Raw genomic sequence first — 144179 nt, 5'->3', positions numbered from 1 at the left:
TAGGGACAGGTGGCAGCAAGAGCAAGTGACATAAAAGAAAATGTGCCTCCATAAATACAACACTGTACGGCCCACGTACACTCAGTGGAAAATCATTTGTTGTCTTGTAATTAGCTGCTTAAGTTGTTTATGTGACTGTGACAGGGGGAAGGAGCCTACATGTGCTGATGGTGCTACTTTAATTAGGTCCTTGGTGAGCTGAGAAACTGAGAAATGGCTTTGGTAATAAGCTCACAATATGACCTGTAAATGATGATATTTTTTCATTTGAGCTGTTTTTTTTCTTTATCCATTTAACGTTTAAGTAACCACTTGAAGATTTATTTTCTCTGATTTCCTGATCTCAGGCGAGTGATTTTGGGTTTCCATGTTGTTTGACATCTGCGCGAGTCATAACGACAACGTGACTGTCACATCTACTTTAAATATGTGCAATTATAATGGGCCTCATTTACCAATATGTTCGTAGCAATGTTCTTACTTTGCACACAAAATGAGTGCACACAAAATTACTGTCAGATTCATGACACGTGCAATTTTGTTCTTACCACCGTGCGTATGTTAGTGAATCAGAATCATTCTAAACTGACAGGCACCCGCACGCTATTTGCAATCAGCATACTGCTCGTTGTTGCCTCTCTCAGTGACAGCTAACTGGCTCTGAACCGTAGTTGGGAACACGCTGGCTTATTAACATTAATTTAGCTTGGCTTGTTATTAGCTGGTAACTATCTTCTAGCAGTCTGGACCAGTGTGGAGAAGAAAGGATGGCGACGAACAATGGCTTTATTGCAGTCTTCATCACAGATCAATAAACATGGCTTTCTCATGAGTTCTAACAGTAGCCCTGAGCTTATCTAGACACTTAATTCTACTGCTGTCATCGCTATTTGTTGCATGCGTCTCCACCATGACACCCCGATAGCTGCTTCCCTCCATGTACAATGAAGCACACGACCCACAAGGCCACCCTCCTAAAGGGGAAAAAGGGTGAGCTGGTAACAAGGTGGACCATGGAGAAAGTAGTGAAGCTGTTTCTTCGCACATATTAGTAAATGTCTTGGCAGTCGGAAACAGCTGATAAGCCTGTCGTCAGTCTCTTGAAACATGTCATGTTGGTCTCTGAAGATGCGCTCTCTCCTGAAGGCATGGACTGCAGTATCTTCTATCAGGGTTAGATATGCCATGTGAACACCTGCCTGGAGGTAAATCATAATCTTTTATATACCCTGCATGCCTGTTAGGCTGCAAGTGAACATTGGCTATATATGAGCAATTTCATGTCACTAGAAATTGGTGGGAGTATAGCCGATTATTATGGGCTAAGTAAATAAAAACAATGAAAACCAATGAACATTCTGATATACTCCATGCTAAGATAGGACCGGGACACTCAGTTTTTTAGCAAAGGCAAGGCATGTTTATTTATATAGCATCTTATCATACAGTATTTATTATTATTTACAGTCAGAAGATAAGAAAAATAAAAAGATAAAAAAGGAAGAATGAAATATGATAAATCAAATCACAGGCAAGTTTAATAAAAGTACAGAAGAATTTAAAAACTAAACTGATAAAATGAATAAAAACTGATTAATAAAAAGCTGTGGAGAAAAGAACAGTCCAAAGCAGTGGTTCCCAACTGGTGGGTCGCAGTCCAAAAGTGGGTCACGGATACATTCTGAATGGACTGCGAGTGACTCTAAAGCTTGTCAAGTTTGTTATGAACACACTTTATTTTGAAGTACAGTGAATTTCAGGCACAGAGCTTTTATTTTGATGTGCCATTTCCTGCTGTAGATTGAGTGACTATCGGACAGATACTTAACAGAGACAGCAAACTAGCTCAACGACATGGCCAAACGCAAGTATGGCGCTGAATGTATTAAGCTGTGGGACCTCAAACTAATGACGAAGGAGAAATCTGGTCCCCTTGGCTGCACCAGTTGGGAACCAATGCTTTAAAGCTCTGTTTTAAAATGGCTGCAGTTGGAGCATATTTTTTTTTGCCTTTGTTTTGGGAGGTTGTACGCCATTATTTGACAGTGGACAGTCGAGAGGCAACAGGAAACAAGGGAAGAGGGTGCAGCCTGCAGGCATGCTGTAAACACAGTGGTATGAATCGTCGACACTCCCCCACCAGACGCCCCCTCATAGAATTTGGATTCAATATTTAGTCACATTTTTTTTAATTTAGGATATCTCTAATTACATTGTGACTACTAAGAATGGACCATTAAGTTGTATTGTGACTCAAACTGAATTGTAGATATCTTTAATTAGATTCTCAATGGTTCATTCTTACTCGTCAGAATGTAATTAGAAAGTCATAGTGCGATTGCTTTTATGTGAATACCCTCAATCTTGTATGTTATATCTGCTTGCCCTAGATGCTGGAAAGAATTTATCTCAAGTATTAGGGAAGTGTTCACTAATTTCCTATTCCTCTTTTCCCCGCTTTTCCCAGATGCTCACAGCTGGGAATCATGTAGTGCAAAGATGGATTTCTCAGTTCTTTGTGAATGAGATTAAATCTCTCAGCTCACAGGGGGGCTCCACAGTGTGTTGCCTCAACAACAGTTTTCATGTTGCAGTCGCTGCGTGTTCTGTATCCCATCACATTAGGACGTTCTGAGTAAAGTAGAGGGCTGACATGCATTAGATTTAAATATATTTAACCAGCTTCATTTTCCCTGCTTAGTGATGCTCTGTCTGATGAATTATTTGACATTACATTTGACACATAAAACAGGCTGGGGATTAATTTGCTTTCAAATGTAGAAACTGTCGTCGCTTTAGTTTCTGCTTCTCTGCGGTTCCCTTGCAGATATTTAGGCGGCATACTGGGGGCAAGTCGTTTTTATCAATAAACCTTCATAATAAATTATTCACCAAACATTATTCACTGCCTCGTAGCTAAAGGGTTTAATCGAAAGAAGCACCCCTGTTGCTCCTGTTTGTTCTTTTTAAATGTATTGGCCATTTAAGTTAAGTATTGTGATTTTTCTGAGAGGAAAGAGAATCTACTGCTCTCATGCCCACACATTGACATTTTGTCATATTTCTGTTCAGGAAATGATGTGCCTAATTATGATTTTACTCTCTTGCCAATGTGAAAATGGGGCTCAATAATCGTCTCATCGTGATTACATCTCAGATATTATTACTAATGATTTTAAGAGCAGCTACCCAACAGCGGAGAGAGTCGCACAGATGGCACTTCAGTGCATTTTGAGGAAATCAATTTTAACAGTGTAATCGAAACATAAGTCAGTTTGTAGTCCAAAAAAAGTCAGGGAGTGCACAAAGCCTGACCTTCACTCTGGCCGCTGTTACAAAAGCGGCGCGGACCTGCCAGGACTAATCCTACCTCTGACAGGACCTGATGATACACGTTCTCCACAATAATTAGATAGAACTGCGCATTGTGTGCTATAGCTGGTAAACAAAGTGCATTGCAAAATCAATAACAGGCAAAGAGAGGCAGTACATTTCTAATGAAATCAATGATTCATTGAGCTCAGTATGCAGGACATTTACTCAAGGATATTTTGAGGCTGTCTACTTGGCGTCTGCTTCAGTCTTGTTCTACGGCATTTTTCATGTCTTTGTCTATTTAAGTCAGAGGAGATGGATGAAGGACACTTCAGATACAATTCTGCTAAAAGTCTCATAAATAAAAGAAAATGCTCCTTTAAATCTTTCCAACTGTCACAGTGTGTATTCCTTTCTTCCCTGTCCCTCTTCACACACTGTAATTCTTTACCTGTCCACTAGATGTCCTCAGACCTTTCAATCCAGATCTTGACACTCCCATCTGCTCTGCAGTCACCTCATTCTTCTTCCCACCTGCACCTCACTTCCTCTTCAGTCCTGCAGCACATGTACCAGCCCCTTTACCCCATCAGCTGTCAGATTGTTGCCATGTTTCTTTGCATTTGAGCCACCTGTACCTGCCTGCCTGTTGACCTACCTGTGTCTGTAAGTTTATTTGTATCTTCAACTGGTCATTAAATCTTTGAACTGTATTGGCCTCGACTCTCTGCATTTAGGTCCTTCTCCTGCTGCCTCACACGCATTAACCTGCCTGACACCAATTGCAATGTGTGTCACTTCACCTGATTTATTGGACAGATTCATGAGAACCCAGCGATCACTAAGTCAGTTAGACCAATACTAGTAATTTTCTGTTGTATTGATTGAGAAGTGATTGATTTTTGGCTCTTGGGTTTGCAATGTCAGTCCACTGGTTGGTGAAACACTGAAACATCTCAATATCTCTTGGTACAGACATTTATGGTGCTAAGATGATGAATCCTAATGACTTTGGTGATCCTCTGACATTTCCTCCAGGGCCACCATGAAGTCGACATATGTGCTTTTGGCCAAAACGTCTTGAAAACTGTTGGATGGATTGCTAAATTTTAATTTGTCAATTACTTTGGTTTATGACCAGACACCTGCAAAACCAATGACATTCCCGTTGCTGTCAGTTTTACTTTGTGTTTAGTGTTAATTAGCAAATGTTAGCATTGCAACTGTTTTACCACCACCTACACCAGTACAATTTTTTCTCCTCTGTTTCCTTTGTGAACTGCATTGTGGGAGAAAAGTGTCCATCAACAACGCACTCAAACATTGATTTAGTATGCATGCTGTCTGCTTTTAGTTTACTTCAATATACAACTGCTTAGACTTGGTATGTGGCATGAATTTGGGTGGCTGGATGGTGGACCTAGCATCACTGAGAATATGTTAGCACCCTGACTTTAGCATTTAGCTGTTGGTCCTGTTAATTCAAGAAATTGCTTTAAAGAGAGGTGACATCACTTCCCAGCAGCTCCGAATCTGACGCCATGGTTCTCTGCCGGAAACCGGTGGATTGCCCCCTCCAGGTTGGGTGAGAGTTACTCCCTCAAGCGAGGGAGTTCAAGTATCTTGGGGTCACAAGTGAGGGTAGAATGGAGCGTGAGATGGATCGGCGGTTTGGTGCGGCATCTGCAGTGATGCAGGCGCTATGCCGTCGTGGTGAAGAGGGAGCTTAGCCAAAGGCGAAGCTTTAGATTTACTGGTCAGTCTATGTCCCAACCCTCACCTATGGTCATGACCTCTGGGTAATGACCGAAAGAATGAGATCGTGGATACAAGTGGCTGAAATGAGTTTCCTCCATGGGGTGGCTCGTCTCAGCCTTTGACATAGGGTAAGGAGTTTGGACATTCGGAGGGTCTCCAATGTCTGCAAAAATTACTCATATTTAAGGGCAGAGCTGCTTGAATGACAGGCTGTCTGCAAGGCGTCACGGCACTCTGTGAGTCAGATCCACCCCTCACTCCTCAACAGCCCCTCCCTCCTGACCAAATTCGGTCACTACTGGCTCCAAACAGCCAAGATGGCGATGGCAGTCCACATACCAATGGGAGACGTCATGGTAGTTACAGCCATTAGCATGTACAGGCTATGGCATCAATTCATTGCCCCTTTTTGCCAGTTGGCATAATCAATTACGCAGCAGTCCTTTGGCTCATCACCAATCTTCCCACAAAATCTTGTGAATCCATTTAGAAGTTATTCACCCTTTTGCAGTCACCCCCTCCCAGTGCTACACTCCATTTTAGCCAGTTGGCATGAACACAAACACACACTTTCACACCCCCACACACATTTGACCTCTATGCCAGATTTCAGCCTTCTAGGGCAAAAACATTGCCTGTGGGGAAATTTTTGTTGACCAACCAACAAAGAGCTGTAGAGCTGCTGGTTCCAGCTAATAAAAAAATGAAACTTATTCTGGGGGATACACACTTTGTGACTAATTGTGTTGTTAAAAGGAAATATTTTGTAAACAGATAACTGTTTAATGCATTGAACTGCAGTTCATTAGTTGTTGCATGTTACAGAAAAACATTTGCACCAAATTAGACTTAAGAAACAATTGTGTCAGACTTTGTTCCTGAAAAGAGTGTTTACTGAACTGCTGAATAGCTGAGAGCAGGTTTCTAGCCTTCCATCACTGCCACTCACTGTGCTTTACTTCACCAGTTTTGCTACGTAAGTTCCAGACAGAGTGACCTTTGTTTGGGTGTTTTCTCGCTCACAGTGTCAGTAATATCTGCAGGTTGCTGTGATTGTTAGCCCCTTTTACAGAGAGTAGAATAGTGCTGGGCATTACACAGACGTCCTCATCATACATGAAGTGAAGATGAAGCCAACCTTTTTACCAGTTCATACTCATCTTTCATGGTTCACATGTTGCATCTGTGTGATGGATGCAGGCGTGACCTTTTCACATAGAGATAAACTGCGATGCCAGAAATGCCCCCCTGGAGCGTTGATAAGCCAAATCAACCATGCACCAAGCAGTCTGTGGCTTGAAAGCTTAAACCTGTACATCAAATTGATGTACTTCAGACTTTTTCTGAAACTGAAAACCTTCAAGTTTTCATGTAGCTGAGTTTTTCCCACTGATTCTGTAAAAGCTGAATCAATTTTGTCCTTTTTTGGGGCTGTATGTTCTGTTTAATTTTTCATTTAAGTTTGAAAAATTCAGCTTGTGTTTTCTTTGAGACACTGCCTCTGTATTACCCGAAGAAATTATTCCGTATAGGAGTTCAATACGTCTCAGGTTACAACGAACCTGCAAATTGATTTCCTTGGGTGGGTTTGAAGCCTGGAGCGCTTTTTTTTCTCTTCTCTTTGCTCTGAGAGGAAAAAACAAATAATGTCATGCACACTATTCTACTTCTTTGTTATCACATAAAATGTATTGTTATATTGCTCTATTGGGTGATGGAAATAAGCAGTAGCCTGAGGGGAGCAGGTTATCAAATCATATTATTCCATCTGGTCATGCAGAAGGCAATAGAGCCAAGGAAAAGGTTAAAAAAAAAAAGGCAGCGAGTGGTTGTATTTCCTCCCTTATTTAAACTAGTAACATCATCAGTTATGACAGCAAAAGACCACATGTGGCCTTAAAGGTCCAGTGTGTAGGATTTAGGGGGATATATTGGCAAAAATTGTAAATAATGTTTGTAACTATGTTTTCATTAGTTTATAATCAATTAAAAAAGAAGGAATCATTTTGTTTTCATGACCGTAGATAGAGATGTTTATATCTACATACGGAGCAGGTCCTCTTCATTGAAGTCCACCATGTTGTTTCTGCAGAATGGACAAACCAAACAATGGCTCTAGATAGAGCCATTCGTGTTTCTGCATTTTGGCTTTGGCCACCATTGTTCTCCTACATACACCTTCATGCACAAAGCCCCAAGAGGCCGCACCAGACTTTGAAGTCAATTTTTACCAACATATGTTCACTCCCAGCTTGTCAAATACCAACGCTTATGTGGGATTTATACTTCTGCGCCGAATCGACACCATACCTACAGCGTAGGCTCTGCGTCGACGTTGAGCCCACGCCGTACCCTACGCCGTAGCCTGATGTGCACATCCCCAGATATGTAACTACACGTCACAGCGACGCAGACCTCCTGTCTATTTGTGTAAGCTCAAACCATGTTCCTCAGTGGAAACAAAGCTTTTATTTACTTTCATTTCACAGATAAGGAACAATAAATTGTGCTAATAATGTTAGCTTGTTATATTTGTTTGGAAAGTATGTCTTACATGAGACAGTTGTTTTGTCAGGGAACCTTGGGATTTTTTAAAAATATTTTTTAAAGATTATTTTTATGGGCTTTTTGCCTTTAATGTACAGGTCAGTGTATGAAATGGGGAGAGAGAGAGTGGGGAATGACACACTGCAAAGGGCTGCAGGCTGGAATCAAACTCGAACCTTGTGATTTATAATGGAATTGAACTTTGTAATGTACCTTTGTTAGATGTTGCGGTTGTCCCTGTCTTCATATGAGTAGAGGAAAAGTCCACTAGCTGCTAGGCTAATTTATACAATTTAAAATGCCATAGGCTTGTCCTAAAAAGATTAGCATGTTGTATTTGTGGGGATAATGTGTCTAAAACACTTTCTTAATATTAAAAACTCTCATAAAAACTTTCTTGCTCTTTATACTAAAATAGAGGCCCCAGGTTATCAACAAATTCTGCTGCCCAGGTTATGTTACACTGCTGCTAAAGGTTGTCTCTGGGGACCAACAGGCCACCAAGTGTCGGTATTTGACGAGTCAGGAGTGAGACCGGGTTGATTTGACATTGTGGCCAAACTGTGAAATTACAACTTCTGGGTCCATCATGTGATGCCATGAGGCCCAGAAAGACTTATCCCCATAGACTTACATTGTGAAAGAGACATCTGTAAATCAATGTATACATTATTTTGAGCGTCACAAGATGTGCAATATGACTCGTTACAGCATTGGGATTTGATCAGTTTAGTCCGACATTTCGAAAGTCTAAAAGAGCAATTAGCTAAACCAGTTTATCCCCATTCAAGGTAGCAGAGTGCTAAACCGGTGGTTAGCCACTCGGCTGTCGAAAGTGTCTAGTGTGTCTGCTCTATGGACCCAACGATGCGGAAACAGAGTGGAAGATCTAGGTAACTGATGGGGTAATGAATAGGGCCTGCCTCTGATACTGTATCCAATTCTTTATAGACATCAATGCTTGGCCCAAAACAAAAGTTTCAGTTTGTTGCAATCTGCAACCTCACCACTAGATGCCACTAAATCCTACACACTAGACCTTTAATGGACAGAAATACAGAAAAAAGCAATAATAACTAGGTTCTCTCTGAATTTCTAAATGGTCTACACAAGAAAACGTGGTCAATAGGATGCAGGATTCAGGATTTTCTGAACAGCATCATCATAGTAAAGAGGCAGAATCACAATCACAGTGCATTCAGAAACCTATGATTGCATCGCCATGTTCCAGTGCTCCAAACATCCCCCCATTGTTTACAGACCTGTGAAATCTCAAACATGCTAAAATGGAGGCTCCAGCTCATTACCCCTGTTACACTTGACTGGTAAGCTTTTCGACACTTGAATCAAATGGCAAAGGCATAATTGGATTCAAATGAGATTTTAACCTATTAGAATAATTTTCCGTGTGCTGGAAGATGCTAAAATTTTAATGTGTAGTTCCTTTCATATTAAATGCTAATGAGGAATTGGCAGGTCAAAGCAAAGCCAACTCACAGCTCTTTAATTATCTGACACAGAGATTAAAGGTTGTGACTGCTATTACTCTCAGCCAAAATGTTTTCTTTAATGGTGTGTGCATCTGCGAGTTTCTAAAAAGTTGTTTGAAGAAGGACTACTCCCACCTGGTTTTGGAGATTAGAGGCTCACTTTAGCACGGGGCATCGCAATTCATCTAATGTGATTCAATTATTTAAGGCAGACAAAACAAAACAGACATGCACAGACATTTTTGGCATTCTTTGTGCTTGAATAACCCCGGCCTGCTTTGCTTCACAACATTTTCTTCATCAGAAGTGCAACATCAAAAACCTACATTTAAAGCCTTCTACCTCTTTTCCCTGGTGAAACAAACCAGGTGGGAAAAGGTGTTATTCTAATGAGCTGCCTGTTTTTGGTGAGTCACTCCAGTCAGAGATGAAGATGAAGCTTTTATAAAATGTTAGATACTGAAGAACTTCAAATGAGTATGTAAGATTTATGTGGAAGTCAAAATTAACCAGCATTGTTACTTTAGCGTTAAGACAGATGAATAGAACACTGGCCTCTTAGATCTTGACGTGATTAAGGCCCAATCCCAATACCCCCCCTTGTCCACTACCCCTTAGCCCTTGGCCCTACCCCTAGCCCTTGCCCACTACATCTTGGCCCTCGAAATGAAGCAACGAGGGGTAGGGGTTGAAATCTTTCCCTGGGAATTGGGACACCACTCACTACCTCACCGCGTCGGTTACATTCACACATACGTAACTATTTTAACCAGGAAGCCGCGAGCCATCTACATTTCCAACCGGCATCCACAATGGAGTCTCCAGTTGAGTTCATCCTACTGATCGCGTTTGCTGTATTCATCATGCTTCATTTGATGAACGACTGACGACAGGGGAGTTCTGAACCAGCTAACATTACGAGGCAGCATAGTTATACTAGCTGGCATGCTATCGTAATGTGAAAAATCCGACAATTTTGCAGAACAGTACAGATGACAGACGCCAGATAGTGTGAGCTAGCTAGCTAGCTAACAAGCAACCTGACGACGGTAATGTTAGCTAGCTGGCTAGCTTTCTGTCAACTCCAATCTAGACATCATGAATAGCAATAAAAATTGTTACACCATTCTCTACACAAATACACAGTTATTCAAAAACGTTTTTACAAAAGTTCCATGTTTATTTGCAAAATTATACGTACTTGTATGAACTTTTTTCCCCGTCTCTTGCTCATTGGTAGCCATGGCGATGTCTACCCCTCGCTGGCAAGTCAGCATCTGAAATCCAGGCAGCAGCACAAGCTGTAAACACAACAGTTAGATGTTGGTCAGAAAGGGGGCATCATGGAAGCAGAAAACTCAGGAGATAAAGCAGTTCGTCCACTAATCCGAGGGTCAGCGATCCGCTCCCTGGCTCCCCCATTCCACATATCAAAGTATCTTTGGGCAAGATACTGAACCCCAAATTGTGAGTGCTTGTGAATGGTTATCTGAGTAGCAGGTGGCACCTTGTATGGTAGTCTTGGCCACCATTGCATGAATGTGTGTGTGAATGGGTGAATGTGACATGTAGTGTAAAAAGCACTGTGAGTGGTGGAAGACTAAGTGCAAGTCCATTTACCAAAGCAGGCAAGTTGGAAGAGCAGATAATGTTGGTGTCTGGATATCCAGAGTTGCACAAAATGGCACTAGCAACTTATAAGGGCAACCAGAAGAAAAGTTCAGGCTGGAATAACATTTGTAACTTTTGAACGCTCCACTACGTTCACCAGCTACTCGCTGATTTGTCTGTCTGCTGTTTGTTGCTGTGTACTGTGGGTTAGTCAGAGCTTTTTTCACTGAAAATAGCTGCTTGCTGCTGCAGGAAATGGCGGTGCTGAGTGCGCTCATAGTTAAAACAAAACAGTAGCTGGTGGTAAAACTGAAACAATGAGCTGAAAGACTCTAAAGTGCTTCATTTAGCTGAGGGGATCTGCAGTCAGGTGATGATTATCTGTGGATTCATCACTATACGTAATCCCTTTCACATACGCATTAGCATTGCATCCATTGTTGACATAAACATATTGATTAGTGCAGCTTTAAATAGTGAGCAGTAATGTCATGACCTTTTTCCGAGGGGTCCTTAAACATACATATTTATGTCTTGTTATGATGAAATGTCAATTTCAACAAACATTTTCTGAGATATTTTCCTCTGTTTAGATGGACTTGAAAGAGGAAATTTTGATGACAATGTGGAAAAGCTTTCAGCACGCACAGCAGGGTCGAACGCTTGACAAATGGTCTTGAGGTGAGGATATTTTATGACAGTCAACTATATATTTAATATCTATACATCAGGAGCAATGGCAGGGAATGGAAAAGTGCAAGTTCGTACATGCAGTTACAGTGACACATTGGATGAGGTGTGTGTAGCGGGGGGTAACTGGATGGGACAGACCATTACTCAGCTGGAAGTGGACAGTAAATAAAAGGGTGTGGTGGCACCTGCTGAGCGTCCCCTGCTGAGTCTTGTCTTTCACATTTCCAGTCCACCCCACATGTCGTGATGCAGAGCTCGCCGCAGACGTAACAAAGAGAGATGTGATGTTTATTTTTGAAGCTCCTGCAGAGACTGCTCGTAGCGATGACGATGGGAGTTTTAGAGCAGATCGAGAGGAAGAAAAAATGTGAGGGAAGAGCGCACAAGCTCAACTCGCTGGTGTTGATCCTGGTGCATCTTCTTCAAACACCAAAGTCCCCTCGCTCCAACACAAGCATTTGCATTGTGCGTCATGTATGCTCACACAAACACATGCGTACACACACACACGTTCACGCTTCAGCCCCCATAGACCGGTTGCCTCCCCTCCAATACCATCCCCACATCTCACAGATTATTATTCACTCTTGGCTTCTCAGCAGGCCCTTTGTTTCCAAGGCAACAAGACTTAGTGGATGTGTTGGGTTTGCTGTAGTCCAGACACTCAGCATTTTTAAGGTTCCATAGCTTGATGGAAAAAAGTTGAACAGAAATAGAAACATTTTTCAATATGCTGAACGAGATAGCACATGGCTTCTATTATACTTGAGAAATGAATGATTCCTATTGATTATGTTTAACTCAGCACAGTATTGATAGTTATGCATTGTCACGCTTGTTTTCTGATCACAGCCACTCTACTGGCATCTTGGCTCACTGGAATTTGCACGTGTGCTCAGACCATCACAGCAAGCCTTGTAAACACTACAGGGCAACTCCCTATGAAAAGACTGGAGCTGAAGCCTGATTATTGAACTCACTGATGTGACACATGTCAACAGCACAAACACCACTTGACGCATCTCAGTGACTACGTTCACATGAGCATAATATTCAGTTATTTGCCCTTATTCTGAAAAACACGATATTCCTACCAAGCTGTTTACATGTCTAATGAAAATGAGTATTTCACTAATATTCCTGTTTACATGCAGCTGTGCATACTCAGATTAACATGCCCCAACATGTCTTTTATAACGTGGAAATATAGAAAAGTGGAACAGCTAGAGTTGCTTGTGTCACTTTGCTTCATTGCACCAAAATAGGGTTTTTTCAAGTTTTCTACTGGTGGCAAACATAGCTTCCCTCTTTCATTCCTTTAACCACCGTCTTGAAAAGGTTGGTGTTGCGATATTTGCACATATCCAAAAGCTGTTGATCTCCAAGTCTTTTATAATGTTTAAAAGTAGGTGTGAAGTAAAGCAGGTTTCTTGGCTGTGGCATATTTGCCAATATATCAGTTAGAGCAACATGTTCTCACTCAGATATGGCAGCTTGTCAGTGGCCCTACGCTTCAATCTATGATGCTCAAGGTACCCCTCTAGAGTCAGTTTTGGACGTGTCAGTTTCCACTCCTTACATGCATACAGTCTTCAAGGGAAACATAGGTTTAATGAACAAAACTGCTTGGTAGGGTTAAGGAAAAGATCAAAACTGAAACCTGGTTTGACATGAGACCCAAGCAGCAGTCTCCTGGGTGAAAGTCCTGTGTTTTACTCATCCATCCACCACAACTTCCTACCAATGTTTTCTTGCTCTTTAAACTACGTAAGTGTGTAATACTAGTGCAGATGGGTTTACATTGGAGTACGCTGAAAGCCTGGTGTGTCTCATACAAACCCCTTTTACACAGACATCCCGCAATACTGCTGTAAAGAATTTCCACCATTACGCTGTTCTTGCTTTTTTACACAGAACCAAATAATGCTGGCATGAGGGCAAGAACACGTGCCATATATTTTACCACCTGGTAAACATGACGTCAGGCACTGGGTCCTACTCTGTGCCAACTTTTAAGGGTGGCAGCATTGTGTTATAGCTTACTTACCAGACATCCTGAATACGGAGCTGATTGCTGTTGAGCTCTGAAAAATAGGTGCTTGGGAATACCTGTGCACCGCAGCCCTCTGGGATTTTAGCACATCTTTAGTGCCTCTGCTTTGACAGTAATGGATGTGAGGGTGCAAACAATGTTACATGTGTATGGGTCCTAATGCTGCTCCAGTGTAGGATTTTAGATGGCATGTCTGGGAGTGAAAACAGGTTGCTTAAGGGACAGCACTGGCAGCCCACCAGCCACAAAGCTTAATTTGGAGTCAGCAAGCTTAATAATATGAATAAAAGAAATAATATCATTATTAAATATTTGAAATAAGCAAATTAATTAGTTGTTAATTTTATTTTATTTTTCCTTTAAATTAAGTTATAGCGCATGAAGTTATTCCCAAAAATGAACTTAATTTGTATTCTTTATTTCAGGTGGCTGCAACATCACCTTGTCGACAGAGTCTGCTGTGGTCCAGGAGCTGATCCTTGCCAACACACTTAATCTACTTACCACCAGACTGAAGTGTTACAGGACCAACAACACCTCTGTCAGTGAAAGCAGAGTGGCGTTACAACACAACCTTGAGGGCCACACACCACCTGCTCACCTTGCAACACAGGTCACCTCTGCACCTGTCTGGAGGGTATTTGTGATCACTGGCACATGGGAGACAATCCTCACAAACAGCATTTTGTCCTGCCAACGTCCCTCAAAAGGTTCAAGTCTCTCCTGCTACTCTGCATCGAAAGTGTAGCAGTCCCACTGGCTGAAAGTAGTTAGAAGAATTCAGCCTCACAATACAGCATGTGCCAATAAAAAAAGGCATTTTCAAAACTTCTGCAGTGAACTTATCCCCAAGATGCACCATTTTAGTAACTTCATCATACAGTATGCATACAAAACGAGTGACTGAGAGCAAGGCAGGAGGTGTAGGTACATGACAATGCCCTGGCAGGGGAAAAAAGAGAGGTCATCACCCTTGGTTTCCTTTAGCAGCATCAGATCACTCGTCTCAGCAGGAAGAGAGTAGACCAGCAGTGGGGGATCTGATATGAGGGCAGCAGGGCTGGGCAATGGAGACCGGCCACCACACTCACATCGCTGCAGGAGATCAGAAGAGCAATGAAAGTGCTTCCAGTGTTTCTGTCACCTCTCCATGGATGAGGGCCAGAGGCAAGTGATGCATAGCCTGTTGGGTCTGAGTTGGATGCAGTCCTTGGTGCGCTGATGCTTATAGTAGAGAGCTGAAGAAAAGTCAGCGAGGAGTGGTGAGGTCCTCGACTTTACATAGTTTATCCTGAGGATGTGCGTGCACATTTCAAAATTCAGGCCCTAAAGGACACAGTCTGTATGGATGAAAACTCCAAGAGAGTAACAACAGAAATCACTGTTTGTACCTGACAGTTGCTGAAACATTCACAGTTTCCCATTCAGTACAAAATATCCCCATCTCAGGCTCTTAAAAAAGACAAAACTGATAAAACTGTCCCATTCAGAAAATTGAGACGGTCATATATGTTCCATCTGTATGTTTCATATGTATGACACAGTTCAGATTACATGTGTATGAGCTGAGCTTCTCATCAAGAGGGGGATATGCAGACCACCGTTTCAGACAAACAAGCGGGACATTTCCAGCCAAGTTTTAAGTGATCAAACTGAGTATTTTAAGCCAAAACATGATGTTTTCCTGACTTAAACCCTATCCAAGTGGTGTTTGTGTCTAAACCTAATGACACGACAACCACAGCTTTGTAACAACTGGACTCATATTAAGACCTCTGCCAGCCAAGGCCAATGGTGCATTCAGGCACTCCTCTGATAGTCGTTCTTCGGACTTCGGTGTGTTCATAAGCTTTAAGTAAGTAATGTGAAAACAACATGGACGCTACAGTAAGGTGTGTTGTATTTAATCGCTCAGAGCGTTTAATCAGCAAAGAGCAAAGGAAACAGTTTAGACTGGCTATGAAATATGATCCAGACCTCATTTTTCCGACCTCATATAAATGTAGTACAAGACTCCGGAAGCAACTGGGTAACACATTCTCACACCAACCTCATCACATCTTGACGTTGGGTCATGGACTTTCCACGTCGACGCAGGACGTGCAAGGTACCCTGGGTGCGTTGGTTGTCCGTGTTCTGAGACGCCGTGTCAACTTTTGCCTGTTACATGCATTTTCTGTTTTCAAAATACACTTCTGTTTTTACAGGAAATGTACAGTTTGCATACAGTCTCTTTTTTAAAATAAAAGCACTACGTCAGTAAAACACCACAAATTGATGTTTTTTCCTTCAACAGCAAATGCACGTGGTTATATTTTGCCTACACACGCACGGCACGTGGTTGGGTTTAGGAATAAAGGAACTTGCTGCCTTAACTTTTGTTGTTCCCCCTGTCGCCGCCAGGCACTGTTAAACAATAATGGCGACCAGACACGTATCATGCTGATGTGAAAGGATGGCTTTGTCTGTCAGTGTCTAACACTGGAAGTCACTAATAAAGCACCAGTTTTCAATGACTTCGGAGTGAGACTGGGTTGACCTGGGACGACTGCTGCTTGCCCCTCAGAGAACAACAGGTTGTTGGTCAGTGACATTTCTGTAGCATCATATTGAACTTACTTAGCCTTCCTACAAACAAGTGGGAGGCTGAATCAGTGCATTAAAATGAATATTTTATATATTCATTTGAATAAATATATGAATGACTGGTAATACAATAAAGGGAAGTTTTGTGAACTTGCATGTAATATAACAGAGTGTCAAAATGACACATGATAAAAAACTTGAGGGGTTTGAATTTACTTATACTATGAAAATAATCTGTCCACCCATTACTACCTGCAGCTGGGTTGCAATGGGATCAGACATCACCTCTAAAACTATTTTTCTCCGTCTAAAAGTCTCTCCTCAAATCTGAATTTTAGGGCTTTGTGTTACACATTTTAGCAGGTGTTACATCTGTATACCAGCTGGCATCCCTGTCTGGTTATCTGACTATTTATCCCCTCAGATACATCTTAAAATGAAATAACTCAGAAAATGTCTTTTTCAAACAGATTGTATGCACATCAGCAGAACCCTTGGAGACTACTGAATCTCTCACACAGAGATCTTTGAATACAAAACATTCCCACCTTTGAGAGCTTAAATCTCAAACTTGTATTAATTAATCAAGGTGAAATAATTATGGCAAAAGTGTGCAGCATATGGTTATAATATTTTTCAAAATGAAACCTCAATTATATGTATAAATTATGTATATGAGATGTAAGGGTCAAACTCTTTGCTTGCATACTAAATCAGAGCAAAAAGGCAGCAGAAGAATTAGCAGACTGACAGGGTCCTGAAGGCTCAGCCTTGCTTTTGACCTGCCAGGGAAAACAAGCAAGATGAAGATGGAAAGGCTAACCTTAAGAGACATCACAAGCATTCATTATCATGCTGTCTTTGGCATTCTCCAGGATACGTGATATTTAACAAAGGGTCTTTTCTTTGCCCCACTTTTAATTAGCACAGAGGAAAATGACCTTTTTGGATTGTCAAAGCCCGTGTCACCTTTAGAGAGGAAATTACATCTGCTTTTTGGCACTATATACAATGTGTTACAGCATTTAGATAAATATCTATAAATGGATATGTAAATAAATAACTTAAAGCAGTGCAGTCGATACTTTATTGTGCACTTAAGACAAAAAAAAAGATGCTCACAGCTCTAATAATATCACAGTGGGTTGTGTAGCCACACATCTATTTTGGGACATTTTCACACATATGGGCGGATAGAGTGATACTGAAAGATGGTGTTGGTTTAACTTTTTATAAAACAGAGGCTTCTGGGTAACACTGCATCATCTGCACCTGTTACATGTGCATGCTTAAGTTTAAAGTTTAAATTTTAGCTCTACTAAGCAAATAAAAATAAATTTGGGTGGAATATTTACCTATGCTGTGACACATTCAGAGGAAAACTGAGCTAGGCGTGGTTAGGGATGGTCTCCAGGAACCAGCATGTTGGCTCCTCCTATTCTGGGTCTTAAAGAGGCAGACCATCAGTCCACAGTTACCTTGATTGCTCCAGGTGCGTGTATGGGAAGCTCACTCAGTTCAAGAGACAGCATGTGACAGAGGAGCAAAGCAAGAAGAATACCAACACTTGCTTAAAAAGATTAGAGCCTGTTTTAATGGCTGATATGTTCTTAAAAACTTCAGCAGTTGTTTAAGAAGGCTGGAGACTGTTTGTAGGGCCATTAAGTCTTTTCCTGAGGAAGTTCGTATGTGTGGTTATTCTGTGCACCTCTGAGGAGAATACACCTGCCCTATCTGGCCTAAAATAAACCCAACCTGTAGGGGAAGAGGAAACACTTGCTCAGCTACAAAATGCTTCAAATAAGAGAAGACAGTGGCTTCCCAGGACTCAAACTACATATGGAGTGTACCTACAGTTGTTTGAGAAGATGGCTACCTCAGAAAGCTTGAAGGAGCTGCACTCACTGCTGCCAAAGAGGCCCACAAAGCCTACCATGATCTCCCACCTGAAAAGGTAAGTTAATATAATTTGTTTTTATATAAAGTGAGTTCGCACTGCACAAAATGCCTTGAAGAGGTAATCTGTGGCAGTTGAGTCAGACTAGAGTTGTGACTCAACTGCCTAAAGTTGTATTTGTCATGTTTAGACAGGTTTATTCACATTATGTCGTTTAGCTCTAATAAAATGGCTGCTATGCTAACCTACCATTAGCATTAGCAGCTATAGAGCTACTGTAGCTAACGTTATATGGTGAATTCAGTCGTGGGGTAGCCCAGCACTGTTGTTCAGGGTCAGAACAACCATACTAAAAATAATTTATTAGCACGATGAATGTTTTTGTAATGTTGTAATGATATAACATTACTGTACGTATTAGCTTTGTGGCTGGGCTTATGTCGTTGTCTTCTACTATACTTCTTCTGTTTAGCATGAGGCAACTAAAGTTAGCATTTAAGGTGCATTAGCGCCCCCCTCTACTGGTGTATGGTTGGGTTAATTATATTGAATGTTTATTGATATTTGTTATATGTCTGTTGAGGAAAATTATATTGAGATAACTGACATTTTATTGGCCAGCTCTTGTTGCGATAAGAATTATTTTTACTGTAGTCTGGATGCGATCGAGCCACAACATTAGTAGTATGCTAGTATGCACTGGTTTTGCTTGAAAACAATTCATATCTTGTATATTTGTATATTTTGCAAGGTATTTAATATTCTGATGTTCTAAACTGGGCCCAGTGAGTGACCCTGACCCAGGGGACCCACTGGTTCTGGTTGTTACTGGTTTTGAATCATAAAAATTGTGGTTACTGTATTTTTTTTTTTTTTTTACCCTTGATTATTTTTTACCACCTGTGCATAACAAACATATTTACAAAACAAAAGACAAAGACATTATGATACAAACAACACAAAACAAACTTAAGCTGAAGTGAGTGAGTGAAACAGTATAAAGAGGAATCAGGGGTCAGGTTGTCTTTTAGGGTTGCTGTGAGCTTTTCTGAGTTTGCGTGGTCCATCAACAGATTGAGCCATTGGTTTATTGATATTTTATTTTCTGTCTTTCCAGCTGAGTGTTTGTTTCTTTGGCCAAAGTTATTGCTATAAAATGAAAGCCTTGAGATGATGTGATTGTGAGTGAGGAGAGATCACCTAGAGGAGCGATGGAGGGAGAGAGAGAGGGATGCTGAGGTTGACGATCTTGGACAGCTCTCTCATGACTTCTTAAACCATTCAACAGGTGTGCACAGCCAGAATGCATGGAAGTGGTTGTCTATTGGTGTATATTCAAGTCTGATGTCCATTTGTCTGTTTGGATTGAAACAGTATAGAGCTTGTAAGTCACACCCCTTCCGGTAGACCCCCATGGGACCTCTAGACTCGGAAAATATGAATGGGAGTAATGGAGAGAAAATTATTATTTTCTGGTCCCAGTCATTAAATGCCTTGTATTACACAAATGTTTTGTGTGGGTCTAAATAATATTTTTTCATGTTTGACAGTTTATTGTATGATTCTTCAGTTAAAGGCTGTGGAAACAACATAATGAGAGACTACATGTCGCCTATGTGACGTCACGTCATCACACTTTCCCTCCACTTCTCAACTCACAGTGCTGCTGCTGCGTCTTCTGCCATGATCTACGGAGCATCAGATCAAGATGCCGGTGTGTTTCATAGCTGAAACTTTCCACATGTCCAGACTTGTAGTGGTTTTCGCCACGCTTAAGACTTTTGTCCTCTCCTTGGAAGAAGGCAGTGAAGTGTACCAGAGACACAGCCATGTTCCGAGTGCGAGTGGTGACGTATATCATACGCGTCAGGAGCAGCGAAGAGCTGTAGTCCACAAAGTGCTCTCACACAAAACCTAACAGTATCAAACTTCATCCCGCTAAATTGTAGCCTTCTTTGCACGAAAAATTCCATTAAAAATTCACAAACAACATATGTGAAATTCGTGGCACAGTTCAAACGGGACCAGAAAATAATTTTCATCTAGCCATTGAAACACATTATGAGAAATCGATTTTTAAGGTCCCATGTACCGGAAACAGAAACATGCAACTTACAAGCTCTATTGTCATGATGGGAGAAGGGTTTGTGAATCTGTGATAATAGTTTTCTGGGTTGGAAAGAACATAATTGTGATAATAATTGGGGAGTGCAGCTGTCACAGTAGTGGATATCAGTTTTCTTTCTTATGATCTCTTTTATCTGTGTGTACTGGTAGTGACAGTAGTGGGGTAGGTTGTATGTTTGCTTGAGAAGGTCGAAGGTCATGAGAGCTGCCACTAAAGCAATGCCCCAGGGTGGTTACTGTACTTAGTGTTACTGTAATTTGAAGCATTCTCTGGCACAAGAATTTCCTTGAGGATAAATAAAGTCCTATTGAATTGAATTGAATTGAATTGAATTGAATTGAATGGAACATATATTCTACAAGCAGTACAAGTGATGCATGACAAAGACACTCAATGCAGCTTTTTGAAAAGTATGGCAGCCATCTTGAGTTGATCTTAACAACAAAAATATGTCGAAACACTTTTGAAATGTTTCTGCAGCCTTTTGGCTACTTTTTTAAAAAAAAATTCTGATGCACTGCTGAGAGAGCGAACTCAGCACAGAGGTAAGAGCTTTTTTGAGTTGAAGAATTGACGAGTTGCATCAGCCAAGCTCATGACCACAGGAGAAAGAGGCCCACAGGAGAATTTTTCTTTTCTCAGTTTCTTGTAATAAATATTTTCTTGCAGTAACACAAATGGGCTAACACAAGTGATCTTCAAAACTAATTGAAGAAGGAACATCTAACCAATATTTCTTTGGATACTTGCTGTGCTTTTGCCTTCCTGCAAAAATAATAAATTTGAAACATTTCCAACATAATCAAAGAACCAAAATGTCAAAGTAATGAAAGTGATGGTCACTCTTTGGGAGCAGTGAAAGAATATGTTTATCTCTTTTGGTCTTTATTTTCTGTCTTTGGTAAGAAGCCAAAGAGACATTTAGCTGTTTCAACTACACACACGCACGCGCTATGTGCACATACATGCTTCGTCTCCCATGGAAATAATTATTTTCCCTCTTGGCTCACCTCTCCCAGCCAACCTCCAGCACTGAATCAGTGTCAGAGCAGTAGAGGAAAAAGGCTTCGAGCGGTCTCCCTCCCGTGATCTCTTGGGCATTAACCGTAGTGTGAGTCGTGTCTGATGGACAGGGCAGAAAAGGAGGTAGAGAAAATCCCCTGTTTACTTAAAAAGCAGCAAGAGCCTGCGAGCAGGGTGGATGAGGAATGGACACAGTGTTGAGGAAGTCAGCAAGCCAACAAACATGCCCACTCATCCAGACACATCTCCTTTTCCACGTCAGTCCTTAAGCCCACGGCTACTTACCTGAAGACTTTTTCACTGCAGTTAGTCTGGACGAGGAGGAGAGGTGGGATGAAGTGAAGGAAAGAAGGTTCAGGGAGGAGAAATAATAATATTGAAGTGCTTTATGTAAATGGTGGAAGAGAATTCAGATCCTTTTAGTTAAGTACCAGTGTCACAATGTAAAAATACTTCACTGCAAGGAGTTCTGTGCACTTAAATCTGCGAAAGTAAGCGTACATGTACTGCATCATGTGTGTATGCATTAATGTGAAAGTTGCATTTCACTATTGCGTCTGATGGAGCTCACTATACATTATCCCACTTAGAACATGGCTTAGGCCTACCACTAAAACATTCAGTGATGTGACACAAAATAATGATTAAAGTACGTTTTATTGATTCAAAATTCGCAAAAAGAAATGTGTCTGTACTCTGTATCCATGGCAACGGCAGCCTAATGATAATTAATATTGAACTGGACGTTTCGGTTTATTGTGAAGTGAGAGAGGGAGAATGGCAGCTCTTTTGGGACATTGATGTTGATTGTTTTTTCTTCCTCTCCTTCCACCGTGCCATTTGCTGTACCTGAAAACACACATCAAGCGTTTTGTCCTCTCTAAAAATGTTAAAAGTGATGTCCTGAAAATGCTGCATTTTGCCACTCCGATCCCATTTGGCCTGTGTGGACTAACGTTAATGGATTTTGATGCTCCTCAGTCTAAGGCCGTTGCTATGGCGTCCCTAGCAACGAAGCAGCAGAGCAGCGGTGATACCTCAAGAAATAAACACCACAGAATTTTGTTGATTGACCAGTCATAATCAAGTATTTAAGAGTGCCATGTTCTAAACAGCAGTAATATGTATAACAAAGTCAAATGTACATTTTTATAATTGCACAAAATTTGTTTCAGTCATTATTACCTGACACACTTAGACCTCCGTACTCAATATGTGGAACATTTGATACACAGTTTCTGTACCCCTACTGTACGTTCACCTTTGGTGGTACTACACCTATAAAGGGGTGTCTCCCACCTTGCCTCTCCCCTTTGCTGTTTAGCTCCATGGGAGACGGACGTCTCATTGCTCTTGTAGTAATATCCGTGTTTTTAAGCTATGTTTATAAGTTCATTTTATGCTAACATATTCCTTTGTCACTTAATTTGTGTAGGGGCTTGAATTTGTATGCTTGTGTTTGACGGAGGTTTTTGTTTTTGCCACTTGCTGTCCGGTGTGTTTTCTGTGTTTGATTGTGCTTGATTGAATGTAACATGGCCTCCTTTGCTGTCTCCATGGGAGATGGGCTTGAGCTTGTAAGGATGTTGTTTTTGCCACTTGCAGATCGCCTCCAAAGATGTCCACGGTCTGGGCCTCTCTTTATATTAACACAACGCAGACGACACTAGAGTCTACCAGTTACACTACGTCACCTGACATACCGCATTTGTAAGATTTTTTCTTGTGAATTAAATCCTCGAGAATATCCAAGATTGGCTAGTGTCAGCCCAATCCTAACCGCTCCCAACCTTAACGCATCAACATGACAAGTCCTAGCCAATCACAGCCCGGTGGGATCCATAACATGTCGTAGGGATGGATGGAAATAGCCAAATAGCTGTAGCTTGATAACTGTCGCCCGGATGTAAATAGACTGTTTTCTTTATCTCTCTCTGCAGAGAAACAAAAACATGCCAGCGCACACTGGACGGGCAGTGGTATGTGTGTTTGTTAAACAGACCAGACGTAGGTTGCTCCCCATGACAATTACAAACATGCCCACAGTCTAAAATGTTTGTCTTGTGGAAAACAAAACAAAATAACTTTTCCTATTTTTCATTTCAGGAGCCTGAACATACAGGAAGATATAAATTTATACAGAAACAAAACAATATTTTAGAGCTCCCCCTAAATTTTTAAAATGAATCTTCCTGGGGAGCTCATGCCTTTTTCAGGGGCCCGAGCTCCCTGTAGCTCTCCTGTGTATTGAACCAACCCTGCATTCCCAATCTCATGTTTTGTCTTTCTACTATCACTATGTACTGCAGCTGCCCTTACAATGTGTGTACTGTTGTTTGGAGCATGTATACAATTGGGACAAAATCCTTCGTCTCAACACTGCCTTGAACTTTGACCCTCTTGCTTAACGATACCGTGGAGATAAAACAAAATGCCATCAAATGAGCCCACCAGAGACTGAGGTCAACCCTGAGAGCTCGTGTTATGTAGTTTTAACTTTTAAGAAGTGACTGCACACATTGTAGATTCTAACATTATATTCACAAAAGTAAAACTACATTAGCATCTCTCTGTCATTGTTATTTTCATAGTTATGTCCTGTTGCTGTTTGTTATCTTTGATTTTTTTTTTGTCCACTGAAACAATTCCTGTTTCTATTAATACAATATAGTCCACTCATCAGTCACTTGAATGCGCTGTCATCCATCATTGTGGCATCTGTCAGCTGTCAGTGAGCTGTCATCTGTTTGTGGCATCATTGATATGACATATCTTATGCTGCGCAGAGGACTGTGGGTCAGAATAGCCAGAAAAGTACACTGGCCTTCATAATACAAAATTTAATTGGAGGAAATCCTGGTATTTTTGGTATACTGCGTTAGGCATGCTATATATTGGGACGTACTAGCTCTGTCTCTGGCATACTTAATTGTATGGTAGTATGGGTATTGAACGCACAGCATGTCTCTGAAAACTCTGTGTCTTAAAGGCACGGTACAGGTGTTTAATTTGTCATTGTACTTAAATCTAGGCCGATAAATATTTTCTGCCTCGTACAAATGACTTTACATCCACTGTGTTGCACTAGAAGGAAGCTCTTACAAATTTAATGGCATCTTACCCGAAGAATTGCTGTCATACCTAATTCAATCTTCAGACTTCAGCTCTCCCGAAGAAATTCAGAATATCCCATAAAGCGAGGGACTTTTAAAAAATGGTTTGACATAATTCCGACTGGTGCCTTTTCTCTCTACAAAAGGATTGCGCAGGGACTAATTCCTTGTTTCTCCTGTTTTCTCACAAAGGAAATGTAGTGTGCATATATGTCTATAACCATTATCCACGTAAACCCCCGAGCTGCTGTCTTCCCAGCTGTAGGGCTTCTCTCAGATGTTGGAATTACAGAAATGTAGAGGCGCAGCGAGGGATTAGTGGAAATGAATCAACATAGGATTTTCTGTATAAGTATACACAAGGATGAGTTCTCCAGTGCTGCTTGAAATGTAGGTTTTCCCCTGCTGTGTTCTCGAAAGCATGCCCTTTTGAAGATGCATGTTTTTTGTTTTCATTATTCACAAAAGACAAAAAGGAAAAACATGAAATTTCTAGATAGGATTCGAGTTAGAAACCAAACAGCCTGGGCGTCTATCTGACTGTCTTTGAGGAATGATCACACTGGTGCATCAACCTGCTTGACTCATGCAAAGGAAGTGGCCAGAGAGCAACTTGTCAACCCTCCTCTGCATCATCTTTGCTTACGTTTGTCCGTCCATTGGCTGTCTGGATGATGTTAAAAGCAGCTCTGTAAGGGGTGTGCTATTGCATGTGTAAAAGTGTCAACAGAGCTCGAATTTAGAGAATAAATCTGATGTAAAACTGCTGCTGTAGCTGCAAGAACAGCAGAAATCTGCGTTGATGGCTTCTGCATTTCTCACCATCACCACAACATCCTGTCTACACCTTTCTCAACACGCTGCAGTCACCTTCAGGGATGTGGTTACACAACATTGTTTCTTCATTACCTCAAAGTACCATCCATTATCTGGGATTTTCAGCCACCAGTGTTGAGACCGGTGGCTCAAACAGATGAGGTAAAGGTCAGGGGAAACTGTTGTGCACATATCACATGGCATGAAGTGCCAAAGGGACTGTTTGGCAGTGAAAGTAAATTGGGGAACGGGAATGTATTGTTTTCCTATACAATAGGCATCATTATGTAATCATAAAACATCCAGTAACAGCAGCACTTTGGATCTGCTTGAAGGAATGATTCAGATTTTTTGAAGTAGGTTGTATGAGGTACTTAGTCAGTGTGTTACCTACAGTGGATGGTGGTTGGCCCCATGTCCCCAATTTGGAGAAGCAGACAGGAGTGGCAATGAAAATACAAAACATATTTTAGCTACCTAAAAAAAAAAAGGCCCACCTGCAAAAATCCATATCATTGTAAATGTAGGCTATATTCTGAATATTTTCACTACTACTAATTTCTAATGGCTGGCATGCCTGTCTACACATAAGTGCAATTTTGCAGCATTCTGTATTACGCCGCAGATCAGCTGTTTGACTTGATTCAACTTACTTTTCAGAAAAAGATTGCTCAAACAAAGATGTATCGTTGTAATACAGTGCGTAGGAATACAGCAGTGTTACGTTTGGGAAAATGTAGTGCCAAAGGAAAGGGCTGTCTGACGAAAAGGTAAAGGGGTGAAAATATTCTAAATAAAGCCTTCACTTAAACTGATGTGGTGCAGTGTTTAGCATTGATGCCTCACAGCAAGAGGGTTGCTGGTACGAACCTGGGGTGGGAGAGTCCTTTGGAGTGGAGTTTGCATGTTCTGCCAGTGACAACGTCGACTTTTTCTGGGTACTCCAGCTTCCTCTCACAGTCCAAAGACCTGCAGGTTAATTGGTGACACTAAATTGTCCGTAAGTGTGAATGGTTGTCTGTCTCTATGTGTCAGCCCTGTGATAGTCTGGTGACCTGTCCAGGGTGTACCCTGTCTGTTGCCCGATGTCAGCTGGGATAGGCCCCAGCACACCTGCGACCCCTAACAGGCTACGCGATTACAAAAAATGAACGATGACTGAGTAAATAAACTGGTGATTTTGTTTATGTGGCTAAAATATTGTTTGCTGCTGCCCCCATCCACAGCAGTGTATTACTGAGCTCCCTTTAGGTAAGAAATTAGTTTATAAAGCTTTTACCGTGTCGGATAAAGGGGTTGCTTTGTATCCCTTTTAATGGCGGAGCGTTGTGTCATCCATTTTGGAAGCAATGTGTGTCTTGAGGTTCAATCACACTTAATTTTTGCCTATGCTCTGTTACTGTCTCACCTGCATGCTGAATTCTACCATGTGTTTTCTGTTTCAGTGGTCCCTTCTGGCAGGCTTTGTTGGACTTTTGGGTCATAGTTTACTTTTGTTTATCTTTCCCCAGGAAATTTGCAGATGGCAAATAGAAATCACTCTACATTGTGTTTTAGAGATGAAGTCATACTCCAGCTATGTGCCATTACCTTGGTTACAAACTCCAGCATCACTCTCCCACACTGTTTACAGTTTATCATTGCTCTGCTCAGGAATTATTACCAACATCAGACTTGTGACATTACGTATTTTTGGGGCTGAGTGCGCAGCAGTTTCATTGAACATGAGGCTAATGTGTACCTTAAGCCGCAACCATGTGCTCAAATGCAAATGCTGCCACTGCCGTTTGAAAAATGGCTAAGAATACTAAAACACGGGACCAATATAAGTAGTCCTGTGTACGCTAATGTAAATATAATTCTGCAGAAAGAAACAGGACAGAAAATAATTCATAAGAGTTATGGTTAGCTTACAGACAACACGGTCACACTGCCAAGATTTCTGGGTGAAATTTTCGCTCCTGGCATGATATAAACTGTGATTAGATTTTAATAAGACAAGTGATTTATGTAGATACTGACCTGAAAACCCATACCTAACACTTTGTGGTGAATACTGTATGTGTACAGTGATTAATGTGATTCTGTTTGTCTTGCCTTGAGGTTTTAGGAGAGGTATAATCTTTTACCTTCTACCTGTCTCTTTTATATTCATTTATATCTGAGTAGGTAAAAGTGTTGTTGTGTACAGATCATCTCTCTTTTAATTATATTTTCAATGGGAAAAAAAACAAATTAAATACCCTTTTAAAACACTAATATACAGTAAATCCTACTGGAAATGAAACCAACAGAGACTTTTCCAAGTGTGTCCTGTAGAGTTTGATCATAAAGCACTGGACAGACAGGGCATATAGATTAAACCACCCACACAGGAAAAAAGGTACATTAATAGTGCAAGGATATCTGTTTTGCACAATCTGGGTGACATTCACAAGGTTTACATCCATAATGCTGCACGGAGCAAGCAGTTTCCTCTGTTTACGCTCGTATATTTAAAGGTGACATGTGTAGCGTTGTCTCATTAATACATCACTGTCAAAAGAAACCAATATTTTCCCTTCTGGCTGCTGTTTCTTCATCTAGCATGCTGTTTGTGAGGCTACACGACTTCATAGAGATGCAGGGATGTCTCTGATGTTTGGTACTACAGATTTGATTATACATCACTACAATTATAATATTTTCACTGTAAAATGTCCCCTGCCCTAAATGTTAACCTGTTGTTAAACGTCCAGTGTGTAGGATTTTGGGGGATATATTGGCAGAAATGGAATATAATATAATAAGTAGGTTTTCTTTAGTGTATAATCGCCTGAAAATAAGAGTTGTGGGTTTTTTTGGGTTTTTTTTAAACCTTAGAATGAGCTATTTATATCTACATAGGGAGTGGGTCCTTGTCTACGGAGATCGGCATGTTGCATTGCCATGTTTCTACAACAGCCCAGAACAGACAAACCAAACACTGGCTCTAGATAGGACCATTACAGTTTTGACATCGGCTACTATAGTTAGCAGCCACTCCACAATGAGCAGTGTTGGTAAAACGTTTTGTTTGTTTGTTTGTTTGTTTTTTAATGTTAAACTGTTTAATTTGGTGTTTTACTGGTTTAAATAACCTGAAGTCTAATTTATAAAACAATGCATAGAATCCATACTAGAAATGTACATGCAAACAAAAGCCAAAAATGGTATGTACCAAGAAATACAATTTCTACAACCAGGCTTCCACCTCACCATCTTTATCCCCAATTTCCCATCTCCAAAATGCCCGTAAGCATGGGTCAAAGTTTCCCCCATCAAGTCTGTTTTAATACATCACAGCTTTTGTGTGGGAAGTGGTGTACGCCTCTTTCAGGCCTCATTTTGTGTGTATGCAATGTTGATAAATGAGACCCCTGGTCTGTTTGTTTTGGAGAGAAGGAAATCTCTGTGGATAATTTGGCTCCTGGTAAAAACCTCCTGGATGTAGGGCTCTTCGTCGGCAGTGACTTGTGGCATCAGACACTGACGAACAAAGCTGTTCTTTCACGTCGGCATGACACACAGCCAGTCGCCCATATGGTTTAACAGTACTTGGTGGTGTCAGGGGGAAACGCAGCGGGACGAGAAGGAAAGTCTGAGTGGGGTGGGTTGGAGGGGTGGTGGATGGGTCCAACAAACACCGACTTTCACCCAGGAGAGCCTAAACCCAACCCCATGTGTTAGGAAAAAACGTCAATTCAATTCAATTCCTGGTGCTGTACTGACTTTTTTTTATTTTTTTTTTACAGAGACTGTTAGTAAATTGTAAATTTCCTGTGAAAATTGAAGTGTATTTTGAAAGGAGACAATGCATGTAACAGGCTGAAGTCTACACGGCGTCCCAGAACACGAACAACCAATGCACTTACTAACTTGCACGTCATATGTCAACGTGGAAAGTCCATGACCAATGGTTGATATATGACAAGGTCGGAGTGAGAGTGTTGCACATTAGCAGGTGCTGAGCTGGTGGCCCGTCTGTAATGTGCCAAACAGCATAGGAGAAACGCTGATTTGTAACGTTAAACTGCTTTATTCAGTGTTTTTACCTGATTTAATCACTTGATCTGTTTGTTTTGGAGAGGAAGAGTCCTCTGTGGATAATTCGGCTCCTGGTAAAAACCTCCTGAACAATGAACACTGAAGGAATTCTAACCAGGAGAGGTTTCAGCTGGTTGCAGTATGCGGTTCTCACCACTAGATACCACTAAATCTCCCTAAACGTTGCGCATTGCTCCTTTAAAAGATAGTTCAACAAAACATAACCACATAACAGTTACTGTAATAATAAGCGTCTGCCTTCATTCAAGATATTAAAGGACATTTTCCATGAGAGAAATAAGTAATTAGGAATTGTTTTCCTTTATTAAATGATAATAAAAAAATCTTTAAAAGCAACTAAGGAGAAAAGCCCACCGCTTAAAGATAACAGCTCATACAACTAACTGCTGTTGTAAAATTTCATGGAGTGTGAAAATCCCACACATAGGAGTATTATATTTGTGTCTGCGTATGTGTTTCTGTTTTTATGGCCATGAAAGGGTAAGGAGCTGGAGGCTCTAAGGGACAGCGGTATTGATTGCAGGTGTTAGGCTGCTCCCTCAAAGCTCACACATCAGTTTTAGCTCTGGCACCATTGACATTCAGCTGAAATGAGGAGGGGGAGAGCATGTTGATTACCCCTGAGGGAGACGGCAAGGGCACACCATGGACATGACGACCAGCAGCTACATCAAATGTGCATTCTTTCCTCTCCTGCTCATTGTATGTTCATTTATACACAATCTGATTACTTAAATGTACATGTACCATTGATCCACATTAAGGCATTCCTCAGAGGAAGTCTTCAAATACCCAGCTGCACACAACACATAGCGTCAGAGGTGTGTAAAGCCTGTGGAACAATGAATATTTAATGTTCTCATTTGGGTCCATCCTTCCATTGAAAGATTGCTTTCATAGATTAGACAGTTTGATCGCTGTGGTTTTCTTTTCGGTGCCTTGTGACAGGAGACCAGTTGAGGGTTGTGGGAGTGCATTTGTTCAAGTCATCACACTCTTGGGATTCTGTGCGTAATGAAAGTTAGCATGTGGATCTAGTCAGCCACGTGAAGATCCCACAATATTGGAATCCATCAGTCTTCCTGTGTCCTTGAAATATTACACATTGTGAGGGGACACACTGTTTTCTGCCAGAGGTGATGGAGCGTAATGTTATCTGAAATCGTGTGCCTATTTTTTGTGTGTCAGTCAGGGTTTGTGGATTTGGAAAAGCTTTTTATGTTGCCACAGATGTGCTGTTTTTGTCAACGTGATTGAAACAATATCAGTGAGTTACAGTGAAAGGAGAGTAGATACTAAGGTGATGTTGCCACCAGTGATACCGCTTCTTTGTGTTGGGTCTGGGATCATTTTATTGTAGCGTCATTTATAGTGTTTCTGTGTATGTAATTAAAATATAATGAACTGAATGAATTTATGGGCATTTTTCACAATTTTCTGACATTTAATAGAGTTAATTTTGATTAATCATCAATCATGAAACGATTATTTGCTGCAACCCTTATTTTGAATCTACGTTTTTGTGGTGCCATGTTCTAATAAAGGATTTACAATTTTAACCTCTTTATATTATTAGTTAATTTTTTTTTTCTTATGATAGATAAGTTAAAATACATTTAAAAGAGCGACTTTTGTGTTGCCAGGCTTTAAAAACTTCCTGTCGCTGATTGTTTATCCTTTCTGCCTTCAAATAATTCAGTTAGAATTTATCCATTAATAAATACTGAAGTGTTTCCCACTTTCCAGTAAGCCATCTGGTTAGGTGCTATAATTAGAGTCCAGTTTATTGCCAAGTAGATGTTCACATACAAGGAAGTTGCTTTGGTGTATTGGTACATAACATAAACATAGTAAATAATTAAAAATGAATAAATAAATTTTAGTAGGTCATTAACAAGGCAGTTTATCAGATGATAAATGGTGGAAACATCCATTTGAGGTGTCATCATGATAAACCAAAGAGATAATAAGACAAAGAGCCGTGCTGGAGCAGGATAAACGCCACCAAATGGGATTTTATTAGGACATGCCAACTCAAAAGTAAATCACATTAATGGGTTAAAACTGATTTATAAAGCCTGAGAGGTATAATATGTAAGATTTTCTTAAAAAACACTATCTAGACCATAGACTGTATGGAAACATACAAAAGTAATCCCACTCAGTCATCACTTATGATCCTCTAGAGGTGTGCGATGGTGTTTTTATCTGCAGAGACTGTTCGGTAAGGTCGGGATATTATAAAATGGTATAGCAACCAGGTGCCTAACTTCAAGCAATACACATCCAAGAGGAAGATATGAAAACTGTGGACACAGGAGCGAAAAAAAAAAGCAAACTTAAGTGAACCTGGGCTTGGCTTTTACATTTGCTGGAGATACTGTTTACCAACAGTAATCGACAATTCCTGCATGGTGTACTTTTACCACATTAATTGTCACAGCCCAGGCTCAGTGAGCTTGATAAAGAGGGAGATCAACCAAGATTCAAGTAATTTTAACAAAGTTTTTATTCAAAACTTAACCAAAAAGATAATAAATTCACCTGTAGTCTGTAAATCTGTTTGTAATGTGGAATGTGTGCGTGGTGTTGTGAACGCAAACCAAAGGGTAGATGAAGGAGGAGCTGGCTTAAATAACTTAGGCCCAGCTGCGCCCAGGTAGAAATGATGAAGGCGCTGGCTCCACCAATCTCTACCTGCAGACAACCTGCAAAGAGTAGCAGGAGGGGCACTGGCAGGGTCAGTGGCTCATTTTCGTTTGGTGTGTCCCTTCACTATATTTGCATTTTAATTTTGCCGTTGTTTCTCTTGGATGCCTGCTGCTTACAGTCTGACTATCTTTTTATAAAGTCTTACATCATCTGAGCACTGTGAAGGTACACACCATAAATGTTCCGAACCCAGAAAATAAGAAAATACAGGCAGAGGGCAGAGTCTCCGCAGAAAAATACACCACCACACAATGAGAGTGGGTTATAGGGGATGATTGAGAGGGATTACCTCTGTATGAGTCTACAACTGTTTTTCAAGAAAATCCAACATGGTATATTTTTATAACCTTTAGAAATGGTGATCTATTAGAAAGCCACTGGTTTCATTAGAAAGTACCATTTTTGTGTTTAAGAGTCTGATGATTTTAAAGGCAGTGCAAGAGACGTGCAATCGTCATTGTTTTTGACATTTGCATACTGATTTTCAAAGATGGTTTTAGAGTATGTAGCGTGTTAACATTCAAAATGGCAGCTATTCTTAGTCCTTTTTATCATCGGCTTGAAGAAAAAAATGGCTCCAATCCAAGGTTTTCAATTCTGGAGTTGTTTGTTTTTAGAACTGGGACTTAAGCGATAGTGAGAGTAGCGGCAGTGACAAGCAACAGCCAATCTTTTCGACATTTGCATGCCCTCACATTCTGTTTTTATAAATCTACTTAAGCTGTCAGTAGGAAGGACTTTGGTGAATATGTCAAGCCATTCTGTCCTTATTCTGCAAACCATCAGCTATCTTCGGCTCCTCTCGTTTGTCTTTTTTTACGGTCCGAAGACGTGCAGCATGTGCCGTCGACCCATTATAAAAACCTGCAAGAGAACTCCCTCATTTCAGTTCAGAAGGCTGTGATTTGAAAAGATAATATGGAACACTGGATACATTTAGAAAATCTATATCAATATAACAATGGAGAGAGGGTAAAGTAGCAACAAATGCATGCTTGGAAACACACACACATGCACGCACACTCTTTTTCATTACCTGGGGAACCATACAATACAGAGGAGTTGATTAGGATTGCCGACAAAAGGACAGTAGGCTCCAGCTGCCTCTCTGAATTCATTGTCATTAGCAGTGGAACACCAAGCCCTTTTCAAACTCATTAGTTGATAAAACAACCCTCTGATTTCCCATTAAAAAACCCATTCGTCCTCCCTCGCTGGCGATGCTCCCCCCCACCGCAGCCCAGCGTTTCCACACCTTCAAAGCCACTCCTGAGACTGGGAGAGAAATGGCAGCTCTTATGCAAAGTTGTCCAGCTTCCTCTTAGATTGATTATCTCAGTGTATGGGTTCACAGCTAACAATTACAGGCATAATAAATAAATAAACAAAAACAAAGACCCAGAGCCACTGATGTGAACGGATTACTTAGTTGCAGAATTTACAATTTGCTTTATTGTATTGATTTTCACCTTGAAGGTTTTTCCTTGCCTCCTTGGATTTGGAGCTGATGGAGTCTATTTAAGGACTAAAATAGAAAAGCAACTGTGTGTGATGCATTTATGCTGTGACTGAATTTCTTATACACTTAAAAAATGCATTTCCTGCTTTTTTTTTATTTTTTATTTTTTTAAAGTAATCAATCGAATCTTGAGTTTAAAGAGGAACAAATCATTTGTTTTCCTGGCAGAATAACAATTTATTTAAATTTAGACAAAAGGAAATACATATTTGTGCTTTGTGCAGTTTAATGAACAGCTTTTATACACTTTATACACTGTTTTATATATATATATATATATATAATCTTAATTGAATTATCACCACTTACTGAATAATAATAAATATCAAAGACCCATTCCTCCCCTGCACCCATTGGTACCCATTAGATACTCTAAAGGTGTAAAAAAAACCCTTTTTTTAATCTTTTGAATTTTCAAAAACATTCATTCAAAGATGCGCAGTGTCAAAATTCAAGTCAGTTTGTCTCATCCAGCCAGGATCAACATCGCCTTCTCTGAGCTCTCATCATCTCAAGCAAAGGTCACGAACCCACCAATAACCAGCAGTGTTTTGTCTCTGTTGTAATCCGCACGAATCAAACCAAGACAGACACGAGAGGGCATTCACAAACAACACCAGCCTGAATCCACAAAGCTTAACCTCGTCTTTCGGCTTAATCGCTCTTCGGTCTGAGATCCTGAAGACGCACCTGAGCACAAAGTTTTTATAGCAATGGTTTTTAAGAAGCAGAGACGCCTCTTGACACATTTCCTCGTTGTAATGTAGATCTGACAGGCAGTTTTGGTTCTGAGAGAAAAAAACCTAAAACGTAGCAACTGGAGTCGGCAGAGAGTGTTTTTTACAAATTTGCATGGATGTCCTCGTGTCGCAGCACTTTGTAGGTGATCCAGTAGAAGATGTTGAATATGAGGAAGCTCAAGGGAAAGACGGCTCGGGATATGGTGTCAATGCGCTTGGCCCGGTCCACAAAGCGCTTGTGAAGCACCTCTCCGTCGAACATGGTGACCGGAGGAGGGGGAGGCGGCGGGGTGAACACAGTGGCCCCCTCCACAGTGGTACCATCCTTGTTCTGCAGGCAGTGACCCAGTCCGTAACCCCGGAAGTAAAATCCGCGGCTCTCCCTCACCAGTTCCTCCTCCTGTGGAGTCAAGCATAGGGAAAACAGATTGGCCTCTCACTGTCAACAAGAATTAGCTCACAGCCTTTTACATTTCCTCTCAGTGGCTGATTCCCAAATGCGTTTGGGATGCAACAGCACAAAAGGGCAGCAGAGTGCAACAGAGTGAAAACATCCGCAGAAAAAAAAAATAGAATTTTTGACTTCAGGGATGAAGCTTTTCAAATGCAGTAGATGATTTGTCAGTGATTGTGTGTAAAACAGGTACTAGCCCCAGTTTGTGCCTTTCATGTGTTACCATACAGTCCATTCAAGTCACAGCGGTAAGCATTTGTTTCTCTGATAAAGAAGAAGAGAGGCGAAGTCTCTTCCCTGCTGTTGGACCACCACGGGACCTTATTTTGGGATGTTAGTCAATGGGAAGAAGCAAATACAGTTTTGATCCTGTTTGAATTGTGCTATTTTACATGTTTATCAGTTTAAAAGATAATTTGCAGGTCAAGAACTTCGCAGTGAAAATACCTAATGAGAACGACCACACAAGTTGCATAGGTGACATCATAACCGTCCTCTTTCTGAGCGATTCCTCTGTGTTTTGTAACGGGATATACTCGCATGAGCACTGGATACAACACATCAGCGTTACATTTGTGTGTGGAACATAAGTGAGCTAACTAGCTAGCTGGGGTAGGTGATATTGTGTGAGACGAGACGTACAACAAACTGCAATGTTCTTGACTTGAAAAATTATCTCTGAAATTGACAAACATGTAATTCATGGCACAGTTCAGACAGGATCTCTTGTTGTTGTCTACTATATATTTTTTTTCTCGAAATAAAGACACCAGAAGGGAGAGACTGTACCTCTGGTGGTGTCTGAAAAACTCATATCATCATCCAGCAACACAAAGGTGTTTTCAAAATCATTATACTCCTCTAACCATCTGGATGAAAAAATATATTTCATCTGCTGCACAACAAAAACACATTTTAAATCCGTTTCTCAAGTTGTGACTGTATTTTTAATGAAATGACATTTTCCTTGCTGTTTTGGTCAGGCTGTTCTCTTTCACTGCTCAAACCTATACCTACAATAAGTAATGCATTATCATTTGTATAAAACACACATGATCGTGAGCCAGGAGACTGTGATCATGTGACCTATGCGCTGCAGTCTGTCGTGCATCATATGACTTGAGCAAAGAAAGAAGTCAGACATATTATTAAGAGTGACAAAGTCCACACAGGGAGGACGTTAGGGTTGAGGGATGGATCAAACAAACATAGGGCTTTGACCCTGGAGACCAGGGTTTGTGTCCTGTGTGAAACCAAAAGTCAATTCTAAGTAATTTTAAAAACCTGTATATAACTCTGGAGAAAGGTAGCTGATTGTTGAGTCTCATTCCAGATACTTTGGGTTGGTGGTTTGGTCGGACTCCCAACCCAAAGCGTAAGTGACAACCTGAGAATGAGACCCAACAATTAACTATGTTTCTCCAGAGTTACATACAGCACTTTAAGTTACGTACTAATGTTAGGTCAAGTTACGTCATCATGTTAAGTACCATAATTCTTTTCCTAAACCTAACCTAACAGGTAGGGACATTATTCTTATTTTTCCATACACTTATTTGTATGAAAATATTAATTAAACAAAGTAAAATCATGACAATACGTAATTTATAACTAAGGCTAAAGGAGTACATCATTAGCTGTATCTGTTCAGCCAACTAGATACTGTAATATATATATATATATATATATATATATATATATATGTATCTATAGTTGGAATGGGCAGAGTTTAAAACAGAAATGGGTGGGACCTAACTGGAGGTGAAATTAATATGGGTTGATTAGCAATTGCCACATTTATTATTTATTAGAGAACAGAACAATCTCAGGGTTGTGCCTCAGAACATTTTGGTCATAAAACACAGCTACTCGAATGAGGATTTTCCTTCATCAAAGGTACGGATATTGGCATATTTAGGACTTATCTGTACTCTTACGTACGAAAATACATGCGTTTCAAACATTGTAAGCGTCATTGTCCTCACGCTTCCATGTGTCCTTTATGTTGCCATGGAGACGGCCAATAGATGGCACTAGAGGGCAGAGTCAAAAGTTTCACATGAAAATGAACGAGGTGACGTTGGAGATCGTAATATTGCACCTTCAAACGGAGGCAGTGTTGTAGATGGTGGTGGTCTGCGCAGCCATTATATACATCCCGACATGTGGATGGAGAAGTCTTTACACTATTATTACTATATATTATTATCATATTACAGATTTGTTCTGTTCCACCATTATTTAAAGTTCTTTGTCATCTCCTTTGGTCATATTTCGCTTGAACTACACTACATTGCCTCCACAATCTCCGTTTGGTCCCTATCCATAAGCTTTCAGGAAACATCCACAAATATGAGATGAAATGAATACGTGTTGTATTAATTAACCAAAGACAAAATGTTATTGTTGCCCTGTTTGTTTGGATTAGGAATTATCGTCGCAACTTGGGAAACAGGTTAAAAAGCTTTCATTGTTGTGCAGCACGATGTTAGAGTTTTTGAGAATTTTGAGAATACCTTCAGAGTACCGTGGGGTGTAACGACCTTCTGGGATTTTCAAACATGCAATGGTAATACATGAGAAGCACTAGCCTAAGATAAACTGTCTTCAATTAAGCTTTTTGAAATTTCTCTGGCACAAAGAGGAGAATCGGAGGGCATCGTCATTAGGAGGAAGAGAGAAAATTATAATTCAGAGAGTTAATCAAAAAATTAACCTCCATCTCTCCTTTCCAGCTCTCTCAAAGTAGCAGAATGATAGACCTTTCAAAATGCCTATTAATAAAAAGTCATGATCTCCACCTCACCAAAAAAACTTGCACTTGGCATTCTGCTTTGATGAATGGTGGCGCACTTTTTTCCCCTTACAGTGAATGAGACACTGTTCCCGCCCTCTGAAGAGAATATTAATAGACATGCAGCTTAACTCTGACAGCCCTCTGACACTTTGAGAGATTCACTTTAGCAGGGGAAAGTGAAGATGTGGGATCTAAATTGGATGATTAGTAGTCGGTGTGAAGTGCCCTGAAAGCTCTGATCCCTGTGTCCCCTCCCCTCTCTCTGTTTCTCTCTCACTGACCCTGGCAGGTCTCTGGTACTCTGCCGAACTTCCCATCTCGGTGCCGGACAGACTTGGCAGTGAGACACTCTCAGCTCCTGTCAAAGGTCCAATGCTACTAAGTATTTCACACCTGTCTCCACCTGTCTGTACCTGCACAGTATATTTATTTAATCCTCTAAAACCTCCCCTAACCTCTGCCAGCTGCCCTTTAGCTCGCACTTTCACTGTTTACCTAAAGACTTCATTTACAGTAAACTTCCTTTTCCTTACAATAGCCTGGTTGTGAGTAATTTTATGGTTACTAACTATCTGTTGTTCCGATGACAAATTGCACCATACAACCGGGGGGTAGGAAGTTGTAGCTCTTCTAGCATGGCTTAATTATCCCTCCTACTCCTTCCTAAACGATACAGTACATCATGTGCTAAACTCTAATGGTGCGTTTCTCTAAAGATAATAGGTGCTTATCGTCTGTGCTCTCAGCGGCAGCTACACACTTTGTGATTTGTTGGCATAAGATCAGTTGAGACTGATTATTCTCCACAGAGCACAGTGTGATGAGGTTACTATGGAAGGGGCTGTTTGCAAAGAGTGATCTGTGACAGTTTGGATATAAATAATGCTAATAATAAAGTGATTTCAAAAATATGCTTATTCGCTTTCTTGCTAAGAGTGTGAACGTTAAATTGTCATGTCTGTTAAGTAAATATATAATAGCTTATCTTCTGGCTAAAGATGGGGAACAGCTAGCCTGGCTCTGTCCAAAGGTAACACATTTCATTTTTACACTTGAAAGCTGTTAACTGGTGCCTTTAGAGGTGCTGGTAGGCACATGTTGTTACCTTGTGACAGGAGTGTGGCCATCTTTTCAAACCCCGAACCCGGGGTCCTTAAGCATACCACACATTTGTGTATGTGCACATGCATGTCAAGCACACAACATGGGAGTTGTCATTAGGATACAAGAATTTTATTTCAGGGCTTGACACATCTACCAACTGCACCTTTTAACACCATTGACAGACAGGGCCTCAGCAGACGAAATTGTAATACTAACACATAAGACCAGGGATCGGTTGCACAAAACACCTTAAGTTTTCTCCTTGAGAATGACACTTAAGGCTTAATTTCTCCTTAGCTGAGGGACTTACACAGTTGCACAGAACACCTTAAAAGATTTCATGTGTTGAGGAAAATGTTAACTCATTTACTGCATTGAAAGAGATTTTACAGTGGTCAAAGTTGCCATGGAGATTGTTTGTTTGCTTAGATTTACACTTGTGATGCCTGTTATTGTCTCAAAAAGTTGGCTTATAGTTAGAGAGTGAAAAGAAGACAAGAAAACCATATTGGTCAGAGGAGGAAAAGATTACACTTTTGAAGGAACTACAAAGTAAATTTGATCCCGAAATACCAGAAAACAAAGAAAGATTGTGGGAAGAAACTGCAAAGAAAATAAATTCAGTCAAATCTATAAAATCAAATCAAAAGCACATCCATTAGATTGTCCTGGTCGCATGAAGGGGGGAGAGAGAGAGGGAATGACATGCAGCAAAGGGCCACAGGCTGGAGTCGAACCTGGCCCGCTACAGCAACAGCCTTGTACATGGGATGCCTGCTCTATTCACTAAGCCACCAACGCCCCGTTGCTAAGATCTTTTGTGCAACAGTCTAGGGATTCCTTAAGTATAAGACTAAGATAAGGAAAAAAAACATAAATGCTTAAGTAAACATTTTAAGGGAAACCTTAAGGAGAAGACTTACGGGTGGTTTGTGCAGCCCATTTTAAGTCCTTAGCTAGGACTTTGAGGAAAATCTTAACTTAGGGTGTTTTGTGTCACTGGCCCAAGCTGCTTGTAGTCGCCATGTATGTTTGACCGTCATAATATTATCTTTTACGTCAGCATTTTCACTGTGAATGACCACTATGACCAGTACCCTCTTACAGTGCGTGCAGTAGGCAATACTCTCATTGCTGGTACATCTGGTCATTGTACCTCACAGCGCAAGGCTAGCTGTTTCCCCCTGTTTACAGTCTTTATGCTAAGCTAAGCTAACTGGCTACTCGCTGCTGACTGAAGCTTTATATACTGGTGCCAATCTTGTCCTTTAAGTCCTGTCAAGAAACGTGAGCCAACCTGTTTCCCAAAATGTTGAACTCATGTTTTTAGACAGCTGACATTCATCATTCATGCACAAAATCAATACAAACTAAACTGAGCTACATCAATAATTCCTATGTGCATTCATGTGAATTCTACCGTTCAGTCAGTCTACTTATATTTTGCTTTTTCAATTTGTACTGATTTATTTTATCTTGCTTTTTTGTTTTTGCTGATGCTTCTTGTTTTTGCACTCTCCCCTTTGCTGCTGTAATGCTGTGGGACTAATAAAGGATTATCTTTTGTCTTATCTTAATTAGATGATTAAGAAAATAAAGACAAAACTATTGTTCTGCCTTTAATACATGCCCCCATTCCTGGAAAGAAAAATGAGATTAAAAGTTCTACAAGGAGAGAACAAGAGGAACAAGAGGAGGAAGTGCATGTTGAATTTATATTAGCCTGAAAAACAAGTTACACATTGGGAAAGAATAAAGGGCAAGAATTCCAAGGTAGTAACGCTGGTATGAAGGGGCAGAAGGTTGGACGGGGCTGTAATGACAGGACGAGATCAGCACAGAGTGGATTTGGTTGTGGGAGAAATGCCAGGATATATTCAGGTTTTAAGTGACAGTTGCACGACATCTATTTGGAAGACTCTACTGGACAAATATTGGGATTGAAGGTCAGGGTTGAAATAGGGTTCAGTCTTTTACCCTGGCACAGGCGCTGCAGGGCTGATTCAGGTTCCTGTAGGCTGAGTTGTTACCAGGGAGGTAATTCGCTTTCCGCAACGACTCAACACTCCCAGGCGGACTGGCAAACACCTCCATTGGAAAAGGAAGTCAGACAAATTGAAGTAAGAGTTATGGCTCCTTCTTTCATCTTTAGTTGTAAAACAAAAGTTTCGTCATCTCTTGTAAGAGAGAAATTCGTTAGTGTTTAGACACGGCCCTTCGCATTTTGCCTGGAACATGAACTCCCCCTGCTTTATTTAAATGGAAAACCTACCTGTGCTGTGCCAAAAATAAAGTGATTAAAGATGCAAACTTCAAATTCGAACAACAAACTCAAGCAGACACTCTCAGCTTTTAATTAAAGAGGCACTCTGAGTGTGATAATACAGGACATTATCTGCGGCTGTTCGTTTAGGGAACTGGCTTTGAAGACGAATAAAGAATCCTCAAGGAGCCGGTTGAAGTTATTTTTGTAAGGACTATAAATGGGAGCTCTGTTTTTTATTTTTGTCATCCTGAAGGCTGTGTGGATATACTTGCTATAGCTGTTTGGCTTAGAGAACACCAGAGATGTCAAACACAAAGCTGGCAGAGTGCATTGATTAAAGCTAGTCAGTCTGGGATTTGTACACTCCATCAGATTCCCAACCTCTCTCTAGTACACATCGAGTCGTGCATCAATACCTCTCAGATGGATAGTTTGCGACCTCACGCTCCTCAGTGGGAGTAATTGTGCAACTGATGTGGACAGGGGAAGTCTTTTCCTCTACAAAGCATCATTTTCTCTCTCCTGTATCGATGCAGGAGGGCAGGCTGTCCGGGAAATCTGCTGGACTCTTCTGCCTTTTACAGGGAACTTTGCCATGAGTCTGAGAGGCTGCCCAGCCTGTGAGCTGGTTTAATGGGATTTTCAAGTTGTTTTGTCTCGAGACAAACCTTTCTGTGTCACACAAAGTCTCTCACCTCTCTGTACACACTTTTATTTGTCAGCTTACAAGGTGTTTGCCTTGATAATCATCATTCAACACATGGAACCAATTTAGTTGATGTATGTTTGGATGATAAATGAAGACAAGATAACGAGAGAATTTTTTTTAAAGTGATATGAAAATGTTACAATATCCAACCTAGTGAGCTTGCTGTTACTCACTAGGATGGACTTCTTTTCAAGGCCTGGTTTTCAAGGACTTTAATGCCTGATAATGTAAGAATGAGTCCTAACACCCAGAAATGAGTTAGTATTTGTGCACTTCTGGTTCTATCGTCATGAGGACATTTGGTATTTTTAATGAGTTTTTGGTTCGGTGCTTGAAATAAGGTCTGTGGTTTACACAAGCTCGAGATTTTCATATTTTGTTGTATGCCAAAACATAAATCAGAAAACACCAAACCCAATTGCCAAAAAATGTTGGCTACATTTTTTAATGACGCTGTAGTTAACTTGTGGTTAGATTTAGACACAAAAAGCTCTTGGTTACGGTCAGAAAAAGATCATGTTTTGGCTTAAAATACCTGCGTTTTGTGGCACTTGCCCTGCTGGAGTGAAGAGTTGCTGAAAAACATCCACATTAAGTGACTAAAAAGCTGCTGGAAACACAGTAATGACGAACTAAAAGACAACCAGTTTTGTTGTTTGTTGGTCTCGAACATTGGTCTGCAGGTCAGCAGGCGTCTTGCCTAGGTGGCGCGTCATCAACCGTCCCCTCCACCTCTAGATGACAAAGTCAGCTCCTATACTACCTCCCTTTGACACGATATGTATGAAACGTGCAAATGTAACGTTTTGGTTTGCAGAAACGCACAGAGCAAACATTTTCTTCTGGCAACTGGATGGAATGGAAAAATCCAATTGGCTTTTTGTCAATGGAACCAGGGCGATGCTAGCTTTCGAGTTAGCCCATATAAAAAAAACATTATCCCAGTACCAGTCTTTTAGAGTATGGTACAGAAGAACACCTTAAAGATAAATAAGTAAGTAAAGAGACCCTGTCTAAAGAAACTAGCTGTTGATCAGTGCTCATCAACTGGATTGCTTCAAGTTGAGCAGTCATTTTTGTATGCATGTACTTCTGGGGACATTTTGGTCCCCAGATTTTGCTGCGGAGTGAGCGCTCTTGCCTTTGACCATACTCTTTGGAACAGTCAGCCACGGAGGGGAAGAAACTTACCAAACCAAAATAACATTATCTTCTCTCTTACAGCAACTTAATATGACAGTCTCTGGCTTTTGTTTGACATCTGGTGTTGGAAAAAAATGTTGTTGCACATTTCAGAGCCATCGTTGGTGCAGTTAGCTTGTTTACTATAATGTGAATGCTGCTGTCACACTGAACACCCATTGGAGCATGTTCAAACTTTTACACTGAAAAACCCTGAATTGTCAAATATTCATTTTGAGCAGCCAAATCTGATTCGACTGACATAATTCTGAGTCAGGTACAGCCCTACTAGGTTGCCATATTAACTCACTGAAACAGATATGTCATGGATAAATTGAATGTTACACAAAAGCAGGAAAAAAAATGCAGTTGAAGCATCTCATACTGAACCACAACATGTCATGTGAATGCAGGGTTAGGGTATCCCGGTGTCACAGGGTCTGTAGGATAGGCTGTTGCTCTGTGTCAAATGTAGTGACAGAGAGAAAGGATCACAAAGGCTCTTCACAGGTCAGTGCTCGCCATGGAAACGAGCTGAACTGAAATGAGCTGATCTGCCTCATGTAATATGACAGCCAGCTGTAGCGTGTTGATGTTGTCAGTTCCTGAATATACAGCGCCCCACAATAACAAGAGGCATAAGTCAATGTTATAGAGGCTGACAAGAACTGGAGTGTGTGTGCGTGTGTTTCTTGTGCTTACTGACAAAATCTGCCACAATGTGTGTTTAGGCATGTGTGTAAGCAAGCTTTAGCCTGTGCGTGTGTGTGTGTGTGTGTGTGTGTGATTTACACTTACTATTCTTTGCTGCCGCTGCTTTTTCCTCAGCCTGATGAACTCCTTGTGTTGCCTTGAGACAAAGTTGACTGCTGCGTACTCCAGCAGGGCAGCAAACACAAACAGAAGGCACACCGCCATCCAAATGTCAATGGCCTTCACATAGGACACCTGGGAAACAAACAAGGTCACAAAGTCGTCAGCAGTCAGTCAATGAGGCTAACCGATAATCCACGGGTTGTTCACAATCTACCCGTTTCTCAGCACCGGCACGTCATGACATACATCTTGGGGATGGTCTAGAGTTGTAGTGAGTCAGAGGGATGTGGGCAGTGACACATAGCCAGGAGACAGGTCATAGCTCAAGACTTGAGGGAAGCCCCCGCTCGGTAGTTCACGAGAAAAGATATGTCACAGCAAATCAGCGACGCCCACTGAGCACGCATTGTGTGGAAACTTCACTCAATTGAGCAGCAGTTTGCTGACTGTTACAGATACAGGCATAAATGTTGGGGGGAGCAAAACAGCAAAGTGACGCATCAGTAGGGTACAAACTCTGGAGACATCTCAGTCATGATTTAATCAACTTCCTCTGCATTACAATCTCATACTCCAGCTGTAATACATTGTTTTTTGTTGTGTTAACATGCCACTTAACACCTATTGACTAGGTTCTCTAATACTCCTAATAATATTTTTGTTTGATTCCTTCCTTCCAGGGTTGTCCCTTAAAGGGACAGTTCGCCCCAAATCAGAAATACATGTTTTTTCCTTTTGCCTGCTGCACTGTTTATCTATCTGGATTGCATGAGTGTGAGTTGCAGAGTAATGTAGATATCGGCTGTAAGATGTCTGCGCTCTTTTAAATATTATGGGACCAGATGGCACTTGGCTTGTGGTGCTCAAAGCGCCAGAAATACATTTGAAAAACTCAACAGCAATGTCTCTTTACAGAAATCATGACCTGGTTAGTCAAGATCATCCAAAGAGTTTGTTGTAAGCAGTTTCATGTAGGAACTATTTTCTTTGTACCAAGCCTTGCACCTTCACGCACGTCGTTATCACACAAGCCGGACTTCCCTGACTTCCTCGGACCGTTGGGCCCTGGCACTTTCGTGCTCAGGCCCTAAAGCCCAGTTCAGACCAAGGATTGGCGCCGAGACGAGTTGAAACAGACAACTTGCGATGCGCTGTTCTGCAACTTTCTAAAAACCTGCTGGTTCACACCAATGCAACTAGATGAGGCGGTGTATCATCTCTATGCAACAACTCTCTGTACTGCTGTTCTCATTTACATCTTTTCAGACTTATTTTGTGGCTGAATATAATTTGTAGCTTCTTAAAATATGAATGAGGACAGCGATAGTGAGGTACTGATTACAGCTGAGTTTGTAGTAGTGATGAAACAGTGAAAAACACTAGCAAAGCAAGCATCAGATGGACTTTATTCATAATAAATACGCCACATTAATATAAATAACCAGTGCCAATTAATCAGTCAATGAGTGTCTGTGTGGGTGGGGTATAAGCACATACAGCAAGCAGCAGCAGTGACCCACAGACCCACAGGAAACAAAGGGCTCGGTGGGACGGAGCACCTGCCACAGCAATTTTGATTTTGATTTGACCAGCGGACTTCACTACAAGCCGATTGGCTGTACAAACAGGTGACGTACTTTACATTCTAAAAGCAGCCACCAGCGATTTGACCAGCTGAGTTGCAGGTGACATCATCAGCCAGCTTGAGTCGAGCTCAGACTGGCCACTTAAGACCGCTGCAACTTTTCTCTGCAACCCTCTAAAATGGTTTAGTCTCGTTGCGAATCATTGGTCTGAACTGAGCTTAATGAAACAAAGAAAGACGGAACAACTTGCACATTACGGCTTGCGTTGAGACATCTCTTTGTTTTAAGGGGTCGCAAGCCATAGAGTTCAGGAACCATTGGTTAAATCTAGGTGGGGAAATTCACATTACCACCACTTTGGTGTCCTTGAGTAAAGCACCTAACCCCCAACTGCTCCACTGGAGCTGCTCAGTGGCTGGCAGATAAATGTACAGTTGTACTGGTCAACTTACAGGTGCGGGTGTGCGTAGCTGTAAGGATGTGAACAGGGTGTTCCTGATGTAGAATTCCTGGCTGTTAACGTTTTTATCCCCCTTTAAATAAAGTTAAAGAAGAAAAACTTCCTCAGGTCAAAGTGCACACAAAGCAGTCAAACTCTACAACCATCAGTGAGAGTTAACTGGTGATGTAGCACCGGGCTGAAGTTGCTATAGTTACAATCTAATATACCTTGTGCACTGAGTTAGATTGTCGGTTAAACTGTTGGCTGGTCATCCATCGTCAAAGTATTCTAAAACACATTTTTAGCCAATCAGCAAAAAAAATGTTTACCGTCATGTTGGTGTAACACAATCTGTCTCTCCTCTGCTCTCTGACCTTCTCCCCAGAGATCTGTGCGCCCTGCCCTGCATGTCTTTCACATGCCAGTGTCCTCACCCCACCTGGCCCTTGTTTGTCTGCTCCCTCGTTAGTCTCTGGCCTTGTCCTAAATCAGGAACTGCCTCATGCATAGTCAGCATTTCATAACTTAATATGCTCTAGTAGGTCATCCTTTCCTACAGCTCGCTCCAAATGCATCTTTCATTTAACTTTAGTAGACACAACCAGTATACATTTTGCAGTCCTCTGTAATCCACTGCGCATCTGTCACTTGTTTCATGGAGCATGTGGATCAGCCTTGTCAGCCTGTCAGGAAATATCAGGTACAAAAGGTAATGTTATTTGTAAATCATGAATCACTTTTGGGGGGGGGTGTCAGAACAAAATGTCAAGAGTTTCAGGCCATAATGTGTTTATTAGATTTTTTTAATTCTTCATTTAGTCACTGACCTTTTTGTTGAGCTGATAGCATTATGTCAAGTCTGCTTCCTCTCACACATATTCGTTAATTGGAGGAAGAAGAGCATACGATTACAGTTTTGTTTAATAGTTTCTGTAACCTGTATTTCAAGCTCTATAGCAGATAACTTGCTTTTTCTGTGTGCTTCATTGATTTTCAGAAATACTGTTTCTTCCATAGCCAACATCCGTTTCAAAACTATGACCCCACTAAATAGAATCATCTTAAAGTTCTTGTTTGCTCAGTAAATACACCCCCTGCAACAATGAATCTGCCTTCCACTATGCACAAACCATCATAGATCTTGGTCACTAGTCTGCAGACCCACCTTGGGCAGCGAGGCCCTCGAACCAGAGCTCTGCGTGGTCATTGTCAGCACAGTGGTGATGCCCAGACCCACTCTGGCTGGTGCAGCGTCCATGTTTATCCAGAAAGACACCCACGAGAGGATGACGATGAGGAGGGAAGGGATGTACATCTGGATCAAGTAGTAGCCCATTTGACGTTCCAGGTGGAACTTCACCTCGATGCAGGTGAATTTACCTGCAGACACATGACATACATTGAACTGTCATGCGTAAGGACAATAACCAGACGAATCTGTGAGCTCATGTCTTATTTGCTCTTGCAGATGTGTCTGGTCCCCCTCCTGTAAAAACAGATTCTTTGCGCTCACGCCAGGGACAAGACAACGAGGAGGCATTTTGGAAAATGACCAAGAAAGCTGCAGCCAATGTGAAACTTTCTGTTGAAGCACCCTTTTCAAAGTCTGATGGCAAAAATGGCATCACTTGTTCAGATATATTGATGCTACACCATCACAGCTGAGCACTCTGTCACGTTTCCTCGCTCTGATTGGTTGTAGGTCTGTCTAATCACGTACAGAGGCATTTTGATCTATGGCTGTTGATAATGGCCCTTGGAAATTGAAAATGAACTGAGAGGTTCCAGACGAATTCACATTTGCAAATTGGTCTGGTGATGCCAGACTGTAAGGACAACATTGTTTTTTTAATTACTGCTGGGATGGCATAATAGGAGACGATAAAGATGTTGTCCAATGTCTGTCCTCTGTCTAACTGCACTACCTCATTGGACTATCTTTGTAATGATCTAATTTATTATATTTATAGTATTACTCTGCTTTTTATATACATGCTTAATGGCATGTCCCGTCTGGCGTATACTCTGCTGTGGAGAACAATATTTGGCTTCCATATATACCAATGCAGGACGTCATAGGTTAAATCCCAACAACAACCAACAGTAAGCAGTGCTCAAGTTGCCGAGTCTCCATTGCACACCTATCTTCCTTCAACATGCCTCCGGAGAGGAAATAAGCCGAAGCACTCAATTACAGTTTGGATTTTCAGCGTGGGGTCCCTGGTTTCTCAACATCGCAAATGGAATTCATTATGTACCTGTGTTGTAATACTTAGTGCAGTAGCCCAAATCCTTCTCCTCTTTAAGCACAAACTGTGGGAGGGTAAGATCATCAGCCACCTGAACGGGGTTGTCAGACAGCCACTCAAAGATCAAGTCGTTCATGGTGTAACCAACTGTGAAAAGAGAGCAGAGGAGATAAAGAGAGGATATTTAAATGAAAAAGACGCAGTTAGAAGTGTGTCATCTTTTCACTCTATAAATTCTCCTGTTGTTCTTTTATGTATCTCGCGTATAATTTAAGACAAATTCTGGCGTATACATCTCATTATTACACTGTGGCGTGCATTTTTCTAAATTACATCAACTTGCCAAAGAGGGGGATATGATGCTCTATAGTTTATTATTTTGTCTAGACAGCCTCTAATAGACAATATCTCAGACAAATCTTCATAAAACTGCTGTTAGTGCTCAGATGCTAATACAATTTTGGGGAGATGCATTTTACTTGCAATTGCACTCCATCATTTTCAGCATTAAACTGACTTTCAGTACAAGTGCTACAAGTAGACATGAAAACAAGGCTGTATACTGGTTACTGACTATAAAGTAGAAAAGCATCAGTCACAGGATACAACGCTGACGTTTCTTGTTGCTATATGTATCTCAAAAACAATGCGTTTTAGTGCATGTTCCAAAATACTGCATAAAATCAAGCACAACCCTACACTCGCTGATTAATATTCTTATTTTTATGACTCTCACTGTGGTCCTCATCCACTTCTTACTCCTCCTTAACCCAGTTTCTTCTCTACACCACACTCTTACTGGGATCTTGTTACCATAGAATAACATCTGTGCCTGAGAAACATCAGAAACACTGCCTAATGAGACCCAGAGAGAGAGAGAGAGAGAGAGAATGGAACTTGGAAGATTGTGGTGATATAATGCCGCTTTTGCCCATCTGTCCAGCTACCAGCTACCCTCTGCCATCATGTTTGTCACATTAAAGGTCACCCAGCACAGCTCCAGTCATGTTGCTGTTGCTTGAAGGTTACAGAATAAAGGGGGACATGAGGAGCATATCTGCCTGTGACAGTGGTAGATGCTGTATGTGCTGACACACACTGAGCTGGTTAGTGTATGCAGTAACAGTAATGCACAAAGTGTAACATAATGGTATATGTATTAATTTCTGTGAGTAAATATACAGTTTATTAAACCACCCTGGAAAAATCAATAATCATATTTGCTTCCACACACAGCTGCTCTATTTGAACGTCGCACTCTTTCTCACAGCTACCTGATGAAAGTGTATTAAAAATGCATGCCACATGCAACAACAATGCAGCACCTCTTGCACATCTGAATAATACCGATGTCCACAGGGACGCTTTGGGGCCTGAGTAACAAAGACATCAATTATTCAAAATGTTATACCCCACTCTGCCCACACGCCGGGAAAAACAACACAACAAAGACAAACTCATCTTGTTCATGAGGAGAATTCACTGTCATTCACACATCCTGCTGTAACAGGCAAGAGGAATACCAATGCTTTACTTAGACAACGAAATGGTCTTCTCTTCTTCAACCAGCTACAGCTAAGAGGCAACAAAACATAACTGACATAGTGTTTGAGGTGCAACATGAGGCAGAATGTGAGGAATATCTCAGCGAGGTAGAGTAATGAGTGTCGTCACATGCTGTCTTTTTTTTTTTCATGTTAAAGGCAGGCTCCATTATTTTATTTTTTTCGTGGGGTAATTTTGGTTAGAAGTACATCTGTTCTAGCAGTGGTGCCCTCAGAAATGTTTGATAGGGGTCAGATGGGGCCATGGATGAGGCTTTTTTTCTATCAATTCAACATGTTGAATTGATGTCGGCAAAAGAGGAGCTTGTTGGTGAATGAAATCACTCTGATTGGCAATTTAGCTCAGTGCACGAGAAGAGAAACAGGAGTTGGCACAGAAGCGTGAGGCAACACAGCCACTACTTCTCTGAAGTGAGTTTGGAGTCTCTGGATCTTAATACCAGTACAGTTAACATTTTGACTTGCACAACAATCCTGCTTTGTGTTAAGCAATTTGTATCACACATACAGGTTGTGCTTTTCCTTAAAAAGACGAATATACAGCTCTAAAAAGTGCATTGATTGTAAAGAACAAAACATTTACTGGGAACAAGCCCTCTCAAGTTTAGGGGAAACTCTTAGGTACTCATAGAACCCATTTGCATTCATATATCTTGAGGTGAGAGTACAAAGGACCCCTTTGAAAATGGTCATGCCAGTTGTCTCCTCGCTAAAATGTAGTCTAAGTTTGGGGTAGTTGCCAATCAAGCTACACCGATATGATTGGTACCAATGGGTGCCATTGGTTGTCTAGTTTCACAAGATACCAATACCTTTGTGCTACCTTTAAAAATGAGCACGCCACAGCATCTTAAAGACATAAATGTGGGCCTCCAATTATTTTCACTGGGGGAACAATTGTATTGTACTAACCCCCTCTTGGGGGCACCACTGTTTCCCGAGGCCTTTATCAGCAACTCCCATGTGCCGTGAGGTAAAATTACTGTTCTTGTTGATGGAGCCTGGTGGCTTTGAAAAAAGCACAGATGACGGCTTCAGTTCCCTTTTGGAAGGGGCTGTCTGACAGCAAACAAAGGGATAAAATAATCTTAATATAGCATACACTTAATCTGATGTTGTCTTTTTTTTAGATTCCCCTTTTTTTATGGAGGCTAAAATATTTTTTGCTGCTGCTCCAGTCTATAGCTGCCAGATTTCTTTAACAGAAACAGTAATTTTACTTTGCAGAAAACAAGGAGTTGCCGGTCAACCACTGCCATTGATTGGTTAGTTAGCGTTATTGAACGACTTTGGGAACCGAACTAATGCGGTGGCGAGGTGGTTAATCAGGTTTAATATCACTACTGTATGTTCCACCTTAAGCTAACACTTTTCTCGCTCTGTGCTTACACGGTCGGCAAACAGTGCTTGTGTGTGTGTGTGTGGGAGGGGGTGATCAGCGCTGTAACCTGTGTCACCACTTTTTGACAATGGTTAAGTTAGTTTCCACTTGAAAACCATTGAAAATGACGGAAATGGACGTCCCCTTTAAAACGCCATTCACCCAGTAAAAGTCACTACCCTAACGCAGCCGCGGCTGTGCTCCAGATTTTCAGTCTTGCTTTTCACATTTGGTGTAAGTTACAAAGTGGATTTAGAGTTACTGGACGCTAATGGCTCAAGGCAAAGTGAAGTGGTATAAGCTGCATATATGGGGCTTTGATGTGTCAGAATAAGGCAGAATTGTATTGTTGGTTCTATTTATATATCCATATAAGCCCGTGGCATGAAAGGCCAGAAAAGAAGATTGGCCTTGGCTCTCTCTCAAACCCCAAAGATAACTCTCCTCTGTCTTTTTTTTCTCCACCATACGGCCTCTCTCTCACTTTCTCATGTCTCCACAGCTCCAGTAGTGGCAGTAAAAGCTATAATATCCTCTTAACATCGAGCTCTAGCCAAGGTGATCACACCCTTGGGTGGCATACTAGCACTTGTCAACACAAGGCCAAGTATCCTCACCAGGCCTTTAATCAGGAATGATTACGTCTCCTCTAATGGCGGTGTGATGTGATACACTTAGCCAAACACACACACACACACACACACTCACACACAATGCTGATTTAAACACACATCTGTTTGCCTGAGTCCTCTCTCTCTTACACTCCTAAAGGGTAAAATGTCTTTATTTTTGTTTTTATGCTGGCTGACGTAAGTCCTGCGCAAAATTTATTGGATTTTTTTTTATCTGTTTGTCCCTGTGTTAATTTGCAGAGATAAATCATGCTGCCTGCTGCACAAAGAGGGAGTAACTAGCTCTATACAAACCAATACCTCTTGTTCTTGTTGAATCAGATAAGGACACAGAGATACCAGCTTTCAGCTTGACTTATTTATTTGTGAGAGATGCTTCTGAAAAGGTGCCGTGACTTTGTGGTGCGAGTGCTCCTTCCCTTCCCTCACTTAAATTCTTTTGTCCCGTTGACAGGAAATTAGGTCACCTCTAGGCACAGGGGGTGTGTCACATATAATAAAAGGGACACAAAATTAAAGTTTTATTATTTATATCCTGGAAATTGGTTTCATGAGGGCAGTTGGTATCTCTGCTAAAGGCAAGGGAGGACTGGAAGTGGAGAATATTGTTATTCACCTACGTTTTATCAGTCTAATAACATTTTTAAAAGGTTTCAAATGCCTTTTTGTACATCCCTTGAAAATCCAAGCTTTCGTAAATGTGACCGAGTAAAAAAATGTAAGAACTGACCGGCTGTTAAGCCCCATCACCCCTACTGCTTGTACACCTGTCAAGCTTTCCATGTAGATTACAGTGAAAATGGAGGCAGAATTTACTTCTCATAATTCTTTGTAATTTTGAAATATTAAATGTTTCACCTTTGATGCTTGAAGAGAAAACCTATTAATGTGATGAATAACAAATGTGTTTGGCAAAAGATACCAACCAAGTCCGGAGCCCCACTAGTCCAAAGAACTGTCCAATTGGACTGAAAGTTTAGTCCAACAGCGTGATATCCCAAAACCAAATGTGCATTGCTGTGAAGGGCCATTTCTCCGAGGGCACTCTCTCAGACAGAAGCACGTGGCTAATAATTATGCAGAATGACCTCATTGGACCTTCATGGAGGCTCTTCTCTGCCTCTGATTGGATTACCTTGATATTCCTACTCTAATTCTTACCAATAACACTCCTCATGCCTAAACCTAACCAACCCAACCTATAAAGGCAATACGCACTAGCCAATCAGTGGCAGAGTACTCTCTCCTATCAGAGTCTGGGGCGGCTTTTTAATTGTGTTTTTAATGGGAGTGAAATGTTTAGCTCGCTGCTTTGGTGTTGCTAAATGCCTCGCATTTTCCGTTCTATGCACCTTTTATCTTTGCAGGAGCTCCTTGAACGCCTCAAGCTGAAAAAACTTCAACTCTGAGTAGAACACAAAAATGTCATTGGCTTTTTTCCCATTGAATTGAGAGGCAGGCTTTCTGTGGTGGCGATGAAAATAAGTGGTGGCGTACATGGTTTGTGTGAAACTTACGTCAGCTCACTTTCATGGTCGCCCGAGGGAAGTTACAAGACATAGCTGAACAAATTGTAGCCTCAACTCCTTCGTAACGTTTTAACAGCCGTAATTAGGCCAGACAACTGACATCAGATTGTCAAACGACTCATCCAGAAATGAGCCTTGAACTGACCATCATGCAGGGGAAGCTCCTGGACCAGCTGGTGTGACTTTTCCTCTTTCTGAGGGTCACATGTAATCTCAGTTTCCCTGTGTCAAGTCCCCAAGTGTCTGCCGCCTGTCCATTTTTTTTTTGCAGATTTCTTAACAGAAAAATAGCCGTTAAGGACAGGTGATTTGGTGGTTGCCTAGCAACCATTTAAAAGAAACTGCTGCAAAAAGTGCTATGTCTAACCGGTGCAGGCTTCAACAAAAAAAAAAAAAAGGCGCACCTTGCTCATTTAGCAACCTGCAAAATGAACACTGTCTGATCGGGGCCTAGGGTGGGTGCCATAGTAAAAAGGTGCGATAACGTCATTCTTCACAATAACTAGCCATGTACTACCGTTTGAGAGAGTGTGATGCATATTTTTGGAGAAATGGCCCTTCGGAGCAATGCACATTTTTTGGACTATTGGAGCTTTGGTATTATGAGCTGTTGGAACACTGGCCACTGGTTTGGGGAAAAAAAGTCGATGAGTTTGTCATAAACGGGGATTATTTTAAATGTAGCCTGTCGCCTCACAAAATGGTCAAGTCACAAAATAATATAGTATGAAGCACTGGCATTAGAAATAATGCTAGGCTACTGTAGGTAACAAGCTAGTTAGCCCAGCATGCTAATGTTTGCAGCATCCAATCCATTCTTTACACTTTTGCTCAGGTTTTCTTTAGTGCATTTAGAAAACAAAAAACATTCTCCAGTTGGACTTTGTTAATATATCCCCAATAATTACACAAATGTATAACAGCCTATAGCCAGATTAGGCACTTACAAGCCAGGCAAAAGGTAGAAATCAGGAAGAGGAGGGAGATCAAAGAGGTAGGCTAAATGAGACAAGAGGAAGAGGAAGAAAAGAAGAAGACTCACAGCTTTCAAGCTGCATTGTACAGGTCTGAATGTCCATTGGGAAATTCTTCAAGTCCATAGGGCAGGACAGGGTAAGAGTCAGCCTGAGACAGAGAAACAGATTGGAAGAGAGAAGAGGAGCAATAGGGGATGTCAGAAGGCACAAAAGGGCTCAAGGAAAAGACACCACAAGGAGAAATGATGGGTTAACAGATTACAAGAACAGTGAAGTAAATCAGTGCCATGCTGCTTTGTTTAGCAAAGTATGCACCATGAGTCAGGAGTGTTCAATGCAATAAAACCGGAGGAATTGAAAAAACAAACTGATTTTCTTTTTTAAAAAGAGTAGATTGGGAAACATTGAGTTACTCTACTATTTGATTACTCATCGCACTACAGTAATGGCAAAGTAATTGGTGTGGGCATCCCTACTTTTATTTGTTGTGGTGTTGATGCATTAAGCCTTCAAAAAATCCTCAGAGAAGAGAGAGCGAGGGAGAGAGCTATTTGGGAGTCTGTCTGGAGGAAAACTGTGTAATTACCTGCTGTAATGCATCGCCCAGAGGCGAGACAAGAGCCGCCAGCAGTATACACACAGGCACCCATTTGCTACTGTGTTGTGATGACACAATATCTTTCTCAGCATTAGAACAACTACAGATACCCCAGTGATTGATTCTGCTAACACTGGATTAATTGTGTCACGTATTTAGTGCACACAAAGATGTTTGATCCGTAACTTATGAACATAGTAAGTAAATCCAGAGGATTCAGTGGTATGAGGAGATGATTATTTGTATTTGCAACAACAGAGATTACATTTATGTATATCTCCCTCTTCCTAAAGCAAACAGAAATGCAATGAAATCCTTTTAAAACATATAAAGCTTGAAAAAATGTTACAAATTTAACTTAATTTTTTAAGAGACGGCGTCCGTAGAAGGGTGAAATTAGTGCTTTCATTAGCAAAATGACCAATTTGAGACAAAAACAAGTTATTTTCACTTGCACAAAATATTCCTGTTTTTGCCCTTATTCCAAAAATGCCAATAATCCTACTAAGCTTCTTACACGGCTATTCAAAATAAATATATCCACTGTTATTCCTGTTTACATGCAGCCGTGCCTACTGCGATAAACATGCCCTAACATGTCGTTATTGCGTCAAAATATGGAAAAGTGGAACGGCTGTAACTTCTTGTGCCATCTTGCTCAGTTTTCTACCAGTGGCGGACTTGTCCAACGGTGCGAACACAGCCTCCATCTTTGATTCATTTAACCACCTTCTTGAAAAGGTCGGTAATCTAATATTTGTGCATATCCAAAAACCTGTTAATATCCAAGTCTTTCATAATGTTTAAAGGCAGATGTGTTTCTCCTACTAACCAGAAATGTGGGCTTTTCTTTTGGGTCTGCATCTCTAAAACGCAGAGTTGACAGTAAACAGACAAGAGGCCGTGTGTCGCAAACTGCAATAAAAACCCCAATTCAGACACACATTCAAAATGCACTGTATACGTGTCCAATGAATGATCCTTAAACCCAAATAACACCGGCATATCCCATGTCTTAAAGGGGAACACCACCTGAATTAAGAACTCCAATGTCATTTCCGTGGCCAAGAAGAGTGTAATCACTGTTTGTGAACATGAGCTACTCTCTCTCAAAGCCAAAAACCAGAGTAGGAAGTCTCAAACTTGTGATGTCATCAGATATAAAGCCTGGATTTGCTCCCTAGATAATGAATGGGAGCTTGATTTTGTGGACCCACAAAATGTTTGTATTCAATGAGCTTTATTCTGTCGTACTGTACATAGTCCTGAAACAGAAAATGTACCCATGTACTCAGAACATTCCTCTGGGTGCTCTCAGTGTCATCTATAACATCTTTCCCAGTTCATTGTCTATGGAGCAGCTCTAGGCTTTATACTTGATTGAGTTTTAGCAATCTAGCTTTTGGATTTAGGAGAATTGTTATTATTTTATAGTTTTGGACTGCCTCAGACCAAAGAAATAACATGTATGAATTTTGAAAATGGGCAACGTTTCCCCTTTAATTTGGAAAAGGCTTCATTTGGAAAGAGGCCTAATTGAGAATATCCAAGCGGAATATGCTGTTTGCATGACCTGCTCCAAATTCAGAACATTGTCATATTCGGAATAACAGTGGAATATCAGTGTTCAAGTAAATGTAGTCACTGTGTTGCGTTTGCTTTCAACCCTGAAATGTGATGACTTGGTTGCTGATGAAGGGCTGGTGCCGAAACGTCAGATGTGGTGATACGATTAAAACCAAAAGAAGCAGTTTTCTTTTGTATTTATGAATTAGTTGCTGATCTAAAATTTTGCACACCTTTAGTCCACATCTCGATTTAGTTACATTTCCAAGATGAATCAGTTTAAAGTTGTAAAATGGGAAATCATGTGACACATAAGCAGGGATTTAAAGATGTCTCTTCCTATATTATTCTTTAATAAGACACCTGCAAAATTCCATCCAGTGTAGAGTGTCATGAAACAAACAGGCTTCAAAGTTGTACACTTGCCACTTGACATTTACGTGCATTTTTTTCCAAGCCTGCACCCATTTACTATTTTTAGTGACTTGCGGTGCGCCTAAGTGGGTGTCAAGGTGCAGTCGGGTGTGTGTGTGATTGGCAATTCAATTCGAATTGCTACAATTGTGGTCAAGAGGTCATGTATGAGTGGGATTTGTTTGCCACCTGCCTCCCTGCACTCATGTTCTTCACTTTATTTATCAGAAATGTGCCCAAACAAAACACTCCATAATCAGACAAACTTCCTGATGTCATTTTCCAACTGGCTGTAACGGTATTCACGGCTCTGATCTTTAAGTTTTAGGAATATCATCTATACTTACCTGATGCTGTACAGAACGCTGCCATCTTGAAAAATCCGTAGCAGCTTGTTATCAGTGGTGACCTCGTGGAAGTTAGCTCCTTTCTCGTTTGCAAAGAATAAATCAGGTTTCCAGATAGAGTCCAACATGGACGGATCCAGATCGAGGGAGTCGTCTGGGTATTCGCTGTATGCCAGGCGAGGGTCGTTCCATTTTTGCCGTAGAAATACATTGAGCCTGTAGTCCTGTGGAAGAAGGCAGGGCAGTTAATGGAAAATATATCATTGGTGAAGGTTGCAGTACAGAAAGGAGAGTTTAGAAGTGGATCGCTCTGCAGTAGTGATGTGAGAAGTTTCTGGGAATGTTCTGTTACCACTCTAACTGATGATAAATTTAAGATGAACAAAGCTGTTGTATGAAAGATGAAACCATGATGAAACTTTCACCTTTCTTGGTTTGAACATCACTTTAAAGTCTAAATTTACAAAACATATTTTTTCTTTTGATCCACATGACAAAGACGTAAACTATGATATACACGTGTCCATTGTGCTTCATCTCCTTGTTGACAAGTACATTTTAATTGCACAGCATCATGAGGGGTGCACTGGTCACAATGAACATTTGTTGTAGGAGGATTTGAAACAGCCAAATGGTTTCATTGTAAGTAGGAAAAAGTCGAAAAAGTAGTACAAAAAGTAGAAAGGAAGGCATTTTGTCAGACTGTGACTGTAGACAGACTGTACCTTTTAAAGTACTTCTGTAAATAAAAACTCTGTCTAATAGGGTCAGGCAATATGATGGTGTATACTGTGTGATGGTAGAAATGTGTCCATAGATAGAGATTTGGCAAGACTGTTTCTACCGCAAGAACTATTTGGGACATGCTATGTAGCAAATCAGGGCTGGATTCTTGAGTAATTTTTTTGATCTCGCAAATCCAGCTGCCTCACAAGGTAACATAATTTTGAAAGACAAGGAGAAGGAGAGTGAAGTTGTTAATACAGAAACCTGTGACACTTGAAATTATCATTCTAAGGAGCCTTATAGCTTCCATTGTGAGAAAGTTTTTGTTGTACCATTATGAGTCATTTCTTTTTAACTCAAGTGCTGTCTCACGTGAAGCAGTTTGGTTTTTTTTATAGGAAGTTCAAAACAAAAGAAGAACATAATCAAATCTGGTAAAGTACAGTATGGTTATTTTAAACCATTTCTTAATTGAATTTACAGAACATTTACAGTATCATGATAAGGGCTGGGTATTGGTACTTGTTACCTTTTTAAGCTATCTATTGAAATAACCAAGTACCAAGCGATATCTAAACTTCTCCAGTCAAACAAAGCCTTCATTATATCCTTTGTGCACTGGGGGTCTGATCCCAGACTGTCCTAACACCAGACATTCTGTTGTAGCTATCTCCAGAAACACTCTCCTCAACGAACAGTCAGTGCAACGTCTACCTGGTTAGCACAAGCTAAGACAACAACAGCAGCTAACACCCAACACAAAGCCATTCAATGCTCCCAACAAGCTTACACCAACACCAAAACGGCTTAATCCTGTTGTTAAATGCATTAATAACCATAAGGGAAAAGTTAGCCATGTGATGCTAACAGTTAGCCCTGTCATTGCAGCTGTACAGACTCTCACAACTGTCACTTGCGGAGAGCTCACACTCCGCAGCAACAGCCACAACTCATACAGTCTGTGGTGTGGTGAAGTTGAGTATGGTGTATTGGAAGAGTTGGCAGTTCAACGTAATGAAATGCCACCAAAACATTCCAAAGTATGACTGTACTACAAACCACTCCATGCATATTATGGGCATCGAATGAAGCACTGGTACTGGTATTGGTATCACATTAAGGGAGCTGGCATTGGTACTGGTATCATAATTTATTAAACAATACCCGGCCCTACTGGGCTTATATACCATTACTGTTATATAAAATTACATACACCATAACATAGGGCTGCCCTCTAATAGTCGACCAAACGTTAGTCGACCAGAAAGGTCATTAATCAGCAAGATTTCATTGGTCACTTAGTCGCAGAAAAAATCTGCAAATAAACAAAAACGTGAAACCCTATTAGGAGCTGCGCCTTATCAAAATAAATTAAAACTTATATGACTGGACCATGTGGGGGTTTAATTTGAAAGGACAGAGACAGGAAGTGGCCGTACTCAGTCATGTTAATTTCCAGGGCTGGTACCTGCGGTTATTCCACAGGCTAGTTAATAACATGTCGGGCAGGAAATCCAAAGTGTGGGATCATTTTGAGAAGGTGAAGGACGAACCCAAGGTGATATGTAAACTCATCTTCATTGGTCGACTACAAACATGACGCATCATCTGAAACATGGAAGTAGCTACATGCCCATTAGCCACTTAGCACAATCATTACTGCTTTGCCGACAGCGTCATTAACAGGCGGCTCGCTCAGTGTGTGACGTGCATTTGTAGATAAAATATAGGCCTATATTAATGAAGGTTCATTAGTACGGTTTTGTATTTCTCTGTAATGTAGCACAGTGTTAACAATGTTACTAATACTATTCTTTCTCACACCTTCAACTCAAACCATTGTGTTGCCCCGCCCAAAATATATAGTTTAATTATTAAATTAAAATCGTAAACATGCAAACAACTAGTCGACTAATGGTCCTAAATGACGACTATTGGTGGACTAGGAAAATTCTTAGTCAGGGGCAGCCCTACTGTAATAAAAGATTTTGGCTACTGTAGTGTTTACCATTTATATATCTCCCAGTCATAATGACTGGTGCAAGCACTGGAGTTATTACAGATGATCCATCTTTGTTATGTAACTTCAGTGGTTCAGGATAATGAAGGCATCACTCTTGTTGAAATGCCCCTGCCTCGCCATATTCATCAGATTTTCCAAAAAGTGACTGATTGAATGAGACGGTGTACTGTTTGTTCAACCGTCGCAGCCATGTGCTGCTGGTGAGCAGAGGGTTGGCAATGCAAGCCATGCCAAGGACAAGAACCGAACACAATCACTCCTGCCTGCAGCCAGCATACATGAGTAATTAAATTAGAATTCTAATCTGAGCAATTAATTCAGAATTCATCTTTGGGCACTGCACATTGTTCCTTTTCTTGCCTGTTCACTTCATTTATCAGAATAAAAAGCATGCTCCACCACCACATACAATGACATCATTACTGTTGTCGTTCTGTGGGTTGACCTGACTGGAGGTCTGACCCTCTGGGGCTCCCTCGCACACACCTTTAAACAGTTCACTGCTGTATTGTGCTGACCCAGCAGCTATAACACTGTAAATGCAGACTTGAGGACAGCTATTTCTCCCTGAACCCCTTGTCCTCTCTCCCATACCTCTTTTCATCCATTTTCTCAATTTTTCATTTTAATTGCAGAGTGGACAGTTCATTATCAGCATGTCAGTGACCCATTGGTCTCTGAAGGTTGCACTGTTATGCTCCACGAAACACAGAAATGAGGGAACGGCTTCAGCACTGAGTGGATTAGCAAAGAAGTTGGTGGGAAAGAAAGAGGATGGAGTGTTTCAAGATTTCTATATATAAGTAATGGGAGTGATGAAGCTAAATATAAACCATATCATTACAGGATTTTAAACACATTTGCCTTTTGAAAATATGTGAAACATCCAACGTCTTCTTACCATTGTAGTTTCTGTGATGGACCCAAAGCTGTTGATGAAAATATTACAGGTGACATTCACAGGTGGGCCTGAGGAAAGAAAGAAAAAACTCAATTTATACATCTTTCGCCTTAGATGGGATTCATGACATCACACCATGTTAAAAAAAATACCTGTTGTATTGTATAACTCCTGTGGTGTGTTAAAATATACAGCAGCTTCTTCATTAATTTTCATCCTCATAGTTATTTGGACTGAAAGTGTTGCTACAAAGCAAGTCGTGCCAGCTCCAGTTCTGCTGCTGAAGAGCCTGCTTTTTAAGGCACTAGGAAAAAAGTATTTATTTAGGCCTGTCACTTCAAGTGTAATTACAGCCCCCCCCCCCACCCCACCAAAAAAAAAATCTCATTTACTGAAACCAACCTCAGAAACGTTTGAAGAAAAACTTCTTGGGAAATGACAGATAACGTTGGGATTGTAAAACTAAGAGCAAGGAAGGTCACAGAGATGCGTCTGCCCACGTTTTAGTGTCTAAGAAACAAAACATCGTCAGTGTGCAACCCTGACTTTTAAAATTACCTTTATATGTAAGTACTTACTGTAAGATACAACACCTTGGCTGTGTTTTTATCAACATAATGAGGAAGACAAATATGCAGATTTTCACTTAGAACACATTTAATTGTTTTCCCTACAAACCCCTGGAAGTGTCTCTTGGAATATAACATCCTGTCATTAGCACCTTCAGCACAGCTAATGCTTTTTATAGCTCTCTTTAGATACTCAAAGCACTTGGTAAAGGTGAGGGAAAGTTGTGTTCTTGGTTTGAGAATTAAAAAGCCAACAGTGACTTTAAGTACAACATAAGATATATTAGCATTTAACCAAAACTCATCTCAACCAAAATGCTTTTGTTGCCTAAACACGCAGATGATCAAACTGTGAGGTGCGTCTCCTCAGGGGGGCACGAGAGGAGATGTGAGGAAAAGATGCTGCGTCAGGTAAAAGGGACAGGTGTATGCTGGTATTCTACAAACAACAGGAAGGTTGTTGTTGTTGTTTGGCTCATTGATTTTGCCTGCTTATCACCATGGTCAGCAGTCGGAGCAGCAGCAGCTGTGGCACACAGCTCATGGAGGCATTGCTTGATGTCAATTTGCATGAAAACACCTACTTGGACTCATAACTGTCAGATCTAAACAGGCAGACATGATACACATAATTATAGATTCAGCACACTTAAGAGGATGTCATTATCCATCTAACATAAACGTAGTATAGAACTCATAGAACCGAAACCACATCACATCGCCAGCACTTTTTTTAGTCAAGAATAATTTGGTAACACTTTACTTGGAGGTATCTACATAAGAGTGACATGACACTGTCATAACTATGACATGACACGGTCATGAACTTGTCATAAACATTATGTACATGTCATAAACGTTTATGACTGCTGTCATTAAGTGTCATTCATTTTTTGTAAGGACAAGTTGACATTGTTTGGGTTGTCTTGATTATGACAACTTGACATTAATTAAAGTGACATTACCAGAAGTTGTCTTTGTCACGACAAGTTGACATTAAATTTGTTTGGGATGTCCTTATAATGACAACTTGACATTAACACAAAGACATCTTCTGGCAATGGCAATGTCACTTTCACTTTGATTACAAAAACCGAATGACACTTAATGACAGCAGTCATAAACGTTTACGACATGTACATAATGTTCATGACAGGTTCATGACCGCTGCTGGAAAAACATGGCTGAGGTTAGGTGAAAATAACAGATGTTGGCCAGTTTTTTTCTCTGGGGACAAAATTAAAAAAAAAAAAAAAAAAAAAAAAAAAAGGTAATGAATTGCAGTATATCGCAATATAATTTATCGCAATACTCAGCATATCGCAACATGTTTATAATCGTAATAATATTGTGTCGTGACTTGGGTATCATGATAACATCGTACCATGGATCCTCTACTGATCCCACCCCTAATGAATATTAGATGAATATTATTGCAATTTTAACTTCATTTTTAAAACAACCTAACAGGCTAGGTAGGGCTTCCGCAGGGGGATGACCAGTTTGGAACCAAAACAGTGTGTTGCACTGGCTTTTATCCCTGAAATGTGCAAAGACTTAGTTGCTCTGCTAAACTTTTGCACACCTTTAGTCCACACCTTGCTTTGGTTACATTACCGAGATGAATCAATTTGGGTTTTTCTTTAAGATATTTTTTGGGCATTTTTTTTGCCTTTAATCGATAGGAAAGTGAAGTGTGAAGTGGGGAGAGAGAGCGGGAGTGACATGCAGCAAAGGGCCACAGGCTGGAATTGAACCCGGGCCGCTGCGGCAACAGCCCTGTACATCGGGCGCCTGCTCTATCCACTAAGCCACAGACGCCTCAGATGAATTAATTTTAAAGTTGTAAAATGGGAACACATAAAAGACATCTCTTCCTATGTCATGTTTTATTAAGACATATAATATAAATAACATTATCCATGACTTACAAGTATGACCCAGTCTAAATACATATGGATAATGGTCATTCATATCATATACTAAGACAGGTTTTGTAAGATAGATATTTGGTAATTAATGTTACATACATATACACAAATTATTTTTGTGTGACAAAGTTGAAAGGTAATAACAATTGTGTATATATATAAAAGTTTAAGACATAGGTTTATCTATACAAGGAGGCTGTCTATTTCATTTCACTCTGACTTATGGAGAAGGGGTGGGATTTAATAAGTTTATACTTCCACCCATTCCTTTTTGGATGTGTAAATCAATGTAAGGATACACTGACAATTGCTTTTCATTATTTCTGTCTGTCTTCTTGTTTAAATATCATTGTAGAGTGTCATGAAACAAACCAACACAGTCTCCAGAATAAATTTGGCACTGTACGTTCCTGCAAACCACCGATGTGTTACATTTGTATGTTTCAGACGTAGCAGATATGTTGAAACTTTATGTTTCAGTTTTCAATGTTATGTTGAGACAAAGCTGTGGTTAGGTTTAGTTACTGAGTACTAGTACTTTAGTTCACTTGGCTGGGGTTAGACAAACATGTTTTGACCCAAAATCCCCGGTTTGGTTGCTACAAACATGACTGGAAATGTCTGAAACTCTCATTAAAAAATACTTGCTTTTGTTGGTCTCGAATGGTAAATCTGCACTTGTGTAGCGTCTCTCTAGTCGTCCGACCACTCAAAGCACTTTTTATACTACGGATCACATTCATCCATTCACACACACAGTCATACACTGGTGGCTGAAGCTACCATACACAGTGTCACCTGCTACTTGGTTTATAACCCGCTCTACCTCTGAGCCACAGCAACCCCGAACTGTGTTTGGGTGCTTTCTGCTTCTTGGCAGCTGTTGTGGTGATGACTAGGTGTCCTGCCATCCACCATCCCTTGTTCCTCATGATGAGAAACTTGACTCATATACATGTAATCTGAACTACAACACACTACAATGCCAACATTTTATTCTGGTGACTGGGCTGCTGTTTAACGGCTTAGACCTAACTACACACAGGACTACCCTCCCTCTTACGTGCATGTGGTATAAAAAAAGAAGCACCTCTTGTGCTGTGGGAAAAAAAACATTACCAGTAAACAGGCTGCAATTATGTTTTCCTCAAAACGTAATTGTGGAGAGACGGTTTCACTGTTTGTGCTGCATGGTAAAATATTACATTATAATAGTCTCTAGATTAAGTCTACAACAAAATAGTTGGCCTTCCCCATGAAGGGTTAATTAGATGTTGGGTTGAACTACAGTGCTGTGTGAACAGGGTGAAAAGGCGGACAAGCTGATGCAATATTTATGTACTGGAAAGCTGTAAAATCTCAGAATCACATCATAGTTTCTGACAGAGCAGCATACAGCACATACACATGAGAACGGTCAGCTGTTTAGCTTTCACAGCACAGATCCTCTCCTCTTTGTGTGTGTGTGTATGTGTGTTTTTCGAGTGCTTGTGCTTTCTACTGGATTTTCTTGAGGGCTACTGTGATGGTCTGCCTTGCCTTGGCACATACCGTACCTTTGAAGTTGGGTCTGATGCGGGCATCATATCCTGATGTTTTCCCCATGAGCTTGTCCAGGAAGTCAGAAGGCGACAGCTGTGGTCCTGCCCTGCTGGGGGGCTTTATCTCCTCCTTACAGGAGCTCAGTCTGACATCATCCAGGGAGGGAGACAGAGAGGAGGAACAAATATGAAGAGAAAGAAAGGAGAGAAGATTTGAGAAAACAGCAGAGGAGGGAGTGTGTGTATGTACGAGACGTATCAGTGGGGGGGGGTGGTGGTAAAAAAATAATGAGAATCCAACAGAATGAGAAGCCAACAGCTATCACCAAGTCAGTCATCAGCAAAAAATACCCAGCGGTGGATGGGGAAATGAGTGTGAAAAACGACGATGGATGGCTTGCCTCAGCTGGCAACTAAAAGCTTATCTATTTCACATCATGTCTGAGACTTATTGTAGTTGTTAGGCCCTAACTACAGAGAAGAAAAACAGAAGCCGAGGTAAACTTGTCCCTCTCCTGTGCTTCCCACAGCTCGTGGCTTAGCAGGGGTAAGGCTTGACAGATTGATGGCTCAATTGTAATGCTATGAATGTCACACTGGGGAGACGAAGGAGTTGATACAAGCTCCAGTGAGGCTCAGGCAGCCACTGACAGGAATAACCAACAGGCCGAAGTGAAAGTGAAGACGGGGGGGGGGGGCAGAGGAAATCTTAAAACCAAACGAAAGACAGAGGGAATAAGGAAACAAGGAAAACGCTCTTTAAGGTTCATAATGGATTTGATTCCTCGCTGGCCCCTGCTGCAGCACAGCTGATCGCACCCCATGCTTTGGATACGATTGTTAACAGTTCACGATCTGTCATGATCTAAAACTCCGGAGTACAGATGGCTGGTTCAATCCCCTCCGAGGCACAGCTTTGCTGATGCCCTGTGTTCTCGGGAGTGTGTGCAGCCAGTCACTGATCCACCAATCTTACGGACTCTTAGCTGTATTTAAAGCCACATAAACTGCATCGTCAGGGGCTGCAGGATCGAGGACTTTTTGGGAAGTCGAGAGGAAAGCTGAGCTGATCCTGAGAGATCTTCCACTGTTAATTGTGAAGGCAACAATTAGGAATTGTTGGCTATCACTGTGTCATAATTATGAAGCTATGATTAAATATGCTCAAGTATTTTTCCACTGAATATCTAGCAACAATACATTAAAGATGGTATACTTTCAAAAGACAATTTCAGCCATTAGATCGCTCACAAAGACACCTACATTTGAGGTGTCCTTGCTCACCCATCATCGTGTGTAAGTGCTTCCTAGTCTCAGATGGAAACCAGCATGCTGTCAATTCCTCAGTGGTCTAAATCGACAGTGAGTGAGTGCAGCCGTCTGCGTAAATCAATCAAGGCATAACTAAAAGTAAAGTGAGGGGTTTTTTTGGCGTACATATACAGTGGGACAGTCAATAGAGTGCAATCCTCTGCCAAACAAGTACATCTTGTCAGCCTGCAGGTTGCATCCAATTTGTCAAAGTAGCTTTATCTTGTTTTTTAGCTCTCCGCTGCAAAAAACATACAATACACATACATGACTTATGTTGATTACAAAAGGGATTCATATGAATGTTTTCTGATCTGCCAACACAACTGTTGAAGTCTGGTTTGGTTTAGATACAAAAACTACTTGGTTAATATTAGTAACAGATCATGGTTGTGGTTAAAAGGACAATTTTTCATTGTTGTTACAAAACAAGATGCAGTCTTCTCTGTCTTTGCTTCCAAACACCCACCGGGACTTCCTCCCTGTGACACTACACGCGCCTTTGCTACTAAACCAGACATAAAGTCATAATTCACACAACCACAAGAGCTCCCTGTCAGCAGGGTGGGAGCCACGGTTTAGAAATAAGCGAGGTCCAGATTTCTACTTTTAATGGAGCTTATTTACTGCATTTCTGAGCAAGCAATATTTTTCAAAGTTTTTCTGAAAATCTAGCATGAGTAATACAATAAACAAACAAACAAAAACTCATCCATCGTCCGCTATTTCTAAACTTCTTTTTGATGTTTCAAAAGAAACATCTATATACATGCCTGATTTGTTTTCGAGATGAGAAGTATTTCGAAATGCAGGTATTTGAAGGTACAAAAATGGGGCTTCTATTCGATCAGCCAAAACATTTGAAGCACTTCACTTATCCAAACACATGACAAACACTGCAAGGCAAAGACTGCAAGGCATCAACCTGGCCTCTAAATTCCCCAGATCCCAATCTGATGGAGCATCTGTGGGACGTGCCAGTGCCCCACCTTACAACCGACAGGTCTCAAAGGATCCACCACCAATGCCCCAGTGCCAGACTCCAAAGCAGCCCCCTAGAGGTGTCCATGCCTTGACATGTCAGAGCCAAGTCCGACCCAAAAAGGCCCCACTGTGGATTGGGGTACCTCTGGGGTACTGGCACGTCCCACGAATGCTCAATCAGATTGGGATCTGGGGAATTTGGAGGCCAGGTTGACCTGTTGAGCTCTCTGTCACGTTCTTCGGGCCACTCCTGACCAGTTTTTGCAGTGAGGCATGGCACATTGCTCTGCTTGGGGGGCCACTGCCATCAAGATGCATTGTTGCCATTTGGGTGGGTGCTGCGTGTCAAGTGGTATACACATCAATGCCAGTAGACAAAAGTTTCCCAGTAGAACATTGCATTGTAACAAGATGATCAATGTTATTCACTTCACCTTTTACTGTTTTGGCTGATCAGTGTACATATCCAACTCCTGCATATCTCTATTTTCTATGTGTGTATTTTACCCTTTGTTAGCACCTTATTATGAAAACCAGGTGTAATCTCACACACACGCCCTTCCACTACAACACATTCTTTGATCTCTCCATTAGCTCAATCTGGGCCACATGAATGCTTTTAGGGGAAGCCAAAAAGGTGTCCGTGAGCGCCCGGTCGTCCGCAGGGAGCCAAGCCCACAGGGCACGATCTAAGAATGACAGCGGTCAAGCCAGCCGTCACTCACATCTTTCTTTCAAGTGGTTTCACATCAGACAGATGCAAAAAGACGGTGTTTTTTTGTTGTTGAATTATTACAGTTCAGGACCTCAGTGACCTTGTAGCTGTCTCTGAGCATACCTATCAGGATAATGTCAGGTGTTTTCTGGTGAAGACAGTAGGTTTTATTAACATGTTGGCATGTTGCTATACTCACATTGTCAATGTGGTTCGATTGTGTACAATGGCAATGGTACTACAGATGCTAAACATTCTTTAACTTGAGCCAAACATTTGTTATATTCCTGAAGCTATGTGACCTAACTTGTTTACATTAAGCCGAACTTACACAAATCATGAGTAAGACAAGGATCTGAAACAGGGGTGGAGCCAGGCATCATAAACATTTGGGGCTCAGCCCAAACCTATAGGGGTCTGGTGCTCCCCTGTAGAGACTGTTTTCCCAGTTAATGTAAGGTAGCCATATACAGTACACAATCTTTCAAGCCATTTAAAATAACAGAATGCTTAAAAATAGTACATTATTTGGAAAATGCATGATAGCTGCCAAATGAAATGAATAATCCTGTAGAGCCTACTTGGTATTTTGTATCTGATTGTTCTCCAACATTCTTTATCATTCTTAAATGGCAGCACAACAAATGTTGAAGATGACTAATTTTCACTCCTACAAAATAAAAAAAAAAGGCAAAAAATGTCTTTACTATTTTTAAATTACATAAGATTTGGCATAAACACCAATATTAATCTTGAGACTTATTTTTTTTTATATTACGCTGGAGAAGAGTTTTTGTTTGTTGGGCTGATGGGCTGCTAACACATATTCTATCACCACTGGGCCTACTGTTATCAGTTTTACTCCTTTTACTGTTACTCATGTGTAAGTTATGATTCACTTTGCCGATTTGAATCATTTCTTTCAGTTCTATGTAAGATGCTTCACTGACAATGTGGTTTGTTCACTTTTCTTCAAATATAAAGGCCCAGACACACCAAACAAACCTCAGAGAACTAGCAGTGACAAAGGCCCACTGCTGCGTCGCCTCACGTTGCTGTGTCTCCGCCAAAAAGTTGCATATGAATACACTGCAAAGACAACAGCCAACGGTCAACCAGCATGTACGTTCTGTGCCAGCATTAGAGATAATAATTATCCACACCAGCAGATGAACAGTCTGAAATCGTCATTCAAAAAGGGAAGCTGGAAGAACGTCTTGACGCCAGCAAGCCAGTTAGCTGATCAACAACACAGTCCAATTGTGAAAGAACAGGACATATTTACCGTGCACCAGTGAACAGTGACACAAACCATCAGGAAGCATTTCTGCTGAAGAGCTCTGCTGAAGAGCTCCCTGTCGATTTTAGCTCTTTGTTTACTTTCCTCATTTCCATTTTGCTTCTCGTGCGCTTAGCTGAACTGCAAATTAGAGTGATTTCATTCACTGATGAGTTCTGCCAACGCCGCTTCAACATGATGAATCGGCCAAAAAAAAACAATGGGCGCCAATGAAGGGCAACAGTGCCAGAGACATTGCACCGACTAGGGTGACAGATGCTAACCAACAGCCAACTGTTGTCTTGGTGTGTCAGGGCCTTAAGAGACTGCCTCACTGTTCATATGCACATCAGCATGTACTGCAATAATTGAACATATCACCATTAATGTCACTGCAACATTTAGTGGTGGCTCTGCAAGTTTCAAGCTATTGTATTTCGTTTAGTACAAAGCTAGGCCTATACACCCACTGTTATAAGGTTAATACCTCAGCAACCAACTCTTTGCTACAGAGTTATCACATCATGATTGTTTCTGTGGCTTTCTTGGTCTTTAAATGAGCTTCTCATGAAGAAGTAACAAACTGTGTATCACGGCTGAGCTAACAACAGTGCACGCAGTCACCAGTGAAGCTCTGCCGCTACTGATTCATTCATTGATTTGTTGATCTTTCACTGGTGGTACTTGGTTCCTTCCTGGTAGGGACAATGTAAATAGTGTGACAGCAATTATTCTTGTGTGAATCCACTCTTTCTTATTTCTGCGCTAATTAATCTTTGCAGTACCTTTACCCCTTCAGTATCTCATCTTTTACACATTGTAATCAACATTAAATATACTGTGTTTAATCTGATCGAGTTTTCAAACTTACAACCTTTAATTGGAAGCATCGTTTGCTGCATGGCTGACATCTACCATATTAGCATAATCACATTAGCATGTTAACATACACACAGCTATCATGGTAACTTTCCAAATTACATTTCTAATCATCCAGTAGTTTTCCCTGGAGCCGCACCACTCGTAGTCTCCTGTTATGGCTAAAAATAACACAAGCACCCGGCACCTTTTGTTGATTTTCCCAGTGGAGCTGTGCACATATCTCCAGTCTTTCTTACAGTACAAAGCTCAACTCTCACTGGTCCCCCGACTCCACTCCACTGCTTCTGGCTAAAGTCCACTCTGTAGTGTTGCTGATTTTACAGTATACTGGTGCCCCTTTCATCTCACCCTCACACACCCGGTCATGAACACACTCACAAACACACACACAGGTACACAGGGAGATGGATTGATGGGCTGACTCTTAATGCTCGCAGAAAGCCATTGATAACGAACTGTCTGTCTCGGGTTGTGCTTGTTTTACGGATCCAAACAAAACAATAAAACATCCCGTTTGGTCTCGAGTGTGATTTTTCTCAGACATGTGGTCACAAGCTTTCAGAGACAAATGATTGTGACAGTGAACTCTGTAGTTTTCAAGAATAGTAGAGGAATGAGTCCTGAACACAGCTGCATGTTCGAGCAGAGATTTGTGAATGCATTTTGAAGCAGGCGGCAGATGACTACTGAGGGAGGTTTGCCATTACATGACATTTCTGGTATGAAAATCATAAAGTGAGGTCACCACAGTCAAAGAACTCAGCAAATGCAGGTCATAAGACAGCTCTCCTTTCTTTAAAGTACATTCATGAGTCAGTTGTTAAAGTCAAAACTATTACCCAACACAAACACTTCCCCAGTTAATTTCAATGATATGCAGCCTGGATCTGTGGAGCTCAGTGTGAGAGCCAGTTGTTGATGCTAATAAACACTGATGAAACAACAGTATGAGATTCCTCAGCTGTAAAAATGTCCTGTTATGAAGGCTCCTGATACTGATTGAACACAATGGTCTGCATACAGTATGCATTTACATACGATTCGATGTTGTCTTAAAATGTATTAAAGGAACAGTGTGGTGTATAGGATTTAATGGCATCTAGCAGCGAGGACTGCAGATTGTGAAACATCTCCCATGTGCCAAGCGTGAACTCCTGCTTAGGATTCCTTATGTTTTCTTTGTTAGGGAGGTTTTTACCAGGAGCGGAATTACTGGCAGAGGTTTCTTCTTCTCCAAAACAAATGGACCACATTAAAAATGGTGAAAAAAAGCAGTTTCAGCTTAAAAATCAGCCTCTTTCTCCAACGCTGTTTGGCTTTTTGGAGACTGGCCGCTAGCCCAGTGCCTGCTAATGTGTGCTCAGCTTTTATCGCTGATACCTTGAGATCCAGATGTTCAGGAAGATTTTTAGAGGAGTCAAATTATCTGCAGAGGTCTCTTCCTCTCCCAAATGAATGGTTCTGGTGATTTAAGCTGATGAAAACACTGAATAAAATAGTTTCACATTAAAAACTGGCTCACTGCTGACTGCTGAGGCAGACATGAAATCGCGAATGACACTGTCTAGAGCCAGTGTTTGGTTTGTCTGTTCTGGGCTACTGCAGAAACATGGCGGTGCAACATGGACTCTGTGGATGAGGACCGCTTTCCAATGTAGATATAAACTGCTCATTCTAAGGTGACAAAACACAGCGCTAAATACAAGTGTTCACAGCCACCAAGACGCAGTGTGATCCAATCTCTCAAGCCACTTGTGAAGGAGGTCTGGGATGCATTGGACCACATATCTTTTGTAGTATAAATGCCAACACAATTCGGAGTGTCCCTGATAAGGACTACGTCACCACTGCAGGACTTGGTGGTGCTTTTGACAGTGCACTAATGCTCTATAACTCATCCATTTCATATTGAGTTACATTAGGTGTTGACTGACCATCTGCTGTTGTTCCCTATGGAAGTAGACGTGTTGAATTCTGCTGACAGCGATATATCTTCAGCTGTACTGACACAACTGTTGACGTGAGTTGCAAGCATGCTACAGAGCAGCTAGCAAAAGTGTGGATGTAATAACTGCATTAGGCAAGTAATGTAATCTGAACACAAGTGGTGTGAACAGCTATGTGTCTTGGCTGTTCACTTGTGTTCAAACCACCGAAACGCATGTTCATAGTAGGTCTCAACAGGCTCTCATACACTGATGAAACAGCCATGTGGAGCAGTTTGGGGTTCAGTAGCCAAAGGATACTTCGACATGTGGACTGGAGGAGCTGGGGATCAAACTGCCGATATCTTTTTTGTGTGGTTCTGGGTGGAATAGTGAAGGGAAAAGCTTTATTTTAATTAATTATTTGGAAGCCCAAAGACACAAATTCATCAAATACAGGAGCAACTGGCTTTAATTCTTACACATCTTCAGGTATGCATATCAAAGGTTTTGTTGGTTAAAAATTCAACATTTCTTATGAACTTTAGGAACAACAGCAAAAAGCTGTTTTTTTTTTTGTTTTTGTGCACAGGGACTATTTTTCTCGCATAATGATATTCACAGCGTAATCATAGTTTTAGTGAACTCTTTGTGCTCAGGTCTACAGCTGAACTTCTCACCCTGAGCTGTGGGGGGAGCTTTGGATTTCTGCTTTCCCTCGGGCTACATCATCTCTCTATGAGCCCTCATGCATTTCTAATTGGACTCTTCACTATTGTGTATGGTGTCATCAGTGCTTCAACACTGGCTATCTTGTATCAGGGAGAGGGCAAGAGGAAAAACAGCCAAAATGAATTTTGAATTTTTTGGCACAAACCCATCTCTTTGAAAAAATTGCATCCAGAGTAATGACTCTTGAGGTAGCACTTAAAAAGCAAACAAAAAACTGGACACCCTCCAAAAAAAATATGTCCTCATGAATTATAGTGCATCACTTTTGTAGGTATAAGTACGAGCAGTGAATAGAAATAGTAAACATACTGTAAATCTTATGCAATGGTCTTTAGATGTTAGGTCCTTTTGAGGTTAATGTACTGTAAAACAGTCAATCTTAAAATTATATCTGCAGTTTCTAGTCACTATAAAACTACAAGTGTGACTGCAAGTGTCTCCTCAGAACCCTTCAAAGCTAAATTATGTGGTTCTTTGTCTGAGTGATTCAATTATTAAGATGCTCTTTGCTGACATTTAATGAGCCTGACCTTTTGCTTCCCCCTACGTCCCTTTCATTTGAGCATCCGTGCCAGACTGCTGTCGAGAATACGTAACAACCCTTTCTTCCCTTCCACTCCACAGCAAGTTTGGGCTGTCACTTTCTTGTTAGTAAGTGACTTTATTTTGCTTCGACAGCAGAGCTGAATCAAAGCTGAAACGCGGTTGTATATACACACTTCCGAGTACTAGAAAAACAGAGGTGGTGATACAAATGTAGAATTCAAACAGCTGCTCAGACATGATTTAGTCTTTGAAATTTCAGTGTGCCAGTCAGTACTACTGTACGTCTTTTCCCTCTCTGAGGAGAAGCCCAAATAGATATTGAAAACATGGATTTATTCTTGGCATCCTTTGCAGACCTGCACAGTAATCACACAGACTTAAAGATTCAGTACTTCTATTCTGGGTGGAGTTTGCATGGCAGTTGTTCATCATCCTGTGCTCACAGAAACTGAAACTAGTGCAGCTATGAGAGGAAAGCACTGTTATGACAAACCTGTCAAGACTGTGCTGTCAGCAGATCAACCACGGGAAGCCACTGAATGAGCAACTCATCTGAGGAGCTACTCTGCATTTCATTACCGTTCCACTCCACCTGGCTTCAAGCAACATATTTCAGTCAGCCATTAATTTTAATCAAAGTATGTGTACAAATGACCAACGGTTCAGGTAAACAGCATGTAGTTATTTTCTGCAAATACATGATACATGAATCCATGTTGGCCATGGTTGCCTTTTTTTCAGTCTTTCAAAGAAAAATGCTCCTTCAGCAACAGTCAGATGTGTCCATATTCATAGTGAAAAATACTGTTTATAAGAGGTGTTTGGAGGTGCAACTACAGAGGCAATTATTTTGATGATAAATTTATCTGCCAATCGTTACTCTGATTAATCGGATAAAAATATTTCCAGCATTTTATTAAAAAACTTCTTTATTTGTCATCTTCTTGTGCAATGTCTCAAACAACTAGTGAATAAAAAAGCAAACATAGGCAACATCAGGAGTAAATACAAACAAAGCTATACCCTGAGAATAAAAGTGAAATGTAACATATACTGTATTTCTTCAGATATCGATCAAGTTGCTGTTGTGAAAAAATAAAGGATTCACTTTAGACTCACTCCGACTAATGGCACCAAATATTCCAAAAACTCCACAACATTACACTCCAGTGTCTCTCCAACCTAATTTCAGCTAATTAGCATTAGCTTAATTGGCCATCCCCAGCAGTTTGTGTGTTTTGTCAAACGAACGCATTTACAGGTTAGTCTAAAAGCATACGTAACAGACGCATATCTGCTGACTGTTTTCTCTTCATTTTGTGATGGATCATTGTAGCCAGGCACGAGCTTTATCAAGCGTTCGCCTTAAAATAGCTATCAGGAGATGTCTGTCAAAATGGACAAAAATCTGCTGGGGTTAGCATTTAGCTAACACTAATTCGCTCACATTAGGTCGGACAGACTTGAGTATGACATAATGTTACAGAGTTTTTGGAATATTGAGTGAATACTTTATATCTTCTCAACAGACACTTGCTCCTGAGGCAAATAAGAAGTCATTTCTTGTAATTCATAACGTGAGCTTCACAAGGTGCAGGATTGAATGCACCCACCTTTGGAAACTTTGCCACAGTGCTTACGTCATAACATATGGTGTGTCTCAAATCACATACTTCCGTTAGTACACTTCTATGTAGTATACTATGTGCACTATGTACTCATTGGCGTAGTGTGCAAATTTCGATTGGGTAGTGTTGTCTCCAACCAAACACGGTCGTTGTGCATTCACTGGAAATGACATCTGCAAATTAGCCAGTTAGCAAACTAGCATTAGCAATTGCGTTATCGTTTGCGGTACCAAATCATTACAGACTGCTAAATTAACCCAATAAACATACTGCTGGCTTATACCTGACAACAGTATAGTGGTGCTCAGTGCAAAAAACACGTGAATTTGTACAATGCAGCAACGTTCACGGTCACACAGTCCTCGGCCACTATTTCCAGTTTGAAAAGTGGTCCCTCCCCTTCCGCTACGTAGCCAAGATGGCGACCTTTGAGGGCGAGAAGTGTCCATAGTTCCACACTCAACTTTTTGAGTACACTGCATTTTTCCATACTTCTCAGTGTGAATGCACTTATGCACTCAAAATATGAAGTGTAAGTATATTAGTACGCGATTTGAGACACAGCAATAGACATAACCAATTGATGAATAAATTTGTTGCCAACTATTTTTCTAATCAATTTAAACCTTCAGTGTGCAAAATTCTGTGGAATTTAGTGGCATATAGCAGTGAGGATCGCAGTTTGTAACCAGCTGAAACTTCTCCTGGTTAGGATTCCTTCAGTGTTCATTGTTCAGGTTCTTACTGTGAGCCGAGTTATCCACTGAGGTCTCTTCCTCTCCAAAACAAATGCACCAGGGGTCTCATTTATAAAACAGTGTGAAGGATCCATACTAAAAGTGTACCTATGGACAACAGCAAAAAATGGTGTGTGCCAAAAAATATTTGACAATTTCCACAACCAGGCTTCCACCTCACCATCCGCATCGCCAATTTCCTGTCTCCAAAATGTTTGTAGGCATGGGTCAAAGTTTCTCCCATCAAGTCTGAATTTATAGATCGCAACTTTTCCATGGGAAAGGGTGTACATCTTTTTCAGGCCTCGTTTTGTGCATACGCAATGTTCATAAATGAGACCCCAGGTGATTAAAACCAGCAGTTTCACCTTACAAATCACTGTTACTCCAACACCACTAGATAGTTGGCAAGTCTGGGACAGGTGGTTCGCCCACCACATGCCTGTGTCTGCTCCCTATGTAGATATAAACAGCTCATTCCACGGCAATGAAAACACAACTATTCCCATTTTTTTTAGGTGATTTCTGCCAATATATCTGCTAAATCCCACACATTGGACCTTTAATCAGTTCATAATTGTTCAAGCCCTACATGTGTTGACCCAAAATGTAAATGTAAAGAGTCTTAATCATGGTAGGTCCGGACACAGTATTCATGTATTCAGCCCAGCCCTAGTGCCAGACAAGAACTCAATGATACATGCACGACTTGATACATGATTTAAACAGTGAGGTGTCTGTAGGATTGTCCAACATGGGCATAATTCCTGCACATACTGGGTTCCAGTTATGACTTCAAATTGGGCAAATAATCCTGTTAAACAATTCAAACCTCATCATTCACGAGCCTCTATTAAAATACAAAAAGTATAAAACCCTGTAAATCATATCTGTAGTTGAATTTCAGTGACCAGACAGCTCGGGCAAAGAATAAGAGGCAGCCTAACTGCTACCCGTTTCCAGTGTTCTGCATCATTTAGTTAGGAGGAATATATAACCATATACAGTAAGAGAACAGAAGCTGCAGCTGTCATATTGTATACAGTGCATGAGGTTAAATGTATGTGGACATAAATGGACTGAGGAGAGGGGGGGTTGGGAGGCGAGGTCAGCAAGAGACCGACATTTCTTTACATTTGCAAAATTCCCTGCTTCCATTTTGCCCCTACACCATAAAGCCTCAGTATATGGGACAGATACGGACGGACATAAATGCTGAATGCTTGCCTTTTCGATTTAGGTTACAGCATATTCAGTCCATAAAACTGCTTGATTGGTTTTCACTTAGAAACAACAAGAAGCATTTTTGTCTGTAAGTTATCATCTTATGCTGTTTAACCTCATTGAGCCTCAGATTCGAAAGCAACTGATGAAAACGATCTCTAATTAGATGGAATGGGATTCTGCCCATGGAGTGCAAACATATTCTTTTTAATTGCTTTTTCATTAAGAAGCTGGTAATCAGAAAAGCACATCATATCGCAGTATGGCTGTTCCCTGGTTTCCTACAAGGAAGCACCGGGGGATATCGGGCCCATTAGACATCCATGCATGAACATACTAACTTTTTAGTGTCGTTAGCATAATGGGAAACGGAACAAAACCGCTCTCGCCGCCTGTTGAAACGCATTCCTCTAATGTTCTACTTGTCCAATTGCCCTTGACATCCACTTGAGCCTTAGGTATTGCTCTCGCAGAAGGGCTCTCACTTTGAGGTTGAATGCAGGGCTTTCAGACGATCAACACAACTTTGTATCTGGCCGCCATATCATCCAAATTGACTCGCTCCAGTGACAGGCCTTTTATCATATCCAAGTGTAGCATGCTTCATCGTAACACATTGACGTCTTCAGTGTCCTTGTCTTCACACTACTGTATGTGATGGCTACTACTGTCCACCTTTTGATCAATAGGCTCATTGGAGAATGGGATTTGGAGCACACTGTAATTTACCCTTCGCACATCTGTCTTCAGTGACATGACCACTGTGACTCCTGGGGTGTATTCCAGAGAGCAGGTTTAGTGAAAATTCTGAGTTAGTTAACCGTGAGATGAAACCCTGAGGTTTCACTTCCAGAAAAAGAGGTGACTTAAACTCTGGGTTACCATGGTAACTGACTCTGTGAACCTAACCTGCCTGCTGGCAGGTTTTCTTCAACAAACTGAGTTTCTCCCTGTCTCAGAGTCAGACATGCTGTTTTATTTCCTCATTAATTCAGTCTGTATTGAAGCACCTAACACAATGCATTAATTAGCGGATGTTTATTGTTTGTCGGAATCAAAATACTGGTTGTACATTAGTTTGTTACTAAGAATGATCTAAGGTTACTGCTTTCATATGCTTTCTTTCAACAGCAGTTTTTGCCCTCACATTCAAATACTACACAGCATCAAGTCACCCTCAGAGTCACAGAAGGACATGTAGAGGTTTTATTCTGAGCTGTGCACACAAGATAGCTGGCAGTTTGTTAGAGCACATAATATGTAATCTTTGTTTAAAGGAATACTTCACTTGCAAAATTACAATTTGTCTACCAATTACTCACCAAGAGTTTCCATGAAATGATGGAGTAAAGAAAACGCGTTGCTACGTTTAGGCAGAGGTGTTTTTTGTATTGTAACATTTAAGTGATAATGCATGTGTTAGGGAAGTACTAAGGATATGACTGGATAAATAAGACTTGGATTATACTGCACGAGTGGTGTAAGTGTTTTAAACAGATGTTTTGCTGTTGTTAAACATGGACCCGAGTGATTCATGAATCAATTCATGAAAAATATTTGCATTTTTCGAGTTCTCTGTTCACTGTGGAGGCATGTGAGAAAAACAGTTCTTCATAAGTTCTAGGTAACAAACAGTGAGTAATTGGTATACAAATGGTCATGTTACAGGAGAAGTATAGTTTTAACTTGTAGAAATCAGTATGACGCTTAATGCTGTGTTCACACTACGGGACGCAGCAACAGGCTACAAGTCGTTTTCAGTTGGTGACATGAAGCTACAAACTCATCCAACTAACACGTCTTGCTGCGGCAGGCATGACCTGCTACAAATCAAAGCAGATTTGGCCTCGACTTTTTTCAACGATCTGAAGCATCAACCAGTCATATCATATGTTTTTGTTTCTAGCTGTGGTACTGCTATTTTCAGTACACAAAAGGATACAATGGGGCAGGGAATGTGATTTTAAAATAGGGCTCAAACACATGGATATATCTGTCCCCAAATGCAAACTTTAGATGGCTTCAGTCAAGGTACAGACACACACAAGCCCGTGATGACGAGTGCGTGAGGCTGCGTATAGTCTGAACATATGTGAAGTAACACCACTGAATGCTGCTGATCCAAAGATCCAAATAAATGTCTAAAAGTGGTAAGCACTGTCGCCTCACAGCTAGAAGGTTCAAGGTTTGAATCCGCCAGCCAGCTGGGGTCCCTCTGTGCAGAGTCTGCATGTCCTCCCTGTGTCAGTGTGGGTTTTCTCCAGGTTCTCCACAGTCAAAAGATAAAGAGGTTAATCTGTGACTCTCTCTAAATTGCCCGTAGGTGTAAATGTAAGCGTGAATGGTTGTCTTTCTCTATGTGTCAGCCCTGTGATAGTCCCGAGTGTACCCCGCTTCTCGCCCAGTGTCAGTTTGGATTTTCTCCAGCACCCCTGCAACCCTTAAGAGGATAAGCGGTTATAGATAATGAATGTGTTTTAACCTCAACACCTTTCTTAAGTGCAAATCACCAACCACATTATTACTGGATCAGATTCTGACCTTATAGTCACGTCTCAGTGTCTGTGATCCATATATTTTTAAATTTCCATCTTGTGTTTTATCTACAGCGTGATACATGGTCAGATTCCACCACTTTATCATCCAATAAGGAAATGTAAGTCTGGTCCACACTGAATAAAACGTAATTGTTGTAACTTAACATTTTTCCCCGCTCTGCCTCAGGCTATTTCTTTTTTTTTTTTTTCTTTTTTTTTGAAGATACATGTGTAAAGCCCCATTTACGGCAATAACATCTCTACGTCCACTGGTTAAAATGGAGGTTCTGCCTTTTTTTTTAAATTACTTGACATTGGTGAAAATGTAGTATTGGAGCTCCACTAATGAAGATGGCTTTTTTGATTTCCCACGCACAAGCTTAACTCAGAGTGAACATACTCAGAGTTGATTGAAGAGACTCTGATCAGCTGTTGTCGAACTGAAAACTCAGTGTTTTCCATCTTGGGGTTCATAAACTCAGAGTTTGTCACACCTGCTCTCTGGAATATACCCCTGCACAGTGACAATCTTACTATATGATGATGAAAACTCTGTCTGTGGGTGTGTCTGTGTGTCTGTTCCACGTTTTTCTCCTCACTGACTTGGTCAATCCATGTGAAATTTGGCACAGTGGTAGAGGGTCATGGGAGGATGTGAATGAAGCAATATTACATCAATTGGCCAAAGGGGGGCGCTATAGCAACCGATTGAAATGACAAACNAGGCATGAAACTCGGTGAACATAATCTAGGGACCAATATCTAAAGTTGAAACTCGGTGAACATAATCTAGGGACCAATATCTAAAGTTCTCTCTTGGCAAAAGTTGGAAAATTTACTAAAACTGAACTTCTATAAGGCAATGAATATTGCGGAGGGCGTGGCTCATCACATAAAGGTGTATAACATCTCAAGGGTTTCACTGATCACCACGCAACTTTGTAGGCATATCACCACACATAATCTGAGGGGACCCCTCCATTATTGACCCCATCAAACAAAATGGGGGCGCTAGAGAGCTAATTTCTTATCTAGGCCTAGCCGCCATATCGATTTTTACTAAACTTGGTAGATATGTAGAACAGGATACCTACAGGGCGCTATAACAACAGAAAAATGCTTAAAAATGGCTAAAATGCGTCCGATCGCTGTGGCTCCCCCTGTGGCCGAATGTTTGTAATTTTTGGTATGACTAAGTCATGGTATGGTATGCTGTACATAATCACGGAAACTGTCAGTCAGTCATTCTGTCTGTCCCACGTTTTTCTACTCACTGACGTGGTCAATCTCTGTGAAACTGCACATAGGCATTGAGGACTGGCATACAGTAGGTAGAAGGTGACAAAGCTACCAATGGGTATGGACTAGTAGGTATGGAAACACAGATGTAGACACAGCTTCCTACAGTAGAAACCTTTAAATTAGCCAATGTGCCACATCTTGGATGTCCACTGAAAAACCTGAGACTTTGTGAGGATGGAGAAACAGACTTAAACAACTCAGAGGGGCCACAATGGTTGCAGTCAGAATGTAAAACTTGTAGACAAAATGACAAAGACACACCTCCTGTAAGTCAACAGTAATCCAGAGTTTAGTAGGACCAAGGTGAAATGATTAAGCATTCAGTCCAGAGGTCTCCTTTCCAAGGGAGATTAGTAGAAACTGTTCCATGGGTTTATGGTGTCATGGAAGAAGCCTACGGGGCATACATGCATATTCAATCTACAGCCGATAAAATATAAGATGAATGGATTTGAAATTACTCTTGAATTTTTCAGATGGTTCATTTTTTGCATATGACCACCATTTGTCGAGCATTATCTGTCATTACCCAGGAGGAGGTCGACGAGGAAAAGACCGTTAAAGAAGACAATGGGTATCATTCTGTTTGGCAGCTTTTGTTTAAGGAATAAAGCCGCTGATACTTCACTTTTGTAAATAAATCAAAAGACCAAAACCAACAATGTGTTAGTTGGTGTTTCAGTACTTTCTGACTAACATAAATATTTAAAAAATGTTCCACAAATCTATACATAAAGCTGGGAACAGGCAGTTTTTAGCCAATGTTGCTCAATAATACATTTGGGACTGTTTCCTTGTGCAGATTCAGTATTCTTGCAAGTATATACGGCACCACTGCGATGCATGTGGAATTGATTCAACATAAATTACAGCACCCATGTTTATTATAATAAGGGAGCATGTCAGCCAGTGCACCAGTGCTCATTAGTGCGTTTTTAATAGTTTCTGGGCAACAATATACATCTATAATGCAGAGGAATACTCTTTCAGGCTTTGGCTACTGATGCATTACTGACTCGGAGGATCAATTCGTCCTGTATACGTGCAGGGAAGTGAGAAGAACAGGTGTATGCGCAGAAAATAGAAACTTATAACTATTTTTATACACCTCAGTACATGTTTGAATCAAAGGGTTCGGCTCAGAGAACAGAAGAACAAAGATGGGCTCTTTAAATGGTGGCAGAGGACTCATTCCCATTAGATATTGTGGTGTTTACTGGGCTTGCTTTCAATACCATCCCTATCTTTGAACTATTTCTATCCTCCTCTGTGTTATCTTTGATCTTTTCCTTTGTAATAAGTATAATTAGTTCAGCCATGAGCCAATGCTAATGGTGGTATCTACCTCTTGTTAATGTATATTTAGCTGTCTCAATACAAACCCGAGGGTTTCAATGATTTAGAGTAATCCATGCTAACGCAGAGTAAATCGCAACTCTGTGCCACTGCTCATGAGTTCTAATTTGTAATGCAATCTTTAATCTTGTGGGAATGAGGCTTGGCATCTCTGGAGTACCCAGCAGAAATGATGTTTGGAGGCTTGTGCCACAGTAATGACAAGGCTACAATGAGCTGCGGCTTGATGGCAGATTTATGCTCATGATGGCCCGTTTCTACAACACTGAACTCCAACTAGCACCCCGGGCTTTTCCCATGCAGCCCCGACTAATCTTCGGTGCTCTAATACATTCTCGTCTAGTGACTTAAAATTCATATTTGTGTGAAATATAATATCCCTCTCTTTGTGATTGAATTCTTTTATCTGCTGAGTCTCTGAACACTGTGTGATCAAAACTGAAGAAAATGATTCTACACTTTCTCCAAATCCTAATTGCTACCTCTGCTGTCAAAGTGTCATGACAGAATGAATTGTTCAGCCCACACGCATTATCCAGCAAATATTCTTCTTTGTGCTCATCGCAGAGAATATTCTTACATTTAAAACTTCAGTAGCTAATGCACACATGCACAAATGTCAGACCCCTGAGAGCTGTATGCTTACTTTAGATACCAGGATTGAAGTAGCGCAATCTCAGCCTTCAACCCACATTTTGATCTGATATCGTCACCGCCATTGATGGTGGTTGTGTGCTGTTGGGCCTTTTTAGTTTCATTGCACCTCAGTCTTTGGGATTCTCCACATCCATACAGACACTAGAGATGGAATAGATGCCATTCATTGTGAATTTAAAGGCTTTGTATGTGACATTGTGAGGATTAATATAGCAGCAAACCACTCTTCACTATGTAAAGAGATAGAGGAGTAATGGCGTCCTTTGTGGTAAGCCGGTCCAGCTGCTTGTTAGTGCATGTGTTTATCTCGCTGGCTAGCTCATTGGTGCTGCTGGCGTAATTGTGGAGACGAAGCACCCACTCTCTAGTTCCCTGCGGTTAACACCATTAGCTCCGTCAGCAATGTTGCCATTGCCACTGTTTATGGAGTTAGCACTGTTAGCATTATCTGACAGCTCAGCCACCTCCATGTTAAGAACCGTGTGCAGACAACTTATGCTCTGAATTTTGCACAGAGCTCCTTTAACTGAAAACTTCGGAATAGGGAAGTTGAGAAACATTTAGTTTCATGTAAATGTCCTCTGGCATGTTGGACAACAACATGGCAACCATCCAATTGGATGTGCAGCGAAATGCATCTTTTTACTTGCCACACCTGCAGCGCATGTAGCCTACAGTGTAGGATTGTGTGCATCAAGATGGTGAGCTTTTTTTCTTTTTGGGATTGTGTGAGTTTGTTTCTTCAGTTTTTGGAACCTGTACTGTCCTGTAAAAGTTAAACTTTTTACAGAGTCTGTGTAGTATGGGTAGGCTAACATGCAGACTAGTAGGCTACATGGGGGATAAGGTTACTAAGCAACCAGCAGCTGGTATCGACAAAATAAATGCCAACTGGGTGATCAAGACACTAAAGTGGACACCCTGTTTGATACTAGGTAGCTGATATAAAGTATGGCTTACTCACTTATTATATATAATTTTAAATTAACAGGAAATGTTGCTTTGAAATGAGGGTATTTCACCCACTTGTTGTTGCCGTTACTATTAAGTCATTTCCTGTATATTGGTCATTTACTTTAAAAAAAAAACAAAAAAAAAACGCACTGTATGACCGGTGTGTGCCGTACAATGGCCCCATACATCTTGCTAAGTGGGTAGAGTGGGCAACCCATGTACAAAGGCAATAGGCTCATTCGAGATGAGCCAGGCCTGCACAGATTCAATAAGCGGAGATCGCCACACAATGCATGCCCGTTTGTTTTGTGTCCGACTTCATCCTGACATGCTCTGACATCATACAAAAGTGGACGGCGATAATCTCATGTGAGCGAGGTGGCCGCAGGTTTTAGAGCCAGGTACTGCAGTCGCTCTCCAACAACTGCAAGACCCAAGGCATGATGGGAAAGGCCTGGTTCTCACCTGGTCTAACAGCTGATTGGTTCAGATAAACTTTTCATTTTTGTTGAATTTCAGAGATTTAGATGTTATATGTCTGATTTTGGAGGTTTATTCTGACAAGAGAATACATGTTGTGTGACTGATGGTGAAGTTTAGTCATCAGAGACTAAATCCATTCATCATAAACTATATGTAGTCTACTGTATATTAACATTGGACTGTTTTAATTATTGAAGTATTTAGCATCACAAAGGTTTGCATAGATGTGAAGCTGTGACTATATCTGACTCATCATTAATGAAAGCTCGTCTTGTAATTTCTTCCTCATTACATTTACTTAATAGTCAAACACAATTTATTTGGCCAGTGTAGTTGAGGTGACAGGTCTATGCTGCAGCAGCAAACTGATATGATGTTGATGTATGTGAAAATTACTGTAAAATGGAGGTTGAACCATGATCAGAATATTCAAATTGCATGTAAACCATTTTAACAGGCTACTGTGTCATAATTAAAACAAACTGACATGAGTCTAATAACGTTTTAATAAATCGGCATCAGATCTAACAGGATGTGTGATTCTGTAACTTCCTGTATGGACTGAAGGCTGCTGGAAACTGTCAGGAAACTGGCCAACTTCACTTTTTGTCACCGCCAACTTCCAGGCGAGGTGCAGTTCATCTCGAACGTGCCTAATGTCCTTGCTGCAGTGGTGGCACTGCTCTAACACCTGCTGTAGCCAGCTCAGTTGATTCTGTATACGTCATGTCTCCAATGTGGCCACAGCGTTACAGAGGAGCCCCTCTTTTAGTCCTTTTGTTGCTGTTAAATGTGCATTACACATGGTATCAGATGTATGTTCTTATCTTAAACCTACAGTCTTTCGTGACATTTGAATCAACAGTGACTCAACCATGTACATTTAAATGACAGCCCCCTTTCTAACTGTCCATTAGCATCAAACACTGAAGAAGAAATATGTATTAACTGCATATGAAGTGTTTAACCATTTACCTCCTGTTAGCTCTCCCCAAAGCTAAATCAAACAAACAAATGGTTTCCAGCAGTGGCAGCTTAAATGGCAATCTCTGTGATAAACCTGAGGAACTGACCTTTCCCCTTAAGGGAGATGAATCTAGCATAGAGCGTCCTCAGACCCACCCATCTTCCAGATGTCTCTCCAAGCCTCTCTGTATTCAGGCCACCTTTTTTTTCCCCAACGTTGAAGATCTGATATCAGCACGGATTGCCTCCTGTCAGTCTCTGTGAAACAGAGCTAACGGGATTTCTGATAGAGAGAAGGGACTATAGAGACTGCAAAAGATTGCTTTGATGTGTCTGCTTAGGGGCTTGAGATGGACTGCGGCTTTATCCTCATACAGTAGTCGGCTCCTCACCACATAAGCTTTAGGTTTGTTTTGTCATGTTGCTGGGTGTGCCACAATGAGTGTTTGTTTTGTTCTCTTGAATCAAACAGAAAACACGGCACATCTAGATTCATGCAAATAGAATCAAGCCTATATATACATCTGTCTTCTTATCATCTGCACATTCAACACCTCGACTGCTTCCTTCGAGCAATCATAGCTGATGCATGCCAAGTTATGCTGTCGTTATGACCCCAGCAGTGAGATAAACGTCTGTGTTCACACATGCGGGGGGTATAAACACCATGATCAAAGCACAATATTTGTCTCTCTCATCTTCTCCATGTACTGTAGTCAAGGTAATGAAATGCAGCGATTAGAGCAGTAAGATTGGATTTTCCAACCAAACTGGGCGGTTAATTGCATGACATAATGAAGCACTACGCCTAGCATGTGTGCATGTGCATTTTCAATATATAGGAGGAGGGATTGATCAGCTGTGTGTGCCTCCACATGTTGGGGCTCCGCGTCCCTCCGCCCATCCCATCCCTCCTCGGTTTTAAAGGCCACTGGGAAATCTCTCCAGCTGGAGTCCTAAGTAGTCAACAGTCTGTGTACAGTGAACATGTAATTAGGAGGCTGCTTGGCTGTGATGATTAATGCCTTCCATTTGCTAAATGCACCTATATGAATATGGATAGAGGTGTCAGCTCGCATCAGTCACGGTATAAATCACATCCTCTGATGGCATATGTTTGTTTTCCTGTTTTCCGCTGGTCATTTCCAGCTTTCATAATCTTTTTCTTCTATTAGCCGATTGCTAAGCGCTTTATGCAATAGTGTTTTCCCCCTATACATGGTATGAGCCCTCAGTTAGTCTCCAACACTTCGGACTTTCCTTTGGCTACTCCCTAAGAGTTATTAACTGCTAACGCTTGCTGCTTATGGAGGAAATAGGGCTTGATGGCTTTCTCATTTTGCCCCAGGGAGCATGGCACCATAGCAGTTACTGCATTAAAAGAGAGATGAGAGAAAGCCAGGGGCCAGCAGGTGAGTCAGTGTGTGCTTGGTGCAAGTTATGGTCCACCTGTGCCCTAAAACCAAGAATAAAAGCTACTGGGGTTTTGCTGTCAGTCTGGATAGTGAAGCGATGTTTCAGCCCAGGAGAGGTAAAGCAGAATGTCATAGAGAAAATGGTTCCCACAAAAACACACACACACACACACACACACACACACACACACACACACACACATACACACACACACAAAGACAGCCACTGCACTCTACATGACCCATATTTTGGACATGACAGTGAGGATGAAGGAAGTTGTAGGCATAGCCGCTGGCCTGTTTCGCTTGATCAAGCTGCTGGCTAGAACCAACAGCGTCATGACAAAGCCACCATGGAGCTGGGTCTACCAGGGATTTTCTGAATCATACCCACAAGGGAGGCAGCCGAACAATGCTTCTTGAAATGCTAGTTTCTCATTTCACTCATGCTGCTAACACAGAATTTCATTATGTCTAAAGGGAGAAGCTGGTTTTTACCCATTTTACCCACACTTTGGGTTTTGTGTAATTATTCTGGTACGTTTCTGACCACTAACAGATGTGTAACAGAAAAGGTCTCATTAATGCTCCACATTGGATACGTATACAGAGGCAGATGGAGCCTCCTGTCCATATTCTGCCTTCATTTGATCTGTATTTGTGCACTTTCCCTGAAAGCTTATGAAACAGAGAAGAACCACAGAGGATTGTAAAGGCAATTTAGTGTAGTTCAAGTGACGTACCACAGCAGGAGATGTTGAAGACAAAGGTGGAACAGAACAAATCAGTAATGTAGTGGAATGAATTCTCCGTCCACATGTTGCAAGGTGTTTAATGACCTCACAGACCACCGTCATCTACAATGCTGCCACCGTTAAAGCAGTTGTTCCCAGCTGGTGGGTCCTGGTCTAAAAGCAAGTCCTGGGTCCATTCTGAGTGGACCGCAAGTGACTCGCAAATGTGTCAAGTCTGTAAAAACCCACTTTATTTTGAAGTACAGTGAATTTCTGGCACAGGGAGCTTTTACTTTGAAGTGTTGTTCCCTGCTGTTAAAGCCTAGTTCACATTACACGATTTTCACTGCGATTTTGACGTCGCAGAGGATCTTGAGAGCCACCTTGGGTCGGAGGTGAATCGGCAGATAGTCTGCCACGACGAGTCCTCATGTGTGAACAAGCCTACGAGCAAGTCGCCCCCTCGTCTGCGACTGGGACTGGATATCTGGCATGCTAGAAAACTGGAGAAGTCTGACACAACTGACAAAGAGCATCAGCCAATGAGAGGCGGAATACGTCCCACGTCAGCACGCAGGAGGAGCCGCGAATGTGGGCTTGTTTTTTTGTGAAGTGCTTACAAATGTTGGTAGTCGTGGGTCACGGTTTTTTGGGCTTGTTTCTAAAGTGGAGTTTCTTATTTGGGTTTGCTCTCTAAACGTCACCTTTCTCTATATATATATCTGTCGCTTCTTTTGGGCTTGTTTCCATAGCCCTGGTTGCTGGTTTCTCTCCCAAGATCTGGCAACACTGACAAGCCGGCAAGCACCAACAACAATGGCGGCGTCCACGGGATCACAGGGAGCGCATTGTGTTTGGACCCAGGCCCTGGAGGCAGATCTGATTCAACACTGGGAAGAATATCCATGCCTTTACGATGTGTTGTCTCCAAGTTAAAAAATGTAGTTTGATGATGTCACCGTGTTATCTGGGGCTCTGTTGGCAGGGGCTCGGTGGAGAAATCTTGTGGTGTGCACACACAGGTCGTAATGCAGTTGGCGAGACTCCCGCTGACAGAAACACACGTCGCCAGGTATGAACACTCAAAAGATTACGATAGTCTCCGCAACGCAAAGTCAGGGTGGAAATCATGTAATGTGAACTAGCCTTAAGTGAGCGACTGACGGATAGCTACGTGACAGTGACGGCAAACTAGCTCAACGACATGGCCAAACGCAAGTATGACACTGAATTCATTGAACTGTGGGTACCTTGAACAAATGACTAAGGTGATATCTGGACCAGTTGGGAACCACTGCGTTAAAGGGTACAATATTAATGACCTCCCCTACGGTCACCCTTGTTTGTTGTCTGAAACGTTCGACTCTGCCCTCTGGTGCCATCTGTTGGCTGTATGTATGCCATCATTAAAGACGCATAGATGTATGAGGGCAGTGACCTTTGAAACGGACGCATCTATTTTTGTACGTAAAGGGAGTATAAGGAGCCTTAAGTATGGGCTGTAGTGCGAAGATTGAGAAAAGTAAGATAATTATTGCTACAAAGCATAACTGAATCCCCAAATAAATTAAAAACAAATAATAAATAAATAAATAGACTTTTGTAAGTTTTGCAAGTATAACACATTATAAATAGTTACTGAGCATAAGATAAATTAATTTTAGATGTTGTCAAATACATCACTGAGAAAAAAATAACAATTAACAATAAGGTATTTATTATGCACTGTTTTCTGTTTCCCACTGTGAGAACCCCATGCTGGTTTTTGTAATTATCCTGCCTCAGAAAACTAAAGCATTAATTGGTGGCTGTCAGCTCAAATAGCATCAAATGTTTTATGTAAATCTTTCCAGCCAGGTACTTTGATGCTCACAGGTGGAGATTTTTATAATGTCAGCGCAGCTTTGTTCCTTTCACTGCTACTGTAGTGTAGAGGGTTTGAGGACAAGATATTCACCAAGATATTCTGAAAGGTTCCAGCTTTTCTATCAGGGCAAGACAGTTTTGTAGGAGAGTGATATATTATGGGCTGTTTGTATCCTCACAGTTGCTACACTAGCATGTCATGGGGTGGCTGGCTCCTCCAGTCCACATTTCGAAGCATCCTTTGGCAAGATACTGAACCCTAAATTGCTCTTGATGGCTGTTCCATCGGTGTGTGAGTGTATGTGATTGTTTTAAACTAAGTAGCAGGTGGCAACTTGTACGGCAGCCTTGGCCAACAGTTTATTACTGTGCTTGCTTTGGTCCGAATCAGGGATCAATGCTGTTACAAAGTTGTATAATTGCCTAGAGTTGGTTCATGTTCTCACGGCAGCATATATAAGTGGACCAGATCAAATGCCTTGCACGAGAAAGCTGCTCTTGATTGGTCAGAATTTTCATGCAGGAAAAATCCAGGAAGTAAACAAAACGTTGAAGAAGAGTACACTTGCAAGATAAATGTGACACTTTCTAATGTCACAATGGAGGGACAACTACACAGGTTGATTTTAGCGCTGCTCATCGTGGACTATATTGCTGTCATTGTTCATTTTAGTCAAACCATACAGTTTGAAAACGAGGCGCGGCTCCAACTAGAAAACAATGTTTTGATGCATTGGATGTGCTGAATGTGCATATTAAGGCAGTACAGGAGGAGGTGCACATTAATAATCCTCCAGGACTGTAACATGCTCATGTTTAACTCAAACAATGTGTCATGCGGAACACGTTCTCACCACAAACGAAACAATGTGTCATGCGGAACACGTTCTCACCACAAACGAACCGCAGCAGAGTTTGTTTGTTACCCGACCAAGACCACCTCTTCAAGAAGGTCTTGGTCTGGTTGTTTTGGTCCACACACGAGTGTGATTGCTGTGTTCACACCTGCCCAAACAAACCACACTTAGGGGGGAACCGAACTTGAGTTTGATTGAACCGAACCAAACAGGGCAGGTGTGAAAGCACCCCGAGTGTGAATGAGTGAATGTGACATGTAGTGTAAAAGGGCTTTGAGTGGTTGGAAGACTAGATAAGTGACATATTGTTGCAGGTCCATTTACCATTCATGTAGTTCGCAAGTGGGTCAGCTAAAAACAAAGTTTATATAAGCTCACTTTAACAAACAGAAGTTTTTCGTCTTCAGAGGGGAAATAAATTCTTAATGCTGAAAACACACTAAAGAGCAGCTTAGCGAGGCTCGCCATAGCAATTACAGTCCTCTGCGGCCGGGAGGTGTGTTCATGTGTTTTAGGCGGGAAAGAAATTCTTTGTAACACAGGTCAACATGTCACAGGAGTCACAGGACAGCCAACTATCCCCAACCTTTAGTTTGGCTGCACTTTGACGCAGAATCAAACGGCCACAGCTTGGAGCAGCCACAACAGTTTTCCACTAACACCGTACGTATGGCAGCTCGCACAAGCTGCACTTTGCCACTGCTTGGTGTATTTTTAGTGTAATGAATGGAAACTGTCTCCCGACATTTACACTGCGGTAGTTAAAAAAATGGGTGTAAGGAAGTCATGTTATGAGAGCAAGGCCAAATAGATGCTGACACTCAGAGTAAATCAGAGAGAGTGAATCCACAGCTGAATCCATTGTGTAATGGTGACGCACAACATGTTAAAAGTTGAGTTTCAGAGTTGATTCTAGACCTTGAAAATGTTCCGACCTCAAGGTTCACTGAGTAGCTATTTTTCGATTCTTTAATTATGTATAAATCTGATGCGCATTTAGAGATTCTTGTACACATCGACAAATCTGTGTGCATGTTACAGATTTGTGTACATATTCAGAACGCACATACAGACTGAGATACAGTTTCACACCTCTCTAGACACATTTGTAAATGATATTGCTACAATAATACCCCCAGAGTCCATTGTGTTAGAGAGAAGCTTTCATGTTTCACAGGAGTTGGAATAGTTTTTTGTTGGTGTAATATGCCCTACACTGTAGGGACATGTTACAAAGATTAAAAACATATCTAAGGCGTTTCAGGAATTGCTGGTGGCATTAATGACAGCAGCATAACCCAGTGTCATCAACAGAGTCCTTGACACATTTATCGAGCCTACCACGCATTTATTGAAAAGCAAACATCTCTCATCCCAAGAGACTCGCAGGATTTGACACACTATTTCCGGAAAACAATGCAGGCGTCTTGTGGGGACACACAGACAAATGGAGGGAGTCTCAGTGGTCAAGAACCAAAGTGAGAGAAAGAATACATGCAGGACTCACACACACTGTCTGTTCAACACGATAAAGAGCTGTGTCTCCAGTCCTGTTATGGACGGTTAGGAGGCTGTGAGCCTAGTGTGTGACCTCAGATAACCACAAACAAAGTATGGCCATGCATTACTAATACAGTGTGCGTCACCAGCCACAAAAAACATGGTAAAAATCACGTCTCTTGAACATCAAGGCACGCATCCAAGTTGTGTCCTCCAAAGAGCCATAATGATAAAATGTCAGAACACATTCTTCTCGACCACGATGTCTACAGTATTTATGCAGCGTCAATGTGACTTCAAGGTGTGACGTCATTAAGACAACAGCACTGAAATATTGGGATTACCTTGAAATGACCATTTCAAGGGCTTAAACTGAATTTTGCTGCCAACTTCACACACAGCAATTAGGCTCTGTTTCTTTCATATATTTCATATGTGGCACTAACAAGGTGTCCGACCACTGTGGAGTTGCTTAGTAACGACAGTAAAGTGGAACATGTCAAAGGTTTATGGGTAAAGACTAGTTTTTTATAAAGGGTATGGCAGGCTGTAAACAGTTAAGTCCCCCGTACAGACATTTTTACGAGTATAGAAGTACACTAATACTAATATTTTTCCAACCTCATTGAGAAATTCGCTTTCCACTTTCTGCTTTCTTTAGTGCTGGCACAGCGCTGCTTGTACTTTAGGTTGTCCAATAAAAGTGCAGAAATATCGGAGAGATTCAACCATACTTGTTTGAGCTTCAGTCAGACCCAGACTCAGATGAGGAGCCTGTTATGCGCCAAAGTCATCAAGTAGCAGACGTAACTTTGAAATAAAAAAAATCTGACTTTGATAACTTTGTTTCCTGCATTCTGGTGGCTTTAAAAGAATGAAAACAACAAAAGCATCAGCATTTTTATATTTAATAATAGGCTTAGCTTGCGCTCAGGACCCACAGCCTGCTGTCCCTTGCTCACACCCCCTGGTTCCTGGATGCTAAGGGAGGTTGAACGGTAGGCTCACAGCCTCTGGAAGACAGCTGGGTACTCCACTGTAGCAGAGGAGAGCAAGCCCCCAACAACCCTCAAGGCACCCCTGAAACCCCGGCTAGAGCGTTGTGTTGGACTTACGGACGTGTAACGCCGTCAGCATGGAGACAAAGTGTCCACTGGCAGCAGTGCCCAGTTAGGCCCGAGAGGGCTGGAGCAGAAGGGAGAAAGAAGAGAGCCCAAATGGGTAGTGAACAGTAGCCTTTTGGAGTTGTAAGAGCTTATACATGCTGTACAGTATTAAAAAAGTTATAATGATGAAAAGGAAAAAAAGGTGTGAAGATCTGTCATAAATCGAGAGAAATACAGGAGAACTGTGACCCCGAGAGGAATTTGGGTGTGAATAACATGAGTCTCCCAGGAAAAACGGGAGGATTAGGAAGTATCTGCAGAAGCAAACTCTGCTTTCTGTCCTGACAAGTCTGCTCTATGCTTGAGGCTTCAGGTTTCTTTGCCGGTGTTGTATCAGAGTCTGTTCCCCTGTCTGTGCGTTTCCTGTATTAGACAGCAACTTCCTTTTGTATTTGTGACTAATTTAGCTTGCCTGGCAAACGTTTAAAAATCAGGTTTTCAGGAAGTGCAAAGACATCGTCCCCTTCAGTAGAGGAAAATGAAAACACCTCTCTGGTGACAAACTCTGCACAGATACAAGTCGGTATAGTCAAAGTCAGATATTTTAGGGGACATAAATAGAAGAAAAACACATTTTTAAGTGGAGGGAGACTTTCAGCACACTCTTATCATGTTCAGTAATGCTAAAGAGTGATGCAGGAATGAGTCTTAAAACCTGGAAATGAGTTAGCATGTTAGCACTCTTGGTTCCCGCATCTCAAAGTCAGTGGGTTTTTTGAATGGGTTTTAATCTGTGACATAAACTACGTCACTAAATACCAACCAAGTGTCTTAAAAGAGGGGGTGGCTAAATTAGACTACAGAACATCATCACAGCTTCACAGCCTTGTAGTAGGGATGTTAAGTCATGCAACCACAATGTAGTTTGTTTAGAGCCTTCAAAAATCATTGAAGTGGTGTTCATTGGTGGAGATTATCTTGCTGGGCAAAATGTTTAAGTATTAAACTGTTGTTTGTTACAGTTTTTTCCCAGAATAATCAAAAATCCAATGGAAAAATCCCATTGGCTTTTTGTCAAGGGAACCAGGTTGATGCTAACTTCTGCACTGGCCTACAAAAAACGTCATCCCTGCAGCACTCTATTCTGTATGGCAATCCAAATCAGTTGAAGTTGTCCTCTTTTGACCTCACCACATGCAGGTACAGAGGTCCGTCAAAAGAGGTGCCAAAAACATTAATCTTTTCATTTCCCCTTACAAAATCAAGTGCATGCATGAGAGCCTACTTCTAAATAAGTTAATGTAGAACAGTGAAACCTATGAATACATTGACACATGAACTCCTTATAAGACACGGAATATTTAATGAACTCATCATACAAGCCTTTGCTATTACTCCCTAGAGATCTGTGATAAACTATTACCATTGCACATTAAATGTTACTGTTAATTAATAAAATAGTAGTTAATATGATGATTATCAGCCTGGCCCCGCCAACATCGATTCATTAACTAACAACTAACGTGAATCTGTCCTTTCAGGGGAAGACAAATGCCTGGCAGGCCACTGATTGAATCAAGAAAAGGGGGAAGAGTTAATTAAAGGCCCGGGATAGGATCTAATAGACTTATATACGTTGTGATAAATATGGCTCAGACCACCCTCAGAGTCTGAGACTACTAATATGTTTAGTATCCCATTGTGCAAAATAAGAGGTGTATGCTTTTGTCTCAGATGTTCGCTCATGTGTCAAACCATTTATAACGGGCTGCTAAATAACATGCACTTGCAATAGAAAGCATAGCAGCAGGAAGTTGAAATCTAATTTTTACAATGGCATTATATTTATAGTCTAAAATAACTTCCATTCACAGCAATATGTGCTGTAAATGAATCCGTTCACTTGCTTTACTAAATTGGTTTAACAGTACTGTGCTTAATGAGATGCATATTAAATGGTCTTCGTCCAAAATGAGGTTCACTTTAATCTTTCACAGCTCTAGGAATCTGCAGTGATTTCTTTCTGCTTCATTGACAGACAGTGAAATAATAAGACACCTAAATAAGGTTTATTCAAAAGCAGTACTATTGGTTGTAACCTGCAGACGGCAATTATTATGAGAAAACATCCTCGGTAGAGTTAGTCAAAGCTGCATCTTTTTTAAAACCAATCTCTCTATGAAGCTGTGCACCAGTGCAGCCCAAAATATCCTTGTGCTTTCAAAGCTCAAACTGTTCTCTTCTTAAGATCAACCTGGTTCAGCTACTGTCAGTTTCTTTTTTTAATACTCAAGCTCACTATGATACCATTAATACAGCACTTCACCTGTCAAGGACAACTAGTCATCTCACTAATGTGGAGAGAAAAGTCTGCCACTGATCCAGAGGTCAGAGCAGGAGGGATTTGTGGAAATACACAGTCTGCGGTGTTTTACCCTTGAAGCAGTTTTGCTCTGTGTATAACAGACAGTCACCTGCAGACCACTTATGGCAAACAGCCCACTTATATCACAAAGCGTCAGATAATGGACACCTACAGGATGTACCACCATCAATACAGAGCAATTTCTTTGGAAACCGATTATTGGAGACCCTGTTCGATCTCTTGCTGTTACAGGGCAGACAGCTAAATGTCAATAAGGGAAAACATATACCATATACACAAAGCAGCTCATGGACATCAGTGCATCATTCTGATTGGGGCTTGTGCATGTAATTTTGTTCTTCCCGTCGTGTGTGAGTGTTGTGTGCCCTAACATCAGGTACTAATTCATTGAGTGTGCAGAGGAATTACACAGACTCCTGCATTGTATCCCAACATGGACCACTCTCATTTCATGCTCCTGGAGAGGAGAGAACCCCCCACCCTTACTGCCATTGTGTTATCTTACGAACACAGCTGTAAAATCCCCCTCAACGACCCTCTCGGCCCCTCTTTACCGCCCGACAAATTTCTGCTCCACTGGTCATGTGTGACCTTGGCTGGAGTAAAATAGAGGACGAGGGACGATTTGTTTGTTGCTTTGGCTTTTATTTTCACTGCAGCTGGGCCATGGTTTTCTTGTATGAGTGACCTGGGTGTTTCTATGTGCCATGTCTGAGAGGATCAAAGAGTGTACACGAGCCACACCGAGGCTTTTTTAATCAGTGAGATGTTACGTTACAGTCACAGGAATGCTCCTCAGTGAGTATTAGAAGTGCACCATTGCAAACAGTAGCATGAGCAAGCATCTTTTCTTCCCTGGACAAGGTAGGTTTGATAAATTTGGGCTGCTAGCACATGTAGAACTTTTACATACTGGTGGTACTACAAAATAGTCACACTTAAGAAGTATTTCACTGCTGGAAAGACAACCTTTTAATATAACTAGGACATGTATGCAGAAGAGCGACAAAAATACTTTTGAAATTGGTGCTACAGAACCAGAAAAAAACAGAGAAAAAGGACGTGTTTGTGCAAGAGGGAGAACACCTTCAACTACCAGAATGCAGTGCGCTGTACCAGACAAATGAAGTCTCCTGCTGGTGGGTGATGTCATGCGAACATGTCCTTTTGATCCTGAAAACACTTGAGGTGGGAAACAGGCAGCTCGGTCTCATGATCTTGGTTTATATTTGATCAGTGTTGCCTAGTTTTACCATTTGATCTCAGTTTTTTCAGCCTCCATTTTCTCTGTGCAGGAAACAGTATGGCACCCACTTCCTGTTCACAAACTCTTGCTACTACAGCTAAACACGGCCCTCAAATGTATTTCTAAAAACACTGCAGGCGAGAAATAGGTGATACATAATCCTGATAAATATTTGATACTGCCTAGTTTTACAGTGCATCACATGATGGAACCCAGAAATTGCAGTACCACTGTTTGGCCACAACAAAAATTGGCTTTAAAGCTGGTGTACTTCCTGGGAGCCTGTGTAGTTCAAGCAACAGCCCGAGAACCAGCCGGTGGAGTTTTGTTGGAGGATGATGACGAATATCTAAGCACTGTTTCGATGGAGGGAATATTACCACTTTTCATTTACACATACTTCCCACATTGTTTTGATAAAAGCTGGTTGAAAATCGGCAAAGCACACTTTTAAAATGCACCGTATGAATTGAAAGATTAAACTCTTTGTCCTTAAGGTGATTGTGGTCATTTTAAAAAACAAAACAAAAACATGCAGATACAGTTTTGCCTGATATTCAGACAGAATTGTCAACTCGGTACACGCTGTTTCCATTTTCAGTCTGACATTGCGTCCACTCTGATTGTGGTGGGGAAGAGGATTCAATTTTCCCTAACCAGTCACTAGAGACCAGTGTATCTGCCTGAATCTAACGTAATTTTAAATGCACACTGATGCATTATCAGAAGTGCTATACAGTAGGCAACTGGACTTGCTTGACTTTCTTAAAGACGTTTCACCTCTCATCCAAGAGGCTTCTTGAGCTCTAACGGACTGGTGCGGAGTCACAGGCTTTAAACTCTGTGTGGGTGTGAACCCTTAAAGAGTCATTAAGGTCACATGTGAGTCGCTGACCCATCCAGCGATCTTGTGTGTCATTAGGGTTAGATGAGTCCTGGTGGGAATGGGTGTTAAATCATCTGGGGAGGGATCCCAAGACTGCACTGTGAGTGGGGGATAAGTGATGTCATAGGCCGCCTCCCCTGTTAAACAATGGATTGAATCGATGGATCCATGGATCGATAGATTGAATGATGGATCGAATCTGGACCCAGCCAACGTACAATTACTGTCAGAGTGTACCGGTGAAACTCTGAGGTTATGATTTTTCTCTACCCTTAAAGTACCTTCAAAGCAGTCCAAAAATTAAAAAAAAATCCTAAAAGAATAAAATGTATGAATAGGGAGGGAGGTAAAGGTATATTGTGCAGGATTATCCTTCACTTCATTGAATAGACTCGTACAGAAGTAATCCCTTAACATCAGGACGCTCCTAAACACAGCTTGCAAGTGAGGTTGGGACTTTATAAAACAGTAACGACCAGACCACAAGCAGCACACCTCCAAGAGGAAGCTGCAAAAATCATGGACACAAAACAAACAAAATGCAAACATAGAGGCAAAACGACAAGCCGATTAAGTTCGTTCCAAAACGAGAGTGAATCCTGGTTGGCTTCCACTTTCGCTGGTGATTCTGGTTACAAACAGCAACCGATAATTCCTGCATAGTATACCTGTAATGAGTTAAAACTAGGTTATAATGTTAAAGTTTGATCTTAATTACAATGAGAAGTCCATACGCATTATTAGCTTATCACATATCTCACTTCTGTATTTTTTACTTTTACTGTACTTGTCCAATCCTTCGTCAGAATTGCAACATCTCAGCCTAAATCCTATCATATAATGTACATACCTAATATTTTTTTAATCATATATTGTACTGTAGCACTCAATTTATAGGACAAATTTAGATTTCCTACATAATAGCCAAAATGACCAAATGTAAATCTAGTGGATGAGTACATTTTACTCGGGTTTATGATTAATATTAAGTGCAGTATGCTCTGCTACTGTTAGCTTTAGCCTGCAGTATTTGGCTGATAAATTACAGGCTTCTGTAATTACTGATTTATTGCACTGCGGCCATTCTTAATGGTTCAGTTGATGGTTCAGTTTTGATTCAATTACAAAGCAGAGCTTCAGTTTGACTCCACTGTTTCTTTCATCCAACCATATATTATGAGGTCTGGCTTTGTAGGAGACATGTTCCCTTCTCCCCCAAAGTGAGGTTTAATCAGCACGGACTGTATGGTCAGACGTAATGACATGATGGAGGGTTTCATAATGGGTCCCCACTCCATGTTCCTAATTGCAGAGAACTTAATGGTCTACAGCAGTGAACCTCAGAGCCAAAGTGCTGCTCCAGTCAATAAGTGGCCATTTTAATCTGAACAGGAGTGGAGAGGTCCACTTAATTGCCCTACCACTGTGTCACATATTTTGTTACCTAGACATTGACGAACACAGTATGCTGCGTTGGTTTGATCTGTGCTCAGAGTGAAAGATGTTGAAACGAATACGCACATGTGTTTTTTAAACACAACTGTAGTTTTATAACCTCAGTGAAGCCACCTGAGGCCTGCACTGTTCCCACATCAGCTATCTGGCCTTTCTTCCCCTTGTAGCCGGAGCAATTCAATTAATTTTTGACTTACCTGCTGTGACTAGTACAGTAAGTGCTGAAAGGTCTTTTTGCAAACTGGCAGTCTGACTGTAGAGTTTGTTCATTGTCAGTAGTGATAACAGACAAGCTTGCAGTGCTAATATAAAAGCTGTGGTACGGGACTTTCCTCAGAGGTAAACAAATATACAGTATGTGTCCATGTAGCCAAAAGCTTGTCAAGTCCAAAGCCTACACAACACTGGCTCAACTATATTTGTTGTGTTTAATTAATTAACTTGAAGGGCACTCAGAGAGCACAGACCTTGCAGTAATCTGGGTATCTGCTCCGACAAAATTTAATGGGTTCTTCCCTGACACAGCAGTGAACCTCAGAGCCAGCCTGCTACGCCCTTCCAACAGGTTTCATGTCAATAATCATGCTAACAAACAAACCGAACTGAAATCATAACCTCCATGATGCCTCCAACAAAGCCATGTGAGGAGCAAGACTTTGAAGTAAAACATTTGGATGTTCACAGTTCTGTCCAAGTGAAATATTCACTCTCCCTATAGCTCTGTTTTAGTCACCACTGCCTCCTAAGAGAAACACCTGCCTCTTAATGCACCATACACGAGAAGACTTTGAAAAGACTTTAAAATGACTTAAGTCTAAAATTTTGGATTTTATGGTCTCAACTCCCTTCCAGCCTCTGTTGATTAGCTGCACTATTTCAGTGGGTGAAGACCAAAACAAGATCAAAAATTGAGATTTCTCACTGAACTAAGTCCCGGTCTGTGGACCAGATACACACCAAATTAAACACCAACTCTTGGACAATCCACAACTCTACCAGTTTCTCCTCCTTTTCCAGAGTCCAAGAGAACCGAGGCTTGTCCCCATTCTTGAGCCCCAAAGGAGTTCCCTCCGTGTTTACTGTCTACCTGGTATGCTGCTCCCTGTGTACTGGAGAGAATGCAGCTATTGGTTGCTGACAAGACTAAAGACTAAAAACTTTGGATAATATATTTGATTTTATCAGAACGTTAAGACGAGAGAAAGACTGACTAACTTAACAGAGCTTAGACTGAGTTTGATGACCACCTCATATCAAATGATCGAAATCACGGGAGTGCGCCACAATTCAAGCAAAACTGTCATGACCTAATTCCAACATTTGAAAATTTGTCTGTGTGCTGTTCAGTGTAGGACAACTAGTGTACAGTAGGGGTGATGAGAGCTTTCTCACTGAAAACAGTTGCCTGCACATGAAACCGATACAGTAAAGTTATGGGCTGTAAAACCAAAACAATGAGCTGAAAGATGCTAAAATGCTCCATAGAGCTGAGGGGACCTGCAGAAATGGGTGATAATTCTCTGTGATTTGTCACTTTGAGTGCCCCCTTTTACATTATACATAGTAACTGAATCTATTATTGACCTAAAAATGTTAGAGTAGCTTTTATTTGATCATTTTTTGCCGTAGCAGAGACCTACATCATCACCTTTCTGATTCGGAGGTTAATATTGGACTAAATCTACTCGCATTGCAGTTCGCAGGGTTGTAGCCATGAGGTGATACATTTAAGTCAATACTGTCTTTTACCTCTGGCACAACTTTCCCCCTGCATGTGTGTGAAGCCAGTGATGTGCAGGAAGCACAAAAACACATTTTAGTTTGAACCGCTTGAAAGGGTTTGGTGGTTCCCTGCATGACCAATGGACAATGTTGCATTTTAATGCTCCTGCAGCTCAGCATTAGCTGGCTACATATCTGTGAGGATTAAAAGTTTACCCTGATCTGACGCCCATCAGTCACACTTCATGATGCATTTATTATTCAGTGGCTTGGGGTATTGATTTCCGCTGGCAGCAGAGGCATGTCACAAACACATGGTTTAGTGTGGGCCAGGCAGGGAGAGACACCCATTTCTCCTTCAGGATGAAAAATAACATTTTTGTAAGATGTCTTTGAGTATAGCTTTCTAAACTCATGGTGAGACTCTTAATGAGAGAAAATATGATTGCCATTTTTCAGGCGATGGATACACCCTGAGGACAAAACTGCTGTTTTTATTCTCCAGCATCAGGATCTCAGTGAAAATAACTATGTTTTAAGATGTGGCAGAGGAGGTTGTCTTGCACATTTTGTATAAAAGAAACAAGAAAGGTCATATGTGGTTTGATTGAAATGGGCAGAAAAACCATCAGTCACATCTCTCAGCCTGAGGTGTCAGCCTAACACTGAAGGCGCTGGCTGACTGCTGAGACCATCAGTAGGCTGTCACCTCCACCATATATCCAAACACAAATCTAATGCTCACTGAAGCAATGAGCAGATCTGTGTCAGACACCGCTTTCCTGTCAGGGATTTTACATTCAACTGTGTGGCCAAGTATGTTTGCCCACCAACTCCCTTTTTCATTAAAAGTTTCTCACTACAAACATTTATAATCAGCAGGGAGGTTAGTTAAGTTTGGCTTAAAGCAAGTGTTTCAGTGTGAAAAATTAAACCAGTCGTAGAAAAAACAAATCCAGACATTCCTCTGAGAACGAGCAAAATGAATCATGACTTGTTTGAAGCTTCTTTTTTTTTTTGATAAGCTACAATTAAATTTTCAGCATATCCTCAGTGGAATTCAAAGCTTACCAGCGCAAAAATATAAACTCTTTGTTTATCTTTTGATGAATTTCCTTTGTGTCCCTCGTCTTCACATTTCATTGATAAGTACGCCACTACTGTTCACGGCGGCGCTGGATGTGGAGAGCTAACCGTCTGTTCGACTCTTGTCTCCAGCTTGGCTCTCATTTTTTAGTCATTAACCCACGTAAACATCCCATCTGTCCTCCTTTCACGCTTCCTTTTCGTCAGCACTCCTCGCTGCTCGGGTCTGTGTATCAGCCAAGTGCGCGGGGATTTCCTGTGTTTTTTGGAAGGGATAAGAGAGCCCTAAAAGAGTTTGACAGTCTAACTCAAGGTGAAATCTCAGTGACATTTGGTTTGCAGTTTTTACAGGGTGCTGTGTACAAAAAAAAAACAAATTAAACCCTGTATTTGAATTCAAAACATGTGACACATACTGCTTTGAATGCAACAATCTCAGATCGAAAAGTCTTCTCTCTTTGTCAGATTCTCAGGTGGAAATGGCATTTTCTCATCCAAGTTTTTCACCTGCACATTTTTCTAAGGGACAAGCCACACTTCCAACTCCTTTTGGTTGAGAAACATTTAGAGTGAAGGCACACAATCTTTGCTTTCCTCTTCCCTCTACTGTTTACTAGCCTCCAGATATTACTTTGCTGTTGCAGATACTTCCATACCAGCTGGGACTACCATCAGAATTTAATTAAAAGCTATCACAGAAAGATTGTGTCCTCGCCGGCCAACAACTGAGCTTTTGAAGTTTGGACTAGCTAAATTGTGTTTACTTCGTTCCAGAGTGTTTCCTGTGAGGAACGCTGTTTTTCTGCTGTTTAACAGGTGTTCCTTGGAGAGGGCCTCGAAAGCAAACAAAACAAGTCATTTCAACGAGACATTTTAAGCACATATTGGCTTAAGCAAAGTGTTTTTTATTTACTGCCTTGACTAATCCTTTTCCCTTAGGAAACCCTTATTCACTTTAAATTTGATTTTACTATGCACCATCTTGACACACTTCCAATGAGTTCAACAGCAGCTTAAGTCCTTGATCAATAACTTTAAGGCCCAGTCACACCAGGAAGTGGCACAACAAACTTCTTTCTCCAGACATAAAGATGACATAGAGAGTACTTCAAGGTCTAGTTGGTAAACTGGCTGGTGAACTAACTGCTAAGATACTAGCCAGCTAGGAACATGTCAGTGTTAGGGTGCTTTCACACCTGCCCTGTTTGGTTCGGGTCAGTCGAACTCAAGTTTGTTTGCCCTCTAAGTGCGGTTCGTTTGGGCAGGTGTGAACACAGCAATCGCATTGGGTGTGCACCAAAACAACTGGACTGAGACCTTCTTGAAGAGGTGGTCTCAGTCCAGTTACAAACGAACTCTGGGTTAAACATGAGCATGTTACAGTCCTGGAGGATTATTAATGTGCACCTCCTCCTGTACTGCCTTAATATGCACATTCAGCACATCCAATGCATCAAAACATTGTTTTCTAGTTGGAGCCGCGCCTCGTTTTCAAACTGTATGGTTTGACTAAAATGAGCAATGACAGCAATATAGTCCACGATGATCAGCGCTAAAATCAACCTGCGTAGTTGTCCCTCCATTGTGACATTAGAAAGTGTCACATTTATCTTGCAAGTGTACTCTTCACTCTTCAACGTTTTATTTACTTCCTGGATTTTTCCTACATGGAAGTTCTGACCAATCAGTGCACCCATTTGATCTGGTCCGCTTGTAAATGCTGCAGTGAGAACACGAACCAAGTCTAGGCAATTATGCAACTTTCTGATTCGGACCAAAGCAAGCAAACTCTAGCTCCGAAAGCACCCTGAGTCTGTCTCAATAGCTCTTACTTTTTATTTTCACTGTACTGGGCAATACTCTGGCATGTTCAGAATTTACTTCCATAGAGAGTTACTAAACTTGTCAGAAACTTGTGAGAACTGTCAGTTAGTCCTGTTACTAACAGGATAATTTACAGAAACACATACATCCAAAGTAAGTCTGTAGTCAACCAAAGAAAATCTTGGTCGACTGAACTTCCACCTACAATACTCTTCAACCAAGTGACTGGTCGATGGGGGAAAACAGTTCCGTGTCATATCAATCCAGTGCAACAAAAACATCTCAGTTGACAAAACCCTGCGCCTCCAAAGAAAGCTACATGTAATACTGATTGTAGTGATTACTGCAATTAATTGGTATAAATTAAAACTTTGCCATTTAAATGCTGCTGTGAGTGGGCCTTAAAGGGACAGTTTCCCCAAAAATTAAAAATACGTCTTTTCCCCCTAACCTGTAGGGCTGTTTATCAGTCTAGATTGTTCTGGTGTGAGCTGCCGAGTGTTGGAGATATCAGCTGTAGAGATGTCTGCCTTCTCTTCAGTATAATTAAAGTAAATGGCACCAGTTTGTGGTGCTCAAAGCGCCAAAAAAAAAAGAAAAACAAAACATGTAAAATATTTAAAAACTTGCAAAAAGTCCCTTAAAAAAATGAAGCCTTGAAGCCTGCATCTAGTCATGGATGAGTCTTGTGCAGCACCAGATATAAACATTAATGGCGTCCTCCTCGGCTAAACTGTAACGTTAGCTAGCTCAGTGGTGCTGAGTGAGCTAGCAGTAGATGCACACTTTCGTCTGCACAGTGATACGATTGGTGGGTGTAGATCCGTAGAAAGAAAATAGTTCCTATACATGAAATTGTTCACAACAAAGTCTGTGGATTATCTTGGGTAACCGAGTCATGATCTCTGAATAGAGACATTGCTGTTGAGTTTTTAAAAAATGTTTTCATGTTTTTTTTAGGCTCTTTATGCACCACGAGCTGAGTGCCATCTAGTTCCATTATACTGAAGAGAGGGCAGACATCTCTACGGCTGATATCTACAACTCTCTGCAAATAATCTAGACTGATAAATACCACTACAGGTAAGGAAAATATGTGTTCTTGATTGTGAACTTTCACTTAAAGAAAAACGACTCTACCCTTAAACAACTGGTTATTACAAGAGCTTAAAGTAATTTTAGTACCTCATAAGTAACAAGTACAGCCATTGTCTGCACTTCATATTGTCAGCATTTGAGGGAAAATATTCTGAATCACTAAACCTGTAGCCACTTGCCCTTTAAAATGAGAAGTTGGCGTTCAGGAGGAAAAGTTAACTGTGTTAAAGGAGAGTTATCCTCAGGGATGTCATTTGGTACAAAGTGTTATCATCCATTCCTCTTCACACTGACCAGTCCCAAACCTTCCTCCTCTCCCTGTACTTTAAACTGTCTGACTTGCAGTTTTTAAACTGTGCAGAAGTACTGTATATTATGAGATGATGCTGATATAATGCCCGACAACAGCTGAAATCTGGTATGAAAGGGACCCTTGGTAAGGCTCATCATTCTAATTTTTACTAACTTTCACAGAACAGACATTAAAAGTTGTTCTGCTTCCTGCTATAAGAGCACACTGTTCACACAAACAGAGATTTGAAACTGAAAATAATGAGCTCTCGAAAAAACACAGATTTTGGGACATTGCTGCAAACTAGAGATGGTTTGTTCTTTGGTTCTGAAATCTGACATTTATAAAATGATCATTTATATGCATTTTTCTGCTATTAAACACACTTGCAGTAACACTAGAAGTATCTCAGTGACATATACATCAACTTAATTGGGCATCCGTGGGGAAAACAAAATGGACACTGAAACGCAAATCCCAAGTAGTTTTTTAACAGTGTTCAAACTTTTAGGTGGATTTTTTCCTAGTGACAGCACATTAAAACAAACCCACATATTTAAAACCAAATATGAGAAACGGAGCGTGACTCAGCAGTAAAGTCTTTTCTCTAAAGTAGAAAATAACTTTCCTTGTTATATTCCAACCCGGAAAAAAGCATTTTTTTCAACTAATGTTCATCTCCAAATATGTCAGTCACATAAGTTGTTTATTTCTATAATTCTGCCACTGACCCATTTTCTGACGACTTGATGACTTTAAGTAAAGCCATTATCTACTTGAATTAATTAGCTACAGTTAAGAGGGAAAGACGGTACGCCTTCCCCCTTAATTGATCTCTCTCTCTTTCGCATACACACACAAACACATGCACACACACTGTTAAGAGGTCACCCAATAACTGGGCTTCTGAGGACCGAGCACCATCGAATGATAAGACGACTTCTTTGATATTTCCAGTTCTGACTCATGATCTCTCACTGACTGGAGGCAAGGACAGCAGGGATCCTTGGTGCGATTCACTGCCCTTCACTTCAATGCAATTCACTACGCTTCACTCTCAATTTGCCAATGAACACACAAACACACACATCAGATGACCAGAGGGCGTGGATACATTTGCACAATTTGTGTGTCCGCTGTTGTGATCTTTACATGCTGGTGAAGTCAGCATGTGTGATCGTTCTGAGAAATCTCACAATAGAGTGAGCAAAGTCTCTCGGTGTATATAGTTCTTGGAGTAGCAGTGTGCCAGAAACAAAATCGAAACTTGCACAAATCCAAACTGCTGTTTAAGACCCCACTGTGAACAAATGCAAGTAGCACGACTTGAGTTCTGCTTGTTAATGACACTCCACGCCAGATGGAGGAGCTTGCAAATCAGAGTTAACTATACGATATGTCGAGTTTCTTTATAGTCCCCAACTGAGTGCTCACAGCTCCCACTGGAGCCGGGCTATGCACCTACGCACCTTAAATCAAAAAGTAGAATGTAGTGAGCGAAAGCTGGCAGTGGATGTTCTGTCAGATTCCTCGTCTTGTTTCCTCATTATCTGATCAAGATAAATAAAAAGTGTTAGACTTCTATGTCGTCAAACTTCTTATATGGCTGATTCTGTTTAGGCAAAGCAAATCCACAAACCCCTGTGCTGCAAATGTGCTTGTGTTCTGTCTGTAAGCCTTTTTCATGGCCAACTTTTTGACATGTCAGAGTAGAAAAACACAGGTGTTACCGTGGTTACCACCATAACCATGTTGTTGCCCTCTACTGACAGAGTGCAACTTCACCAAAAGATGAAGATACTCATTGGCTCAAACAGTGTGATAAACATTTAACATTTCAGGACTTCAATTCTTTTGCTAAATAAAGTAATCAGTTCCAAAATCAGAAATGAATTTAAATCCAGTCCGAACTTACAGTACCATACACTATCCAGCCTCAAGCTAATTCACCAGAAAACAGAAGGACTTAAGGCTGTCAAAATAACACCTTCATTTTGATAAATTACTCACAGAAAAAAATAATGCATTAAAAAATTAAAGCTGATTAATCGTGTTCCCTGGAGCCCTTTGACCTGGTGTGTCATTTAAGGCCAGAGTGGCTTTGTCACATGATGGCGACAGATGAGACGACGACGCTTGGTCCCATGAATGAAACGTTCAGATGAAACTGTTGATAGGAGCACTGTTCTTTGCAATTTCTGCAGTAAGGAATTTTTGTACCATCAGAGTACTTCAAACCTGAAATATCACCTCAACACAAAGCTTTTAGCAACAAACCCGGAGGCCTGAGCTAGCAGCCTCTGATGCTAGTGCTAGCAGCCAGCCTCGTCAAGACACACTTGATCACGCGTTCAGATGCAAACTGAGTCTACCTGTGACCGACTAACTGAGTCCCTTGCAAAATGGACTGCAATGAGCTGCAGACCAGTTTCGGTGGTAGAAGACAGGGGGGATGATTGTGTCCAAAATCCAGCAGCTTTACTACCACCCATCTGCTAAAATTCAATTTAATTGAAATTTTTAGAATACTTTCACAGCAAAAATTGATGTCTGCCATTAATTTAGATAAATTAATCAAAGAGCATGTAATTAATTAGATACATCTTTTGATCACTTGACAGCCCTGCTAGAAATACAATGTATACTAAGGAATAAATCAGAATACTTCTCCTGCACTGTTCGTACATATACCAGTGAAAAGAAATGACTGTATTTGGTATATAAACCACATAATCAGTGGCAAATAATTCGTATATGACCTGCGCAATCCGAAACCCTGCGATCAGTGACCTATGCGTTGATGGGAGTAAAAACAGAAGTAGTATAAAGAACACAAGTCTGGATTAAGAAGCAGGTTAGGGTGGTGGATGGGTCAAAACACACAGGACTTTCCCCAAGAGGACCAGTGTTTGTGTCCCGTTTGAAACCGAGAGAACTTTGAGTTCTTTTAAGGTACACCTTTAAGATATTTGTTTTGCTGTATCTAACCTATGTAACATTAAGTTAAGTATGTAATGTGGCGACACCCAACCATGATTCTTTTCCTAAACCTAACTTATGAATCTTTACTTTCCTAAACCTAACCTACGTAACTTTACGTGAGGTACATAATAGGCCCATTTCCACCGCAGGAACTTCGGGGTAAATTTACGGAATAGGCCCATTTCCACCGCAGGAACTTCGGGGTAAATTTACGGGGCAGGAACCACCCCCGAAGGACAGAGTTCCAGAACTTTTACAGGGGCTAAACAAGTCCCTGCCTCGGAGTAGGTACTTAGAACAGCCCCGAGAAACTCCTGGCTGGGGCTTGGTGGTTACTTGGTGCTGATTGGATATACTCAAGGCGGAATGTGACGTCAACAGAAAGCAATAAAATAGCCAGCATTTTTAAAACTCAGCAGACGAGGGTTAGCTCGTTCATAGCTTCCACCGCCATGTAAACAAACTCAAGAACCGGTCTGTGAAAAACATATTTTTTCTTAGTTACAATATGATTGAGCTAGCAAAGCAGTTTTGTGTTGCTATGTGTGGTATTTATTCAGTTTTCACGATCACGATGTCTAGAAAGCATCAGTAGTGGCTGCAGCTGACAGGGACAGCTAACAGCAGCAGCAAAGCTAACATCAGGACGTCATCTGTTAAAAGCCTCCCGTTGTCGGAAACGACATGAAACTACTCCAATTAGCTCAATCATGTTGTAACTAAGACATCTGCTAGAAAAATATATTTTTTTCACGGGCCACTTTGTGAGTTTAGTGAGTTATTACAGACACCGCTATCGGCTAACAGCTAACAGCGTCCCTACGCCACGACGTCGCCCCGGTCAAAATGGTCGCGCAACGATTACATCACATCCAGAGCCCGGTAACTTTACAGGAACCTTCCTCCTACTCCGCTCTCTCAGTGGAGACACGGCGGTTGAGAGGGCCGAGCGAGGAGGACGTTCCTGTAGTAGTTCCTGCCCCCCAAATAGTACCAGGAACTTCTTCAGTGGAAACGGGCCTAATGTGGCAATGCTTCTTTGGGTGCTAATTCGTTATATGACATACAAACCATTGTATGAGGATACCAAAAACATACACTGTTGAACAAAAAAAAGCTGAAAAATGAACAAAAAATAAACTTTAAGCTATTTTGACTAACAAAACCAGATTCTGAATTTTCTTTTCAAGTTTACGTCCAGGTCAAACAGGCCTGAAGTGTTGCAACAATACAAGACACAACACAGTCTCTCTTCCTCACACACACACAGATCTCCCCACCCTGAGCCACCACTCTCTCAGACTATGATATGAACTTTATTTATTACACCCTTCACTCCTCTTTCTCATTTTCTTTTGTCGACTTCATCCAGTTCGAAACCCATCATACAGCACTAATCCAGCTTGTGCACTATTTTACATGACAATCTTTTTTTCAAATCTCTTACACTTCCTGTCTCTCACCCCCACCCCCACCTTTTTTCATCTCATCTCCTTCCCTATCTGAACCATTTCTCTCCATCTCCCGGCCCCGTCCTCCACTTCACTAATCTCCCCGCCGCCTGCAGCTAAATGAATCACCCGCTCAATTTCTTGTTCACATTTCTCTCCATCCCAGTTCGCTCCATTCCCATTTTTACTCTCCATCTCTCCCCCTCTACCTCTCCACACCTTTATCAGATTCTGCCTGCCTTTTACACCTGCCCTCCTCTTCCTCCTCGCTCCTTTCCTTTCCTTTCTCTCGCTCCCGACCTCCCTACGAGGCGAGCAGAGAGGCTGGTAGAAGAGCATATAATTTCTGAGAGGAGGTGCTGTCAGTTGACTGCTCTCCAGGCTAAGAGCTGCTCTCCTCGCCCCTGGGTTCACGGAGTCACGGCTCTGTTCCGCTCCAGGATTATGCAGATCTTAATTCCCTTTCGCTCACACCTGAGGTTGGCAGGGCATGAAATAAGGAAAGTGTTCGCTGCAAATAAAAGTTTTTGCCACCAAGAAGGATAGAGAGGACGGAGGACGGAAGGAAGGATAGAAGGAGGAGAGAAAAAGGGAGCTTGGTTGCTGGTAGATGATCTGAGTGAGCGAATAAGGAAAGGGAGACATGAGGTGTGTGATTGGATAAACTGAGAGAATAAAGAAGGGGAAAGAGGGGAGAGAGGGAGGTGTTTTTGTTTCCTGTGTCCCCAGACACTGAACACACACTGACTGGAGCTTGTCCCCTTTTTCTTACAATAATTTAATCCACTCTGCACATGTGCCAAACACTTTTCCTGCTGTGTCTGAAAACATCAGAGATGCACATTCTCTGTGTGCATGCATGACAATGATTGTGATGCTTCCCAGTGAGCTCGTTGTCCACATGTTGCTGGTAAATTGTTAATCACCCCATGAATATTATATCACACACTTAACGTTACCATTTCACCTCCCCCAACGCCACCAATCAATCATGCAATACGAGCGGGAATTCCACAGGTAGTTTGCGATCAGGACAGGTTTTCTCCGGACACTGAGACAACAAGGTTTCATATCTGATGCTGTATTTTCATAGTAAATCGTTTGCATGAGCGCTTGTGACTAAATTTGCATGCGCTGCCTGTTTACAAACTGCAACCATGATGTGAAATTGTGAGTTGGTGACGAGAGATCCTAGTTTGCGCTGTGCGTAAAATGCTGGATTATCTGTATGAAATCATGCGTCCGCTCGCATCTAACGCTCTGAGGCTTTTTTTCTTGTGCAATTACATTTTATATCATGGCAGCAACACCTGATACATGGATAGTTAGTTGGAGGGAGCTTAAACTCGTTGATTTGCCTTCGAAATAAATTTAAAAAACAGCGGATAATTATCTAGAAAGCTACATAGTGAAAAGTCAATGAAATGAGATGTGGTGCGACTCTGATGGTGGAAAAGTTAACGTCAAGCAGTTCAGAGAGGAAACACTCGCACAAACACACACAGAGGATGAAAATGTTAGTGCGCCTCACCTGATAAAGCCTCCTTGGAAAAAGCAGAAAGACAAGACATACAGAATCCGAATGACCTGTGGGAGCATCCTCTGCTTTCAAATCTCCCCTCAGTCCCGTTGAATAACTTGCAGAAAATTAATTTCGGAAATCAGCAAATCCACTGAGCAGCTGGTGAGACTGGGCTGAAGGAGGAGGAAGGCATCGTCTCTCTCTCTCAGTGATCCAAGCTTGTCTTTGGGGAAACTTCTCCCCCTCCCACCAAGTCCAGGGGGCTGCACACATCCACACAGCAGGCTCTGCGCTTCAGGGCGGCTGGACAGCGCTGGTCAGTCAGTCTGTGTGTTGGTGCTTGTGTTGAAGGGGAGTGTCGGATTGCGTGCCAGTATGTGTGGATATTTTGGTGACAGAGTGGCTTCGCCTGCTTTTTTTTCTTTCTCTCCTCCTCGTGTGTTTTCCTTCCTCACTCCAAAAAAAATTAAAAAAGGGGGAGATGATTTAAAGGAGCGGTGGCTTTTGTTTTGACGGCTGCCTCATGTGTAATTAAGCTTAATTGGGATAGAGGCAAAGATGGCTGTGATGATGAGTTGAATTGCAGTGTTGAATGCGTTCTGGTGATGACCAATCTGGAGTGAGACACATTCAAATAAACATTTCAGTCAGGAGGAGACGTTGGAGGAGGAGGTCTTCAGGAAGATAAAATGGGTTTATGTGTGTGTAGGAGTGCAGACCAGAGAGGAGTTTTTGTAATGATGGTGCCGGGAAGTTTTATAGTGTTCCTTTCTTTTGTGGATTGAGTCAGTATCTCCAAATGAATCTAACTCACAGAGAACTATCACCTGACTATGCAATTCCCCTTAAATCTACAGTGTTTTAGCATCTTTTAGCTTGTTTTGGTTTTTCACCCACAAACTCCACTCATCAACCCTCCTAGGCTGCATTTTTTTTTTAGCAACAAAGCTCTGATAAACCCACAGTGCACTACCTGCCCAGCCCATAATGGCTGACAGAAATAGTTAGCAACTAAGCAGTGGACATGGTGGAGCGTTATGCAGTCTGAGACAAAATGAGAGCTCAAAGCAGAGTGATGATTGGGTTTACATTCGTCAAGCGGACAGAACAGCCCAGATGTTGGCATTGGACATTTTTGTAAACCATGGATATGTTATGTCGCTACATTTCATATGACTGACTTTGTCATTGTGAGGTGGAGCGGAGGGTGAATGGTCAAAACTGCAGACCACAGTTGGAGACCAACAAACAAGTAAACTGGTTGTTCTATAGCAAGACACTGGCAGCAGGTGGTATGGTGGCGCAGTGGTTATAATTGTCGCCTCACAGCAAGAGGGTTCCAGGGAGCCCCACTGTGTGGAGTTTGCATGTTCTCCTGTGTCAGTGTGGGTTTTCTCCGGGTACTCTGCCTGCCTGTACTCCAGCTTCCTCCCACAGTCCAAAGACATGCAGATTAACTGGTGACTCTAAATTGCCTGTAGGTGTGAATGTGAGCGTGAATGGTTGTCTGTCTCTATGTGTCAGCCCTGTGATAGTCTGGTGACCTGCCCAGGTGGTACCCTGCCTCTCACTCAATCTCAGCTGTTATGGACTCCAGCCCCCTGCGATCCCTAACAGGATAAGCGGTTATGGAAAATGAATAAATGAACACTGGCAGCATTTCCAGCTGTGGTTGCGACACTAAAAGTGGGTGTTTCAGCAAGACATAAACAGCATCTCCAGCCAGGATTGTGCTGCCAATACCGGCCGGACATTTTAAGACATGATTTTTCCACTAAAAGTGGGTATTTGAAGTCATAATCACAGCATCAACTTTTAAGAAAATGATCAAACAATAATTTTTGCCCCCTGCCCAACACCCCTGAAGATCCAGGCGCTACATAACATACAACTGTTACATGTCTGTGGTTTGCAGAAACTCACAATGCCAACATTTATTCTTTAAATGACTTTAGATAAATGGTAATGTTCCATGTCTGCTACACGTGTATATAGGTAGGTGGTTATAACACACTTGGTTTAGAGCAGTGGTTCCCAACCGGTCCAGCCACAAGGTCCAGATTTCTCCTTAGTAATTAGTTCAAGGTCCACACAGTGTAATACAACGTCATACTTGCGTTTGGCCAATTAGTCAGGCTAGTTAGCTGTCTCTATCAGGTAGCTGCCTGTTAGTCACTCACTCTATAGCAGGAAACTGCACTTCAAAATAAAAGCTCTGCATTGGACTTCACTGTACTTAAAGGAAATGACCACTTTAGAATGAAAATACAGACAGTACTTACTCACCCTCATGCTGACAAGAAGTCCAGTGTAGTTTTTTAATCCACAAAACTCGTTAGGGGTATCACAGGATAACAGCTAGCCAGATTCTTCCATACACTTGTAGTGCATGGAACCCACATTTTGAAAATGTAATAAAACTCAGCTAATGCATTTCAAAAACGTCAGAACGGCTCGTCCATCGTAATCCGTCGTTCTTGTTCTCGAGTCTCGTGAGTTGCCATGTAAACACAGCATGCCTGCAGGCTAACTGACCATGGTGAGAAATTATGCTATAAAAGTGGAGTAAATTATGTCTTCTCAAGTCAATTTTGCATGCCACGGCTTCAGGGCACTTGGATTACGATGGATGAGCCGTTCTGATGTTTTTGAAATGCATTAGGGGAGTTTTATTACATTTTCAAAACGATTTTGGACATGGGTATGTATCTAATATCTAGAATATTGTTTATATTTTGATACTGCCACTAGTAGTCACCGAAGTCCGACATTTTCAAATACTATAGGACTTTAAAATTGGTCCCATGTCTTTCCACTGATACTGTTGCACACAATGATGGCTTATTTTGTATCAGAGAAAAAGCTGTTGGTACATAGTTGCTCTAATTTTACCAGTAAATACAAATAGTTATTAGTTCTATATGAATAAAAACACAAATTAAGCTTCTATACTTGTCACTAATGATCCCATTACTTTAACAGTAATTATGTAAGAATTGCATTGGCCCTCTTATTGGGATGTCTCAAATGTAGTTTTCCCATCATCACTCTACTTGTGGTATTGTGTTGTTTCTTCCCCCTCAGGGAATAAATCTCTGGATACTTACTAGGTGTCTTTCTCACATGCAGTCTCTCAGGTTATAGATCAGTGTATCCACACTTTCAGGATCCATTAAAGTCTCTGTATATTAGAGATCACAGGGCAGTTGCACAATGTGACACATCACTCAAAGGGTCAGACATCAAATTGCTTCTGTTGCAGTCATTTGTCTTCCCGAATAGATTCCACCCAGCCGATCTGGTGTTTCCTACGCTGGCAGAGGTGTTACGCTTTTCTGTGCTCTCTTTATGTGGGAAAACACAGCAGATTAACCTTTACCTTACACAATTACTCAATCTCCTTGTTCCTCCCTCACTGAAGCGTGGGTATGAAAAATGCATTGGATTTCTCTTTTCTTATGAAGGACTGAAAAATCATAAGCCTCTTTGGTTTTTCACTCTGATAATTAATTTACACACTTTTTTATTAATACTGTATCAATCAAATGCTGCTTTGTGTTTGGCTCTGCTGTATGAATTGGCAGACAGATATTCTCCACTGAAGTAGCAGTCAATACTGACTGTACAAGGCCAAGAAATAGTCGAGCACAATGTGTGGTTTGGTTTACAAAAACCACTCAGTTATGGTTATGAAAAGATCATGTCTTGGCTTAAAAAAACTCGGTTTTAGGGCACAATCATGGCAGGAAAGCAGCAATGTCTTGGTAAAAGAGAACTGCTTTCATGGCAATATCTTCACTAGAAAAACGGTGACGGGTTGTTACATAACACAGATGCAGGGACTTTAAAAGCCACTGGAAAGACAGCAGTGGGTTGCTACAACACCCTTATGGTTGGTGTCTAAAAAGCAAATGGAAAAACACCATTGGTTCCTACAAACTCCTATGTTTGGTGCCTTAAAAGCTGCTGGACACCAACACATTCCCACTCTGACCTCATCACATATTGACATTTTGGTCACGGACTTTCCCCGACCACATACAACGTGCAAGGTACCCTTGGTGCGTTGGTTGTTGACGTTCTGGGACACTGTCAAGTTCTCTTCATTTAAGATACACTTCCATTTTCGCAAACTGACTTTTGTTTTCCTTCATCAACAAACAAACATGGTTGGGTTTAGGCAACAAAAGCATGTGGCTGGGTTTAGGAAAAAAGAACAGTGTTTGGCTTTAGAATGTTACAGGACGTGAACATCGCTCTCAAGGGTAAAAGTCGATGTTTCTTGGACCCATCCACCTCCCCTCCCGCCTGCTGCAGTCGGACTTTCTCCACCTTAACTTTATTCTTGTCTCGCCGTGTTCTCCCTGATGCCGCCGGGTGCCGTTAAACTATAACGGCAACTGGAGGTGTATCATGCCGATGTTTAAGGACACCTTTTTTTGCTGATTTGTGACGCCGCAAGTCACCGCCCAAGCGACGGATTTCGATGACTTCAAAGTAAGGCCGCGATCTAGAAACACATTAATGGCTTGCTAAATTACAACCAGTTCCACTATCCCTTTCACGACCTGATGACAAAGTCAGCTCATATATTACGTCACTTTAGGATTGTTTTTATGATACGTATAAATCATGCAAATGTAACATATTCGGCGTTGGCAGAGACGTACAATGCAAACATTTTCTTCTGGCGGCTGGGCTGGCTGGAGTGAGTTTACAGCAGCAGGATGGTGTATGTGGGGTTGAATCACAATAAGCTGGTTATAAAGTAACCTGTCAGTCAGTACAACCATGTGGCTCATTGATGCATTTTTTATTGTCTCTTGCTCTAATACCACAATTCAACTACTTACTTGAAGTCTAACTTACTTACAAGTTTTTTCCAATGCTCTAACATGAAGATAAACATCTCCACAACAAGAAAATAAGCTGCTGATAAGTGATATTTGAAGCGAATGCTGAAAATGTCAACCCTTTTATCTTGCCTGTCACTCTGTAACCTCTTACCCTGCCCTGATCTCACCTCTGTAGATTAATGGGTGGCTTGCCAAGGAAAGGTCACATACCAGCTGTGTTGATAATTCCGGCCCTTTCCCCCTTTCACCAGTAAAACCCAATGCAATGTGTTATTTGACTAACCTACCTCAATATAACCATGAGCCATGCTCCTGTTTTATTCATGGTCACATACCAAACTTGACCTTTTGCACGAAGCCACCTGCAGAGACAGTGTTTGAGATTGGCCCTAATATTACCCCACATTGCATCATAGGCTTGTTTCATTTGGTCAGGGGTCTGTGAAGGGGAAAAAAAAGGAGACCGTGATTTTGACTACAAACGTACCCACAGAGGGGACATTTGAGGTATTTCTCCAACTATCAGCTATCCATTTTGTTGTCATGGTGTCCAGCATTCTTGCAGTTGCTGTGGAAGTGGTTTCTAGCTGCTTAAATTGTACCTCAGAGGGTTTTCAACTCCTTAGTCCCCGAGAATAGGTTGCTTAGCCTTGCAAAAAATCCCAATCTTGAGCCCCCCACCCGCTGAGGGATTGACCTGTGGCTGGAGTGGCCTGTTTGTGGCCTAACCTCTTCCTTATCCTCTGCTGCAGAGTAAATAACATCCTGCATGGCTGCTGGTCTGGGTGAATACAAAGAGCTTTGTGCAGCGGTCCATGCTGTTCATGGCCTAAAGACGTGATTATCCTCAAAATGTTTAGAGAAACTTGCATAGAGACAAGGTCAAGGTGCCATCGTCTGTGGTTGTGTCTCAGCTGTCTGGATTTGATAGGACTTTGGATTGTATTTGTCTGTATTGTTAGTGTTGTCATTGCTGTCAAGGTGGCAGATGTGCTTCTTATTCATATTCACAAGAAATGGTCAGTAAAGATATTATAGAATATTTGATTTCTTAAGTTGAAAGATAAAACTATTTTGAATTCATAAGATCACAGAGCGAAGTCAATGAATCAATCACACAAATCATTCAGTCATTTATTCTAACGATATAATGAGGCGTTTCTCAGACAAAACAGTTCTGGGGAGCTCCCCCAAGAACTATACCTTCAAGAGCTTTGTTTTGTATGTGTGTGCTTAAGAGACTTAAGAAGACCTACGCCTATTTCGCCTTGATGAGACACAATTGCAGACTCAAGACTCAATTATGCTTTCTGTTCATATTACTCAGCATGGAATATGTAGCAAAATGGATTAAAACCCAAGGAATAAAACTTTTGAAATCTTTTTAAATTCATAATTAAAGACGAATGGTAGATTCCGTAAGATGTCGATGTCTTTAATTCACCCGGTTACAAAACTAACTCTTTTAATCTTCTGCTTTGAGCTGGGATTTCCTTTTGCTTCTCTTCTTTTTTATTTTCTCTCTTTTTGCATTAATTTTATTTTATGTCCTATAAGTTTTTATTTGTACTGCTGCCAGATCTTCTTTGAAAAAGAGATTGGTAATCTCAGTGGGACTCTCACAATTAATAAAAAGGCTGAATAAATAAATAAGATAAATGAACATCAGTTTCTATTTCCACTGCTGGATACATGCTGGGTAAAGCCTGGACTTCACTGTCGGCCCATTTGTAAAAAAAAAAAAAAAAAAAAAGACCCTTAAAACAACGAACTAAGAACTATGATCTTTTCTATTCCTTGCGATGCCACCGCAATAAAGCCCCAGTCAGATAGAGTGCTGTTCCAGCTTGCTGCATCTTTTTTTATAAAGTGTTACAAGTAAACCACCACTTTGGTTTTAGCTTAACTGCTATTTTGCTGTGAAGTAAACTCACAGATGTAGCCTACCAAAACATCTGCATAAAATATGGACAGGTGGAGGGCACTTGCTCTGGCCCTGATTGAGGGTGCTGCTCCCAAATAGTACGTTGGTAACAAGAAACGGAGATCCGTGTGGGTACATGAGACCCTCGTAAAGACAAGAAACCACAGGGAGCCACCAGCTGGTCCAGGAGCTTCGCCTGATTGATGGTCAGTTCAAGACTTATTTCAGGATGGGTCAGGAACAGTTTGACATCTGCTGTCAATCATCTGGCTTGATTACGGTTAGTAAAACGTTAAAGTAGTTGAGACCACAGTTTGTTCAGATATGTCTTGCTCAGGGTGACAATAAAAATGGGCTAACGTTAGCTTAACACCGGCCTCTTAATCACCTGATTGGACAATGGAAAAAACACCAGTGACGTCAGGTACTTTTCCTTTCTGAGCTGAAGTTGTTTTCAACTCCAGGCGTTCAGGTCACTCATGCAAAACTAATACAAGAGGCTCAGAATAGCAAAAGCAGCGAAGATGACGCTTTACTGTCATTAAAATCAATTAAAATCTCTTCTGTCTGATGGTGGCCTGAAAAGCCAGGTTCTTAGATCTGAGTTGTTAAAATTATGAGAAAGTTCCTCTGATACAAAAGCACCTCTAGTCCACAGAGATGGAAGGGCACTGCCGTTGTTTTAATGATTTTTTTCATCACACTAAATTAATATTTGTTTGTTTTTTTAGTAACTTTTAACTGAGCTTGGTTCATAAATCTGAGACTTATCCTTTTAGCCAAGCATTTTATTAATTTAGCTTTTTACTTTAGTTTTCAAGTGGCTTTGCATCATGTGAAATGTGCTTTAAATTGAGTTTACTGTTGTTATTATATTATTATTACTATTATTATACTGATTAAAAAAAAACCTAAGTTACAGTATATAGCCGTTTTAAAATTTCAGTTACAAAGTGCATTGGAAATGGATATTTAATGTATTTCGATAAAAAACACTATGCAATCAAAGTTAAGATTGCAGAAAAAATGTAATGAAATTTAATTTATTCTAATTTAATTTAAGTGTATTTTATTTTGTCTTGTTTGAATTTATTTACTTATTTATTTATTTACTTACTTACTTACTTACTTATTGTAGCNTATTTTGTCTTGTTTGAATTTATTTACTTATTTATTTATTTATTTACTTACTTACTTACTTACTTACTTACTTACTTACTTATTGTAGCTCTCCTTTTATTCCAGGCATTGATTGAGACTTTACTTTGGATTTAATGCAGTCTCTGTGGTCTCATTTTCAATGCTCAGACCTTAACATGAGTACTGTAGTTTTGTGTGGATTTATGAATATACTGTATGTCAAACAAGGTCAGATAACTGTTGTGAATGACGAGCTAACAAGATGTAGATGAAAGAAGCTTTTCTAAAAGTTCTGAGGATAAACCTATTCAAGAACTACCCACCATTTGATGAAGAACGTGCTTGGTCATATCTAACCACCTCATACATAAATATGGGACTCAACCCATTTCAGCCTAATCCTCATGGCCTTTGCTGCTTGCTTAATCATGTTTTCAGCTCCAAAAACTTGACTTCAGGCAAACTTTATTTAAGAAAAAAAGTGTGTAAATATTTGATTTTAAATCATTTGTTTAGATGTATGAAGCACACAGGGATGACACATAAATGTGTGGAGATAACACTTCCCAGGTCTTCACAGATGTATACAGTAAAGAAATAATCCAGACAGACATGACAATCACTCTCCGTGCATAAAGCATCCATTCAATTTATACAGGCAGCCAAAGTAGACAGCCAATCCAAAGGAAAGCTGATAGGGTTTGACAGACGGACATGGTCCCCACCAAGGAAATGACAAGGCAATACAGAGTCAGTCAGAGTCAGTCAGCCAAATTATTGGAAGATTACAATGTCAAAGTAAGTTTAACACAATATGGGCTCTACATGTTATTCATATAAGTGCTAGTGAAAGACTCTTTTATGATTCATGAGCACGTAGTTCACTGCAGCACCACAGCCCTCCATTCAGAGGCAATCTCCCTCAAAGAACTTGTAAGAGGAGAAAAACTGTATTAAAGGAACTTTCACCTGTATTATTGGAGGTTCAAGGTTTGGTTTTGCTGTGGGTGATTCAATTGTTACGATTAGTTTGTGAACAAGACACAAGTGAGCATGAAAAACAGCAGTAGACACAGACAAATATAAAACTTTTATATAATCCTTTTGTATATACAATCTCTGAGTGCAGCCACATCTTCTTGTTGATTTAATCTAAAGTTTGATCTTTAACACTTTCTGCTACAGTGCAGACATTCAGCATTTGTGTGAATCCTCTTGTAGAAGAAAATGCAACATAACACAGATGTGGTGACTGTGTTTCACATTTTGTGGTGAATGTTGTAAGATCACATGTAAAAAGAAATAGTTTGACATTTTGGTAAATATGCTTAAATACATATGATTTGTTTCCTTGCTGAGACTTAGATGAGACAATCCGTAATCATAATCAGTCAATCAATCAATTTTAGTTATAAAGCCCAATATCACAAATCACAATTTGCCTCAGAGGGCTTTACAGCATACGACATCCCTCTGTCCTTTGGACCCTCATAGCAGATAAGGAAAAACTCTCCCCAAAAAAAAACCCTTTAACAGGGGGGGGAAAAATGGTAGAAATATAATAATTACCTCTATTGTGGTACAATATGTTGTAACATATGATAGTATACATATGTGACAATAATCATATGTGTATAATAACAGTAGAAGTATGACTAATGATAACAGCAGCAGCAGGAGGCATCAGGCAGGACCACGGCAGCAGCACAACCACGTCACATAATTAACTTGCGAGACAGTGGAGCACAAAGGCTCCGGAGAAGAAGACGAGTTAGTGACATGCAGTAGAGCCGAGTTAGCAAGATGCAGTAACAGGACATGAGTGTTAGCAAAGGAGAGAGAGAGAAGGAGAGAAGGTGCTCGGTGTATTATAGGAGGTCCCCTGACTAGGCCTATGTCAGCCTAACTAGGGGCTGGTCCAAAACAAGTCTGAGCCAGCCCTAACTATAAGCTTTATCAAAGAGGAAAGTCTTAAGTCTAGTCTTAAATGTGGAGACGGTGTCTGCCTCCCAGACTGAAACAGGAAGTTGATTCCACAGAAGAGGAGCCTGATAGCTGAAGGCTCTGGCTCCTGATCTACTTCTTAGGGACCACGAGTAACCCTACATTCTCAGAGCGCAGTGTTCTGTTGGGATAATAGGGCACTATGAGCTCTCTAAGATATGATGGAGCTTGACCATTTATAGTCTGAGTGGGCGGAAGTTCGCTGCATAGATCAGCCTCTCATTGGGCGGAACGAGCCACCCACTGAAGTCCCGCCCTACCATCTCCAGTTGTGTAGCAGTTTTCAACCGTTTTCAACACGTCCTTTACTAACTTTTGCGGTGTTTGATCTTGCAGGGATGTAACCATTTTTCTGCCATGGTTCGCGTCCTGTAGGCGATATTTTTGTGGGCGTGTTACACCAAAACCTGTTTCCCCCCGGCAATATTTTTGCAAGTGCACCATTGCTGTGGCACCACCCAGAATGATTGTGATTGGTTGAAAGACATACAAGCAGCAGGGGCGTTTTTTTCTACAATCTTAAAGTGAGAGTCAGCCCAGCCAGACCTTTCTTTTCTTGAGAAAGGTCTGGGGAGTGAGACTAGACTATTTAGAGCTTTGTAAGTTAGGAGTAGGATTTTAACAATATGATATATCCAATATGATAGCTGTGGTTAGCTTAGCATTTTTACCTTTGGATACAGCCAGGCTGGCTGTTTCTCTCTGCTCCAATCTTTGTACAAAGCTAATTGGTGACTTTAAGTCTCCCATAGGTTGGAATGTGAGCGTGAATGGTTGTCTGTCTCTATATGTTAGAGATAGTCTGGTAACTTGTCTAGGGTGTACCCCCCCTCTCGCCCAGTGTCAGTTGGGATAGGCTCCAGCTGTCAATCAGCTGTCATCTGTTTGCAGCTCAGTCGATGTGGCGTACCCGCTAGGCAGAGGATTGTGGGGCAGAATAGCCAGAAAAGCATGTTGGCTTGCATACTGCAAGAGCTAACCAGATGAGGTATCACATTCTGGTATTTCTGGCATACTGCATTTGGCGTACTATGTATTGGGACATACTAAATCTTTGTCTGGCACACTAAATAGTCTGGTAGTATGGATATTGGAACGCACAGATAGATATAGGTTGGTAGAGGCCTGCCACACTAAGTTGAGAAATGAAACTTTCTGTCAGAAAGGGATTTGTAGGATATAAACCCTGGTCTCCTTGGTGAAAGTTCTGTGTTTGTTTGACCCATCCACCACCCACTACCTGCTGCCTTTTCATCTTTACTAGTTAACAGTTAGCTATAGACCAAGAAAAAATTAATTATTTCACTGTGCTGCTCAGAGGCTACTGCCCGCAGCTTCCGGCAATTTTTAAGGTGGAATGTTTCCTTGTATGTCACTTAATTGACATTGTGAATCAGTCAGCACACCTTAAATCTCAATATGACAACTTTGACCATTCACTTTGTTTTTATTGTCCCTTTTGCATGACGTACGCTTTAGTGATGATTGGATCAAGTGCTTAAGAACTGGTTTACGCAAACTGCAAATATGGTATTTCCTCACTCATGAAAAAAGTGGCAGAGGGACATTCTGGTGTGCTCTGGCAATATTACAGCGCTGGTTACAGCCAATGAATGTGCTGATAACAGCCTTCAGGTGTAGCAGGCCCTACTGACCCATATCTATGAGGCTTTAACCGCACATAGCAGCTGTTAAATGCGCTGATGGTATCCAGATTGAACGCACGTCTTATCAGTTGTGGTGACATTAATTTTAGAGATCCAGGAAGTCCTCACTGAACCAAATTATCACAGATTTTGACGTGACAAGACAGCCAATGTTATTGTTATTACTCATATTGTGTGCTGTGATTCACTGCTGTGCCGGGCTGCCCTCTGGTTTAACTTTGGCCTAACCTACTTACCCAAGTTTTACTGTCTTATCCTTCACACGGGAATGCCATGTGCACTCTGTTGTAAAACTATGTTTGGCAGCATCAACGTGTCTGTGTGTTACTACCATAAAACTGGGGAGTGAAGAATAGCTAAATATATGAAAATAAGCCTTCATGCACTAGAAAAATATCTAATTATCGCAGTGTAATTCACCTCACTGGCTCAGACTCAAGCTTCCATTGAGGCAGACAGCCTTTATCACTTGATTGACGTATAATTAGAAACTCACAAGGCGCTGCATCCTCTAGACTCTACCAAAGATGCATTAACCCAGATAGAATAAAAATACAATATATTGGCTTCTGTGGTTTCCTTGCTCCTTCTATCTGACCTGATATATATGTCAGTTTATGACCCCTGTCAGGAGAGCACGGCATCTCCTGATATTGTCAAACAACTGCACAGGGCTGCACAGAGGGTAGTCAAAGCTTGACTGAGGGCATGTAATGTTTAACTGTAGAATAAATAGCTCCACAGACTAAAATGGAAATAAAAGGTCAAACTTAAAAGACAGACATGGACATGGAGATACAAGTTAGGCAGCCTGCTGAGGGAAGGTCACTAGTGAATGTCTCGGAGGCCTGATCAAAGGTAGTTTATATCCCCTTTGATTGTTTTGCATGCCTGTGTTGTCCGTCTTGCATGCCATAGAAGGTGGTGATGATGTTTGCTGTATGTCTTTAACATAGCCTGCTGTTTGGTGGAACAGTTTCCTCCAACAACATAGCAAGTACTTTATAGCTACATTCCTCCAAGTGGACAGGCGCTGGTGCTTTGGTCTTGCATACAATAGTTAAGTGAACACTTTGCTCAATTCCAGATAAGAGCTTCGAACATAAGCAGCAACTCGGTTCCGTCTCTCAAACAAGAAAAGGCCACCTATGCACCTTTTACGCTCTCACAGCCTTATTTCCAGCTGCAGGAGGAGACTGTCTCTGCCTCTGATAGCGCACCTCTTTTCCCAGCCACATGTGGGGCACGAATAAATGATAAACTGGACACTGTGTGACCGCTCACACCTGCATTTGTATTCTTTTCAACTCGTAGCACCAAACTACATCTCTCTTTTTCATCCTGAAGACAGGCAGTGTGGCTGTGTTACTCAATTTGTGCATCCTTCCTCCTTTAGCCATACCCTCCAAGTGCTGTCTTACAGGTCTAGTGCGCAGGAATTAAGGGAACATATTGGCAGAAATGGCATATAATATAATAGGTATGTTTTCATTAGTGTATAATCGCTTGAAAATAAGAATTGTTGTGTTTTTGTTACCCGAGATAAGCTGTTTATACCTACATAGGGGGTGGTACTGCCATGTTGCACTGCTTTGTTTCTACAGTAGCCCACAGTGGACAAACCAAATACTGGCACTAGATAGGGCCACTCATGGTTTCACATCAGCCACCATAATTAGCAGCCCCTCTGCGTCGAGCAGCGACATAAAAACGCTTTTTATTTTTTATTTTTTTACATAAAACTACTTTATTTAGTGTTTTTACAGGTTTAAATCACCGGGTCGATTTGTTATGGAGAGGAAGAGGCCTCTNTTTTTTTTTTTTTTTTTACATAAAACTACTTTATTTAGTGTTTTTACAGGTTTAAATCACCGGGTCGATTTGTTATGGAGAGGAAGAGGCCTCTGCTGATATTTTGGCTTCTGGTAAAAACCTCCTGAATGTCTGGATCTTAAATTACCAGAGAAAAAAAGGTGAGCACACTGTAGCATGAAACTGCTTCATTCAGTGTTTTTATCAGTTAAAAATCACCAGGTCCACTTGCTTTGGAGAGGACGAGACCTCTGCGGATAATTTGACTCCCGGTAAAAAAAATAAAAAAAATCCCTGAACAATCAACATCGAAGAAATTAAAAGCTGGAGTTCGTGCTTAGCACATGGGGATAGTTTCACAGATGCCACTAAATCCTTTGAAATCAACACACTTCTGTGTTAAACAAGATGGCCCACACATAAACACATGTGCAATTTAAAATCACAATCTATAATCCCAATGGAAAGACAAACTGTGTGTGTTGTCCAGAGGGCATGGACAGACAATGTCCTTATTGTTTAAAAGGTATCAACTCATACAGAAATAATCCCTCTCAATCATCACTTACGACCCACCAGATGTGTGTGGTGGCGTATTTTTCTGCAGAGACTCTGCCCTCTGCCGGTATTTTCTTATTTTCTTCCTATTCGTGTGTTCAAGACATTTAAGAGCATGTACCCCCAGAGCACTCGGGTGAGGTCGGGACTTTACAGAAAGGTAGCGACCCTGGGGCCAAACCATAAGCAGCAGCCATCCAAGAGACACCACACAGCAAATATAGGGACAGTCCTGCATTGTATACCTTCAACATTTAAGTAAAACGAGCAAAACGATTCTCATATTTTTTAATACCGTGCAAACATTTATATGATTTAAAAACTGATTTTGCCTTTTAAAGTAAGCACAGATGCAGGTACATGTACCTGTACCAAGAACATTCAAGAGTGTTTGCAGAAGCCAAGAATAAACAGCATGTTTGTGTCTACTAGATATCCACTCTTATGTTTATTCCCCACAACTCACGCACCATCCTGCATAGATCAATTGTAGTGATTTGTACACTGAGCAGATTGGAAGTGGTACGCTTTAAGTCATGTTCCAACTACGATGCAGTGGGTTTTAATTGCCGCTTCTTTTACAACGCATAAGCCAGTTTATCAAAGTGTTGAAATACAATTGGAGCTGCGTTGACTTGAATGCACAGCTGTGTAGCAGCAACCTGCAGCAGCAATAAATAAGGTGCTCCATATCGTCTTTGTTCTGCTTTTACGTTACTGAGGCAAAATGTACTTAATTGGCTGTGGAAACATATCTTGTGTGAAATTTTTAGATCTTTTTTTATTTTATATGAGACAGCTCATAAAAGAAGTTTTTTGAAGATTGCAGTTTTCTTTTAACAGCGTCTGTGTGACTCATTTCTGTTGGAGTGGATTTTGAAGGAGCATTCAACGGCTGTCCTATTTTTCCACGTTACGCCTGTGACACTCGCAGGGCTCGAAAGCAGTGAGAGGCAACAATACTGTGCCCTGTGGCTTCTTTTATGTTGCTGTTGTGAGTATGGGATGGAAATGAATAAAATGCAAAGCAATGTGGTAATGCATTAATTTTTAATTAGCTAACAGAAGCAGTGAAGAGTTAAGAAATCTGCCTCTTGGTTGTAGTTTTCCTTCACACCAGTCTTTTGGGAACTAATGCATAATTTTCTGTGTATATTCTTTAGAGTTATATTGAACCTGTGTCCTTTTTAAATTAATCATGGATTTATGATCAATCATGGATGCTCTGAAGTTCACATAGTCTCTTAAGTGTGATTCGTAACTGCAGAGAACAGAGACCATACAGTACATATCCATTTTTAACCTCTACCTTTCTTAGTAAGTCACCTGTGCTGCACACTCTAAATATTAATAGTACTTTTTGGAACGCAAATCATTCATGAAGTGCCTTGGTAGCAACTGATTAACCTACATACTAAATAACCACAACATCCAAGGTTTGATCCTCGACCAGATACATCTGTTGCGTGTGCATCATATCGCCCCTGTCTGTCTCCCTGTCATGTAAAAAAATGTACATCAGATCTGATATAACCACATTCTCACAATTCCAAATTAAGTTGTAAATAAATCACTATTTGTGCTTTTCAACACAAGCCTTGCTTGGTCAGTGATACTCCAATAATGTCAGCACAATTTACGAATAAATGAAAACATTTTTTAGTCTCAACCAGTTTGATTTCATGGTCAAAACAATACTTCAGCCCAGACAGCAACAAATTACCCCTGGTGGGATTAATAAAGTTGTCTGAATCTGAATCCCAGGAACACTTTTCAACAAGTCCTGCAAATTATAAATGAGAAAATATGTTTGTCCTCTCTAAGTGCCCTCCAGAGCAACACACACAGTAAAAGTGGACTCTGATCTGACACCACTACCGTTAAGGTTTGGTTCAGTTTAGGTAAAAAAAAAAAAAAAAGACTTGCTTAAGGTAAGGGGAACGTTGCGGTCATGATTACAAGAAACCTGCAGTGGTTTCCATCTAAATGTAACACAGATTATAAGGGACCTTCCAGAAAATCGGCAATAGACATTGCGATTTGATTTATTTTTCCATCCACTGCTTTTATGTGAATGTTGGTGGTCGGTTCATCAAGATAAACAGTCGGTGTCACTAATTCTCCTGTCAGGTGCCACTGCAGATGAGGGCACAGCAAGATGATGTAATAATAAGAGCGCCAGTCAAACATCAAACAAAGTAAAACAATGGATTTTGTTATGTGTGGCAACTGGGAGAAAAGAATAAAAGGGAGCTGAGGGGCGGAGTGGAGGAGACACACCAAGACAAACCGAGACGCATGCCCGCAGCAGCACAGCAGTAGTGGAGGACTGGTTTCTTCCTGTTTTGTTCCCAACATGGGTTAGGTTGTTGGGTTTTGTTATTTAAGTTTGGGTTGGATACTATCGGTAGTTCAATTTTTGGAATTTGTTTGGTTTAGATTAGTTTCAGTTTAGGTAGTTTAGGGGATGAGCTGGGTGTGACGGCCCACTGCGTGGTTGACCCAGTGACTTCCCCATCTTTGGTTTCTTTCGGCTGGCATCTCCAACCCTTTCTGTTTCATCCCTTAAGTTGTAATTATTATGTCATTCTTTTGATTTCTGTTTGTCCTTTCATATGTCCCGGTCTCTAGTTGAGAATTTGTCTGTTTAGAGAGGCTGTAACAGATGTATACTAATGAAGACGACACTGGACAATGGAAATAGAGAGTTTTGAACAACCTATATTATGTATTGTTATTTTGCTTTCACCTTTTATTAATACACCAACTTCCATCTGTGTTTTGTTTTATGGCTTTTTTCCATTGGATAGGAAGAGGGAGAGAGCTTGGGGATGACCTGCAGCAAGGGGAACCCAGCCTGTGTTCAGTACATAGTACCATGCTCTACCAGGTGACCTACTGGGGCCAACTCGCTCTTCTAGAAATTACGCTTGTGTGCTACTAATCTGCTCTTAACAATGTTCTCATGGCAAGTAATCGCTGCCTGGATTAAATTCAGGGTCAACGTTTCTCTTAGGTAACAAAACACTACAGTTATGTGCTGCATAGGCTTTGGACGGAGGTGGTTGGGTGGGATGACGGGTGTACAAAGTGCAGGACCTTGACAGCAGAACCTTGAGTTCGCATTCAGACTCCTGTCTTAGGTTTAGGCAAGCATTTTGGTTAAGGTTAGGAAAAGATTGAGATTTGGTGACATTTGAATAAGAATCATTATAATAAAGACTGTTGTTTTAGGTTGAGGCATCAAAAATGCTTTGGTTAAGGTAAGGGAAAGATCAGGATTTTGGTCAAATATTAATAAATATGGTAATAAAAAATAATAACGCTGTAGTCATTACGACTGGATACTGCATTGCTAGATTGCCTGTTTTGGTGGAAAACAATTGAAATATGTTGTCAGTGAACACAAATATTCAGTGTCAACATTTTTCTGACTTGCCAGGTACGTTAATTAGCAATGTTTCTTTGTGTAAATACAAAACAAAATTTGCTCAGCATTACTTTTCCTTCAAAATGTATTTGCTGTTTTAAATTAGCTGTATATAAATGTAATTCTAGAGAACAGGGATGACTGAGGCGCCCCTCACTCAGGGTTTTTTATGCCCAAATTGAAAATGCACATAGAAAGAGGTGGATGGAAACTCATCTACTGACTGTCGATAGGAAACGGGAAATGAACAGCGGTCTCCCTTGTTAAGGTCCAACATTTTGTTGACCTGTTTAACCTGTCCAACCTCCTCCCTCTGCAAACTCCGTGGTGCTATCACACTATTCCTCCTTTCCCACTGATGGACTAGAGTCATAATTCTTGCAGCCGCGAGACGGCTTTGTCACATATGTTGTTTTTGAGCATGTGATTTGGGTTCGGTCTCAAAACTTCCTTTGATGCACAGGGTTTTTATGTGGTTATATATCAACAGAATAATCCAGCACAGTCTGAGTGAGCAGCTGTCTTGACTGGGAAGTGGGCTGTGATGTTTGAACATGAATAACGGTCCTACTTGGCCACATAAACCTGCACAGATACAGTAAGCACCATCTGACATTTGAGTAAATGCACCTGAAATTGGTTTAGTTCCATACAGTGAGGGTCTCAGGCTGATGTACAAAGATGTATGAGCGCCACTCAGGGGAGATGTCTTTCTTTCACAGTGACCAGAGGACAACAACAGACCAACAGGGGCATTTGAAATGAACCCCCCCCCCCCTTAATTCATATTCTTCCACGGCTTAAAGTGCGTTTGAGTGCATGAATTCTGAAAACGTTTTCATAATTGATCAGTGACTCGAAGCTGCAATACAAATTAGGTGCAAAATTAGTCAGGGTGAAAATAGAGCTGATTAACATACTGTTGATTGACCCCTTTGTGGTCGGGAGCCTTGAATCTTAACAGGTTCATTTGTCTGCTCTCAATTGTTATTGATGCGATGGGATCCGGAGATGTTTCTCCGAGTTAATGGGTCTAAGAGGGATTTGAGTTATGTTACATAAAATAAACAAGGCAGGAGCTGCTCTCAGCTGCCAGAGGTGTCCGAGCGAACCTGCAGAGTTCAACAAGAAATAACTCTGACATAGGGTATGATGAAACCAGGAGCAACTGCATCTTATCTTTTTTTTAATAGAAAAGGTTGACATTGTAGTCTTCCACTTAAAAAGGTAACAGACCTGAGAGGTTACCTTTCCCAGAAATCATTTACTTTGCACATTATATACCAGCTGCTCAAGGGTAAAGCAGAAAAAGGGGGGGGGTGGTAACCAACAATTGTGCTTGCAACAAGTGAACAAGAAACCCAAGTGCAGGAAACTGAGAGAGGATGATTCATGGTGCAGTATCAGGGATGTGCTTACGTGAGGTGGCACGGGATGTACCAGGCCAAAACTGAAGGTTGTGGATATATTGAAAAGGTGTTTTAGAGCGTTCAGATGATTCACTGTGTTTTATTTGGTCACCTGTGGGGTCACTTCCAAGAGACAATTCAAAAGTTTTCTTTTTTACTCTCCCCTCCAAACTTTCAGATTCTGGTTATCAAACAACCGACGACTCCAGCTGCAGTTGTTTATAGTGTATATATTACATTTCTTAGAGTAATCATCACTAACTTTACCAGTTGTTTATTTATCATATATTGTTTTTCTTGGGAAGTCTGGCTTTAAAGATGATAAGCTAAAAAAAACCAACTTGGTGTATTCTATACAGTGTCTTAGGTTAAGATAAGGATCTCTCAAAAGTAATAACAAATACTTCATTTTGATATAGTACCCCACTGCTTTGCAGGACGTGCAACAACCAGGGCTTTACAATGGCCACATTCACAATATGATTCTAATTAGCAGTTAGTTATTTTTTTTTATCCTGAGGCATTCGTTACGTCTCAGAAATCTGTGTAGATTTATGTAAAGCTTTATGATTAAGCTCAGAAATATCCCGAGGAACGTGACAAGAGTTCAAGGTGTCGACCTGGTCTCAACCTCTTCCCCAGATCATCTGAGCATCTATGAGATATGCTGGTACCCCACTGTGCAACCCACAGGACTCAAAGGATCCGCCACCGATGCCTGGGTGCCAGGCTCCACAGGACACCCCAGAGGTCCTGTGTCCATGCCTTGATGGGTCAGAGGCTGCGCCATGGATCGGACTTGGCTCTGACCTGTCAAGGCATGGACACAGGACCTTTGGGCTACCAGCAGGTCCCACGGATGCTGCTGGTCTGCAGCTGCCTCAATCAGTTAGTTTGTTTGTGTTATTGTGACCCCTTTAAATGCCAAAGTCACACAATAACACTAACTAACTAACTCGAGGCAGTGATAGACCAGCAGCTGCTGTGTTCAGCAAAGTTAAAACACCATTTTTCTAAATGAAGTCCAGCTTTGAAGAGAGAAATATAAAGGCTTCAGTTCCCCATTGAAAAATTTCTGTCTGACAGCAAGGTAAAGTTGTGAAAATATTTTAAATATAGCTTACACTTAAACTGCTAAGGATTTTATTAGGTGGGGCATTTTTTCAGGTGGCTAAAATACATTTTGCTGCTGCCCCTGTCCACTGCAGTACATTGCTTAGCTTTCATGTTGGTACTCTTGCCTGCTTCTTGAAACTGGTGGCGTCGACTGTAGGTAATTTGACTATGGGGTAGACAACCCTTTGACAACCCTTTGGCCCTCCAAATTCTTCTTTAGTTTGTGTGGAGTTCAGAGTGTTTAAAGACACTTTTAAAAGGCCAACTTAAAGCAACACAATGGAGTTTTTGAGCCCTCAAAATATATATCCAAGATCCTTGTGATGGTACATCAACTCACAATAGGTTGGATGACACCTCCGTCATTGCTTGAGAGCCTCTTCTTCCCTTGCACTGGCACTATGCAGTCTCGGGGTTCGAGTAGGTAGCCGGACACAAAAAGGACTACAAAATTTGGCTGCTTTACGGCATACATCATATCCCCCTCCTCTCTTCAGAGTAGCGTAGCCGAACCTAGGTGAAGCACATACAATTGAGACACACCCGATGGCAATATTATTTAATATAATCAACAGACAAATAGAAAGCTTACCAGTACCTGAGTAGCACTCCCGCCTTTTTTGAAACCAGGAAGTAAGACAGGAGTCCTTAGGATATACAGTAGCTAACCCCTTTTACGCCCGATTAAATTATGTTTTGCAGAAATCTGACGGAGTTGATAAAAATCTGGAAAGCATATCTAAAGGGCCAACATTTTCACAAAGAACATATTTTAAAGCAAAGACGATTATAGCAGTACATTTGTGCACCAATGTTATCAGTATGTACTGATTTTGAAGGCTTTTAACACATTATTTAATTGTTTAAAGTTGTGAATCTCGCTGTAACACAATCTTCTGCTGGGAAAACTTGGGTCTTGGCATTCATGTGGTTGTCATTTGACACGCACCGCCCATCCAAACTCAACTGCAGTATACCCTCATGGCAACGTCTCTCCCCAGTGGCAGTGCCCCCCTATCAGGGCAAAGCAAGTACCTCATACACCCCATTTTAAAAAATCCAAACTATCCCTTTACGTTCCCCTCTCCATCTTTGGAAGACAATTATGACAAACCAATGATCACCCACTTCTGTTTAAAACATGTCTTAAATATTCTACAGTTTTGGAGGGGTCTGACCTTCATCTGTTTCAGCTGTGTAATAGTGTTCTCACACTGGCATCAAAATAACCCCACAGCTGGATAACAGCAGGAGATTCAATAACACTGTAAACAACACAAGTTTGAGGTCTTTTATAGTCATGACCTCTGGCATTTTAACAAAAAGAAAGAAAACCTGGAGAAGAGCTCACTCTCCAGCAGTCCAGCCGGGCCCTCGTTTGCTGCACACTCAAAAATAAAGATTCAGGAGGAGTGTGTGTTTGTACCAGGAAGTATACTTTTACAGATGTACCATAGTGAGAACATAATGGGTCTCCTGGGAACAGGTTCTTACCTTGTTTTGCACCATATAGATATTAAGTCATTTCTGGTACTAGATATTCAAATTTGTACCATTTCAGCCTGAGCTAAGGTAGTGTACCTCCAGCACACAGCAGGTGTCGAGGTAGGCAGCTATTACAGATAACGTTTGTAACACTATATCATGTTTTTATAATGTATTGCAAAAAGTTTGAGAGGATTTTTGTCAGGTTCATGTTGTATCGGCAATCGCTGGTGTCTGTTCTCTTTCCAGTCCAGTTTTAACATTCAACATTTCCTCACTCAACAAAATCAATAGATAAAGTCAGTTAAGATGAATCATAGAGATCTGTTCAATTCCCAGCTATGGAGCTTTTGGTTTGGCTGGGCACACCATCAAACACATTTTTTGAGGAGGGATCATAGTGACTGGTCAGGGTTTTGCAGTGGAGGAAGTACAGGTCTGTAGAGGATGACGATGTTGCCGACCTGGTGAAACTGGTAAAGAAACGTGAAACAGATCAATAAATGGTAGAATGCTCAATATTTCCATCTGTGACCTGTTTGTTTAAAAATACATTGTGGTCCAAAAGGTGACTTTAAAAAAAAATAGTGTAGTTTTACCACACCAGCAACAAGGTGCAGTACTGGTGTAGTTTTTTTCTTAGAGTGTGTGTGTGATTCTTTGCTCTCCTCATCAGTTTCAACCCTCTCCCTGGTTATGAATATTTAAGAGAGCTTCAGACCAACAGCCGGGGGCAACATGAGAGAGAGAGTGAGAGAGAATCATAAAGTTACAGTTTGGAACAATGGGAGAGGAATTAAAAGTGAGAAGTGAGAAAGTGAGCAACCCAATCACCAGAATAAATGTTGGCACTGTACATTTCTGCAAACCATGTTACATTTGTGTGCTGTTGTGTAGTGGATGATGTGTGGTTATGGTTAGGAGAAGATCATGTTTTGGCTTAAGGTATTCACTTTAATGGAACAATCCCAGCTGGAAATGCAGCAATATCTCGATAAAAACCGAGCTTTTCGTGACAGTATCCCCAGTGGAAATCGCCCACCTTGGTGGCTAAAAAGTCACTGGGAATACAGCGTTGACTTGCTAAAAAACAACCTGTTTTGTTGTTTGTTGGTCTCAAACAGTGGTCTGCAGCTTGGCAGACGTCTCGTCTAGGTGTCGTGCCGACATGTTCTCATCGGAAGTCGTCACATATCGCTGCTATGTCAGTGGCCTTTCATGTCTACCTATTATGTGCAAGGTATCCTCCTGTGTCTGATGTAGATGTTCCAGGACGCTGCAGCCAAACTGGAATGCCAACTAAAGCACATGATTAGGTTTATGGCCTGTACACATGCCGCGTTTTTTGCACCTTCAAATTCATGTTTTCAATGTAGACGTGTGGCAGGCACACTCAAATGCCAGAGTGATGCCGTCCCGGTGCGCGCACATTCCCAAGAACCCATTTTTCAGGGTACGACAGCTGCGCTTTGAGATTAACAGAGTTCAAGTTTGGAATGCAGAAGTGCAACCAAACCCAGCCGACAGATATGTTTCCCTTCTGCTGTAAATATCAGTCTGTGGTAAATATGGAAAAGTTGATTTTTAGAGCAGGGCTACCCAGAGCTTTACATCTGTCCCATGGACGATAGGCCTACACCCTTATAAACAACAGCTCTGTGCTCAGGATTTCAGGTTATGGGCTATGGTACCATGCTTGTTGAGGTTGCTTAGCAACCTCAGACACAGCCTGCCGCCACACTCTTGAAAGCTGGCTCAAAAAAGGCACAAAAGTAAAAAACAAACTTGTGTTTTCCAGGCACAAAGACATGGCATGTGTACGGCCCCTTAGGCAACAAAAGCAAGTGGTAGGGTTTAGACAATCTTATGGGAAGCCAACACTGGCCTCCCAGATTAAAGTCCAAGGTTTGTTGAACCCATCCACCACCCCTCCCACCCAGTACCACATATGACATTGTTTCAACCTGACACCGTCCAGCGTATCGTACCACCAATCACCGTTACTGATGCAGCCTTGTGTTAGTGTGGAATCACTGACAAAGCAACAATTTTCGACCACTTCAGAGTGAGAACAGGCTGGTCCTGCCATCCGCTGTGTTCTTCTCCTGTCGATGACAAAACCACCTCATATACTACATCACAATTAGCAACATTAGTATGATACATATGAAATGTACAAATGTACCATATGCATGGTTTAGAAAAATGTACACTGCCAACATTTTCTTCTGGCGATGAGGCTAAAGTGAGAGATTTCGTAAGATGTGAGCCAGTGCTATATTTGCCATCTAACAGTCAGCAGTAGCAGACAAATATAAAATGGTCACGAAAGAAAGAAAACTGGTGCAATGGATCAGCCAACTACACTGTAGTGTCCCTCTGTACAGCTGACTAACTGATTCCACCAATGCTTTTGCTTTGGGGTTTTTTTAACAAAGGGATTAAACATTATTCTTGAAAATCTTAAACATTACGGAGGCAATTTTAATAACAGGGAATTAATAAAGAGCAAAGCTGATAATAGAAGTCTAACTGGTTGAAGATGCATCTTATCGTGCTGTTGCAGTCAGGACCTGTTTCTGTAAAAAAGGAATGGCATGATTGCATGTTTGAGTTTCAAGTTTTACTTGAATAACAAAAAATCAAAACTACCCAGTAACCTACTGTAGTTGTATCCCTTTACTGTAACAACTCACGAGAAAAAGAAAGCTTTTGTTCTGCTATTAAAGCACTGAGGCATGGTTTATCTTCCTGTAATCATTTAAGTAAAGTATTTCTTGAAAGACTTGATGTTGGAGAGATGACTACAAACAAGGAGAAAGAGAGAGAAAGGACATGCACCAGTCCCCGACTAGACTCAAATAAGGGACAATACAATAAATCGTAAGCTCCATAAACCCCTAAGCTACGAGTGGGACAAAGGGGGAGGGGTGCATCTTGAGTCAGTCAGTTGACTGTGACATCAACTCGACTTGGTTGAGCGCAGGCACCAGCACACATTGGCCCTGCTTGCAAGCAGAACCTAAACGACTTCAAATGGCTGATAAATTTCAATCAGTGAAAACATGGTACAGCACAGTGTGGCACAGTTTGTAACGTGTATATCGCCAACAGAGGAATGTAAGAAATAATGGAATAAAAGCCCCCATGAGCAGCCACTAGTGGATCTTACATCCAAGAAAGAGGTTTGAACTAATACACCGAGCAACCATCTGACAGACGTTGCCATCCTTGGAGCCCTGCGCATTCAGCTCAGTGACGGGGACAAACCACAAACAGCGTTCTGTTGAAATAAAATCTGAATAATTTGTTGTGAAAACAGAAAAACATCACATCAGTGTTTCTGCTCCTCTCAGTAGAGCAGATTGCCATCGACAAACTGCTGGAACAACTGGAAATCACTTTCCGCTACACTATGATTTGATAAATTCCATCACCTCCCTCTTTGCTCCGCAGCAGTATCAACTGCAGCAGCTCTGGAATAATATAAGCAGCCGCTTCTATTTCTTCTTCTCACATGAGGCTCAAGAGCTGGAGGGGTACGGGTGGTAATTGGTTTGACTGGAGGTTTAGTCAGCTGAAGGGAGGGGTTTTCCAGCGGTGCCATAACCGCATCTCTCCCTCACAACTCCGTCTTCATACATCACTGAGTCAAATTTGAATAATTCATCAGCATGTTGTGGGTTTATTTTGTCAAAGCATCCCCAGACGTGATGGAAGGCAGGGTCTGGGTGTGGGAGGAAATGAAAGCAGCAAACTCTCAGGGAATGATCAACACAGTTATTAGTTCTTGTCAGAAACTTGTCTAACATCCATCATGGGTAATTAGGTTTATGACATGCAAAGGCACAACATCTTATTTTGAAAATTAATGGGGAGGCAACTTCTGGAAATGAGAACTGGTTGGCAGGACCTCAAAGTGATCTCAGCTTCACATTTCAGATTCTCTTTTTGAACTACTTTGGTTGTTGTCTCTAGGATGTATAATTCACCCTGTTGTGTAATATGCATTACAGTGAGCTAAAAACTTTTTCAGTGGTATCCACCAACAAAATAAGACGCTTACTCTTATGAATGAATCCCTCTAATCACCAAGTTCGTACATGAACATTTAGGTCACGCGTCTTTGGTTAAGATGTCTTTGGTGCCCTGCAGCGAGTGTCTCTATTGTAGGATACGCCACCCACTCAGGAGGGACCACAAAAAACACTGGAGAATTTTTCCTTCACTCTTCTTTTCTCTGTTGTGTTTACGGTCCATTAAAATTCAGACGTGCACTCATGTACTTTTGCCTTGTGACATAAATGTCTTTATTAATGAAAATCACACTCGGCTGCTTCCCTGTATGTCTATATTTTGTTTGCGTCTTCACCGAAATTATCATTTTCCTCCTTTGAAATCCCTGAACAGTGGTTTTCACGCCTCAAAAAGAATCTTTTGTGTGTTTTTTTTATATCACGTAAATGACAGCCACCCTCTGGGACTTGTCTAACTGTAGCCTTTTTCAATTTTGCAAAACACTCCCCACTTTCCAAGTTCCAAGAAGTTGCGTCTTTAAATCAGTGTCTCTGCTTGTGACGAGGATGGTGAGCCGAGGCTGATTTGGTGTAAAAATACCCCACTATTTTTAATTTCTTTCTTACTTGTGTGAACTTTTATGTCAGCTTCAATTTTACGGCTCACAAAAACTCCTTTTGCACCTTTGTTTCAGGCCCTACCTAGATGTGACTCTCAGGCAGGGTTTTTGCCGGTTTGTCCTCAGCTGTCTTGGAGGCCTTCTCTAAGCAGTGTCCTGCTGAGACACCTGCGGGATCTTCTTTTCAGAGAAGCTGACATTCAGACGCGTCTCTCAGGCTCATGGCTAGCTCTCCGGGGAAGCTGAAGGAACAAAAGCCCAACGTGGCATGGATCCTGACAAAACCAGCCGCTGTAGATTGGCTCTGGCCTCCCTGCTGAGATACACTGATAAGGCCGTAGAGCTAACTGACAGTATCCTCCTTCCTACAAGGGAAGTGTGGAACTCCTTCTTCACTTCTCTCTCTTAAAAGTCTCAAAATTGTAGATAATTGTATATCTGCAATGAGATAGGGAGCAGGCTAAATGGAAAATACCTCTGCTGCTTTGACACACAGTACTGATGCAAAGTGATGATGCTGCAGGTGCAGGTTTTCCCAGATTTTGAGGCTTTAGTAGGTTTTGGGTGAGCTAGACGAGATAAGCGGGGAAGGTCCTGACTGGGTTAAACAGATATTAACCCTTTAAATCTCATTTCATTCCCCATAAGTAGCTTTAAGGTTGGAAAACCTAAATCTCTGACAGTGTCATACATAAGCTATATTGTGTGTTGGCTTGTTTCAGGTCTTTATTGAAGCTGCAATATATGATATTTACTCCCAAGTAATTTGAAATATCCAGATGTTTTGCACACCTTTTCACAAAAATCAAGCCTGACATATTTGCTATCTTTGCTACTAGAGTTTAAAAACACTTCAATCATTGGCTCAGAATTGTGAGTGAGTGACACCAAAGTTGGGTTCTTTTTTCCAGTTGAAAACACCAGGTTTCACAGGAAATGCCCAGCTGGGAGCACTGGGGGCGCAGCATTTTTTTCAGCTGAGACACTTTGGATTGTCTGGTTGCTTTGATACGTAATGTACGCTAAAGTAAAAATGTTGGGTAGACGATGGACCCGCCAGTCTATGTGGGTTCATGAGAGGAAACGTATATTAATCTCTATATACAGTATATTATCATATTCATCCTCCGTTGTTGTTGTTGTTCAGCACTTGTACATGCGATGGTTGAATTGTTGTATTTGTCCCGCCCCTCCTCTAATGTAAATAGATGGCGGGGTAAAGTTGCAGTGATGAGCGCAGCGTTTCAAACAAAGCTGAACATTTTTCAACTCTTGGCAACCAGAAAAAAAGTGGCAAACATGCAGCACTCAACACAGCATAGATGCTCAATGCCTTGTCACACTGCTGGTGTTTGTAGTGTAGCACTTACATTGCAAAGAATCAAAAAAAATACCCCACGGCAGGAAAAAAATGTTTTGGTGGACATGGACCCTAAGGGATTAACACAATTTATGCCACAACATTTTGTGGGTTTCCAACAAATTCTCCAAAATAAATGGTTAAATATATTTTGTAATTGTCCTCCAGCATGTCATGTTTAGTATTTTCTGATCTGGCCCCTCCTTTAGTGCCTCAAAAGCCATGACAAAGTATTGTAGCAAAAATTAAAACATGTTTGGATATATGTTCAAGGTTTGGTTAAGTTAGGCACAAAACAGACTTTGTCAACGGTCAAGGCAAAATCGTAGTCTGAGTTAAAATAACTACCTTGATAAAGTTAGGGGGGCTTTTTTCACCTTAATTTTTTGGATGAGCAACTTATTTCACTTCAGTCAGAATAAATTACACATGGAAATTCCAGTTTTAATAACTAGCTGTTTATTTTTCATCAGTTCCAGCTTATTTCCAACAGTTCTTTAAAACTATGAAAAATGCTTAACGCCAACATCTTTGTGCGTCAGATCCAACAGTGCTTGTACAAAAAACAAATTAATAAATAAACCCACAACTGAATTAGTTTCAACCAAAACTAAAATAAATTATTTAATTAAAAAAATAAATATGAGCTGGGTTTCCCATCAGTAGGAGAAGGGGGTGGTAGATGGCGTGACATAAGCAAGATGGCTGGTAAGCAGCAGACAGCAGCAGACCACTGGGTATTATTTCTTCGTGAGAGGTTGGGACATTTCCAGCCGTGTTTGTAGCAAACAAACCAGGTAGTTTAAGCCAAAGAATACTGTTTTCCTAACGTTAATGAAGCGGGTTTTGTGCCTGAGCTTAACTAACCTTAACCACAACGCTGTCACAACATAAATTTGAAAATTTAAACATAAAGAAACATAAAGTTCTGCTACATATGAAATGCACAAATGTAACATCTGTGGTTTGCAGACATGTACAATGCCAAAGTTTCACTCTGTCCTCCCTCTGTGGACTTTGTAGCTTTAAACAGTGTCATTGTCTTTAAACCTAAACATGTTGCTTTTGGGCATTTGCTAAAACGACTGAAAATGTAACATGCTTTCTTTTGTTGGCATAGAAACAGTGTAATCTTCAGAGGGGAGTATTTGACAGCACAGTTCAGTGCAGTGTATTCAGAATAAAGCCTTGTGATTGACAGGCTCCCTAATGCTCTCTGACCCTGCAGCCAATGCGTATTTCAAAAATAAAAGAGAAGGAATGTTTTTTACATGACATATGATCCGGGTCTGGATGTCTGCCATGCTGTCTTTGATGGAGGAAGAGTCAAGAACATTTAGATGGTAATGCAGGCAAATACTTTCCGATCAATGCTCAGACGGAGATACTTAAACTCTGCGTGGCATTGTTTTGGATGCCCACTGATTCTCTCTGCTGCCCCCGTAATGAATACAAACTGCAGTGTAAAATTGAATAAAAAAGAAACAACACAAACGAAAATTCAATAAGAAGAAATAAATGGGGCTTTTCTACAAGACCAGGGAAGTGTATCTAATCCCTTAATTAGACAGAATGTCCACATAGTGTTTTTCCTTTTTTCTTTTCTTGTGATGGCCATATAGATGTAGGGAGGAGGAAGAGAGGAACAGAGTGAATGGGAATAATTAAAATGAAAGAGAATAAGGTAGGACTCAGGGAGGGTGCTCTAAATGTGAACCGAGGTGCTTAAGAGAAACCACAAAAGTGAACACAGACACATTCTTTTGAAAACCTCTGTTGTTTTCCCCTCACTGATTAATAAAGGCAGGGATTTAGTGTTTTGTTGATATTGTCTGGTTTGTTTGGACGGTGTTATTGCTGCCAAAAAGAAAAGCCCGGCTTTTTCTTTGCTTTCCATCTCCGTCTCTTTGAGAGCGAGAGACCTTTTCTTTTTTTTTTTTTTGCATCACCCCCAGCCAGATCTTACTTCACAAATTAAACCCTCTGCAACAAACTTTCACTGCAGCACAGAATATTTCATCTTAAAACACACATTTCTCAAGACTTTGAGTGGAGATGGGGGAGGGTCACATAATGGGTTTTCATGTTTGCTTGCTGCTATTACATTACAATGAACCCAGCGGACACTAATGGAATGAAATGACACAAGGGGATGCGATATTGCTCATCCTGTCTTAAGAGTGAAGAATTGCTCCAATAAATATGGTTAATGGAAATGCAAGTCAGAGAATATGTGGCAGTTATACATGAAAAAATTAAACAAAAGATCTGTGAAAGGAGTTGGGAAAGTGCGGGAGATGCACTGAGGTCAATTCTGACTCAAAAGATGTTGCAGAAGGAAGACAACGAAGGAGGAAAGGAAACATATTGGAACAATAACTACAGTGATGTCTCCCTTAGCGCTTGTTTCACCCCTGATTCTCTATGCTCGTCTCCATGGCAACCGTTGGCTTTTGAAGTGCACCTTAACACAGACACAAGCACCCAAAACACACACATGCTGTACACGGACACAAACCAGTGTTGTATTCTGCAGTGACAGGTGATTTGTGCTGTGGGGAAAAGGGAAAAGGGAAAAGGGGGTGGTATTTCTGCAGCAGGTGAAAAATATCTTGAAAGGCATTTTTTATGTAATGGCATTCAGGTGACCAGTGAAGATTAATTGTGTGAATGCTGATTTAAACAAAATAAAAGCCCTCAGACGGTAACTAGAGTTTACTGGGAGGCCCTGGATTTTCCAAAAAAAATTGTAATAAAACCGTACATTTTATTTTATTTTACTTAAATAAATTGTAAAATAATTGCGTGAATGCTGATTCAAAAAAAAAAAAAAATTAAAAAATTTAATCCCTCAAATGGTACCAGGCTGGATTTTCAAAATAAAAGTCCCCAGATAGTAACAGGAGTCCACTTGAGGTTGTGGACAAGGCTCAATTTTCAAAATAAAAGCCCTACCTGGATGGCAACGGGAGTTTACTAGGAGGCACTGGATAAGAATGGATTTTCAAAACAAAAGCCCCAGATGGTAACAAGTTTTCCAAGTGGGCCCTAGACAAAAAACAAACAATCAAAATGGCCTAGACAATGCAGCTTTTCAAAATAAAAGCTGCTCGATGGTAATATTATAAAGTTAAAGCTTTTTCAATTTTTCAATATTTGCAGTGTATTGAAAAAAAATGTTAAATCATCAGTCTGCTCCTCTTTGAAGTTCTGCTACTCTCCATACTTTTCTCTACAGACTGCTGCCTCCCTTCAGTAATTATACTTCTATACATTTTTCGATTACTACTACTTTTACATTCTCACTCGTCACATATCAACGTTTAGTCATGGACTTTCCACATCAACATGTGATGTGCAAGGTAACCTGGGTGCGTTAGTTGATGACACTTGGACAATGTGCCAAGTTCAACGAAACAGGGTTTTGCTTTATATCACGGCACGTGAACACCGCTCTCCCGGGTGAAAGTACGTGTTTGTTAGACCCTTTGAACACGGTTAAACTATACAACCAGCTGCATAGCATGCTGACATTAAAGGACAGCTTTTTTCGTCAGTGTCTGACACTGCAATTCACTGGCAAGCGTTGGATTTCGATGACTGCAGAGAGAGACTAGGTTGTTGCAAACTTAGAGAAACTATTCAAATGCCAGAACGTTATGCTTTTTAAGAACATTTTTGCTTGTATTCAACTTTTTATTTGGTATATTGTGCTGTTTCAGGTACAAAACATTTCTTTTTTCAGCCTTTTAGTTAATTTCAACTTCCACCTTTGACAGTTTCGCAGTTTAACGTTCAGCTTTTCTAGCAATGTATAGCGCTTAGCGTCTGAAGGTAATGCAGCTCAGCTTCCAACTCTGCCAGTTTTACAAATCAGTGTCCAGATATTTCAGCAGTCTAGTGCAATTCATTAGCACTTTGATTCCTATATTTTCAGCAGTGATCTCCAATTTCCGCTGACAGCATTCACACGCATTTTGTGTGGGAAATGCATTTTCTAGGTATGTTTCTAATTCTGTTGTGCTGAATTATGAACAGAGGACTTTAACACTCTGACTTTCATCCTGTAACTGCTGATCACTTAAACTGCAGTCGAAACAAAAGAACGTGTCTTATCTGACAAAGAAATATCACATTATAAGTAACCATCTCGCCATTCAATCACCTGCATCACATTTCTAATTTTACACAAGCTTGTTTTAGCTTGCACAAGGCTGCATTGTTGACTTGGATGGTGTGCGTCGTAAAATCTCAAATGGCATCTTGACTATGGATTTATATGCGAGGGAACGCGAGCAGCATGTAGGACACCAGCTCAGAATATCATCAACAGCCTCGTGGGAGGAGTGAAAAGAGCAGGAGCGAGATGTAATCGTGTAATAATTCTGTTTCATTCATACGTGTGCCACTCTAGGAGTCAGGGTGGGAATACCCTGTGCAGGGGTGCCCAATAAAGCTCTCGCCCTCGACAGTCATAAAAACGTGACCTGCGGAGACCTGGTGGTTGATAGTAAATAACGTTATGTGATATGTTCACCCCAGAGCTGATGGAGATCCTGGAGGACGTGGGTTCAGTTTGGCTTCCTGGTTTTCATCTCTAACATCTTCTTTCACAATAAAAGGCAATTCCTGGTTTGGCTTAAAAGCTGCAATAATTAGCAGCCAGTAAAAACTCGGTAGCCTAAGTGACATTTATGTTTTGTCTGAAGGGTGCATTTTTAGAGAAGGAAAATTAGGACAAAGAGGAAGTTGTAAAGAATTAAGTAGAAAACAGCTTTCCTCTGTTCTCTCCTGTTTTATAATCCCTTTGGGATACAGGCTCAGGTATTATAATAATCATCCTGCTGACAGCTTCATTGCATTATCATTTTGCCATGAACGCCTTCATTATAAATCGGTGCTTCTGCCATTAATAATTTAAAGAGGCTCAACCCAAGATGCAACCAAGTGGTGAAGATCAGCTTCAAAGCAAAGCATTCAGGTGTTGTTGTTTATTCAGCCTTGACTACAGTATATTTTAGGTCAGATTTATCTACAATAGCACCTTTTTTTTTTACTGTTTTAGCATCAGTTTTAAACCATAAACCTTTGCTGCTTTCTTTTATTCACTCTAAAATACCTCAATAGCTGCTATACAACAATTTCAATGCTCTGTAAAGCCCAATACAAGGTTTAAAGTGTCACATTTTAGTGGGACATTGAAGCTACACGCCTCTTTTGGTCCATGAGATGGATGTGATGCACTGCATACATACAGCATTTCTCATAAATCATGGACAGGTCCACATAAAATAAAATGTATTCTGTGTGTGTTGGAAGGAGGGGAAAACAGGTTTATAGGAGGCTTTGTACAGGGTGTCGAAGGAGAAGCTCAAGGTTGTTTGTGTGTGTGTGTTTATGTGTTGATGTGGAGGTGAAGGCTTCTTTTCAGATACAGTGTGTGTGCCTGTCTTTACTGTATATGTTTGTGAATTTGAGATTCATCAGTATTCCCGATGTTTTCAGGCTCACTCTCACTGCTTCTATTGATGCCTATAATATTATGTTTCCTTGGAGGAATCATGAAAAACAGCCATGAGAGCCACACGCAGAGAGATTTTACTTACAGTGTATGCTTACAGATGGCCTGCAGAGAAAACAAGAATTGCCACAATGCTGCTGAACGTTGTAGGTTACCAGTAAGTGAATAAGCAACAAAGACAAAATGAGAGATGACATCAGTGACAACACAGCACAATCCCACACCACAAAAGCAAGCATTACAGTTCCTGTTTTTTTTTTGTTTTTTTATCACAGCCCACCGGCATGTCTGCAAACCAAGACTCAACACCAAACACTACTGAAAGTGACACTGGTGACAAAACAGATTAAAAACGAAACCAGTCAGATGTGTGTGGCGTCCAAATTAACATGGACCTACAGCAAATGTGCCAAGGCTGGTGCACACAATTAAAACACAACGCTGTGACAAAATAAAGTTTTCCATTTCCTGCTGCCCATTAGCTCAGTACTTACTTGCATAGCTGAGCGAGCAACGAGCTATTCGCTTTATGTCACCTTAATTATCACCTGGAACAAAACACAGACTTGCAAACTCCAGGCAAAGTCTGCACTGCTGCCATCTACGCCTGTGCCAAATGAACAGTGATACAGACCCTGCAGAACACTGATGTCGCACACAGAACCACCATAAACAGAGAAGTAAATTTATCTAACTGGTTATAGTCGCAACTTCAAATTAAACTGATCAGTCTAAACCAGTAAGAAAAATAAAGCTGTTTGTAGTAGATTAAAAATTACATTTTGCATAATGAAAATGCTAAAACTCTGAACTCCATCTGAACTCCGAAGATTATTCCACAACTAAATACGCTGCTTTACCCTTTGGGCTGGAAATTATGTTTCACTTTCTTGAGAAGAAGACTTTCCACAGCATCGTTGATACTTCTTTTCACTCCTCATTTTGACAGTGACTCAAATGACATCCGCAGCACCCTCCCCTGCATATCTCAAAATAATATACGTTACATTCTGTTAAACATTGATAGCTTATACTCATATTTAAGCCTTTTGTTAACCTTGTTGTGACCATTTAATGCATGTATAGGTCCTGTTTGTGCATGTATGTGTACTTCAGGCCTGTGTGTGTATGACAACAGAATGGAAAAAGAAAACTGAATTTCCTCTCTGGGATTAATAAAGTATATCTTCTTCAACTTCTAACCTACCTTATCTTGGAACAAA

The 144179-nt window shown here is 41.1% G+C and overlaps 1 protein-coding gene across 3 annotated transcripts; it reads right to left on the bottom strand.

Annotated features, from left to right (window-relative positions):
• Positions 1-33208: 33208 nt before the first annotated feature.
• On the bottom strand, positions 33209-110389 carry glra4a (glycine receptor, alpha 4a). Of its 3 annotated transcripts, XM_050043166.1 has the most exons (11): positions 110048-110389; positions 92098-92167; positions 64408-64538; positions 60352-60419; positions 56702-56925; positions 53842-53924; positions 47702-47839; positions 46609-46823; positions 43398-43547; positions 40420-40530; positions 33209-34487 (listed from the first exon to the last, which is right to left on the bottom strand). In XM_050043166.1, exons 1-11 carry the CDS (start codon positions 110085-110087, stop codon positions 34188-34190), a joined length of 1530 nt encoding a protein of 509 aa, XP_049899123.1. In that variant the 5' UTR covers positions 110088-110389; the 3' UTR covers positions 33209-34187. The 3 variants fall into 3 exon arrangements, with proteins under 3 accessions (XP_049899123.1, XP_049899124.1, XP_049899125.1); XM_050043167.1 differs by lacking the exon at positions 92098-92167 and having other exon boundaries at positions 33213-34487; XM_050043168.1 differs by lacking the exons at positions 40420-40530; positions 92098-92167 and having other exon boundaries at positions 33233-34487.
• Between the last annotated feature and the right edge of the window lie 33790 nt (positions 110390-144179).

Source organism: Epinephelus moara, chromosome 4, assembly GCF_006386435.1.
Source record: "Epinephelus moara isolate mb chromosome 4, YSFRI_EMoa_1.0, whole genome shotgun sequence".
NCBI lineage: Eukaryota > Metazoa > Chordata > Actinopteri > Perciformes > Serranidae > Epinephelus > Epinephelus moara.
Note: the sequence above shows the minus strand (reverse complement) of the source record. Positions and strands in the feature narration are given on the sequence as shown.

Excerpts from the sequence above, each read along its gene's own strand:
- glra4a (XM_050043166.1), bottom strand. The coding sequence starts at position 110,087 with ATGTCTTGTCTTTCTGCTTTTTCCAAGGAGGCTTTATCAG. Across the intron at positions 92,168-110,047 it reads TTCCAAGGAGGCTTTATCAG|CCCTCTCGGGCCTAACTGGG; the intron begins GTGAGGCGCACT and ends CTTCTGCTCCAG. Across the intron at positions 34,488-40,419 it reads CCTGCAGCGCCTGTGCCAGG|GAGGAGGAACTGGTGAGGGA; the intron begins GTAAAAGACTGA and ends TTGACTCCACAG.